Here is a 138,071-nt window from a genome sequence, read left to right as displayed (position 1 = left end):
CAGCGGGGCTTCCGCTCTAAATAGAAAGGCATGCGATAGATACGACCGATTACTACGAACGGAGTAGTTGAACTCTGATGGAGCGGAGCATGGAGTTCAACAATCAAAAAGCCCCCAATCGGTCAACAATTCCAAATCTGCTCGCTTTGCCCAACCTTGATCCAATCGACGCCGACGCTAATCATATAAATAATCGTTCAGATCTCTGTGGCTGAGCGGGGAGCAGTCCGCAGTCCACAGTCCGCAGTCCACACAGGCTGCCCATCCTATCACCATCCCCATCGTCGTCGATTCATCATCGATTTGGCTTGGGGAATACGCAGAGCAACGACCAACGAGGGAAAATCAGCCCAACCCTGGGGAAATCGCATACGCTGCCGGTACCGGTGGAAGGGGGAATTACGCACCTGGCTGGCCCGAGGCTTACCGTACATTACATTACATTACATCACCACCTGCGCCGGCCGATCCGCCTCAACCCCACAAGCAAAACTTGCGATTCCTCCTCCTCCTCTTTTCCCTTTTCTTTGTCCTCTTCTTCAATGCTCTATCTCGTCTTCTAGCTGGCCAGGCGATTGTGCTCTTGGCTTAGCCATGCCGCTCTGCCGGGCAGTTGACTGATCAGGCTGAGTGACGGCGAAGCTTCGACCTTCGGAGTCCACCCGTTAACTCTATTTACTGTCTCAGCAGAATATTTGGAATCGGTCTTTATCGTTGTTACTGTTGCAGCCGCCAACTGCTTTCGTTTTCTTCGCTTGATCAACTATGGGCTTGGGCGTCGTCGTACCTTTGATTTGTGCACCGGTTGGTCCATTCGATGTTATCCTCGTCATTCGCTTCCCTGTAACTTATAATATGTCACTAATCTGCCCACTATAGTATCTAGTTACAACGTATGCTCTGGTTCTCTCGATACCCAGATATCTAACCGGCCAGCCGGAGGCTAATTATACTACGTATCTGGATGTATAGAGAATATTTACTCTGGCAATGATATGTACAGTACTATACTCTTCTTGGGCAATGAATGCTTGAAAACGAGCAGGAAACAAAAAAGAGAGTAAGGGATAGACACAGCCACCATGCGTATCCTCTCGTCCTCCATCGCCGAGACGGTGATGCTTGCACTGCTGTCGATATGTGCATTCGCCCTCCTCTCTGCCCCGGTACAGGCGCAGACATCCCAACCGTCCAATGACTCTCAAGATCTCCAAAAGCTTGCACCTAACAGCAATTATCATCTACACACCGGGCTCACATCGCTCGACCCGATCCAGCTGGCGCCATTAACCAGACCTTTGATTGATTTGGTAGGACAAGTTGATCTATACGTCTCTTTTCAACACCCCCCCTCTAAACCCCCCCCACCAAACATGTCACTGCCAGGAAATAGAGTTATTGGCGTTTCTGCCCCGCCACCCGCCACCACCACTCTTCCGCACTGACTGAATTGGCATTGGGCCTTTGGATCACACTGGCTGACCATTGCAGGATTTCAACACCACGGGAACATTAGTGATCATAGATTCCAACAACGCCACCGTACTGAATGGGACCGACATAGCTTTAATTAGCTGTGATGCATCTTCCTATTCTGGCGGTGCCAAACCGGATAGCATCCTACAATCAGCTATCACCGGCGGCCCAAGGGCCATTGTCCTCTACACCACCGAGTTTTCTCACTGCAACTACTCTACAAAAGACGGGGAACTACCCCGGTACCATCCTGTTTTCACCACCACTAATCCCCTCGCTGTCCGCGAGTTAATAGCCAGCCTACGCTCGGGGCAACAGTCCCTAGAGGATGCCACCATAACCCTAGACATGGACGTACGCCAATTCACGTCTGCGGATGAAGGCAGCCAGCGAAATAATGGTGAGTTGTGGTCACAAGAAGAAGACTTGGTGTTACATCTGAATCTTAACCAAACTATTAGTAGCCATGATAATCCTGTACAGCATCACTGGTATCATCACTTCGCTTTTCCTCATCGTCATCGTCACCGGAGCCATCAGAGCCCATCTTAACCCTGATCGTTATGGACCTCGAAACACCGCTGGTCGACCCCGCCAGAGCCGCGCCAAAGGCATTGCACGTGCCATGCTCGAGACGCTACCCATTGTCAAGTTTGGTGACCCGGAGGACGAAAAATCTCCAGCAGCGAAGCAGGACCTTGAGCTCGCGTCCAACAATGCAGATGCTGACCATGATCGGAGAAGTCACGATGAGAGGGCTGATGGTGTCATAACCCCTGACACGCGGCAATTGGACCATCCCCAGCCACAGCAGAAGCCAGTAGAATCAGAGCAGCAGCGGCAGCAAACTGCTCAAATATCTGCGGCGGCTTCGGCATCCTATGTACATATAAATAAGGAACTGGAGCAAGAGGAAGCGGGTGTCATTGGCCCGGCGGCCCTTGAGCCGAACCCTGTCAACCCGGAGCATACGACAGATGGTGGTGCATTGGGCTGCCCCATCTGCACAGATGATTTTGTAAAGGGTCAAGACGTGAGGCTTCTCCCGTGCAAGCACAAATTTCACCCAGAATGCGTTGACCCTTGGTTAATAAATGTCTCCGGGACCTGTCCTCTTTGGTGAGCCTTGCCGCGTTCCAACCTCCCCCAACTCTACGTCCCGTCGCCAATCATATCCATATCATGTACCCCTTTGCTAACTCCTTAACCAACCTACAGCCGCGTAAACCTCAACACCGAAGAACCGGACGTCGACTCCGACGACACCGCAACACAAACCTCTACATCCAGAGCAAGCACTCCCACTTCCCAACCAGCAGCGCAACAACCCAACCACCCTCACCACCATCAATCACGCCGCCTCGATATGCTCCGGAGAATGCAACGGAGCAGCGAACCCCACCAGGCGAACAGCAGCAGCAGCGGTAGCAACATCCACACGATACCGGTATCTGAGCCGTCCTCGTCGTCTATGGTGCTGAGCCAGGGACAGCCGGATGAGGCATCGAGGAGGCATCGGCTATCATCGTGGTTGAGGGAGCGGTTCCGGGTGCGGACGAGGCGGCATGGGGATGATGAAGATGACGAAGATGATGGAGACGATGATGGTGATGGACATGGACATGGCAATGGCAGTGCGACACGGACGAATTTCGGCGCCGGTGCCAGTGCCAGTCCGAACTCCCCCGCCCATGCAGACGGCCATACAGAGACTGCTGCAGATACAACAATCCTTACCACTACTACGACGACGACGACGACGACGACAACGACTACCACCACCAGCACAACTCCTCAACAAACAACAACAAATCCAGCGCCTCCAGAGCTCTGCCACAAATCACCGAGATAGCGTCGGGCGATTGATGCCCTCACTATTTTTCCCGTCCCTCTCCTTCTCTTGCATGATATTAACGCCTCTCCTTCTTGCCGCTTTATTATATTCACCCCCTCCTTTTTGTTTATAGAGGATACCTTGCGAAGCATATGCGATGAACAGCTGAATGAATAAATGTGTTAAAAATTTGGAATCAAATGGGATATATGACTGGATGATTGGGATTTGCATATGCACGCACGTCATGGAATGGGGGCGGGCGTGCGGGTGAATTCTACTTCCATCATCAATGATGATATCAGATTTTGTCTTATGTGAGGTTAACTATTGTTCCGGGTATTAATAACCCCTTAGTTTGGTTTGGTGCGGGTGTTTTGTTTTATTTTGTGTTTATATATCCTTTCTTTCGTATTTCGGCGGGGGCGGGCATTTTATCTTCGTGCATTTCTTGCTATATTTTTTTTTCCTCTTCTCGCTAGACTGTCTAGTTCATGACGATTCACATATATAAATATAATGAAATATGTCCTTACGGGAGGGTTTTTTTATTTATTAAATTGCAGTTGAAGTGGATATAGAATATACTACGTACAGTACATTGGACGATGGAGTAATTCCTTTTGTCTTGCTCTCTCCCTTTCTCTCTATTCGTGTGTCTCCTTTTGCAATGCATACATACCCATCATAGATATTGGTGGGCATCGCTATGCTCCGGGCCAACACTCTCAGTGAAGTAGTCTCCTGTAGACAGATATAGAAAAGTAGATAGGTGTCTGTAGGCCAACTCCTCCATCGACTTCTGATATGTATGTATATATATATATAACACCCTCCAACTTCGTTGATTGACTTGTTATTGACAGTTGTGAAATGTGATAGAATGAATGCCTGAATCGATGCCTCGGTTGAATGCTCACTACGCCTGCTAATAAACAAGTAGTTATACGCCATACACTCGCTCGCGGACCCGGATGGGCTTTTTCTTTTATAAATAAACCTCGTCATCATTATCATCGTCTGCCTCCTCTGCTTTCTTCTTCCTCTCCCTCTCCTGCTTCTGTTCCCGTTCCCCCAGCTGCAAGTGGCTGCTCGCCGTCTCGCCGTCTCGCCGCATAAATCGGCCCAAGCAAATGTCTCCCCCACATGACTTCGCCGCCCGCTCTTCATCCTCCTCGTTCCACCCGCGACATCAACCTCCACGATCCCTCTCTGCCTCCTCTCCACCATCTCCCCCCGCCGCTCCAGCGTCCGTCCTGCATTCAGATCTCGCCGCCCGCTCTCGTCTGTCCAACGTCTCCCGCCACTTAGCCATGGCTGCCCCCGCCAACCCCTCAGTATTCACCGCTGCAGTGGTGCCCCAGGCCCCCGAGGACCCGCTCTTCGGCCTGATGCGCGCCTACAAGCAGGACACATCCGATAAGAAGGTCGAATTGGGCATTGGTGCGTACAGAGACAACAACGCAAAGCCGTGGGTCTTGCCTGTGGTGAAGAAGGTGCGTGGTTGATTGAAGGTCCCTTGCGTAGTAGACTCATCTACTAGCACATATACTACCTTTTTTGCTATCAAACTGCATGCGGGGTATCTGTGGATGGGCTTTGACGAAGTCGATGGATATATAAAATACTGACTGAGTGACTGACTGACTGCTACGTATAAAACAGGCCGATGAGATCCTGCGCAACGATCCGAATCTAAACCATGAATATCTCCCCATTGCTGGTCTGCCTGAGTTCACCAGCGCTGCTCAAAGGCTGATCATCGGCGCAGACTCACCCGCCATCAAGGAAAATCGAGTAAGTCCTGTACATGTTGCATCGATGCAGCACACGCATTGCGTCTGAAAGGAGGAGAGTGAAGCTTTGTTTTTTTTTTTTTTTTAAAAAAAAAAAAAGAAAATCTAACTGATCCCAGGTCATATCCCTTCAAACAATCTCCGGCACCGGTGCCGTCCATCTCGGCGGCCTCTTCCTGTCCAAATTCCACCCCTCCCAGCCGAAACCAACAATCTACCTCTCCTCCCCCACCTGGGCCAACCATACACAGATTTTCTCCAATGTCCACCTCCGCACTGCCACCTACCCCTACTTCTCTCCGGCCACCAGAGGCCTCGACATCACCGGCATGCTCGATGCCCTCCGCGCCGCACCTCGGGGCTCCATCATCCTTCTCCACGCCTGCGCCCACAACCCCACCGGTGTCGACCCAACCCAGGACCAATGGAAGCAGATCGCCGCCACCATGCGCGAGGCAGGGCACTTCCCCTTCTTCGACTGCGCGTACCAGGGCTTCGCCTCCGGCGACCTCGCCCGCGATGCCTGGGCGATTAGCTACTTCGTCTCGCAGGGCTTCGAGCTGTGCATCGCGCAGTCCTTCGCAAAGAACTTCGGCCTGTACGGCGAGCGCGCGGGCGCGTTCCACTTCGTCGCCGCGCCGGGCCCACAGGCGCCCGCGGCGGCCGCGCACGTGGCGTCGCAGCTGGCCATCCTGCAGCGGTCCGAGATCTCGAACCCGCCCGCGTACGGCGCGCGCATCGCGGCGCGGGTCCTCAACGACCCCGCGCTGTTTGCGGAGTGGGAGGCCGATCTGCGCGCGATGAGCGGCCGGATCGTGGAGATGCGGCGCGGCTTGCGCGAGCGGTTGGAGCGGCGCGGCACGCCGGGCAGCTGGGACCACATCACGAGCCAGATTGGCATGTTTAGTTTTACGGGCCTGAGTGAGGCGCAGGTGCAACGGCTCAGGGAGAAGTGGCATGTTTATATGGTGGGTCTTCCTCCTCCTCCTCTTCTTCTTCTTCTTCTTCTTCTTCTTCTTTTGCTCCTCCCCGCCTTCGTTTCCTCGTTCATTCCCCCCTTTTTCTTCCCTTGACTTTGCCTGGGTCCTTTTGGTATGCACGTCTCATACATACATACATACATACATACATACATACATACATACATACATACATACATACATACATACATATCCCTTCGCTAACGAGGAGAGAACTGGCGTTGCAGACGAAGAACGGCCGTATCTCCATGGCGGGGCTGAACAGCAACAATATCGATTACTTCGCAGAGGCGGTCGATAGCGTCGTGCGGGAGGTGTCGTAACTAGTTGATGGGTAGCTTAGTTAGTTAAGGAGTGAAGGGGTTGAAACGTTGGAAAGAAAAGCAAAATAAAAACTCAACGTAAACAAAAAAATCCGATATTAAAATATCAAAAAGCAAAACAAAAAAAATAAAAATAAAAAATAAGAATAAAAATAAGAACCGGAACGAATTTATTAGTAGCTATACTAACTATTTTAGTTGATCGGTTCCGGTTCTAATAACCTCTAAACAGAGGAGGTTGGAGGGAGAGGGAGGAATAGTAATTGAAGAATAAAAAGTGGACATGATATGGTTTTAAGGTTTTTTTTTTTTTTTTTTTTTTTTGATAAAGGAAAAAAAAAGGACGGTCTCTTAATTGATGTTGATGGTATTCAGTGCATATATTCTGACAAATGCACAGCTAAGACCTCTTCTAATTGATTGACAGTTGACTTGGCATTTGTGGATGTGCAGTTCTCTGATTGATCAGTGATTTACTCTATCAGTTTTTTCATTCATTTTTTAATTTGAGATAATCTGATTCATCTGCATGCATTCAGATGCATTCAACACATCAGATCAAGGTCTTTAATATATTGCTGTTGAATTGTTATATATTTTAATACAATATTCATCTTTTCTCTGTCATCTTATCTACAGCTTTACTAATACTCTTGATATATGGAAGAAATATATTTTCTGATCAATGATAAAAAAGACAATGATGAACTGTTCTAAGTGCTGATCATCAATCTTTAATATTGAGTTAATAAGAGATCAACTTTCTCAACTTTTTTTTTATTCTGCTTCAAAATTATCATTGTTTTTCTTCCTTTATTTTATACTGCTTAACTGCTTAAAATATCTTTTTTAAATTCATATTCACAATATATGAGACAATATGCCTTACATTGCAGTTATTCACTTTTATGAGATCTGTTTGATATAATTTTTATTCAAATTTGATATTAAATATTATGATTCTTACGAATCTGCTCTCTGTTCAATTATTATTATTATTATTATTCTTTCATTATAGATGTATGCAGTCAGTGACTATGACATTTATCTGAAATACTTCAGAATTTTTCAACTTAAGAATAAGATAATATACAAAGCCAATTTAATACATGCAATAGCAAAATTCCAGCCCAGAATTAAACAACTATTCAAACTATTCAATTTAAGAAAGAATATCAAAAGAATGACAACAGATCAATATATTCAAGTTTAAAATAAATGAAATAAAAAGTATAAAAAACAGCAGCTATTAAAAGAAAAGAAAGCATTCACAGATCAAACTTTTCAAAACAAGTCAAAATCAAATATAATCAAAATGAAATAAATTTCAAAGCTACAGAACAAACCTCTGCAGTTTACACTTTAAGTTATATACATATTTTAACACTTTATATAACCGGCTGCCGCCTCTGTCCTCTCAGGCCATCATTAGGGGTTATCATTCCTTCTAGAGCGCCGCCGCCCACCCTGGTTCTTTAACTAACCTATCTAAGTGGGATCCTCACTAAGAATAACGCCAGAGCTACCCAGTTCTAGTTAAATCCTCCGACCTTCCGGCTGACAATCTCGGCATTCCAGCCTATCAATTGGCCGTCACGGCCTTGCTTGCACTAACCACAATCATTGAATGATGTTGATGTTGATCCTTGATCACTGATTTTTACACATGAACAGTTTTATATGATGTTATCACAGATAATTGATGTTGTCTGAATGATAGTTATTTTGAAGCAGAAAACTGACAGAATCATATCAAATATCATTTACTCAGAAATGTTTAAATATATTATTTCTTCAATATCTGACTTTGAAAATTGCTTTTTCTAATCTTTTATATAATTTACAGTGTCACTTCTGATGAAGATACAACAATCTTTGTTCAATATTACAACTTTGAACATACAGTATTTTTTCAGAGTGACTTTGCAGATGAAAATGATCAATTGTATATTGATTATAATGATAATAACATGTGTATAATAATATTCATAACAGATTTTCTGCATGTTTAATTCAGTGATTCTTCAGCTGATAAGTATGAAGCAGTCTTTATCAGCATAATAAATCCTTACATCAATGTGATGAAAATAATAAAGAAAATTTCACTTGAAACAAATGATGTCTGTATCTTTACTCTCAGAATCAATGCTTGTCATGACAAAGATTTTTATAAATTTGATTTTCATTGTGTAATTCATTTTTGAGAGCCTTTTGAGCAGGAAACAGCTCTTTCTGATGCAGAAACCAGCTGTCCCTTTTGCATTTGCAGTCCACACTGCTGACCCCAGCTAAACTGCAACATTTATATAAACCCATACCTCTTGCTGTTCTAACGACCTCGCTTCTTTGTCATTTTACCCTCGCCCTTCCCTCGCCTTTATTCAACCACGCTCGCCAACGCTCGCCAACGCTCACCCACACTCGCCCGCGCTCGCCCGCGCTCCCACTCAAGCCCATCTAGGTCGTGCGTCCGGGCCCTGAAATCTTATCTTTGCTCTCCCCCTCACCTTGTGCTCTCTACACTACACTCATCTTCTGTAGAATTTCCCACCCTTCCTCTTCTGATCCCATGCTATGCTCTTTACATTCCTCTGCCTTTACTCCCTCTACAGTCTCTTGTCATCAGGCCATTTAATCAATCTCAATATCTGACTGTGTACTCTAAATAATGCAAAATGCATTTATCACTTTCATTGTGCAGATTCTATCAGACTCTCTCTCTGTTTTCTTGACATGCATTTTCTGATGACTAGGCCCGGCCTTGCATCTCTGTCTAGTGGGGTTTTCTCCATTTCTCCAGTGGCAGAGGCATGATGGTATGTCACAGTGAAGGGAAGAAATTTCTCTGCATATTCAATCCTCACAGCATGGCTGATGAGGTGATGTGGACATCATTTCAACATGAATGAACTTTTGATCACACTACGATTATCTTTTGATCAGTAGTATGATGCTGAATCAACAACAATGAAGGCCTTCACTGAAGATTGAAATTCAGCCCTGATATCCTGGCACTAAAATCAAGCAAGAGGAAGAGGATTGTCTGAAATTGCAATGTGATGTTGAAATCACTCACTTTTACACTGCATACACTGAATGTTTTAATTGAATGAATTGAGAAATTTATTCAAATACTAAAGATTTTTTCTTATATGACAGGGAAGTGCATTGAAGTGCTAGAGAACATATGATAATCAGATTAAGAATGCCATCAGTTGATGCTACAATCTGAGAAATAAAAAATAAAAGAGACTGCAATTCATCTGCACTCACTGCAGAATATAACAACTAATATCATAACATAATGAATGATGCACAATTTCTCTTTTATTTTATCAAAATTTGATCAGCTTTTGAAATGTGGGATATTGAGTTTGTTTAAGATGATGAAGCAGTTGAAAAACTGTGAGCAATAATCAGATTCTATATAAATTTTCATTCATTTCATAATGATATCTATACTGCTATGTAGCTGCTTTCTCAGTCAAAATTGCTATTCTTGATTTGTCTTCCATTCTCTGCGGATGTTAATACTACATCTGTTATTCAACTCATCATCAACTCAATCACTAATGTTGTAAGTTAAATATTTATATTATATCAATCAATGATTTCAGCTGAGCTGTGTTAGCTGAGAGTTAAAATAAAGTTATTAATTTTACTTCATTAATAATGCATCAGAATATTCTGAGTGTTACATTTGAATATAAAGTTTCAATAAATCAATAGTTGTTAATTTATTCATCTGTGTCAAAGTTTCTACATTGTCAGCATTCTTTATATAAAATAAGTCAGCTGTGAGATCTTGCTGAGACTTTAATTTTAAAAATTGAAAAGCTATTTCAATGTGCTTCTTTTCATTTTGAAAGTTTGAAAAACTGAATTTCTCTTCCCTCCTAAATGATTCAAGCCTTTTACAATCCTTTCAAAAGCATTGTCTATACCATTTCACTATTCCACATCACTGACTAAATGGCCGCCTCATGTCATTCCTTCATTTCAATTCAAACGCCACAGCACCAGGCACAAAATTTCAGCAGATGCTGATTTCTCATACTCAGCAATCTACAATCAAGAAATGAGTTGATAAAAATAAGAAGTCAGTCAATAAAAAGTTTTTTAAAATATTTAAAAATCAAATAATCAATTCAAATATGAAGGCAATAAACATTCAGAATCAGCATCTAAATTTGTATATCAATGTAAATGACAATGATTGAAATTCATTATATCATCTCTTTTATATTAATGATTTTAATCTATCAGATATATTGATGTTCATAATTATGAATAAACAATTCTCTAATTATGAAAATGATGAGAAAAGCAATATTAATTTAAACTCACAGCACAGTGGCTTCTGCAACAACAGTGACAGTGATGTAATCAATATCAATTCAAGTAAAGATATATCAGAGCAGAATTGCAGAAGAGATGATGTGAGATCTAAACTCTGAATTCTAAATACTAAAAACAGTAAAAATATGTTTTTTACTCCTTTAATTTCTTTAGTTTCTATCATTCACTTCATTCTCATTTGGGTTCTTATAAATGTGTCTAACATTCATCATCATTGATGATGATGTCCGGGATCTGAGTGATGATGATCAGATCCCAATTTCCAAAACCGCACCAAGTACATGCAGCTTGGCACCCAGTGTCAGAAGTGATGATGAGTCCGGCTCTGAGGGTCAGACCCCACCACCACCAATGTTGATTGAAGATGGCGGAGTGACAACAGAGGAGTGGTTGGTTGATGAGATCTTGGTGGGGGATGATGACTGAGGGATGCGGTGGTACTTGGTGAAATGGAGAGGCTACGACCCTTCTTGGCAGCCTGAACATGATCTGATCCCTGGATGTGAGGAGTTGGTCAATGAGTTCCACGCCAAATCGGGGAAGGTAGAGAGAGAGTCACGGATCCCTTAAGCGGCGTGGGAGACCACCTTTGAGGAACCGCTCCAAGAAGGTGTGGTTAACATTTTAGCAACAATTTGTTCTTGTATTGATTCAACTTGTTCTCATCTCATTTTTGCGTTGGATAAATGTCTAATGATTCTCCATTTCGCGGATGCCGGTCGCATAAATTCGAATATCTACGTAGGAAGACAGGGCTGAGGTCGGCGAGCTGAAGCATCAATGTCAATGTTCAATATGCTATACCATCCCTTCAGAATGGAAAGCCCTCCTGTGCGGACACCGGTTCTGCCCAATCCCCGAAAACATTCTCGGTAAGCAAGGATGAACTCCAGTGTCGGCGGATCTAACATAACTTTAGATGCAGTAAATTACGGGAGGGAGAATGCTATCCAAAAATTAATTCTCCTTCTTCATAAGGAACACCAGACCTTGCTATACAACGGAAATGGGTGCAGCTTTGAATGCAGGTCAATCATGTATGGTGCTCTCACACTGAAGATGCAATCAAATGAATTGTACTCACCAAAGCCCAAGGCTCCTTTCCCGGGGTTGAGTTACAACGGACTCGTGCAGAGGGTGCTTTCGTTTAAATCGCCGAAATACCGTTCGCGCTCAGGTTATTATGACTGCCACACTTGCCTCCATTCCTCCTTTAAATCCCTTTTTGGCCCGTTGGATGAAGGTATCGGAGGGCTTGATCTCTGCTTTTATATATCCTAAGAACTGGCAGATTCCTTGCTTTGATTATTTGGTCCCACAAAGAGCTGTTGTCTTCGTTGTATTTATCACCATCAATACTTAGTAGTTGGCGGATTGACGTACAACGAATGCTCCATGTTGTCGAGTACCTAAAACTCGTCCCATAGAAAAAGGACCATCTCATCAGAATATAAACAGGGCTTTTCAAGTAAATTATCGCAAAGAACTTGGATCACAAGGGGGCACCTTTATTTAGCAGGGCTGTCATGCTGCCAAAAATTCGAATATTAGAGCGATGCCTTTTAATAGATCGTTCGTTTATGACACGGTCTCAGCCATGTGAATTCATCACTCACTATCACTTGAGATATCAGCTGGTAGTGTACTGCAGCGCTTTCTGTTGTTGTTCCCCACTCAACATCTAGGTGTTTTTTATACTGAGGAGTAAAAGCACAGAAGTATTCTGAGTACATTTTGAGATGTCCCACATGCCCCGCCTTTTCTCTCTCTATTTTTTTGGTTTTTTTATTCCAGTTCTATCGCCACAAACTTATCTATCCCTTGTTACAGACGTGAGTTATAATTCTGCTTAGCATCTTCAGGCATATATTAATAAGTTGATTAGACAGTATTTGAGAAAGGGAACAGTTCTCCCCACCCATCTTGCATCATCATCAACATGGCCTCCGATAAAGATGACACGGAATCAAAAGATACAAGGGAATTCGAATTCCTTTCAACAATTGATAGCGATGCTAAAAGAGATTTGGATGAGTTAGCAGAGTGGTTTCGGGCGGCAGAAATGGTCACCCAGGGGAAATTTTACAAAATTAAACAGTAGACACATTATGCCCTCAAGATTGATCTCTCCAACAAGCTCTTGTGGGTTCCACTTGAGTTAAAGGTCAACAAGTTCATCAAAGGTTAGATGTTCGTCCAAGCGCTTTTCTACATATCAACCCTCCATAAACTGTTGTGCGGGGTCACGCTCGGAAGAAACTGGTGTTGGAATGTCAACGGAGCCTAGAAAACTGGGCTTTGTACAATAGAGATATATATGTATAATAAAAGGAGTTGCGGTTCTCACAAATCATGTCCATCCTCACTCTTACTCGAATGCATGCTATATCAAAACACAAACAAAAAGCAAGTCACGCTACAATACGCTATCAATATATACACCGAATCAGCATTAGTTTACAATGTCTGGGTTATTTTCCGCATCTTGAAGCGTTTCAACCATGTTCCGGGATAGATTGGAATTTTCTTTCTTCCACCGTCCGCCGTCTGGAAAGACAAGGCGCCGCAACCGGTTGACGCAAGGGATCAACGATTGATAGTAGGGCGTGAAATAGTCTTCAGCAAGTCTGAGAAAATCACCCTCATCACTTATCACTCCTTTTTTTGCGCGAGCCAGCTCTCCAGTATTCATATAATTCCATTTCTCAAACTCTTCAACACTGCTCCCCTTGCCACGGCCGTCATAGTGAATGCATATCCAGAACAGGACCCAGAAGAACGACTCTAGATCATGCATGAAACAATGCTTTTCACCGTACAAAACACCGATGGCCATGAACGCCCTGGTGCCAGTCTTGCCCCGTGCGCCGGAAGACCCATCCCGTTGTACCTTGATTGCCAGGTCAAGGTCGATCAGAAAGGCAGGCCATGAAGGATTGTCCTTGTCCTCATTCACCATCAGATTGCGGGGGGAAACATCACATTGGATGAGGCCAGCCTCATCATGGAGCGACATGTATCCTTCAATGCAGCCGGCTAGTCCAGTGAGAAGTGTGGCCTTCGAGCTACTCTCATAGATTGGTTTCCCATAATCCCGGATAACGACACGGCGGTGAACTCGATTGAATGGGGTAGAGCGGCCGGCAAATTTGGACGGAGAACTTGACTGGAAACGTTTACTGGGGGGAGGAGGAAATGCTGTATCCACGCAGTCAGAGGATCGCTTCTGGCCGGCGGTGCTGCTCTGGCTCTTTTGTCCCCTTTGAGACCTACTACGCTGCACTGTCGCCTTAAAGCCACCCCTCTCATCTTGCGAAATCGGAATACTGAGGCCCTTTCGGATAGCTAAGACATCATCATCCTTGTCGTCAATGCGAACGGTCTCGTGGTGATAATACCTCGCAACATTCTTGACCCCCTTCGCCATCGCCTCTCGCAGCAACTCTCCTTCCTCAGTGCGTTCCGGATACTGCCAGGAGTCCTTGACAACCAGCGGCGTCCGTGATTTGTCTGTCTCACAATATGCCTTCCAGCAGGTTGTGGCTCGCCCGGCAACACAGCATGCTCGTCCAACAATCCCATCGATAATCAGCCGTTCCTTCGTACCGTTCTTTTCAATCTCGATATAGCGTTCGGTCCCGGTCGCGATGATGGTGGGATCAAACCCAAGTTGCTTCCGGCTCATCAAGAGGAATCCAAGGATAACAGACACAAATTGAAGGCCGTCCTGGTTGATGTTGAATTCCTCCGACGCAATCCCGCCCAGGCGGTCAAAGTTCCATAGTCGCAGGAATGGCCCGCAGAGAGTGAACCCGAGCACGAAACAACGGGTGTCCTGCGCAGCAAGGACCTCTCGGGCGTACCTGCCAAGATCAAACCATGTTCCAGATTTCCTGTCGTATTTCGGGTCGTTCTTCAGCTCCCCTGGCACAAGAATCTGCGACCAGCGGCATCTGGAGTCCTCTGTGGCCGTCATATCATCGACAAAGCCGATATCGAGCTTTCTCTCCGCGACAGACCCTTGTAGTGGCTGGCTTGGCTGTGCGAGAGGTCTGCGGTCGATCTTCCATGACAGTTCTTGTGCTTCGGCGAATCGTACAAGCTCAGCAATGATGTTAGTCAGCCATGTCAGAACATCTCGTTCTGCCGCAAGTTCAGGCCAGCCTTTCCAGCCCTTCTCTTCACAGTAAAGTGGGCTGTCTCCCTTCTCACACTCTTTCAACACCGCTTGTGAAATTGCAGTGAGTTGTGGAATGTCTCCAAAGTACGCGTCAAAGAATTTAGGGATGTCAACATGTATCTCTCCAAGCTCCTCCTTCAGCACAATGTCAACGTGCTTTCGATATTCTGTAGAATTGACGAAACTGTTAGTGTTGCGCAGCCAGGGCGTCTGTTGGATCGATGATGTAGGATGAGAAGGAGGAGGGGGAGTGCCTCGCGAGACAGCGTCAATAAGAACAAAGACAGCGTTCCAGATGTTGAAGTTCCAGGTTTCGACGTTCTGGGATTCAGTGGGGGGAAACCTTTGGATGACCAGATGTACCAGCCGGCTGTAGTGGTTGTAGCCGAAGTTGGCCCGCTGAAGGCTCGTAAACAGATTTGCTATATCAGAAGCCACATTTCCATCGCTTGCTCGTGAGCGCATATTGAGCGCCGCTTCCTCTCCCTGTAAAGCAGAGAGGAGTTTTGAAATCGCATTTCGATAGAGCTGGTCCTGGCTCTCATCAGCGCCATCAGACTCATATTGTCTTTTGGCTTCCTGAAGCGCGTCTCGTAAAGGATCGACTAGGTTGGCTAGAGGATGGTTCTTGATAATGTTGCGATCTTCTTGTGAAAGTCCCGCCATTTAGACGGCATAAAAGACCGTTGGGTAGGTGTGAGGTTAATCAGGAGTTGTAAGGGAGTTAAATTGGTATGCTAATTTATGTCAGAATTGTTACGAAGTTATGATGTATCATACTTGCGAGAGAAGATAGCTCGCTAGGAACAGACGCTGATATATAGAATTGTGGTCAAAGGGTTGACCCGGCTTGGCTGTGATGCAGAACGCGAATGTAGGAACGGGTAAGATTAATCCTATTCGATCGCGACGGAATGGTAATACGCGCGAACAAAATAGGGGGATTGAAATCGTATTTTGAGGAAGGCGGGTTATTCCCATTTATTAGGATTAAAACCGGCCAACCCGTCGTGTTGCGGGATGTGGTCTGCCAGGGAAGAAGAATCAGGTATTAGTAATCAATGGACTTAAAGGTTTTAGGCACTGTTGTATCTATCAAGAGAGAAGGAATATATTGATTATCTCAAGCCTGGACTGAAAGGCTGAGCAGGGTCCACGCTTTACCCACTCAATCTTGAGGACGAGTTCGCGTCAGAAAATGCAACGCGAAGCCATAAATCTAAACCTCCATCTTCGTTCTCTCACAAATTGCCAGCAGCCGTAAAGTGGCATAGTTCAGAATCTTTTACATATTTAATTTCTTGCTAGACATGGTATCTGGCATTTCGTCCGGCTAATGGAGTTGGGACATGTGGATTGTTTTGCGATGGGTATGCAGAACTATTGTGATTTTTATGTTTACTTTATCACCAAGCACAGAGGGGTTAATTGAGCAAAGAAGGCAAATATATAGCTGCACCAAGATAACACAATAAATTGTCACTCTTTTTCAGGCTGCAAAGTCTGACTCTGCCATCTCCTCAAGTTGTCTATATAAAGGTACGTCTCTTCTTGGACATATTGAATGCTTCAGCAGAGCCCTTTTCACTCTGCTGAGTTACTGAAGCACCTGTGGCAACATTCTGCAAACCATCAGCCTCTTCCAATACAGATGTAAAATTAGAGCCTTGAATATCAACACCTCTGACACCTTGCAAAAGTTCAGTTGATTCTGAGAAACTCAGCTTTGATTGATGTAATACTTCAGATTGCTGTAATATCTGTGACGCCTGCGACACCTCAAAATTTACCTGGGGCAGTTCATCAATAGCGGAGCATATTTTTTTAAAATGAGAAGGTGCCCAGTCATTGTACACATTCATAGAGAATTTGTAGAATGTCCATTTCTCTTTGCCATCAAATGAGGTGAAGTTGAACTTGTGAATGGCATGTCAGTAGTATGTAGTCTTCCCTCCCTTGATCATAAACTAGTGGCCATAGATTCTCACGGAACAGTGATTATGTGAAATTGAAAAGATCAGAATTTGTTGATGTAACTTTTTTTCACACTTCACAGCTCTTGTGAGGGGTGATGACAGTGTGAAGAGTGAATAGTAGAAGATAGTATATAGTGTAGTGGAAGATAATAGTAATAATAATTATGGTAGTAGTATAATTGAAGTTGTAATTGTAGCTAATCGCTAAGGAGGAAAAGAAAGAGAAAGAAGATGTGCGAAATACATATCCATATATATATATATATAGAAATAGTGGTAGCGAGAGTATAATGGAAAGAGGTAAGAATAGACGAAGATATAAACAAAGATAATATAATAATAAGGAAATAATAAACGAGTGCATTACAGCTCTGAAGAGCTTGACAATTTCTTTTATTGAAAAAACTATACTGTGTATATTTTGTTGATCTGTTATATTGAATGCCATCTTTCTGCACTTCACTTTAACTGTCATAAATGGAAAGTACATGTATGCAGTACTCATAAAGAAAGACATATCATCAATTTCATTGACAAATAATGCAAGCTTTTTCAATCAAGCTTCAGAGAAACATTGTCAGAGAAATCTGACTGTATAATCAGATTATGACTGAGATAATTGAAATTGTTGAGATTGTGAAAGATGTGGAGTTTGTGCACGTGATTCAAAGGTTGCTTGAGCTGTTCAAAGCTTCTAAGCTTTGCAGCCCTTCTTATACGAATTAACTAGTGCGGTAGCGTACGCCATCCTTGATAATAGGGGGTGGCGTACGCCACGGAAGAATAATAAGCCGAATTTACTACATGCAGATGATGACAATCATTGATTCTCATCTAAAGAAATTAAGCTATCTCAGCCTTTATTCACACTAACAATCAAATGTGGAAATATGACATGACTGAGGTTGATTGCACTCTCTGCTGATGGAATGATTAATTCATTTATGATGTGAATAACCCCAGTTTCATTTTTCTTTTGTAGCCTTTGACATGTAAATTCAAAGACACATTGTTCAAACACAGTTTATTTGAAAATCTTGGAATTTGCATTCAGTATTTGACAACAGATAGACTTGCTGTTTCAATCAATATCATCATCATAATCATATATAAAATAGCTTTTAATCTTCAGATATGTATTATATAATTTTTGTTAGTATAAAATCTACTCTTCACTTTAATTTTTATTTTTGTTTTTATTTTTATTTTATTACTTTTACTTTAAAATTTATTTCATTTTGATTATTTTTGATTTTGACTTGTTTTAAAAAGTTTGATTAGTGAATGCTTTATTTTCTTTTAATAGCTGTTGTTTTTTTATAATCTTTATTTCATTTATTTTAAATTGAATGTATTGATCTGTTGTCATTCTTTTGACATTCTTTCGTAAATTGAATAATTTGAATAGTTATTTAATTCTGGGCTAGAATTCTGCTATTGCATGTATTAAATTGACTTTGTATATTAACTTATTTTTAAGTTGAAAAATTTTAGAATACTTCAGATAGATGTCATAGTCACTGACTGCATATATCTATAATGAAAGAATAATAATAATAATAATGCAAGCATCTTCACATCAACAGCATCTAGCTTTGTTGAATTAGACTTTGAAATTTTTAAATATATTCATTAAGATTTCATTAAGATGTTTGCTGAAGATTAATTGTGTCATTCTTTTTATAAAGAGATGAAACAATTTTGCTGAGTGAATGTTACAACAATCTCCGTAAAACACTTTCAAATTGATCAAGATTCATTAACACTAATCATCACTTTGTTGATCACTGAAGATGTTAATGAAATGAGTAAGCAATCATCTCAATTCTTGAAATTTACTATATTAAATGAGCTGCTGCATCTGTTGAAGATTTCATCATCACTTCACATCTCTGAATTAGCATCTTCTTCTGCAGAGAGTGAAACAGCAATGAAATCTGACACAGATAGCAGTAATTTTGACAATTTGAATGATTTCATTGATTTTTTTTCTGATTTTAATTCTGAATACTAACTTTTCTTCTGATGCAGAGGACCTTAAGAACAAGAAAAAGAATTGTATTAAAATCAAAATTAAATAGATAGTGAATAATTAACTCAGTATAGATTCTTTAGAAGTATCTATATAGCAGATCTTTTTCAATAAAAGAATTAAGAATTGAGATGATGTTTAATAAATCAACTGACTCAACAAATGAACTTCTTAGAAGAGACAGATGGAAGGATAGAACATTTCTGTATATAAAGCATCAAAAACAATTGTAATATGTCAAAAGACAAACTACTACTGTTTCATGCAGTAGAGGATGTTATCTATCATATCATGTATATATAGGGAAAGTCCAGTAGTTGACAATGTAGTACAATTTAACAAGAGAATGGCGCCGCGGCGACACCGCGGCGAAAGAGTTGCTTGTATCTATATATAAATATAATCTAATATCTTTGCTCTGCTCTGCTCCTCTGTTTTGCTGGGTGGCGAAGATAGCTTCCTTGCTGCCTTCTTTAAATGTTGATATGATAGTTATGATTAGGATTAGATTGGGGCGGAATACTAGCAAGCAAGAAGAGCTGGCAGATGGAAGTAAGTATACATACATATATCCCTGAATAGAAATAGAAGCCAGGTCAGATGAAGACAAGACAAGCGACGAGAAAATAAACAAGAAATAAGAAAAAGAAACACGAACCCGTCACAGGGAGTTAAAAAAAAAAAATGAAAAAAAAAAATAATAAAAAATAAACGTACGGCAATGCAACATAAAACGCCGGGGTATGTGCTGTCGTAGCTCTATATATATACTGGTACACACGCATATGGTTCTGTATCTTAGAAATTTCCCCCTTTTTTCACACTTACGAGGAAAGGCTCCCGCTCCCGCTCCCGCTCCCGCTCCCGCTCGGCCCAGCATTAGAAATCAAATCCATCCATAACTCCTTCTCCTTCTCCTTCTCTCTCGCCATGGTGCCATTGACACCGCCGCCTCCATTCCCATTCCCATTCCCATTCCCATTCCCATTCCCATTGCCGCCACTCGTACCCCCAACCCCTGTCGTCATCTCCCTCCCCAACTCCTCCTCCTCCGCAAACATCCGCTCCCTCATCCACCCCACAATCCGCGCACACAGCGGATCCACCCTCTCCATCCACGCCCACGCCACAGCATACAACACCGCATAGAACACCGGCACCGCAACCACAAACGTCGCCGTGCCCCCCCTCCGCAGCTGCGCGGGACTCCCATCCTGATTCTTCCGCCCCCACTCCTCCGCCGACGCCGCCGACGCCCCGTACACCATCCACACCAGCAGCGAGCGCAGCAGCGTGTTATGCAGCAGGTAGACGGGGAACGAGCAGCGGCCGAGGAAGTTGAAGAGCGGGTGCGTGAGCAGCCGCCGCGCGTTGCGCGAGAAGAAGACCCCCGTCATCAGCACCGTGCAGCCGACGTTGACCCAGTAGCGGCCGATGAAGCGCTCGGCGTGGACGGGCGTGATGCTGAGCATGAGCCGGCGCATCGCGAACGACCAGCCGGTCCACTGGTGGTTGTCCTGTGGGAAGGAGCAGATGAGCAGGCCGACGAGGATGAGGAGGGCCGGGAGCGGTTTGGGGAGGGTGGAGGTTGCGCGCGAGCCGTAGGTGGCTTGGAGGTGTGCGAGGAGGAGGCCGGAGTTGATGTTTATGCCGACGATGTCTTGGGGCGGGGTGGGTTAGCCCTTTTTTTATTTTTATTTTTATTTTTTTTTTGTGATATATACAGATATATATATAATATACCATATATTTGGCGCGCATATAGAGGCAATATAACTTACAGTCGCTTGTGCACCATGAGAAGATGTACAGGAACACGATGATGGTGATTCTCCACCGCGCCCTAACCAGCGCTGTCGCCAACAGCGTCAGATAGATCCTCATCGAACCGCTTAGGAAGAAAACAATAGTCCAATGGACGGGATCGTAGGTGCCGTCCCCATTGTTCCAAAAGAACGTCCAGTTCCTTAGCAGCGCCTTGACCGCCAGCCAAAACGTCGGCCCTGGGGTTTTGGCCACCATCCGGATCCACGGCGCATCAGCCCTGCGCGCAATATTGAAACCGCCCAACTGGCAAACGGTCCATGCCACGGTTGCTCCGATGTTTGTCGGGAAAAACAACCTGCCCGAGCGGGTGAAGGTCGACTTGGCCAGGTTCGTCAGGGCCAGCTCGGTGTTTCCGGCCTGCATATTCTTGATGGGGTTGATGGAGTTGACGAAGCCGGTGACGAGGAAGAAGATGCAGACCGCTGCCCGGCCGCCGACGCAGAGGCGGATGATGGGGAGTTGGAAGAGCAAGGGCCGGCCTTCCTGAGAGGTGGAGGGGGAGTGGAGATATGGGGCGAATGCGGTCAGGATGTGGCCGGTTACGACGATGAAGGAGGCGATTCCGCGCAGGCCCTGGGAAATGTTAATTTGGGGACGGGAGGGGTTTGGGGTGTATTGAGGTATAGATATATCTGTAGATATATATATTTCGCAGCTACAAGAAAAGATCTCGTAGGAAAACGTACATCGATCCAGTTATCATCGCGCCTTTTCGGAGGAACCATGACTGCCGCTGCCGGGGAACCGGTGGATACGGATGCCTCTGCCCTTTCTGATGTCGAGAGAAGTAAATTCGAAGCGATTTGACTTGCATGAGAAAAGGACGGAGATGAATATGGATACCAAGATATGGCCTCTTGGGGGAATTACACGCAGCAGCCAACCACTGCACGCCGTTTTGTCCCCTTTAGTACATGGAACGAATGGTATCAACTCGATATGTATATATATATATATATATATATATGTATATATATACTATTCGGGATACAGGGAGAAACGAAGAAAGGGCCAGAGGAGTTCAGAGTATCCCCTCGATGCTAAGGAGGGAGAAAACTGAGCCCGAAAAACTGGGCTTTTGTAAATACTAAAGGCCGGATTTCGAGAGGGAGAGCCGATGAGCGAACGACAAAAGCGAAGGTGGAGAGAAAGGAAAAAGCAACGAAGAGGCGTTACCCGCCGCTATGTCTTCTTAGAAAATTGTCGTTCTGAACAGGAAACTCCAGGGAACAACATTGCAGCGGACAGCGTTGTCTCAATCTCCATAACTAATAACAAGCCAGAGAAGACAAAATTGAAGGAGGGAGGCCAAGGAGGCCACTCCTGTAAGAAAAGTGGAGAGGACGGCATGGATGAAGCGAGAAGCATTTCGCCAGAACTGCTCCCACCAAGGCTGTTTCGTACCCAAACCAAACCAAGAATCAAGAAAGGGGGCAAGGAATTGACTTGACAAGGTTTTCCACCGCCAAGTCGTCCGGCCGCAAAGTGTTCTTTTTAACTGGGGCGGAGGCGGCACGGAGGCGTGCCAGAACATGTAGCGGACCAAGTGGATGATAGCTGGTTGGCTGCATTCAGGAACAGACCGGGTCATAAGGGCACCGGTCTGCTTGGCGGGCAGTTTGTGCGACGCCACGGTATTCTTCGTGATACTTATCTGGCATTGAGAGATGGCTGACGGTGGCGGAGGGAGGAGAGAGAGGCTCTCATGGGGGTTTTATACGGAGTAGGGTACTTCATCGTCTCAGCTGTGGGATAATTCTTCTGTTGAGGCGTTGGGTGGGGGATCGGGCGGAGGATCATACATCCCATGGGCGGATGGGGAAGATGCGGAAGAAAGAGGAAATGATATTCAGGAACAGAGTTGAGCAAGTTAAGAGGGCAGACAGAATGGAGACTTAAGAAGAAGCATGTTTGCTGGCCGTTGGTGAAGATTTCAAGTTATGGTGTGGTGTTGGATGGGCGGGTTAGGGTTAGGGTTAATACTTAGCTAGATACTACTAGGTACGGAGTACAAGTTCTGCATGTACTATGTGGTATTGTAGCTCGACGCCAGATTGTCAAAGAAGCAGGTCTCGGGTCTTTTATATGTCTATCCTATTATGTTAAATACGTTACTGAGGGAATATGGCTGAGGATTTTCTTGGAAGATCCTTAAAACAGGTCCATCTTTTTCCCTTTCAACTGCATTTCTTTGGAAAGGAAGGAAGAAATCGCCCAGAGAAGAGCTGCGATACGCAGTAATTCTACGAATATACCATATGTAGGGAGTAGCTATAATGAAGCTTCGCAAAAGAGCTACTGGACCGTATATCCGTTAGATATTTGACAGATATAATACCCAGCAAAAAGGCGGGCCATTATCAAACCGCTCCTATCAACCTGGCCGGCGAGGCGATTCCCAGGGAGAGGTATCAATCCCTCCACTCCGCCGTGGTACATGTACATCGTGCGCAATCCATGGATCCAAATCAAAATATCGCATCCCAAATAATCAACCACGTACACAGCCCAACGGTTCCCCAGAAAACTGCTTGGGCGGTACTCAGCCGCTCGGTAGCCCGCTTGAGATCTTTATTGGCTTGCCCTACATTGGTCTCCGTATTGGCTGCGTCCGAGACAAGCTGGTTGATGAAATCCTCCTGCGTGGACAAATGCATGACCAGCGTCTGCTGCAGGGAGGAAATCTCCAGAAGTGATTTCTCGGCAGTCCTATGATTGATTGCTTTTTGGTTAGAGTGGTCTGCCAACATAGGATTCTTCAGGGCTTGTTGAAGACAATCTCGAAGGGGCGGCACCAATGGGATGAAATAAATAAACCAGTGGAAACGAGTGGAAAGAAACGCATACTTTACTTTACCCAGCGTATCTTCATAATGCTTCAGCAGTCCGTCGTTCTCCTGCGCGAATAGCTGCAGCTGCTCCGGTGACAGCTTTGATTCAATCTCAGCCTTCTCTTTCTCGTCAATCACATCTGGCAGGATATCAGAAGCAGTCGGACGATCCCGCATCGACAACCCTCCTCCGTCACTGCCTGGCCCGAAACCACCTGCACCAACCCCGGGGACGCTACTCATCTTATGCAAGACGCTCTTCTCCTTCTCCTTAATCCGCTCAATCCTCTTTTCCACCATTCCCCTCTGCACCTCTGCGACGCCCTCCAACCGCCCTCGCAACCACCATAGCACATTCTCCCGTATCGTTTTCAACGTCCTCTCCGTCTCCTCCAGTCGTCTCTGCTCTGACGAGCCCGTGCCACTGGTTTCTACCTGACCACCACCGGCAGCCCACTTCCACAGGGCGCTGTTCTTAAAATCGAGCCCGAATTTCTTGCGCAGGAGTGTCGACTGCATTTCTTGGCGCAGGGTTTCGGCTGAGGCGAGGTTGGCGATTGAGCTGGAGAGGTCGCGGAGGACGAGGGCTGTGGAGGAGTCGATTGTGTCGCGGTCTGTGTCGGTTAGATGTTGTTTTTGGGCTGGTGGTTGTTTGGGGGCTGTGGATGCTGATGATGATGGGTGGTGATGCGAGCGGCCATTGTGGGGGAACGGGGCTCGCGGTGTGGTAGTGGAGAGATACGATTGTCGGATAGATTTTAGGTAGGTGAGGAGGGAGGTTATATGGGAGTTCTGTCCATCATATCTCTTATGTCAGTTTCAAGGAGCTCAGTTGGACATACAGATAGATAGATATGTATAGTATAGATATGGCGGAGACATGTAGCATTCCTCTCGCCCTTCCTCCCCATTCTCTTATCGTTCCATACTTATCTTCGTTATACATACTATTCTATACGCCTCCTTCAAAAACTCATCTACCGTCTCTGTTGAAGGCCGCTGTGCTTCCCCAGTCCCAGCTAGGGATCTGAATGGAATCGCCGTGGTGCCATGGGCCTTGAGGAGCTCGTTGACGAGGGGCGTGATGTCCGTCATCACGATCGTTGCTGTGGCATTGGTTATGTCCGGTATCTGGATATTTGAATAAGAAGCGGTATCTATACGTGGAAAGCTGCCTACAGCTACTTACCTACAATTTGTCCTTGTCCAGTCGATGATGTTTCTTGCGCTTGTGGCTACTGTGGCCTCGCGGAGAACAGGCTTAGTCATAGCCCTATCTCGTGGTTAGTTATACGTTTGGGCGAAGAAACTAACAGGAGTACTCCGTACTAACTAACTGCATAAACCACTGACTGTTGTGTAAAATCAAAATGATATGAATTTATGTCACAAGGCTCATTAACTATAAGAAAAGGACGGTGAGCACCAGATAGACGAGTATGAGGAAAACTTTGTCGCAATCCTGCTTACGTACTGGAGGTACTTCCTGGGGGAGCGGAGCCTCGGAGAGCAGGAGGGCCGAATATAAAGAGTCCATCAAAAGATAAAAAGAAAAAGAGAGAAGGGGAAAATTAAGAAAGAGATAGGCAATTGAACCGGGGAAACGATTCATGTTTATATTTCTGTTTAGTATATACCAAAATAAAAGGAAAAATTCTAGTTTGATAATCCCACTATTTCACACAACTTTGTCACAGGCCAAGTTCCCTCAATTAAGATATTCTTTTTTCCTCATAGGAAGTACTGCATGCTAGGGGCTAAGCCTAGAATTCACATATGGAACTAGAAGTCGGGAAGCAGATGAAGAAAAAAAAAAAAGAACGGCTAGCTATCCACAGTCAATGATGGCAAATAGCGAAAGGGAGAGATATACATGCAGTATGTAGCTCGTGGACTCGTGGTAAATTATAGGTTTGGCATATAAATCATTCTCATAAATATGTGTCGAGATGGACCGGGAGATAAGAGCCAGGAGGAAGAGCTGATCTGATATCTATATATAAACCGTTTCACTCTTGTTGTACCCAAATCTGCAGTAGTAACGGAAAAGAATCAGCATTGGACACGGATACGTAAATTTCCAATAAGAAGATAGATGTACACATAAGTAAATAGCACTAAAAAAAAAAAAAAAAAGTTAAAAAAAATTAAAAAAAAAAAAAAAAACATACCTCGATCTTTCCCATATCAAGCCCATCTTTCCTCGCCTCCTGTTTTGCCGCTGTAAGCAGCATATCGAGATCATCCTGGTCACCCATCGTAACCATATCCCCATCATCCTGCATCTGCATCCGCATCCGCTGTTTAAACCCAAACTTGTCCCGAATCTTAGCTTCAAATTCGTTATATCCAACCGACCCGCCAATCATGATAAATCGTACATCACTGCTGGCATGCACTTTGGCCCTGATCTTGCGCACATCTGCCCGCCGTGAGGGTTGCCGCCGGTGTGAACGTGGCGGAGGCGCAGCCATCATTTCGAATTCGCCTTCGTCTGCTGAATCGTCTTCGTACGTGTCACTAACGTAGTCGCCATCCTCCAAATATCGGGGTGGTTGCGCTTGTTGTCGTTGCCGCCTGACACTTGGCCCTCTGGTAGCTCCTGCCGATCGGCCGTTACGAGATTGAGAGTACATGTCGAAGACTTCATCAGCGTACCCATCTTCGTCCACAGGTGAAAAATTAGAGTCGTGCTGCATTCGTCTGGTTGTTTCTCGGTACAGCGGTCGGCCATTTTGGTCGCGGCTCCGTGCGTTGGAATATTGTCTGGTGGGAGGACCGCGCGGCTCTGACGCTGTGCGGACGGTTCCTATTCGCGGTTTATCTGCCTGTCTAGGAGCTCCCATCGCACTAGAGTCATTCGTCGGCACAGCTGTTCGACTTAAGTCGAGCATCGGTGGCCGAGGGCCGCGTCCTGACAGACCAGAAGAATTGCTAGGAGAGCCACTGCCAGCAACGGAGGGTGGTTTCTCTGACTCGGGAGGCGGTGTAGGTGGGAACAAATTTCGGCTGAGGGGTGGTTCTGATTGCTGTCTCCCTCCACGGCTGGTCAGGCCCTTCTGTACTAGATTGGAAGCAGCGAATGAAATTGATTCAAGAGGTCGGTCGTCCTTCGCTGTGTCGACCACAGTTCTTTTGATCTCAGACCCTTGGAAGCCGGTGAAGGCATTCGCACGGTCAGAAGCAGCCACTAGCCGTGCTTTCCCGAGGTATTCTTTAGTTTTTAAATTCTTGACCTTTGCTTCACTTGGTCGGTATACGACTCCAACTGGAATAGAGAATACGGTATAACCCTAAGCAAGTCATGTTAGTCAAGGCATCAAGGGTATGAATGCTCAAAGCTTGCGGGTCTGGGCGAGCTACCTCTGCGTTCTCCTTGATAGCTTCGTCAATAACTTCGTGGTCCGGTTTAACCTTTTCTTTTGAAGCATATTGAAGGTCCTGCATGCCAGCCTCTGTTTGTTGGAGATAGACGTAACATAGCCCCCGATTAAAGAGAACTTCACAGGAGTACAATTGAAATTTCAGTCCCAGCTGCTCATAATCAATTGACGTATTTCCTCTCAGGTAGAGTAGGGTATCGTTGAAATTTGCGAGGGCTTCTTCGAAATCGCCCACGAGGAAGTTGGAGACACCTTGTTGGAAATAAGCAACGGCAAAATACTGGTCGAGCGCAACAGCCCGTTGATAGCATTCCACCTAGAAGCGTCCAATTGATCAATACCTCTATTATTAGCCTTCCTCTAAAAAAAAAAAAAAAAAAAAAAAAAAAAAAAAAAAAAAAAAAAATTGGATTTAATGTTTTTCCATCTTTAACGTACAGCTCTAAAATGTTCTCCTAGAGTTGCGTAGATGACCCCACAGTTGAAGAGGATTTTGGATGTATCGGCGATATTATTGAACACTTTTAGCGCTTCTTCAAACTCATTATTGTCGTAGTTCGCAAGAGCTTGAACCCAGGTTTCTATCTCCTATATAACAAGATAGAGTAAGTCATCAGAAGGAAACCAAAAATATAAAATATACCGAAAAGCATAGGATGCGTCTTGTTTGCGATTTCCTTACCTGTTTTAACGACATTTGGGCAACTTGTGGTGTTCCCCGCAGCACGGATGCAAGGGCGGCTATCCAGTCCTGGGCCGCTGATGATCAAAGGGTTGAAACTCAATGCCAGTTCGGTGGAATAATATACAGCTTGTGAAAAGGTAACTTTTGCTAGATGACTGATATGGTTCGAGGTTATTTAGGAAGAGAAACGAAAGATGGAGCAGTTGAGCGTGTTATTTCTGTCGCGATGGCTAAACCGGCCACTTTCTTCTCAATCCGCGTAGGAGGCCTATCTGGGCGTGTGATGGTTGTGATTAGCGGAATGGCTTGCAGCTGATCCTCTATTTTTGGGGCCCCAGCCTGCCAGATTCACCACGTAGCCGCCGAGAAATACCTTGCGAGGTAAATATTCGGATGAGGTATGACAGGGACCTTTGGTTCGCTTGCTCAAGATCTGAAGGCTGGACGAGCTAAGTTCCCAGGCTTATACGGCCATTATTCTTCCTCCCGTCAGCCAGTTAGTATGTGTTGTTCCTTGAAGGTGGGGGACGAGTGACAAATCGAAAATTTATAATAAGATTCCTAGAAAAGGATCTCGATATTTGCGCTTTAGAAAATGATAATATAACTGTTCATCGGCACGCGAAGACTCAAAAATATGGGCAACGATTCAAAGAAAGATAAACTGCGAGGAGAATCAGTGGGAGGGCCAGCCTGCTGTCGATAGTCTCCTCGGTTCCAGTCTTCTTGCTGGGTAAAAATAAACCACCAGGATAAACGTCCACGAATGAATGGAATGGAAGGATTCGAATTGCCGCCGGTGAAGTAGTGTAGATGCATCCGAGTACAAGGTTCAAGACCAAAAGAGAAGAAAAAGTGCCGGACATTGCTATGTAATGTACTGTGCATAACCCTCCCATGGCTACTCCGTAGGATGACAGTGATGGTCTCCTTCCTCCTTCCAAGTGACTCCAAGTGACGGGGTCCGTGATACTGGTCTCGACCTGGACAGGGGAAAGCGGGGCGAGCCGCCTCAACCTGTCCATTGTCGCAGGTGGCTCGAAGGGACATGTGTCGCCCGAAGTTCAGGGTGGTGCATCAAGCCAGGATCCGCCATGGACACGAAACACGGGTTGTGAGATGTGACTTGTTGGAGGAATAAGGAATTGAGGGCAAATCGATCCTGGGCTCGTCAAAGCAAGCCTTGGCTGACGGCGACAGGGTGTGCATTGTTCTCCATAGGATCCCATTCTTGATACCGCCGGTTCTTCGACACCGCAGCCGAAGGACGAGATAGCATTGGCATCGCGCGAACGGGGTTGGCGGCGACGGGGAACATTTAGGGGCGCTTAACCAGCCAACCCTACAGGCTGCGGGGCCAACTGGAATGAAGGCTTCAATACGGAGTATGGGGGGATGGTCTTGAAATGCCGGGCGAAAAGTCGGTAAAAAAAATTGATTCCTTTCCTCCGACCTCCCAGATATCACAACCTTGATGAGAAATGTTTCTCTGCTGTTCGATCCCACTGACAACTGGCATCAAAACATCGACTCGCATGAAAACGCAGCCTCATGACGATGGATCGGTTTCCGGCAACTTAGGTTTGAAGCGCGTGTCAGGTTCAAACGCTAGCATATACAGACGCATGAAGGGCAAGTCCTGGCTAGAAGATACATAATGAGTCTACCAAGGGATGGCATGAAAGCCAATGTTTTTGCAAGTAACATGTCTGTTTCCTATTTAAATCTGGTATCACATCTGGGAAATGCATTCTCAGCCATTTCACGATCGTTAAGTTTAGCCTTATCTTGACCTTCCATGGCTGTCAGTAATTTCCCTCATCCCTATTCACAAAACCTTTCTGCCCGGAGACTCAAATGAGCTGTATGGGTTCGGGACAGGAAGCCAAGGCCGTTCTGAAACCTTACGGCCAACGTAAACACAGGAATATCCACAATTTTTCTTCACATCATCCCCTTCGAAATCTGTTCTCGTCGTTCTTCCCATACGTTCTTCCCGGAACAAGAGCAGACCATTTTATCGTTATCCCATATCCCAGCACTGCGAGCAATAACTCCAACCGGCGTGTTTGGATCTTCCTTTCGGAACGGTCCCTCTTTGGATTTGGACACCACCATGCTTCTCCCAATCAACTCCCAGACTGCAACAGGACGGCTAAGGAAAACGCTCCCCTTTCCATTACTGTCCACTTCTATCTCACCTAGTACTCCTCGTGGCTGCTCTGGCCCTGGAACTTTCTGTTTTACGGCTTCCCATATGCCACCAGTTGATGCTGGTCCTTGAGAAATATCTCCCATATCACGTACTGTAACCCAATACTTTCCCGGCGAAAGGCCGTTGATAGTAAGATCAACAAGCGTCAATGTTGGGGCCACCTGGACCATGCGCGCGAGACCACGGATTGGATTTTCTACCGCAGTGGAATGTGTCTCTAGGATACATACTGAGGCATCTTATGCCGCGAGAAGAATGTTTGTAAAAAAAACATAAGGTAAGAGTTGACATCGTAGACCACACTGAGGGGTATATGGGATACGGTAAAAATATAACAAGGTGTATCAGGGGGGGTGTGTGAGCGGGAAAACTAACTGTTTGAGGACCCGCTTCCTCTGAGAATAGCATCTCTTCCAGTACTCTGAATTGCAGCAACTATAGTAGAAGGCGCCGCAGTTCCTTCCACCAGGAGGATCTGGTCCTTCAAATTACCCTGCACGTTTTTGACCCCTAGATAATTCTCGCCGTCAGTTGCATTTCTCAGTGCCAAAAGCGGACAAAGGTTGACTGAATATCCCACCTACCATCCAGAGCGTAGAGGGACGTAGATACGTCCTTGATACAGTCTTCGCAAGTCAGAGGCACCGAAAATGTCGCCTATCCATTTTCAATTAGTACCAAACCCGCTGTCAACAGGAATAAAAGGGTTTAAAGTAGTACCTGAAATGACTGCATCATGGGTAATTGCGCAAATGAAAGGCTTGGTGACCAATCAACTGGTGAGAAATCGATATCCGTTCAATATATAGTAAGAAAGGGATATTCATAGAAATGACCTCGGTCTCCATGGCGTCAGACTCGTCCATTGTTGAAGAGATGGAACTAGTGGGGGTGCTCGCTGGGTGAGAAACCAGAGCAAACCATCGGAAAGTGTTTTTTTGCCCAGGAAAATCGTCTGTGTCGGACAAAAGCAGATCCGCTCCGGTGCTGAATCCTTTCCGACACAATGGAATGGAGTGGAGAGCTATCCCTCTATTACCACCTGGATGCGCAATGTCGACCGCACCAAGATCAAGGTGGGCAGAGGACGATGCCGAAACGGAAGCCCTTATTGAACAGAAAAGACGAGAAAAGGAGGAGCGGAAACGTATAAAGGCGGAGAAGCAGCGGCGCCAGCAACAGGAGGCACAGGAACTAGTTGCGCAAACACATGCGGACCAGGGGCCAAATAACTCTTTACAAGCTCAAGAGAAGGGTGCGAATGGCGATGCAGGGAGGCCATCCAAGAGGCGGAGGTTGTCGAATGAACCAGAATCACGGCCCGACCTTCCTGTTGATCAGAAGCCCATTCCCCTGCTCCGATTTCCGGCCCCGGAATGGGGACCGTGTAGACATGTGGACAATTTCGAACGGCTAAATCGCATCGAAGAAGGCTCTTATGGCCTGGTATCGAGAGCGAAAGAACTTGCAACTGGCGACATTGTTGCACTTAAGCGATTGAAGATGGAAAATTGCCACGACGGCTTTCCAATTACCGGGCTGCGAGAGATTCAAATCCTACTGGAATCCAGACATACAAACATTGTCCATCTACGGGAAGTCGTGATGGGCAATGGCATGGACGAGTAAGTTCTCGCGTTTATAATATATTTAAACCATCCTGAAAAGCCCGGATACCGGAAAGCATTAACCAGCTCGTCCCTTCATGTCTTTTCCTCCCACTTTGTAGCGTCTACCTTGTCATGGATTTCGTCGAACATGATCTCAAAACACTCCTCGACCATATGCACGAACCGTTTCTCCAATCAGAGACGAAAACGTTACTTCTACAGATCATCTCCGCGACGGAGTACTTACACTCGCATTGGATCATGCACCGCGATCTAAAGACGTCAAATTTACTGATGAACAACCGGGGAGAAATTAAAGTTGCGGACTTTGGAATGGCAAGATATTATGGCGATCCGCCACCGAAGTTGACCCAGCTTGTGACCACTTTATGGTATCGGTCTCCGGAACTTCTACTTGGAGCGGAAACATATGGGCCGGAGATTGACATGTGGAGTATCGGATGTATATTTGCTGAGCTCGTGACGAAGAAGCCGTTATTTCAAGGGGAGAATGAAGTCAGTCAATTAAGCGAGGTACGGCCGACCCCTTGGTGTGAAGCCTCCCCCTTACTCTTTTGTCCCAACCCAAAAGATTCAACTCGTCGATGACAAAACAATACCTCATGTTAACAATCAATATCCCACGTAGATCTTTGCCAGCACGGGACCCCCAACCACCCAAAGCTGGCCCTCCTTCCGCTCCCTCCCCAACGCCAAATTCGTTGGTTTTCCAGCCAACAGCGCGGCACAAAACTCAGACGGCGGTATCCCTCTCCTCTGGCGCAAGAAATTCCCCTACCTTACCACCGCCGGCCTCACCCTTCTCTCCCACCTTCTTGCGCTAAACCCAGCCTCCCGCCCGGACGCCGCAACGTGTCTCTCACACCCGTACTTCCGCGAAGATCCCAAGCCAAAGGCGAAAGAGATGTTCCCGACGTTCCCGTCGAAAGCGGGCATGGAACGCAGGCGGAGGCGGGAAACGCCGGAGGCGCCGAAAAGGGGAGATGTGGCGCCTCGGTTGGATTTTGCGAAGGTCTTTGGAGGTGTCGCTGGAGGTGTTGGCGATGGGGACGGGGTTGAGGCAGGGGCGGGTTTCACGTTGCGGTTGGGATGATCAGGGGTCACCTTTCCTTGCGCTGCTTGCATAGCTTTGCTCTTGAGCCTCGGTGGTTGGTCTAAAGGGGGTGGTCGTATATAGAACGGATGCTGGGGGTTGACTGCAAAGATATGGGGAGTTGGAAGATATTGTTTTGTGCTTTTCGGGTGGTCAGATTTGCGCATTGGTCTTTTTTGTGTAGACTGTACAACATAGCATACAAGTGAGCCACATGCAATCAGCAGTCCCTAAATTAAAGCCGCCTCAAAACTCGAATTCACATCCCTAAATTTACCTTACCTGACTGAGGGGGGAAACAAAAATAAAAAAAAAAAAAAAAAACCCAGACAAATTATGAGCCCACGGCGAGGGTCGAACTCGCAGCCTTGCGGTTAAAAGCCGCACGCTCTGACCATTGAGCTACGTGGGCTGATTGGATAACTCCCGCCAAGGTGACGTGGAAGTTATCCTCTTGCCCGAAGCCACCAAACCATTATCCATGAAATAATGTATTTAAAACCAGAGCACGACCATGAGTCCTTTCACATTGTACTCGCCAGGTCCTTCAGTCTTTAAACAGGGCAAGTGTCCAAGCTAACATGCATATATATACTGATGAATTATCGAGAAGTCGTCCCATGGTCGTCCGGCGGAGCGCTGAAACACTAGCATTGCGACTTCCCGGCGAGCGCCATGTGGCATTCATTGCTTGTATCAACCTGAAATTGAAGTCTTAAATTTCGACAGTGGGATTTGATAAAAGGAATCAATTTACAAGACCGGATAAGGTGCTTTATCGTCTCATCTGCTCTTAGGTGATGGATAGTTTGAAAATCAAGGACAAATACTATTGCATGGGATTGAAAATTGAAATACGGGCGAATGAAGAAGGGAATAAATAGGTTGCTACACCTGTCGCAGCAGCTAGCAAGGAAGAGAAGAATCGGAGACAGCATTTCTCCCTAGTATTTAAGATAGCCTCCGCTGGAAAAACTGGCAAATTCAACACTTCTCTATTGTAATGCGCGAAGGTGCCTTTGCAGTGAACGGTGGAATTCCGAAATTACTGTAGCTGAGCCGAGCTCACGGACTGAGAGAACTATCTCCCTCTCTAGTCCATGTAGTTAGTTGTTTTGTTATCCATTCCCGATCCTCATTTCATCTACAATAAAAAATAAGGAGGGAAATACGCCGCCGCGGAAGGGAATCATGATTCGCATTATTGATGATTGATCCAGTTCCCTACCCTAGAATGATCATAACGCTTAACAAGAAGAAACCCATGAATCAAGGAACGAAAATACTGCGTATGAATAAAACATCGCATTGTACTGTACGGCCTGCGTTCGGCTGTTATCATTATAATTGGGGGTTCTTTCTCTCATGGCTAGGACATGCAAAGCCTGAAAATGGAACGTAGATTTATCCTTCAATAGACCACACTCCTATTTCTTTGGCCGAAGAGGATATTACACCCATTCTTTGAGAACTTGAAGCGGACAGCCCCGTTGCTGAACCAGAGCGGTTCCACTCCTCGAAACGGATGTTGACTTTGACTCCAGATCTCCAATGATGTCAAAAACAACTCTCTTTAGAGCTGCATATTCCACAGGCCGTAACCAAGATGAACTGCACAAGCGTCCCACGCCAAAACAAAGGAATATCCCCCATAGCGCCTTTTCATTAGCTGTTGACATGACCTTCGTAACTGGAAAAAGAGGAAAAGTAAACACCAATCCCTTCCCTGATGATGTTATCACGATTGCGTTGTTTCCCAAGCCTCACCACCCACATACAACTCCCTCCGTCGCTGCCGGTGTCTCCTCCACCACTTGAATACCTCCCAAGGACCCCTACAATACGCAGTCGCTTGTCGCATGGTGTCCGGCTGTGATGAAGATGACGAGGGGGATGAGGGGGAAGAGGCAAACGACACATCGTTATGAGGGGGACTTGCAAGGGCAAAATCATCAGTGGTGCTTAATTCATGCAGCGATGGCGCTTTAAGACTCTGCGGCCGCCTTAGGTGGTAGAAGGTCTGACGGCAGAGGGGGCAGCTCGCGTCTCGTTTCGACAGCCAGTCGTCGATACACGGCTGGTGGAAGATGTGACGGCAGGGCAATTCTCGAAACTTCATGTCGCGGTGGAGGGTTTCGAAGCAGAGGATGCAGTCCGTTTCTTCTTGATTTTGGCCGTTGTCTTCGTCTGCAGAGCGGATGCTGGTTAGATGACTCTGGCTGGTGCTCGATTTTTACGCACGACTTCTCGACCTTGTCGCTGGCTGTACACCGAAAAAAAAAAAAAAAAAAAATGACACTATATGGGGAATACCTTTCGCAATGAAGGTGCCCGATAAACGCCTCATGTTCGCCTGGTCGAGCTCCTTGACGGAGAGCGTGCCCTGGCTTAATGGGATGCATATGTAATGTATAGTGGGCATTGCCATGGGCCTTTTCTCTTCCCCTTGCAACCGATGAACGAAATCGCAACAGCCTGCAAGTATTTCTCTGAGCGATGTCCACCAGATGTATGGCGCATGGCATAAAGAGTCTGGTTGTCGTATTGGACCATTAGTTAAAAGAAAGGATAAGTAGTACTATTCAGCCATATATCCCGTGTCAGCTTTACTGAAAGAGATGAGATTTTTTTTCTTTCACTTCTTTTTCTTCCCCCCTCTTCTACTTCTACTTTTCATTGTGGGCCAGGGGGGGGGTTCCTTTGATATGGCATGCTCCAACGAGTTTCATTGATTCCTGTTATGATTCCTGTTGGCCAGTGCCAATGACATCATTCCAACGCCTGCTTGCCGACTGAACCTTGGTAGCCGCATAACCGGGATAGCAACTGTTACTATATTTGCGCCACCGGATGTTGCCATGGTCAGTACGGTGCTGATTTTGATTGCCATTTGCCATCTCTACGTGGGTTCTAGGTGCCTAGTAACATGGGACAAAATGCAAAGAAAATAAAGAAGGAAGACCAAGGTTCAGGGGGGAAAAGGAGGACGGGGTTGGGGAGGAACCAAAATGGAATGGGAAAATAGGTTTATTAATATCCGTTTCACATGTTCATTTTGCAAAAGTAGTGGAGCCAAGTCAAGGATACTACTCGAAAAAAAAAAAAAAAAAAAAAAAAAAAAAAAAAAAAAAACTCCCAAATGTAAACTAGCCAATCAAACCAATGTCGCATAGCATCGGTTAAGTTAATCAAATAAGAAGTATGCAATTTAAAATGGGTTGATATATAGTTCTTTTCCTATTCACTGAAATCTTCAGAGCGTACATCATGCACTGTAGTCATAATGTCCCAGATATTGCTAAACGGCCCCCCCCCGAAAAAAAACAAAAAAAAAAAAAAAGAGCAGCCCATTAACTGTTGGGGGGGATTGGATTGGGTGATTCGTACCCTATACCACGGCGCTGGTGGTGATTGAGCTCTTTTGCCCTAGTGGCCTAATATTAACTACTCGACTAATTATCAAAAGCGCTTACATTCTCGATGAGCACAGGTCAAGTAAAGGTCTGAAAGGGTATGCCTTCAGAACACGAATGTGTTTTAGCTCGATCGTTTGATTCGTCGCCTAGCACCATAGTTGTTCGAAAGGGGTTTCTTCCTCATTGCTCGAGATTTTGTAATTACTTGGGGTTTAGCTTGGAGAGACTGTCTCCGACATTTTGATTTGTTATCTATATGCCCGTTTTTGGATACAAGTTTCGATATTCCTTGTGGCGGCATCTGCTGCATGGGCTCCGCTTGCTGGTTCTTTTTGGCTGTTAAGTCCATGATGCGCTGGCTCCTGTGCAAGGCTGCAACAGGTGAAATGGGCAGATTCGTTGGTGCAGTGGCCCCTTTGCCGCGTTGTTTTACCAAATGAATCATATCATAGTGGCTTGTTTGGTTGCGTATGGGTGCTCTTGAGAATTTTCTAGTTTTGGTAATTTTCGACAAGCGATCCACTTTGAGAACTGTGTTTGTAGCAGCCTTTCCATCCCTGTTAGTAGAGCTGCAATTGCTATTCAGCTTTTTGTCGATGTTAAGATTGGTAGACACAGTGGCTTCCTGCTCTGATTCTTCTTCAGGCATTCGAATTGGACTCAGATCATTATTGGACATAGCCATCTCCTGGGCAATTTTTTGGAAGTTCTTGTTCAATGCAGTTCAGTAAAATCATGAACTTGTCTAAATTCCTTTCACTGGCAGATCGAAGTAGCCAGGTGAGGGCTGGATTGAATGGTTCATGAGGATCCAAGGTTGCACCTTTTCCATGCTCAGCCTCCCACTCCAACCTCATATGCTCCCTCTTTTGTCGTCCTTCTTCTGCCACAATTCTCATTTTGGGCACATTCCGGTGCTGAAAGTAGTGGTATTCCTTCCATACATCCATCTTGCTTTGCTATTTCGCATCAAAGAGAAGTTGTATATCACCATCGATGCCTTCTTGTTGCCGGTGGCGATGAACCTCTTGTTGATACTGTTTGAAAATCTCAACACTCCTGCGTCTTCGCTGCTGGAATTTTAGGAATGAAATCTATTCAAGTCTATGCCCCCAATAACCTGCATTCCAGTAGTCCACAATGGGGGCCATACTTTCCATGGACATCTCTGGGGGTACGCCACATTTCCACTAGAAATGCTGGTCTTCCACCCAGTCGTATCAAATCATGGTAAATCTTCCTCGCTTTCCAGAGTATGTTTGAGCTGCAATGCTTCGCATTCTGGGTCGGGAAGACCCTGGGGAACTCCGCGTTCGAGTGGAGGTGTCGCTTGAACAAGAGCTCCGAGCGCGCTGATTATGGGGGTTCGTTTGGATATTTCTAACCTTTGTAATTGTATTAAATCTGAACGTTTAAAAGTAGGTGTTTTCTCTAGGCTTGTGGGGTTAGTCTCACTTAAGTTTGACATCCACGGCTGCGACATCCAAGGGATGCGATTTGCCTCTTAAGCTTAACCAACTCCCTACCAAGCTAATGTCAGTGTTTTGTGACTTCGTAGGAAATGTCTAGGGAAGGGATATTCTCTCACATCAACTTTTGTATATGTTCGTCAGTCCAGTTTTCTGGGTCTGCATTATCGATCCAGCTTGTTTAGGTCAGTATTTGATTCCTTGTCGCTGGGGGAAAGTTTATCCAGATCTCGGGTAGAGAGCTTCAGCACAGGCATGATGACGGTGAGAAGGGGAGTTGGGAGTTGTTCAACAGCAAAAGCAAGAGTTGGCAAGAGGATGAATAACGACAAGTTCAAGATTTCAAGTTTGAATCTTGCCATTCCGCGTTGTCATATCATTGCATGTTGGGGCTCATGGGCAGTCTAGGCGCCAGGGCATTTCCGATGGCTCAATGAATGCACGGGGATCAACTCCTGTCGACTTGCGCAGGTTTTGGTCGTTTTGGTTCGCATCGCCGGCGGGTGAACGCTGCCTTATTGGCTAACTAACTAACATGGCAAGACTGTGTTTGCCCGTAAGTTGCTGTTTGCGCTGGCATCTACGTCGGCCAGCATAACATAGCATGCCCACGATGCCCCTCCTCAGCGCTCCTGGGATATTTACCTACATGCGAAAGAGGCACTTCATCCTCACCGAGTCACCGGCAATGGCATCAACAATAGAGTCTCCAGCACTCTTAACGGCGCCAAACATAGACCAGGATCCAAACATCATCTTGATAATTGAGGCAGAACCCCGAACCCATGGAGCTGAGGCCTTGGTATTGACACACAACAGGGCCCGCTACTTTCCTCCTGACGAATTCTCTCAACCTGGGAGTCGAGAACACACTCCATCTCCAGAGCCGGAAGGGTCTAAGACATCCTGGACAAAGAAATACCATCACCTTTGTCTGACAGTTGACAAACCGCCGAAAAATGCCGGGCGAGGATTCTCGTTCGGCAGTGATAAGACAGTGTGCGATGTTTTACTTGCGCCGAATAACTAACTAGAACCTGTCATTATATAATCAGAGTTCAATTTTACATTACATTTGATGAACAGGGGCGCCTTATATTGAAAGATGAGTCAACTCATGGGACGGCTCTCAGCTACGATGGCTGGGGCGGAGCTCTCAGGCGACGTCGATTTCAGTGGATTCTATTCCCAGAATTTACGATCCAAATCCACCTCCCTAACTTCACACTCGACATTGTGCAATTAAAAATCCGTTCTTGCTACCTAGGATATCAGAGAAATCTTACAAAATTCTTGGACAACAGTCGCGATGCCGTCCTCGCCCTTGCGGGATTAGATGTGCAAAGCCATAGATCTGGATCAAACCGATCACTTAACAGACCCATATTCTCCGGGACAACAAGCTATCTATTTTCCCCAAGCAGTTCTTGGTCAAGGTGGCTTTGGGAAAGTTTTCTTGGTTTCTCACCTGAGCAATGGAATGGTATACGCTGCGAAAGAACTCCTCAAAGGCTTCAGCCTGAGAAATGAAGCAGCAATCCTGAGGAATATATCACATGTAAGACTGTTCCATGCCTGTTCAAGATTCAATAGCTTACTCCTTCACAGAAGCATGTTGTTCAATATGTGGACTCTCCATTCTCGGAGAAATCCAATTCGGGATATAAAACCAGAAAATATTCCTGTACTGGGCCGGGGGTGCTAACTTCCATATCAAACTAAGTGATTTTGGACTATCCAAGGACATCCCTTTGCTGAAGACAAATCGTGGGACCCGAAGTTACAAACCTCCAGAGTTTTTTAGAGTTTACCAGCAGCGTAAGTTAGAGAAGGATCCACAGAAGCGTGCAAGCTTACTCTATGACAACAAAGTTGATGTATGGGCTCTGGGGGTGGTTGTTTTACACCATATTGTTGATCTGACCGACGAGGAATTACCCTGGTACGAACAAATTACTCATATTGTCAAGGATATGCTCCAGCACCGACCTGATGACCCGTTTATTGCTCTCTTGAGCAAAATGTTACGGATGAACCCATCGACCAGGCCTTCATCGGAAGATTGCTTCCAAGAAGCAATCAGGACCGGCATGGCCAGCCTAGGGGACCTGAAAGAGGACAAAAACTCCAATGATGACAATACATCAGGCCCAATAACAGCTGAAGTTTTGAAGCCAGAATTAGTGTCCCCCAACGCACCAACTCCCATAGTATCATGCACTAATCGCGTCCCAGGAGCTCAGCGAGATCCGTCACCGACGAGGCCGAGTGGACATCGGACCAAACACCCGCGGATAAACCAAATAAGTCTAACAAACCGACCGTACTACTCCATGGCTATGGAAATTCTGAACGAACTACACCTTCGTGGAGCTCTCATCGAGATTGAAAGGAACAATCAAGAAATTCAATAGTCGAGGAATTTTCTCGGCAAAAGATCACCAATATCGATATGATTATTCTGTGGAGCCCCAAGGGGCAACTATCAAGGCCTGCCGTGCGGATAGGAGTGGCGAATTTGTGCTAGGTCATTTTACTTCTATGGCTCCATTTACTTCCCCATGGAGGGAGAAGGAAGAAATCACGAGTCCTGTTGATATGAAAAAGCGATCGAAATGGCCAGCAAGCCGCAAGTCTTCGACCCGAAGCATGCGATAAAAGGACATGTAATGATATCCTTGGACTGGCGTTGGCTAGTAGGATTAGGGGCTCTCCAAGGAGTTGGCCGCTGCTCGCGTTGGCCAGCAAAGCTCTCTTCCATGAGCCAGTTTACTCTATGAATGAGATTTCGGTTTTGCAACATATTTAGCACGCAAACAGCTATTTAGCAAGCTCTGACCTATCTACGTGAGCTGCCTTAAGAGATATGAGCAACATTTGGGGATCCTCTATGACCTTGCTCAATGGACTTAGTTCTCTCTCTTCCTTTTTTTTTTTTTTTTTTTTTTTTTTTTTTTCGTTTCATGGGTTATTCTACAGCGCGTCTCTACCTCTGTGGCCCGCAGCGACCCAACTCCTGAGCTCCGGTGGCCGCACTTTGTCAGATAAACAACCCTTCCGGTATTTCATGCTACGAAGGGCCAAAAGGACGTTCTGCAACTATTCCTCACCATGCAAAGTCCCATTGTTTTGATTTTTGAGCTAATCGCGGATCATTAGGACTGCTCGCGACTACTTAATGGGAAAGGTTATTGAGCACCATAGGTGAATGGACATTCCAAAGGAAGAAGTGAGGGGATATATCGATAGTGCCTCTTACAGCTCCAGGGAGCCTTCCTCTCTATTCCTAGGGTTTAGGTATGATTCGATTGGTTGATTCATCTAAGAGTAGTATTGTTCGGAATCTGGACAACTGTTCGTTGGAAGAACATCTTTTTTCTGGCAGGATCAGCTAACAACGACGCTTCATTGTGTTGGAAAAAGGCAGCTGAGTAAGTCAAGTATCGGAGCTGGTCTCTTGGTACAGGTACATGCACAGATGTCTATATATTATTACCTTTCCTCTACACATGCGCAGACGTCATCTCCCGGTTCACATTGTATATGCTTGCCAGTAAATAAATTCAAAGAATTCATTGACGGATAGACGGTTGCGTGCTCGTATCCTATTCGACTGTCAAATCTCGAACACGAAGTCCTACAACTCATTGTCAAAACAATCAAAGAGAGAAATCTAATTTTCGTGACTAGTGCCTGAAATTTATCTTTAACAATTTATGAATTTCGGATTTGCTACATCTAAAATAACCAGTTGGAGAAAAAGTAATTTTAAAGTATGTTATCCTCCCCCCTTGCGCATTCATTGAAGCTAGTTAGTTGCTATTTTTTTCAACTATGAAAACTATCTTCTTCCGCCATATTCCGCTATAATTTTCCCTGCAGCTGTCTGTGCCACTAGATAGGCTGTGGGTTGACTATGGTTGCTGTTTATTAAGGTTATTGTTAGGAGTTGCGTTTTATCAGGAATAGGAATGAGGAATGGGAAACAATGGCATATATGTCTATCGCCCTACTCACTTCGGTGTGATGGGACAAACACTCAGATCCACGACTCGCAACTTCTCAACGCCATAGATGCGGAAACTCGGATCCGTACACGCCATTGGGTCGTCTGCTTTGCCCATTTTTAGGGTTCCGTTGGCATGGAAGACCGGAAGTAGGTTCTCGTCGATGAATTCCTATGCACCCAAAATGAAGTTCTACATTAGATGGGGACAGCCACTCGTATAGAAAGATTATTAGAGACGTCAGAGAACGGGCGGGGTGATCCCCGGAGTGGCCGTACATGGATATCTTCGTCCGACTGGCTTTTCGGGGCCAGGACGTATCCCTTAAATTCCTTCTCAATTGCGCCGGACTGATAAAACTTCATAGCTTCCCTTATTGCCAAGGTCAACATCTTTCGATCAAACGGGTGTGACATGTAGTTGGAGTCAATCGCTGGCGGATCATTCACGTTTGCCGATTTCAGTGTGATTTCGCCCCTAGATTGCATATTCATAAGGCAGACGACGGTAGAAAGGTATGATGTTCCCTCAGGAACAACGTATGTCGGGGGGAAATGGGGCCCTGCGAGAAAGAGCTCATAATGAGGAACGGAATCCTTGGTTAGATATTGCTTTGAGAGAGTGTCTAGGTTTTGATATTCGCTTGTTGTAAGGATGGAATTTTCCTTGAGCCATCCGGTTATGACGCAAGACCGGTGCAGGTTTATCTCCCCGGTTCCGTCCCGTTTCCACTGTTCTCGTGCAGCTTCGAGGGCGGCAGGATTTGAATCAAATTGAGTCCGATCACTGAGACCCACACCTGGCGCGAATGATGCTCCTATAACAACTAAGGGGTGATCGGATAGTCCCTTGCCTACCCCAGGAAGATCATGGATAGTTTGAATATTATGCTGGGAGAGCTCCTGAGTGGGTCCAATACCAGATAGTAGCAAAATCTTCGCGGAATCGAATACACCGGCAGACAGTATTACTTCTTTATTCGCCGTGACTATTGTCGCATATGAGTTATGGCTCGAAAAAAAAAAAAAAAATAGCAGGGGCGGAACGGTGGGGTTTGACACACAATTCCTCCCATCCACTGCTTGGATGCCAACTGCTACTTTGTTTTCAAAGACAACCTTGGCAACTTTTATGTCAGTTAGCATCTTCAAATTCGCAGGGCGATAGTTCGTGTATATAGCCTCGCTGGTCCAGCGATAGCCTTTAAATGTTGTAGTAGGTGGTATGGACAACCCAATAGGATTTCCAGAGTTAGTATCCATATTTAACGGCAGCTAGAGTGAGGGCAATTAGAAATACATCATCCCTGAGTTGTAAGACATTAAGACCTCACCCCGTATCTTGTCCCTGCATCCAAAAGCTCCGTTATACCATTTTCCCATTGAGCAGGTAAGCTCACATGCACCGGTCTGAAGCTATTAGATTCGCATCCAAGACAGAGAGACTGGTAATAATATTCCATACGCACCCATTATATCCATGGTTCTCCGGTAAGGGATTGGAGTATTTCTTCATGTCCTCGGACAGCTCTGCGTGAAAAGTCTCTATCTATTTCCGAAAAAAAAAAAAAAAAAAAAAAAAAAAAAAAAAAAAAAAAAAAAAGACATGAAGTTAGCATTGGCATTGATATCGTACAGTAACAACTGCCTACCTCCTTGAACCTCCTGAGAGTATGTTCCCATTTCCACGAGTCATCACCAACAAGCTCAGCCCAGTAATTATAATCCTCCGCAGAGCCCCGAGTGTACGTCAAGAAGTTGACGTTGGTGCAGCCTCCTGGACCCTTGCCCCGGAGATAAGGGAGTACCCGGCCCTTGAGGGAAGTTTGGGGCGTTGTAATATACCCGAGATCTAAGTCGGGCCGTTGCCAGGCATGGTATCTATCATACTGGCAAAGATGCGAGTTGTCAGGAAACGCACTGCCAGATTCCAGAACCACCACCGAGCTTTCTGGCAACGCCGTTGCCAGTCGCGTCGCAAAGAGCAGGCCAGAGTTGCCCCCTACTAAATATTAGAGCCACGATCTGTAAACCACACTGATGACGATGGGAGGAAGCATACCCCCAACGATGATAAAATCGTAGGTGTCAGTCATGATGTCACTATTTTCCTCTCTCTAAGGTCTATATAGAATCTTCACCAAAGGAAAAAAGCGTCAGCTAGACATGGAGGGGTAACCGTCTTTTTATAGTTAGAGGAAAGGATAATTACCTCATTCATAGCTTGAATAACTAACTATTAGAAAGGATAAAATAATCAAGGCCCATTAGTTTTGATTAATACGGCCGTAATCCGTACCGTACCCGTGGAAATCTTTTGAAACATATGAGAGAGATTTCGCCCATTTTGATCCAAAGCTCATCGAGAGTCTGGGGCAAGGAAATGTGCATAGCCTTGGTGGATACTGTTTGTAATCATATTAGTTCATCGTCATGCAGTTCATCCCCGCAGCGCTTGAGACCGAGCTTCAACGTTTTGCTCCCCAATTGCTGTTGTTTGCTTTGGCTAATATAGTCGTGGGGGAATGTCATTCATTAGTTGGATAAACACGGAGATAGGTCGCGGGGGAAGGTCTGACTAGAAAAGAGAGGGTCTGCATGAAGTTGTCATTCACAATGCTGTTTGACAGAGAGGATCACTGCGTAGGCGGTAAAGTGTCAAGATCAACCCTTATAATTTCCACAGATCGCCATTAGCTTGAAGGTAAAATTAACCTGGTTCAGAGCATCTATCATGGGTCTGTAAGCAGTAAGTAGAGGGTCCCAGGATGTTCAGAGAACTAGTTGAGAGGGGGTTTGGGATGCCCGAACATATTCGGTTTTGGATAATGGCTCTCCAGGGTTCAAAATCAGAGCAGGCTGCGGGTAACCGACTCCATAGGCAAGCTACCTCCTACTGCGTCGAAGTGTAACCCGAGCTACTGAGTACTAGTAGATATACAACAAAAAGCAGATCGGAATCCTTGCTCATAGTGATAATCGCGGTTTCAGCTGAGGTGGGCTAAATCTGATAAACTGGGACCCCGTTTCAGGCTGACATCAACTGCTGCCCGGAACTAGTGAGAGATAGAGTTCTCGATTTCTCGATTAGAATGCCAAGTTTTATCCTAGCATTGCTTCAGAATGGTATTCTCCTAAAACTCGTTGAACCAGCTGTCTGCTTAGCTTTGTGACCCTTCACTTTTCCGGTTTTGTTGATATATATGCAACAATCCCCAGGCCCTGTCAAATGCCTTGGGAATGTTCAACTTTTTTTAAAACCACGCGAAGTGTACGCCCGTAGCCCTAAACGACAGTCCATGGATCATCATAGAGCAGTCCGCTGTGCTGCTGTTGTGTTTACGCTGTAGGCCAAGAATGAAAATTCATCGCTTTTAGCATAAACCTCGAAATGACTCTCACATATAGTACTCTGTAATAGAAATCTTATAGTGGATCTGAGAAAAAACAGTTTTCCAGGAGATTAATATCATTTCATACAAAGTATGAATCTATTTTAATTTACAATGAAATGGAACTTTCAGCATTCAAGATGGTGATTTCAACAATCTGAAATCATGTGATTGAATGCTTAAGAGAGCTAGATTCTTTTCTTTTTTTTGAACACTTAGAAGTTAGGATGGATCAATCAACCAAGGAATCAACTTAATATAACTAGTTCTTCAATTCTTGCTTCTAATTCTTGTTTCTAATCCTTGAGAAAAACACATCTCCAGGGCTTGTGAAGTTGTAGGCTTACATAAGAACCCTTTCGCTGATTCCAACCACCCAGAAGCCAGATTCGCCTAAACTATACAGCGTACGACCTTCGACAAGACTCTACATGATGAGCCAACATGGTCGTCACAAACTTTATCTAGCGGGATTTATCTTCCCTCTACATAGTAATGCCCGCGCCGGTACTCCGTAGCGCCAGAGGAGAGCAGGGAGGCGCGAACCCTGTTCAGCACCATGATCAACTACATGCCTGACCGAACAGTTAAAAATCGCTACAAACCAGCGGTTCTCATAAATGCAACATTTGAACATGTTAAATCCGCTGATGAGTTCCTTGATTATTTCTTTACCTACGTTTATGGTAGTATCACTGCGGAAGAAGAACATGGAACTGGTTCTGTTCATCAAGCATTCACCTACTTCCGCGATTTCTCGCTGTGGAATTCAAAGCGAAAAGGAGAAGCTGTGGTTACCATGGATAAATTTGCTGAATACATGATTGACAAATTTTTCATGCCACGTCAGTTAGCTTTTGTTTCCGTTCTCCTTTCTATTCTCCTGTCTTCTTGGAAGTTGTGGCGTGTAGTACCCTATGAACTCTTAACATTAACTTCTGCCATGTTGTTCGAGCCTCCTCCGTCAAAACGCCGCAGCCCACACCTACATCATTGTCTTCAAAACAATCTACTCCCATTGGTACGAGAAACCGTGTATCGAAGTTACGACAAGAATGCTTTTTCCGCGACCATCATCGCTGTGTAGTTTCGCGAAAGTTTGATAGAGCAGAAGTCAAGAAACGGCTTGACACAAATGAGGATAGCACAGATGATGATGGAAAAACCTTTGAAGGATCTAAATAACGATGAATTTGAATACCTAGAAGTGGCTCACATAACCCCTCATTCTCTCACATCCATCTCTCCAGAAAACTCACAATTAGTACGTCCATCCCCTGGCAACAGAAAACTGTTACTCTTCTCTAATATTGTTCATTAGAGTGAGTCGAAGCAGGCAGCACATCACATTCTAAAAATATTTGATCCGGATGTGATCTATCTTATCGAAGGACAAAATATTGATAGCCCAAAAAATGCGTTGACACTAACGCAAAAGTACCATCGACTTTTCGGAGAATTTGAGATATATTTCGAGCCCACTGAGAATAAACATGAATACAAACTTAATACAACGGAAGAGAGGTCCTTCTTGCGCGACCCCTTATTCCCAGTCGTTCGCCAGCTTTATCTCAGTCCTGAACATACTATTGATCCACCCTCACCTCATCTCCTTGCAGTCCATAGTGCTGTTGCACGCATTCTGAAACTAAGCGGTGCTGCGGGTGAATACATAGAAAACATACTTCGAGAAATGGAGGATCCTTGCGTGGAGGCAGATGAATCAACAAATTTAGAACGCCTCCTAAACTGGGGTGTACAGGGTTGGCTAAGCCTCATCCGTTCGGGGATAGTTGCACATTGATATTTTGTCCCGATCTTTCTTCCTGCTTGCCAGAGTTGAACGTGCCATGCAGTCTCTTTCAATTGTTTCGACCCTCGCGGATATTCCCTTAAATATTACTTTGAATATGTTTTAAAGGACTTCGTTATCCTCGCTCTTGACTTTCTGTGGCCATTTGCGATGGCGAGGTCTTGAGTTGCCACCCCAATACTCATCTTTCTCTTCATGTGTTTCTCTACATACGACCTTCGCCGCTCTTTTAACTTGACATGTGCAACATTCTCACTCTTTTAAAAGACTTCTTCAATAATGAGGTCATCTTATTTGCTGAGAATTTGCTGCATTTGAGTGCAAACCAAATTTTCTCTATAGATATCTCATCAATATGGCAGAAGAAGCAACATATCATGAAACGCAACCTGTCACTCATGGCATCCCAATGCAATGAAACCGCTGCTTACAGAATCCAAATAGTATGTCAGCCAACTTAATAGTAAGTATGTTCCTTCATACACAGCCTGCGTGAGCAAAATTCCTCCTCATATGCAAAGCAAGCAATATATGCATCCAAGCCAATATGGACGACCAGCTCGAATTCAACAGGCAACGAGCGAGCGGTGAAGCATCTCTTATAGCTGACAGTGGGATGCAGAGTTTCATCTTAAGAGCTTTTAGGCCGCCCACCGGGCCGGCCTTGTGATTGTGGTTGCATAATGATGGCAAGAGCTCAAGCTAGGCTTCAACATCATACCCATCTCTGGGGATGGTGGCATCCCTTCCTGAGTGGAAATGGAATGTCAGATGTCAGTTCAATTATTAGAACCATTACGTGCTGAGTGAGGGAATCTATTCCATTGACAAAAAAAAAACAATCCATGCGAGCACATGCTAGAATAACTATTGCCTCAATCAACGGTCTGCTATTGGTGCACTAGGGGAAACGCTTGTGGCAAGTCTACCTTTGGAGAGCGACAAACGCTGATCCGAATGCCTTTGAGAATCTACCTTTCCTACTGCGAGGGATTGAAAGATGAGGTAAGGCAGGAGAATATCTTTGAAGCTTATATCAATTCCCCAGAACAAGGGCCGTCTTCCATTGAAATAGTATGGGCTAGCCGCCAGTCATTTCGGCGAAGGAGATGTGAAGAGCGATGTGAGAGAGTGCGATCACTTTGATCAAGAAACCGGAGTTGGATTATATACAATAGTTGAACGATTAGCACAATGACCAGGAAGCAATTCAGAAAATACAGAGCAGTGACCCGTATATCGGTCACTAACTAAATTGCCAAATTAATCTAAGACTGCTTCGCGCCAAATCGAGGTCTTCTCGACAACCTCACCATCAAATTTATTTATCTTCTCATTCATCACTTCGCAATGATAGAGCTTTCATTTTCACACGTAATTCGGCCAAGCTACATCAGAGAGATATCAAGGATATTGATTTTCCCAAAGCGGTGAGTTGCACTCTCCATATTCTGGGAGTTATCAGACGGCTTATGCTATTAGGTCATTGAACTGCTCGTAGCGAATCAAAAGGAACCGCCTTTGAAGCTATTGTTCCATTAAAGAAGGCCTTTGGGAAATCGAGTAAGGGAAATTGGGGCTCTGGTACCGGGGAACATTCAAAAAGATGCATTGAAATCCAACAAAAAGGAGTAAAAACTGAGGACCTGAGGACATTGAACCCCCTGAGTGGATCTCATTGGCAGTTTCTGTCCGAAATAAATGGATATAGAATCACACTCTTGACTCGCTTGTGATGTCAAATTCGAGCTGAGGGCTTCATTAGTCTCGGAAACAAAAAGAAAACCTTTTTGAAGGTGCGTTGCCAACGGTTGGCAATTTTCTCCGCCACTGCTCTCTGCTTCCGGCTATCACGTTCCGCTCTCTCCCACCTCCGTCTTTTTCAAAAAGCATGAATGGGGATATACTTCATGCTCCCATCCTTGCCGATGTATCACCTTGCCGTTGAGTTCTGGCCCCGCTAATTGCTGGAAAGACTTATTATTTGAAGATTATTTATATTTATGATAACAGCTGTTAGAACAAGTGTTCGGCATCTTATCCTTAATGCAACACGCGGTTCTGAGTGCCATTTGTCTCCGACAACAAAATACCGGGCAACCAGTGTCTGCTTCCCTCTGGGATCAAGCGGAAGCGGCTAATGAGTGTCTGAGAGAGTAATAGTGCTTTTTGTGGCATGGACGAGTCGTACTGTGAGATGGACAAAAACATGCAAACTGCTTTATAAGTGTTGGCCACAATGTTAAACATCACTGGCTTGAATCACCTGAGTGTGGGAATAACCTACAATTGTGCCTCGGATTTCCCTATTCTTGGCATGCAGTTGTAGTTAGATGTTGGAATCTGGCGCAAACAAGTCAATAATCAAAAATTATACGTTCATCTTCGATACTATTGGTCAGAGCTGTCTTGCGGAATGAGCCGGTCGGATCTGGAAGGACCCCATCCTGAGGATTGATCCTTTTGGCGCAGTGGGAAAACGCCATTTTACATCCTTTGGCCCATCAATTTTTAGCAAGAAGCCGTTCAGACACATAGTTACCTGCAACGAGGCAACTCCAACACACCGCAGGGTATATATAATGTCCGCCGCGCTCCCACGTTATGCTCATTACTCCATTTCTATTTACAAGCAAATGCGACTTTGAGCAGCTTCGTTTTGCACATCCCCCACTCCCAGTCCCCATTCATAGATTAGATGTGATTTTACACAGGATTTATTCACAATGAGCCTCATCTCCAAACTGCCGACGGAACTGGTGGAAGAAATTACTCGGCATATGGACAAATGTGTTCTGAAAAATTTCGGGAGTGTTTGCTGGAGATTCCGCTCCATTGTCGAACCGAGATTATACGAAACGATCGGCTTGAACAACCCGGAAACATCTTACCGTGAGGTATTGAAATTGCTGATAGCCATCGATAAACGGCCCCGGATGGTTTCTCGCACGGAAGCAGTAACCATATTCGAGTCAAACCAAGCCACAGGTGAGAGTGAGCTTGTTCAAGCTGCTAAATTGGATCCGACCGTCACCGTGAATGAAATCATCTCACACCTGTTGTCCAAATTACCCATTCTCCACTCCTTTCATATCCGCTTTCCCCCATGTTTACCTCATCTTAGATGTGGCTTAGGCATACCTTTCGACTTCTCTAACCTAAGGAAGATTGTAAACATTCGTTTGCCATGGTATTCCCTATCTTCAACAGCAGGATTACCTCCGACACTAGCACGCCTCGATTTGGAGAGAGTTGGCCACTGGTCGACGGGGATTATGTGGAAAATTTGCTGGTCAATTGTGCCAAACAGAAGCATGTTGCGGGCCCAGACGCAGGTGGACTAAAAATCATCACCATCAACTTTTTGTTGCGGCATCTAAAGAAGTTGGAAACTATCTGCGAAAATAAAGGGATACGACTAATACTGTGTTCGGGTCCTTACCAAGGCTCTTTCCGGGCAATGTACTGTACGGAGTAGAGGTCGTTGAACCTTGGGACAGCAATGTAGGTAACTTCTAAGTTATTATAATATTAGTTTACTTTGGCAAGCCAACACCCTTGCCAGCTTCAATCTATTCGTCAAATCTATGAACTCGCCAACCCCATCCGGGGATGGAATTTTGGCGTCCAAAGGAGCTTTAGGGAAAATTATAAAATAGCCAAAAAAAAAAAAAAAAAAATAAAAAAAAAAAAAAAAAAAAAAAAAAAGGGGAATCTGTCACAACAGGAAATCTGGGGAAATAGCGGACCCTTCCTCGAAATAGGTGAGCCTGGGGAACAGTCATGATCAAATTTGTCATGCAAATGTATATACATGTATGTACTGTAAAGCATCCATAACCCTTTGGATGGGATGAGTCTTCAGCCAGTTCCATCTTTGGCGGTTCTCCCCGATCTCTTGTTCACATACTGCACCAAAACCAACCTGGAACAACCCTTGACATGAAAATACCAAAAAAAAGGGCATCACGAAGAAGGAGGAAGCCCAATGAATGCAATTGGCATAAAATATGACCTTCAATCGTAGCTTGAAACCCCCTTGCTCGTCAGCAAGAATAGTAGTGGTATCTGCCGCTCGATGTCATTCGTGCGTTGTTGCGACATGTACCCAAGGCCAAGCTGATAACAGTCGGTTTTCCAAGCATTAGTTAGCTACTTCGAACTGAGTTGTATTAACTTAGCACATGTTCATTATTGTCTCGGCTATGGTCGACAAAGGAAGTATAAAACTAAAAACTTTTTACCACTAGTTAAAAGGAGAATTCCCCCAATTACCAACGTCTTAAGTTCACAATTTTATGCCTTGAAGTTTCACAGAAAGCCTCTAGAAGACAATAAGAGCTGTGCATGGAAATACTAGCACCTCACACTAATGCGGATATAATCTGGGCGTTGTGTATAAATAGATCAGGATGCACCCGCATACTGCGAACGTTGAATTCAGAACAGCCTCAAGGTGACCAGGACCTATTCCACATTAGGGATACTCGTAGTTTCAATTTTGGAAATCACCTGGGAGGTTCCGAATGAGCTATATTCAGACAGAAGTGTGCTGTTTTGCCCTGTGTCATTTTGGTTGTCGTGTGTGCCCATGAACAGGAAATGTTTTTAGGGGCCATTCGGCATTGAGTTTAAATAAGTCAGGCTGCGGGCTTGGCCTGACCGGTCCCCACCGTTCCCCGTTGCCAAACCTTCAGCGCACGGATGATGATACTAATTAAATGGGCGTGGTCCCGCCGCAGCATCAAGTAGATTGTTTGAAGGAAATCTCGGTTTGTTCCCGGCTGTAAGACGGGCGCATTGCGCCAGCTCCTTGGTCAAAGGAGGTACTCCGTATATACGAGGTTCTTGGCGAGGGCACGCAACAGGCATAAATACATGGGGAGTGTGGAGCTTGCTCAAGCGAAGTTTGTGCACCACCTCGCGTACTTCGAAAAGAAGAAAAATACTTGTCCCTGGACTGGCACCGTCATGAGGTAAAACTTTCCAGGAGGATCAGCAATCCACAATTAACATCAAGCTGAGACTGATTGATAAAAATTGGGCCTCCGCAGGCCTTACCAGGGGTGCTTCCGAGTCGTATGAAGCAAGCAAGTCTCCAGGACTCCAGCATCACACCGGACCACTGCCCGAGAAGTGCAATCTGTCCAGTGGAACAGGCTATCTGAGTCCCTGGACTGTAGCCGCCGGGCTCGTCCACGGATGTTCCCGGTAACGTGACTTACCGTCCCCCTCTCAGCCTCATCCCGATCTCACCCAAACGTTGAAACGCCAAAACCTTCGATCAACTTCACCTCCAGCTCCAACTTCGCCTCTCCCTTGATCGAGATCTTCGGCGTGTCTCTCCTTTGCCCACGGCTGGGGGGTGCTTGGTTCGTCTTTCTCCTGTTTTGTCTTGTTCCTTCTTGTTGTGTTTCCCCTCCCCGCCACTGTCATGCCCTAACGATCCGCACATCCTGAAGTCAACCATCTTATTATTACTCGGCCCTTTTTATCCTTGTGCATACCGCTGTCAGCAACCTCTCTCCGAGTTATATTTAGATCTACTGCTTTGATCGCTGCCACCGCGTCAAACATTTCAAGTTTTTTTCTTTGCAACCCTCCGCCCCACTAATCATCAAGCAACACTGCGACTCAACCAACAACCAGGCCCTAGTTCTTTAGACTACTCGGCGGCCTTTACGGTGAAACAAACTTCCGCCAAAGAAGTCCTTCCCCGAGGGTGTGCGGAAACACAACTTTCCCCTTTCTCAGTGACGTCCATGTCCTCCCGGACTCATGCAATTCTTTCATAAAAATAAATCTCAGGCGTCACTAGTTGGTACTGTCGACAACCGGGCTAATCACCCGCCACCGCCGCATCAGCAGCAGCAGCAGCAGCAGCAGCAGCAGCAGCAGCAACAAGATCGCCATCTTCAAAACCAACATCATCTCCGCCACCAACCCGTGGGCGAATCGCTCGACTATAACAGTGAACCCCAATCCCAGCGGTATTCTTATGTTGATAACGAGGCATACGACCAAGGCTACGCTCACTCTCACGCTGCCCACACAGTTCAGCATACTTCCAATTATCAGAATCTGCAACCGAATGACCCAAATTTCATCCCTGGACTAGCTATCACCTCCTATTCACCAACTGTTTCCCAGCCTTCTCCAAATTACTCTCGACGACCGACGCTGAACCTGATTCCATCCGCTGCAAGTGGATTTTATTCTCCCGATACCTCCACAAACCCCGAAGTCAGCTCGTCCGATTTGTCGTGGACCCCTCATAGCCCTGAGACATATCCTCCCCTAGAATCCCTTCCGAAGAAGTCGAGAAGAAGCATTTTCGGCTTTTCATCTTCCAAGGACTCTACGACACCTGCGCCCAAAGTGGTGGGTCGAAACCTCTCTGTGCGAAAGAAGGATAAAGCACAGACAAGTGGGCCGCAAAACACTCCAGACAGGCAATCTGCTGAGCCCACTCCGGAGTTGTTTGAAGAGCCGGCAGCTGGAACCCGTATGCCACTCTCGAAAAAGCCCCCACAACCATATATCCAGCAGCAACATTTCTCTTACCCTTCTACAACCGCCAATCCATCATCTTCTCACGTTGAAACTCCGTCATTCGACCAGCGTCCAGAAAATCGTTCTGTTCAACGCGTGAATACTGATACACTGTCCAGCCAAGAATCCATCTACACGCAACGAGAATCTAGTGACTCGTTCCAAGCGAATCCATTCTCAGAAGTCCAGCAGTCTGCACCTCGCAACCCTCAGTTCCATATTAGCTACCCAACACGACGTGACTCGATTGCTGACTTTACGGAGCCAACTCTTGAACCACCCCATTATTCTTCTCAGTCAGAATCCCTCCTTACCGCTCGACCATCCTCACAGCAGTCTGGAGGCCCGCCTCCCTCCCCGCTCCACCAATATCAAACTACTGAACCAAGCCAACAGAAACCGTCTTTCCGCCAGAACGCCCAGCCATCCGCCGGGCTTGCTCAAACTCAGGGCAGCATGCCGCCGGACAGACAAACGGGATTGCGGCAGCAGGTTGACTCTACTCCTCAGCATGGAGGGCAAGGTCGAGAGGGCATAGGCAGTGGCCAATCCCAATATCCACCAAATCTAGCCCAGGGCGGCAGCTTCAAAGGGAACCATTCTCAGCAAAGCCTGGGAGACCAAGATCGGCAAACGCCACCGCCAGCTAATAATGGTAATAATAGTAATAAAGGCCGCGAAGACCATTCAGAAGCAGAAGTCCGTGCGTTGGTGCAAAAACACGAGGAACTCCGTACGTGGCCTTTGTGGGGGGTTATAATTTTAAATATTATTCAAAAACCCCCTTTTCCTTACTTATTAGCTCTGCTGACCATTCCTTCATAGAAGCCAAATATCTGAAAGTTAAAAAGTATTATTTTGAGAAGGATGCTCAGGTTCAACTACTCCAGAATACAGTTGCTCATCAGCGGATGGCTACATCTCGCACGGTCCTTGATGACAGCGAATATATGACTCGATTCTCCCGGCTGGATGGCGCAATCAACAATCTTTCTTTCAACATTCGCAAGGAGTGGAGGAACATTCCGATTTGGCTCCAAGGCTTCGTTAACGAAGATGCTGTTGCTGTCGGCACCAAAGAAATGACGGCAGCTGGACGTGCATATGTTAGTCGATGGCTGGTCGATGAAATATTTGACCGGCTTTTCCATCCGGGCCTGGAGCTGAATCTTTCCCGCACGTTAAAAATGATTGAGCACAATGTACGGCGCGGGGCTAAAATAGCCTCCGATGAGGATAGAGAGAACCATCTTTCCAAGTTGTCAGCCTGGCGCAGGACCACGTTGGATGGATTGGGCGAGATATTTCAGAGCCGGGCCGCGGAGGAGAATAGATCGCAGTTAATCAAAAACCTCGTCGAGAAGCTCACGGCGTCCTTGGAAATGCATTTAAAAACCCCACCGCCACCGGGCCTCGAGAACGGTGTCTCCATGATCGTTGAGCTTGCCGTTGGCATCTCTGCAAATATCCCCTTTGAATCGAGAGAGATCGCGATAGAGTACTTCCTCCCCGGCTCTCCGATATCAGATACCTACATGAAATTAGAGGTATCACTTCCTCCACTAGTCGGGCTACCCGAGCCTCAAGCTGCTGTCGATCGAATAGAGCAAGGTTCCCCGACGAAAGGCATGAAAGCCAGTGTTGCAGCGGAGAGTTCTTCCCTGCTGGAGGTGGACAGGGACAACGGGAAGGACTCCTCGTCCTCCTCCACCGCCCAATCTGGCCAATCACCCGTGCCGCCTGCACAGCCCAAGGAGCCAAGGAAGAAATCGATATTTGAGTCGCTGATGAGCAAAAAGCCGCATTCCAGCAGTTCCGGAGGTGCGGCCCAGGGACAATCTGAGCAACAAACTCGACCTGCCTCTGCTCTCACGCGTGAAAAGGAGCGGGAGGAGGCGGAGTTTAGAGAAGGTGACAATGGCACCAATGCGAACGCCGGAACTAATCAACACAGCCGTATTAGATTTGCGGCGTTTGTTGCTGTGGAGGTGAGGAGCAAGGGAGTAGGCAATGTTATTGTCCAGGCACCCGTCTATGGAGTAATGTGATCCGCTGCCTTGTCATCCTTTTTTTTTTTTTTTTTTTTTTTTTTTTTTCCTTGATGGATCCGGTTTAACTCCCCCTTCTGTTTTGCCTTTGGGCTATTTTTGTTTGAATTTTGGTTTGGCTTTGATTTTTTTTTTTTTTTTTTTCTGGTGCGTAGATGTTGGAAAGAGTCGACGATTAGTCGTAGTCCAATATGCCCAACAGTTCTTCTATATTTTTCCATTTGGAACCGGTCAATAAATACTCTTTTGGTTTTCATTTTTCGGTTGTGAAAAAGTACTAGAAAACATATGAATGAACGAATCCACCTAACCCAGCGTGCGCTGCCCCCTTGATTTCCGTGTATCCGCATTCCCGTTTCCCCGCCTTTATTCTCCTCCAAACGGTATTTTTATCATGCTGACCGAGACTTGTTGAATCTTTGAAACTCAATATCTTGGATGGGCCCCTTTACTCTGTCATATTTCTTCAAGTTCTCTTCTCTTTGCCATATTTTTCCCGCTTGAAGAGAGAGCGGAAACTCCAGCACGAGATGGGACGGTACGGGATAACTTCGTTGGCCCTGTACTTTTCTCTATATACATCGCTTCTTCTGTGTGATTTCTTTCTTTCTTTTTTTGTTCAACAGCACACATCGTGAGGCCATATAGATTTTGACGGAAAATCCGCCTCTTGAGAATCTCGTTATCATTCTTTGCTACTTATTGTTATGGCGATAACCCCCTTCGGCCTCAACGATGATGATTTCTTTTTCGTTTCTTCAACCTTTATTTCTCTTTCCTACTAGATTGGTGTAGCAGATGCTTTCCCCAAGATGCACTCGCCCATGTTGGCTTTTGCAGTTTTGCTAGAATTACGTTATAACCCCGAGTGAGGAGGGACGCACTTTTAAAAGAAGAGAAGAGTACAGAGCAATACAAGTCCTCCTATCTTCTACCTACTATGGTTGCTAGGCCGGAACTAAGTTAGTTAACTAACTAAGTTAGTCAAACTTATGTAATCCGCAAGCGAACCCGCGCCAAGTCTCGGCCCGCACTAGTCTGTTTACGGCTAGATGAGGATTTTCGATCCCACAACAGCAGACATTCAACGCAGAACAACCTCCTCGTCCTGTCTCGAAACCACCTCGCCAACTCTCTCTTCCCGACAACCCCCTCTCCCTTCTAGCCAAGCGACGATATACCCGCCTCGCGCGCTTCATATATCGCCCATCATGTGTACGTATTGGCCCCGTTTCACCTGCCTGCACGACGAGGTTTACTGAATTCCGGGTTTTTTTTTTTTTTTCAAACAGCGCTCGTGACCGGCGAGAAGACGAACTTCCAGTTCATCCTTCGTCTTCTTAACACCAACGTCGATGGCAAGCAGAAGATCATGTACGCCTTGACGAAGATCAAGGGTGTTGGTCGCCGCTATTCCAATCTGGTTTGCAAGAAGGCGGATGTTGATTTGAACAAGCGGTGGGTTTTCTTCTTTCTTCTTTTCTTTTATCTTGCCCCTTTCTCTTTCTCTGCTATTGCTGTGCGATTGGGATTGAGATTGAGATTGGGCTGGTCTGTTTCCATGGGGATTTTTTTTCTTCGCATCGTCCATGGACGATGCGAATTAGGATGTCGGTTTGGAATATGGAAATTTGATGCTGGATTAGAATTGGGTGGGAACTACAAAGATGCAGGAGGAAGAGAAGACCAGAATGTCGATACACCATGACCATCCGAAGACGCACCACAGTTGGAAAGACATACCTCCTTTTCAAACCCCATCTCTCCACCCAGTCCGCCTAACTCCACCAAAAAACCCCCTCCGAAATCCCCATACCCATAATTTATTTCCCTTCACCCCCTGCTTGATTTTTACTTAAGTAACCATAAACTAACATGGAAAACCCAAATCCCACAACAGCGCCGGAGAAATCACCTCCGAAGAACTCGAGCGCATCGTCACCATCATCCAGAACCCCACCCAATACAAAATCCCCACTTGGTTCCTCAACAGACAGCGCGACATCACCGATGGCAAGGACTCGCAGGTCCTCGCTAACCAGATGGAGTCCAAGCTGCGCGAGGATCTCGAGCGCCTGAAGAAGATCCGCGCCCATCGTGGTCTGCGTCACTACTGGGGTCTCAGAGTCCGTGGCCAGCATACCAAGACCACCGGCCGGAGAGGGCGGACTGTTGGTGTCAGCAAGAAGAAGGGTTAAACGGGGTGTACTTTTGTTTCTGTGTTTTCTTTTTCTTTTTTTTTTTTTTTTCCCTTTTTTTTTTATACACTTTTATTTGGTGTCCGCTTTGTATTTCGCTTGTTTCTTTTCTTTTTCGTGGTTGGTTTGGTTTTGCCGGGTTGTGGAGGAGAGCGTCTGTGGGAATGGGAATGTTTTATGAAAGGGGTAGTAGGGGGGGGACATTTAAGAAAACCTGTTACGGCAACGTCATGGACTCTCTTGTCTGCGTTCCCTGTTGATGCGGCCCATCTTGCTTGCTAGGCTCTCCTGCGATTGAAACCCCGGATTCCCTAGAGTAATGAATGGAAAGAAAGAAACCAATGAAAAATTATACAACAATGCCATCAGGGAAAAAAAAAAAAAAAAAAAAATCGCTTGTATGACTCCGATTTTTTCATCCATCCATCCATCCATCGACTTTTGCTTTTATCCTCTGTGTCCCTTCCTTCTTCATCTTTCGATGCTACAATATCGTCTGTTCTTATCGTATGAACAGGCCCGGGGATACCGCAGGTGATTGATAGATATTTATCTCAGAAGAAACCCATTTTTTGTAAAGTCAACACACAAAGTCTACAGGGAACTTTGACTGGCCCCTCCCCTCCCTTCCGGTTAGTCTTTGTATCCCTGTTTTATCTTATATTCGTTCCCAGCCTCCCTCTACTTCCGCTCAAGCGACGTGGGATGGGCACGCGTCCTAATATTAATATATTAATATATATATATATATATATATACATACATAAATGAACGAAATAGCATGGAACCAAAAACGGAGTAAATACATGCATTACGATGGAGGATGGATATGTTTAACTTTATACACCCAAAGGCAGAGAGGAATGAAAGTTCGTAATTGCCAGTTTCCACCAAACACACGGGCGAAATTCAGGAATTTCTTTTGCCTGGCTCAGCAGCGTTTACTGTGCTAAACAACTTGACATGTCTACCATAGATGTTTTATGCCTGTTGCTATTTCCTCTAGTTATAGTGTACATGAGTAGTCACGCGAATGCATTGCGTCTTTCTTCTCTTGTGTGAGTGACTAGAACTGAAGGAAATTGTAATCATGAAACCGAGAGAGAGAGAGAGAGAGAGCTGTGTGGTTGTGAATAAAGAAAAGAAAACCCCAGAAAATCAGTTTGCAAGTCGAACACAAATAATCAATAACTGCAAAGTAAACAAACCCCTTTCAAAAGAAAAAGTCAAGATCAACACCCCATGAGATGTTTCCCGGAAGTATCGTCGTGGATACTATCAAATATAATAATATGCCTCGTAAAATAAAAGCTCACATATATGACAGGAGCTTCGGGTGCCCACTTCGACTGCCCACTCCTAAAGACTCTAGATGTAGCTAACGTGATGAAATGAATAGAATGGGATTTTCTAGGGCGATTTATCCGACCATTCGCCGCCCAGCCAGCGGTTGAAAAATTCCAAACTCGCTTCAGGTTGATCCATCGGGACCATATGTCCGCCACCGAAAAGACGCATGAAGGTGAAGTTGCCCGCGGACTTCACTTGGCCGATAACCCTCACATCTTCATGATTCTGGCTGGTCAAGTTCTTCATTTCAGCCGCCGCAAATTCATTATGGCCGGGGTACTCGAGTGCCTCCGTCCAGGCTTTATTGCCCAGCCAATTACATATGAAATCAGCATCACCAGCATAAATAAGAACGGGCATTTGAGCGAGAAGCGTTGGCACGACACGCATGTACGGTTGCATCCAGTCGCCTTGGAAGAGGAAGTTGCGGTTAATATCCATATTGCAGGATTCGTAGCTACTGACTTCGGCGCCCAGTGACTCCATCACGGCGTTCCGGTTCAAGTATTTGCTGATGTCATCTAGTTGGGTGTAGCAGAGGCTGCCGCCCTCGCACTTGGATCGTACATCGTAGGGGTTCATACCGCTGCGTTGGTAAGGGCCGATCAACGCGTTGTTGCAGTAGATAGAAGCGGGAACGCAGGACCATCGGCTCTCAGTGTTGTAGCACGCTTGGATCATGGCAAGGCAACGGGGAAGTGCATTATCCATAGCTTGACAGCTGGACGAACTCAAGACCGCAGGGTACCCACCTTCACCGCATGCCATGGGTCTGTAGTGTGGGTATTGAGAGAGAGGATCGGTCAATCCGTTCCCAACCAGAATGGACTTGAGGTTGATGTTGCGGTGTGAATGCGACATGATTTCGGAAGCAAAGACTGGGATGTAATGTCCCGCGTAAGATTCGCCAGCAATATGGAAGTCCTGCCGGGAATACTCCGGGAATTGCTCAAAGAATAGCGTGAGAAGAGCATAGACATCTTTAGCGGCAGCTTGTGTGTTGCTCACTGAGCTGCTACTGTAGGAGTACCCCACATTGACTGGTTGGTCGAGGAAAATTACCGACGCATTCGAATTCCATGAGAACTCGTTGTATTCCACCTTTAGTTGTTTTGTTATCGATGATGGACCCAATTCAAGAAAGAGACCCGTAAGTGAACTGCAACCAGGACCTGTCCAGTAGTGTGACATCGGTTAGTTTGTTTATTTAGTCGTATTTTCGTAGGAGGACTCACCGCCGTTAAGCCAGAGAACGACAGGATCATTCTTCGGGTCGTTGCGAGACTCGAAGAACCCTAGTAGTTGGTTAGCAAGCAATTTTCGCTTTTTTTCGTCTCTTTTGGTTTTTGAAAAAGTTGTTGTTTGGGGGCCGAGTCAGGGAGGAGATGGTTTGAGTGCCATACAGTAGAAGAGATGTTTATCGTTCTCGTTATCATCGAGATAACCGCTATACTGCTTGACAGTATCAACACCAAGATTGGACGGGTCAACAGCCTTGACCCTCAAGTCATAAGTATCAAGTCTTCCGCCGACTTTGCGATGCTTCTCTCCAGCGTCTCCCTCCACCCAGACAGCCTGGACGTCGGAACCGCGGACGATGTGGTCCCACTCGGAATCCGGGCGACGGTTATGTTTCTTGGGTGGGGGAGTCTGAGTAATGGCATCCATGAGGGTGTCTGGGAATTTGTCCATCACGTCTTCCCAGACATTGCCGGCTTGTTCGCTCAGGTGGCCAAAAATATCGCTGATCTTTTGAAGGGGTGTTTCAGCAGCTTGGGGGTGGTCTACAGGTTCCCGAAGGACCTGCTGCTGCGGCCCAGAGGCGATTGCACCTCCAACGAGGAGGGCAAGAGCGAGAGACGACTTCATTGTCGCCGGACCTAGGCAGTCTTTCAGGAAATAGAGGTTGTTCCAACCTGTGAGATGTCTGGTGTTAAATGCTGAGCTAGACAAGGAAAAGTAAGTAACGACCTGGCTTGAATGGCATACATACCTGGAAGAAGGTTGCCAAGAGAATGGAGCTGCTTCAGGCGTGAGGTATAGATGAAATAACAGGATGAAGCTCAAGTCTGAGCGGGATGAGCGGGATGAGGTTGATGTTGGAGATGGGAGGAGGGTTGGGGACTGGGGACTGGGGATTGTCGATGTAACGAGAGGCAACCAGCTAGGGGAAGGCCCGGATTGCGTCACCTGACTGGAAGCTGCCGACCTGTCACCGGCTCCGATTGGGCAATCCACAAAGTCTGCGACAGCGACAACCTTTTCCCCACGCACTATTTATAGCTTCAGGCGGATGAAGCGGCTTGTGTGGCTTCTGGCAGGTCAAGCGGCAACAAGTTCCGGGACCATTTTCTCATGGACCTTCACAGGGACCAGTAACTTATAGCAGAGCAGAGCACAGCAGAGAGCGCTATGGAATCGACACCCATACATGTCGGGCATAGCCCAGAATCTGCAGCACCCATTTTTTTCTCAGTCCAATCGGAGAGGCATAGCGGAGATGGTACGGAGTACTATATCCCAAGTTGGCAGGATTTTGATGTTTTATTTACCTTCATCCCTGAGTGGTAGCGTTATACGTCACCTAGTTTCAATGACAAATGATGATACAACTCTAAGAACACCTGCCAAATTGCCTCGCTGGAGAGAAGAATCCTTGCGTGTTTCAATCACGAAATAAATGTTGGGCAGGGCTGTTTTGAAAGAAAGCCATTGGAATAAACACCACCCTACAGTAATGCTTGACAATATTGACTTGACAGGTTCCAACATGGAGATCCATAGCACCCATCTGCATAGGATGTAGAAACCTCTGTCCTATGTAGTTACACATTGCGACCATCACCCATAACTCGTAACCTTCCACACGGCCCATTCAACCCCGTGCTGTGTCCCGCCAATGGCTCAGTGCTCATGAAAAGGATGCCGAATGGTTTGTCGATTTATCCGTGCTGTGGAGGTGAACTGAGGCAATTCTCACAGGAATGACTTTCAAAAGATTCACAGAATGGAATGAAATGAACATCCCGAGTAGATGAAGGTATTACCGTTATGGGTGGTAGTTCTTTTTTCACTCATTGAGAGACACCCTGTTCTGGGCGATGTCCAAGTCCAATAACGTTCATTCGACGTAAAATCTATTCGAATCCTGTTACTGAGCATCTGATAAAATCTGCCGCTGAATCCTTCAAATCTAAACAGGGTCACCGAGATCTGATATTTTGAACACTGGCTATTATAATGTTCTCTGCATTGGCGATAGATTGAGCGCGAGCAAGTTCGTGTTTGTTCTGTTTGCATTACGTTCCCCCCCTCAATTCAATAATATGTTGGATATTGAAGCCAGTATTCGATTTCATGTGAACTATTTTCTTTTATCGACTCGATAGATACCACTCCAGTCATTATACTCGTTGCCGCCGCCCTGTATAGAATCCCCTACATCAATACTTCAGCGTTCAAACAGGGCCCGCCCTCTCGAAACAACGTACGACTCGTGAACTACCCCTCCCCGCGTTCAAAATGCCTGTAGGCATAAACCAGCCCTCAAACCAGATTAAATTTACGAATGTCTCTATCGTCCGGTTGAAGAAAGGTTTCCCCTAATCATTTTCTTCTTCTTCTTCTTCTTCTTCTTCTTCTTCTTCTTTCCTTTAAATCTAACCACAAACTGTCCCCAGGCAAGAAACGCTTCGAGCTAGCTTGCTACAAGAACAAGCTCCTCGAATACCGCTCGGGCTCTGAAACAGACCTGGACAACGTCCTTCAGATCCCCACAATCTTCCTCTCCGTCTCCAAGGCCCAGACAGCCCCCGCTGCAGAGCTAGCCAAGGCGTTCGGCCCCAAGGTGTCCAGCGATGAAATAATCCAGGAAATTCTGCGCAAGGGCGAGGTACAGGTTGGCGAGCGTGAGCGGAGAGATATCCTTGAGCGGATTGAAAAGGAGGTCATCGAGATCGTCAGTGCGAGGCTGGTCGACCCTGTGTCGAAGCGGGTTTACACCACCGGCATGATTTCGAAGGCGCTCGATCAGTTAAGTGCCGCGAGCGGGCAGCAAGGCGCTGCCGCCACTGCAGCAGCAAAGGGCAAAGCTGCCGAGACCGTTGATACACCTGATGCTGCGGTGCCTGCCGCCGAGGAGTCCGCTGCGGCTGCTGCTGCTGCTGCGCAGGAAGACGATACGGCATCCAAAAAGCCGATGTGGACGGGCGTTGTAACGAAAAAATCCGCCAAGACGCAGGCTCTGGATGCTATGAGGGCGCTGATCGCCTGGCAACCGATCCCCGTCATGCGTGCCCGGATGCGTCTGCGGATCACATGCCCCACGTCGATTCTTAAACAGGCGGTGAAATCTTCGCCTGGCTCTGGTGGCGGTGGTGGGAACCACAGTTCGTCCCCGACGAAAGGTGGACATAAGAAGGGCAAAAAGTCTCGTTCCCGTTCCAATTCTCATGCTCAAGGCGACGACGACGACGACGACGACGACGACGGGATGCATGAGACTGTGGCGCCAAAGGCATCTGGAACTGTCAAAGATCGCATCCTAAGCTACTTCGAGCAGGTCGAGGTGCAAGATGTGCTGAATGTGGAGGAATGGGAAGTTATTGGATTTGCAGAGCCCGGCGCGTTTAAGGGGCTGAGTGAGTTCGTGGGAGGCGAGACGAAGGGCAAGGGCAGGGTGGAGGTTTTGGATATGGCGGTTACGCACGAGGAGTGAAAGGGGAGCGCGGGATCTCTCTATGCAATTCTCTCCGTGCAATTTGTTTTTGCATTCCTTTGCTATCCTATTTGTGTTTTGGCCGATATTTGATATCCTGATGGAACACCATGGACGACCGTAACGTTTTTTATATATGTCATTGTTCATGAGATGGCATGCTAGTTGAGAATCATGAACCTTTCTCGACGATTCTATGGTTTTTTTTTTTTTTTTTTTTTTTTTTTTTTTCTTTGTAAAGCATCGGCGCATGCATCACCTTCGTAGTATTGCCAAATTGGCTAAACCGCATGAAATCTTTCGCGAATGGCTTGAAACGGCTGTGAGTAAAAAGCTTTCATCCAGAGGTCGTGTTAGAACCAACTCCATGTTGTTCGTGATTTACCATACTACGCAATCATTCGGCGTCCATCCCAACGCAGTTACGGATCTCACTAACCTTCAAGTGCATGTATCGCTTGACCGAGGGAGGGGCGGTTTAGAACTAGTAACCAGTGAAAATGACTACATAATTCAAAGGACGGGACTGAAGTATATATATATTCCGCCGACCATAAAATGGAAGTCTAGCCGACGTATGTTGCCATGAATGCAATTGTCTATACGTTTATCTATCCATCTATTTGTTACATAAAATTGTAGTGCCCTTGTATATGTAGTTAAACTACCATAGCATATTTGTTTTTTAAAAGTTTCGAAAAGCCAAATTTGCCGGCTCTATTCGTGCGAAACATTTCAGACCTATGAGCAAAGCATTTATTGGAAATTTTCAGTCGGTGTGTTGGTATAGGTGCCCGCAGAGAAAAGGATAACAGGGAGAACAAAGGCAATGGGGAAGGGGAAAAGAAGAAAAGTGAGAGGGAGAAAACAAAAAAAAAAAAAAAAAAAAAAAAAAAAACAAAACAAAACAAAAAAAAAAAGCAACGAGCCGCCACATATGCTGCGGATAAATGGTAACTCGCTGTCGAGCAGTTTGCGCCACCGCACATTGCCAATATATATGATCAGATCCGGCCGAAAACCCAAGCGCCCGGTAACCCGTCATCCCAACCAGCAGACAATGACAAAGAACAAACTCATTACATCGCAGTAGTCTGCGTAGTAAAATAATCCAATCAAAACATCATAATTCATTATCTTAGCTCTATCGCCTTCAACGCACTCGAGAGTCCCGCCGGTGAGACGGGCTGCGACATGGAGGATGGTGACACAGTTTCCTTTTCTGCCTCCGAAACCTGATTGGGTTTGATGGTGGGGATTGTTAGGACTGTCTCCGCCTGTGTCGGGAGCGTGTCTTGAGTTTGCAGGGTGAGAAGAGTGGAGGAACTCATGTTTACGTCCACTGGGTGTGGTGTTCGCAGGCCGGTGCTGTGACTACTATTTGGACCACCACCGAGATCGCCCTGTTGTTCCGAAATGGCAGTCGTAGTTGGCGGTGAAGCAAACAGGGAGGATGAAACCATTCTTGCATCTGATGCACCGTCCGATGGCATTAGATGATACGACTGATTCGTTGCACCGACTCCGCCATCGATGTACTGCACAATTCCGCCTTCACTCGTCACACTCCCTCTCCGTGATGGTGGTGCCCTCGTGCCCAACGGCGAGAGCTCTGAAAGCATCGACCGCGGCCGATCCGCGCTCAACATTGCTCCTGATATCGAATATGCGGCCAGCCGCTTGATATGTGCTTCATCGAATGGGCCCCGGTATTTCGACCGTGGTATCTCGTGTGCCTTGTATAGCTCGATTTTCGGCTTGCTTGGTTTGATTCCACCCTTTTTGTGATGACCGTGGGCCTGCCTGGACCAGTAGCCGCTCTTGGGATGGCTAGATTTCTGGTTCTTTGAGTTTTTGGATGTTTGGGGCGGAGAGGAGGTGGGGAGGGAACCGGAGCGGGAGAAAACTCGCTTGATCTTCTCGCGGAGGGGCTTTATGGACATGTTGGCGAATGTCCGAATGTTCGACCCCGGGGAATTGTTCCTTGATTGAGGTTTGAGGTCACAGAAGGAGGCACAACAGAACGGTTTGGTATTTGGGAGGTGAGAGGAGCGTCAAAGATAGAAGCTATCTGTCGAGAAGCACTGATCATGGCTTCAAGACGGAAAGCGTACCTTTTGGCCTGCTGGAGAAGAAGGAGAAGGTTTTTATGACCAAAATACGGAGTATGGGGACGTTAATGATAGAAATGGTAGAGTCGAGTTCAGATTTGTTCGGTTCCTTGGATCCGCCAACTCTGACCCGCGGCCGAGACGCAACGGAGAAAGAAGCTTGAAGCTTTGGTTCGGAAGCTGGGCAACGGGCGATGGGAAGCGAACGGTTCATATATTGATCTCGGCAATGTTGAAATTTTCGGTTTCCATTTCCAAAAATTTCAACGGGGAATGAATGGAAAATCATAATAGATACCAGATCACCACGATGGCGAGAAGGAGGTCTTAATACCATTAATATTATTTATTCATTATTCTTATTGGTTCAAGCAATATTTAGGAGGCTGCCATTCAGACGTGAGACGGACAGAGACGGAAATAAACAGGCCCCCATGGTTATTTATGCGCTTGTGCATTTGCTGCGATTCTCGACGGTCGGAAGACCCACATAATGTAACTAGTGGACATCAACTGCCTCCAACCGTGGACACCATGGCGTAGATCGGTTGGTTTGGCTTGCGCAAATGATTCAAGGTTTTAACCGACATTCGACCAGGGCAGAGGAATTCGCTGGCGACGGCTGAACATTTGGCTGTGAAAAATGATACTGAATGGAACCATCCATTTAAAGCACACCCACACTATTCAAACAGGAGGTATTCGACTGGGGTTAGGGCTTGGGAAAGAGGAACAGAGAGATAACTAAAGCCTTGCAGTCTAATACGATGTTTGAAAACCACGGGAATGATTTTCAGCTGACAATCTGCTGTGCAACTTTTCCCAGTACGGAGTAGGTATTCCCGCCTTTTATAAGGAAGGGTTGTTTTTTTCCTTTTTCTTTTTCTCCTTTTGCTTTTTTTCTATTCTTTTTTCCAAATGGATCTCAGGCTCTTTTACCCTCCTCCTCGTCACGCGAGCCAAACCTTTGGCCGCAGGAATGATGCGGCCAGTGTCTGGTGCTTATGAGCTAGGTCTACTCAGTAAACCTTTTTTCAAAACCTTGTCCAACTCTCACCCCTTGATTTGAACCATATCCAACCGCGGCTTGTGAACCGAGGTAGGCCCAGGCAATGGACGATTGAAAACAGAGCCAATCGTTTATTTTGTGCTAGCGGGAGAATATTCCAAGCTCATTCGGTTGCGTTTTCTTTTCTTTTTCTTGGAGTTATTCCGTGCTTCGTAACATGCAGCTCCCCTCCGCGTGGCGGCCAACATCGCTCGTCTGACACTGGTGCATCCGGCATAACCGTGAACCTTGCCAGCTTTCGCCGCAGAACAATGTGGAGAATTTTGCGAATTTCCGGGGCATCGACAGATCATCTTGAGAACAAATTTTTTGTCAATCGGATGATAGAGAGCTATATATACCAGGAACGTATTCGACTGGAGTTCAGGTTTTTGTTTTCTCTGTCCGTCTTTTCTTTGCTTTCCTTTTCTTTTTTTCGACGCGGGATTCCCAGCTTGGAGAGTTGGATACTGCCAGCATCTAGCTCCTCATTGGCTCAACTAGCCCGCCACTAGCAAACTATTCCTCTTCGGGAAATCTCCAGATTCCCGCGCGTCTATATCGGCTATTTTGTCTTGGCATGGATCTCTTGTCTTTGGCGTGTTTCAAATCGTCCGACGTGAGCGTCTCAAGGTTTATTTTGTACTCTGATATGATATGTTTGGGGTTTGTGTGATATCTCGGACTATCCAGGCGGTAAAAGATGGACCACCTATGCTAGCAGCTATGATTCTAAAAGAAGCTGCCCTTTGAACACGGGTGGCGAGGAAACGAGCAGTAGGCGGATTCCCGCCTGCTACATTCGATTGCCATATGAACTACGCAGTAATGTTGAACAGGACTCAGATATACTGCTTAATGCTTTTAGGTTTCCTAAAAGTATCGGAGGGAGGCCAGAACCATGGAAACCCTATCGCATAGGCTTCTGGCTTCACAACAAAGGCGTCAACGTAAATATGACGTGGATGACCTCATTCTGTTCACTGCACCTTATGCCCATGCCATCTCCCCCCTCCCTTCTCTTGACCTGTCCGGTCATAAACCAATTGGATATCCCTCTTGCAACAGATTTTGTTTCTCATTGACCGTATCCGAATCAATCATACCAGTGGGGAATTTTTTGATGTCCTCTCTTATCAGGTACCGTACTTGTATCTGTTACTGTTAAAATCCTCAATTCATCTGTTTCCCGCCCTTTCTGCTGCACTGCCGCTACTTGCTTCAGCGGAGGTAGTCACTTATTGGGATGCTTGAGCATGGTTTCATGCATTCGATTTAAACTCCATAAATCCCGATCCTTTATTTGCACAACATGCACCGGATGAAGTCACTTGTGTGAGCTCTTCGGATTTTCCATCTTTGGATGCCACCTGCTGATGATCAGAAAGTCATCGTGAGCCGAGGGAGCCCAAGAAATCTGAATCTTCCATCGAGCGAGAGCGATCGACAAGGAAATCGAATGCAGTCCTAGCCGGACAAGGATCTCACTTGGCTGATCTGCGATCAGATTGGGAATCAGAAAAAGTTCAACCTCGCTATCCCGATGAAGAGGCGGCTTTCTCAAGCCGTTCATCATCTCCTGAACTGCGCCACCGTCGCATTGATTCTGGTGTTGCGGGACTGGAATTGTCACAACAAAAGAACAAAGAGTCCGCCAATGGACGACCAACTGGTTCGACTGCGACAGCAAGCACTAGAGAACAAAATGTTCCAATGCGCGATGACAACCAAAGAAACCAGGGCAGATTCCCAGTGTCGATGCGCTCTGGTGATGTCTCCTCTGGGCAAAAGCAGCAATCAGCGCAACGTAAAGTCGGAGAAGCAGCAGCTTTTGCGGCAGCAACTGCCTACTTTCACCGCAGACCAAATGAGCCTGTAGAAGTCATGAGATGTAAGCATTATTGCATCCTTCGATACTTATCACTACCGTGCAAATACCCTCTGATTTCCATCCAATTCACGCGTCGCTAACGTCCAAACTATATCAAAGCTGGCGAAGCTATACATCGTTTGCATAAATCTAAAGAGCCTCCGCCCATGTCTGCTTGGGGAAAAGCCAGAGAGTGCCGCCCTCTTGCGCACGACCCGCTGGCTGGAGTACCACGGAGGGATTCCAGCACGCTGGGTAGTTTTGAAAGCCCTGACCCCACACCTTCCACAGAACAAAAAAGCGCACCACAGCGTGCTGCTCAAACTGAGCCTGCCGCTGCAGACACTGCACTAATTGAGGAATCTGGATTTAGGCCCGAAGGCTATTCTGGAACGATGCAAGAACCAGATAGGCGCGAATATGAGGGAGAGTATGAAAACCCTTCTGGCCCCGACGCTCCCATGGATGAGAAGGGATATGACAAACCCGTTAGTGGCGGCCCAGGGAAGGCCCTAGAAACTCCCATGCAAGAGAAGCAAAATGAGGGACTCAGCAACGATGGCCAATGGCTGCGCCAAGAGGACCCTACTGTTCAATCTCCCCGACTTACCCATGTGACTACTTCCGAACATGAACCTGAGGAAATTGCAGCCCGCGAAGAAGCAACACGCCGCGCAGTTGTGGAAGAGGCAGCGGCTAGAAGAAAGGCAGCCGAGGAAGTTGCTGCGAGGGAAGCAGTTAGTAGAGAAGCTGCTACTAAAGAAAACATTGCCAGAGAGACTGCCCAGGGAGAGGTCTCAGCCATGGAAGATGCGATACGGGAGGCATATGCTAATGAAAACGTGGCGAGGGAATCAGCATCTGCGGAAATATCTATGCTGGAGGAGGAAACCTGGCAAGCAATGGCAAGAGAAACTGCTGCTCGTGAAGCTGCAATCGCGTCGATACAGTCCGCAGAAATTGACACCAGAGAAGCAATTGAAAGAGAAGCACTCATGAAACAAAAAGCGGCAGAAGAAATAGCAACTAGGGAGGCAGTCACCAGTGAAGCCGTTGCCAGTGAAGTCGCCGCACGTGAGGCTGCTAATAGGGAGACCGCTATCAAGCAAGCCAACACACGAGAGGTAGCAGCTGAAGAAGTAGCCGCTAGAGAAGCGCTGCGGGCGGGTGGCTTCGATGAAGCCGTCGCTAGAGATGCTGCACTCAGAGAAGTCGCGGCAGAGGAAACCACCGCGATGCAGGCTGAAGGTAGAGCCTCCATGCCGCAAGAGCCTGGCTCCCGAGGCATACACGTTTATGAAACTGGTCCTGGACCCGTCACTACAGGCGGAGCATTTGCTGAAGAACCTCGCAAAGAACAAATTATGACTTGTGGTGCAGCGCCATGTGCTCAGCCTGCTGATATAGGTGTCTCTTCAGCTCCCACAGCTCAACCAGTTACTCAAACCTCTCATGCGGAACAAGACCCAGGAGCGCACGCTCAGGAGCAGCGACAGGATGGAGTGGAGCCTGAGGGAAGGGGGTCTTTCAAAGAGGAGAAGGAGCTTAGGAAACAGATAAGCAAGGAAGAAAAGGCAATACTCAAAGAGAGGAACAAGATGGAAAAGAAACTCGACAGGGAAAGAGCTAAAGAAAAAAAGACCCACCAGGCGCAACTGAAGAAGGAAGAAAGGGCCAACAGGCAGCGACAGAAGTTAGAGAAGAAGCAGGAAAAAGAAGCTAAGAGGCAGGAGGAGATGAGGAACAGATCTGCGACCGCGGATGGGAGCCAGAGAGAGGATAGACTTCTGGCCAAGATACGTCGCTTATGGAGGAGCGAAAAGCAATGAACATGGCTTACGTCCGTGGCGATGCGCCAGCGATTCTCTCTCGATATCCTTCGGTTGTGCTGCTGCAGGACCAGCTGTATGCTTTTCTCCATTCTCGATTTTCCTTCCCGTTCTCCCTTTTCCCATGGTTTTGGTTTTCCTTATGTCTACAGCCGACTCTTTCGAAATCGAAACCACGAATTAATTTATTGGAACCAGCATGAGTTCGTTCGGCCAGCGAGCGATGTAATGTGGAGAAGGCAACATTTTGAACATGTGGTAGTGAATTTTCATCTGCTAATAACGTGCAAAAACCATCGAAGTTAAAAGTATGCTACCTATATTTCGGCTAATTGCAACGAAGGCAACGAACAGTTTGTGGAGGGGTTGAGTCGCGTTAATTCGTAATGGCCCCTCTTTTCCCCGCAATACCCCCCCTTGTGCATACACATCAATATTGACCCTGTTGAGTTATGGGGTTTTATTTTCCTCATTCATTCTCAGAATTCCCCTTCCTTGCGACTTCTGCCTTAATTGTTTATCCGATGGAAACATAATCTTGCTCCCTTGATGGAATATTTAGGTGTCTCTTTGTTTATCTTTAATTTGCCCTTTTTATTTCATTTTAAATTCCTCCTTCCCCTAGGCTAGCTTGCCTCAGGAAGCCAGAAAAAGTGAGTCCGTCGCAGCTAAAAAAATTGAGAGACATGTGGGATTGGAAAGCGGAGTCGTCGAGGTATACCTAGATAGAGGTAATATCCCAGAGACTCATGCGCGTCATCTTACCGTAGTTGAATACACAACATAATCAAGTAATGCTATTATGTGTCAGATTGCCTGTCATGTTTTAAGTAAAATAAGTAAATATTAACCGAATAACTTAAAGGGTATGTTGAGCTTCTTTTGCCATTCAAGCGCAAAGTTGTCAGGTTAACTAGTTAGGGCACATCGAAGCACGTGATTGGATTGTCTATACAAGTTTTCTAGCCAGATCAGCCGTATGAGAGCTGATGCAGCTTCCTGGATCTTTAGTGCTGAACACAGATAACTACGCGGGCGTACTCCTACGCTCCACATCCCCCATTCGTGTTTTCAGCGTCCAACCCGGCAGCTGGCTGGGCCGTGCAAGGTTGGAAGCAAAGCATGCTGCGAGGACTTCCTATCCCGCCCTGCCAAACTGCTGCTTATTGAAGTAAAATGCCGCACGTGCATAAATGGGCCGTTCTGCGGGTTCAATCCATGGCCGATTAGGTTCTCGTCTCCATGTTCACCCTTCATCCCTCCTCGGAAATCCATGCCATATTCGTTGTTGTGGTTGGGCATGCTGATTGCGGTTTAGTTATTTAAAATAATATGCCCCTCCAACCCCTCCAATCCCTCCAATGCACATGTCATTATGCAGGTTTTCAGCCGACAGGGAGGGGAGGGGAGGGGAGGGGAGGGGAGAGGAGGGGTTCGCCATTGAGTATTTTTCCTTTCCAGCAATGTGGGTGATAAGGTGGGATTTCGATGATTGTTATGGGAAGATGAAACCCCTCCCCCGATCTCTTTCTTTTTCTTTTTTTTAAAAAAAGTCCTTCGTTGCGGGTTTGCCTGATTTTCACCAGAAGAGAAAACAAGCAATGTCTAAGCATTTAAGAGACCCACTGATGATAGCCTGTGCATCCATCATTCACCTTCTTTGTGGGGGGATTGGCTGCTGATGGCTGGTGGTTGTTTCAGTTACTGTAACGAGGCTGAAGTGATAGACTCGTTAGGTGCAGAACCTTCGGTTTAAGGAACCAATTCTTTGTCACCGGAGTTAAATTGTCTTTGGGCGTATCTAGTCAAAGTTTGGCTCTCCCACTCGGCCTTGCTAGCACTGGTTTGGAAGTTAATAAGCTGAGGACTCAGTGAACCACGGGGAGACTTAAAGCATAGCGGTTTCATATCAATGCGGTAGTCTGAGAACATCATTGCAGGGCTTCGTCCAAGCGTTTTATATTACTTGGCCCGCCTCGCCCACTTCTAAAGTTGCTTCTCTCGGCTTAACACTGATACTATTTTGGTACCTGATTTCCAGAGGAATAGCTTCCTATTTTCCCGCCAAGATCGCACCTTTACCGCCAAAGTAGTAACTACTTACCGCCATCAAAACCTCTACTATCGGCCACTATGGTCCATCTCGCAGCAATTCGAAAGGAATCGGCGGTCCTGCCGATTCGACAAATCCAGCGTATCGAAACTATCCCGCTCGAGGAGCCTCAGGAACATGATTTTTATTCCAGCGTCTATGGCTCTCGGTTCGCGGCAGAGGACTTGCCTACGTTGGAGATGCCAGAGAAAGAGATGCCCAAGGAGGTGGCGTATAGAATGATCAGGGACGAATTGAGTTTGGATGGGAATCCGATGTTGAAGTGCGTTATAATTTTTTCTGATTTGCCGGTGCAGTGCGCAGCGGCTTGGCTACGTCACAGTGGAGAGGCCTGATCGCGGGGTTTCATCCTTAATGATCGGTGGGGCTATATGCTAATTACGGAGGTTTATAGCTTGGCAAGCTTCGTTACCACCTACATGGTAAGCAATCCGGATAGATCCACTAGTTATACGAGAGAGCTGAGATGGGCTCCGCCGTGATCACTATTCGCTTGCCCAGGATACTAATGTTTTATCTCGAAAATACAGGAGGAAGAGGCGGAGAAGCTCATGACCGAATCGTTCAGCAAAAACTTCATCGATTATGAGGAATATCCGCAGTCTGCAGAGATCCAGAACCGCTGTGTGAATATGATCGCCCGCATGTTCAATGCTCCTGGCGAGGATTCTCCAGAACATGCGATGGGAACATCATGTATCGGTTCTTCGGAGGCTATAATGCTGGGCACACTTGCCATGAAAAAGCGCTGGCAAAACAAGCGAAAAGCAGAGGGAAAGGATTACTCACGCCCCAATATCGTCATGAGCAGCGCCGTTCAGGTCTGCTGGGAAAAGGCAGCTAGATATTTCGAAGTTGAGGAGAAATTTGTCTATTGCACGACCGAAAGATACGTCATCGACCCGGAGGAAGCTGTAAACCTCGTGGATGAGAATACCATTGGCATTTGTGCAATTTTAGGTACTACTTACACCGGCCAGTATGAGGATGTACAAGCAATCAACGATCTTCTTGTCGAACGTGGCATCGATTGCCCCATTCACGTTGATGCTGCCAGCGGTGGATTTGTTGCTCCCTTTGTAAACCCGAACTTGGAATGGGATTTCAGACTTGAGAAAGTTGTCTCTATTAATGTCTCCGGACACAAGTACGGCCTTGTATGTGCATTCATTAGGCAATAAAATGCGCGTAGGCCAAATACTGACAAGTCACCAGGTTTACCCCGGTGTTGGATGGGTGGTCTGGCGTTCTCCGGAATATCTCCCTAAGGAGCTCGTTTTCAACATCAACTACCTCGGCGCCGATCAAGCTAGCTTCACCCTTAATTTCTCCAAAGGTGCTTCGCAAGTCATTGGTCAATATTATCAAATGATCCGCTTGGGAAAACGAGGCTACCGCTCCATAATGATCAACCTTACACGCACCGCTGATTATCTTGGAGCTGCCCTGAAGGAACTGGGGTTCATTCTCATGAGCGATGGTCGCGGGCATGGCTTGCCCCTTGTTGCCTTCCGCCTTTCATCCAAGCAGGGCTTTGAGTTCGATGAGTTTGCGCTTGCACATCAGCTTCGGGAACGTGGCTGGGTGGTACCTGCGTACACTATGGCGCCACATAGCGAGCAGTTGAAACTCATGCGTGTTGTTGTTCGAGAGGATTTCAGTAGAAGCCGCTGCGACCTGTTAGTCGCGGATATTAAGCTTGCGTTGACACACCTGAGCGAGATGGATCGGAAGGCCATGGACAAATATAAGCTGTATGTTAAACCCCCCGATCCAATCTCCCATCAGTGTGTCGAGGGTAAGTAGTAGCTTGTTAACGTCTGTGAATATACAGCCATGTACGCCAACACGTTTCCAATGTCGGCAAAGCCACCCATAACCCCCCGATTTACAAGGATGATGATCACTCGCTGCAAGGAAAGACCGGGAAAACTCACGCCATCTGTTAAATCAAGAATTTGACGATGGCTTCGCGATACCCAGCAGCATGGGCTTTTGCATGCTTGAAACACCGCACACGTCGTTCGTTCTTTTTCCACTTAGGAGTTAATTGCCCCTAGTTATCCCCAGGGTCCGAATAACTCCATGAGTAGATAAGTATCGTACCTTGGATACAAGGACTGGTTAGAGTGTAGGGCTGCTCTTTATTTCGCTAAAACAAGGATATGAGAGAGAGAGGTTGAATCTGGCGGGGAAGATGGGATGCAAGGATATCTCCCTGGCCATATATGCAGACGTGTATTCCACACCTGGCGGAAACCAATCTTTCTTCTTTGCGGCTGGGATGGGTTGCAGTCAGCATTCTAGTTTCTCAAACCTGCGTCCCTAGCTCCATAGATTTGACAACCACACTTGATCCGGATGTTCACTTTGAACCATATTCTGTCCATCTCTTCGCCTTGTTTCGTCCTCTTGTTATCCACTTCACAATGCACAGGGTGACACTGTAGACGGCGCCGTTTCATTAACGATAACCGACACTGCCCTTAATCGTTTCACACCCGATCTGCTTTAAATTTAGTACTGGACAATAGAAATGTAAGCGATTGGAAAAACGATAGGATCGAGAGTATCGCTGGTGGGGCATCATCAAACTGGTTCGCTTTTGACACTCCCGGTGAAGTGCATTATCTCTGGTTAAATAACGTAGGAACAGAGCATACCTTGACTGTTCAGTTATCAATATCAGCAATCAGTAACCGCCACCAGCAGCTAACAAACTGCCCCGCTGTCAGCGTCGTCTGCTAGACCTAATCAAGTTCGTCAGCCGGGTTTGTCTCCGGAAACAAAGACTCTTGGGTGACATGACCATGAACATGAACAAGATCTTTGGCGTTGTTTTGATATTTAGTAAGTCTGCTAGGTGAAGTCATGTCCAGTTAGTTTTTCTTCGGTGATCAGCTTGTTGATCTACAGTGCTAAATGACATAGTTACCTGGGGATCATGCAAGTAACTATTCAGTAGTCTCGACTTTCGGTCCCCAGGAAAGTAGTCCGGTTACCCGCTATTCTGATATATCTCAAAGAAGCTCTCATTACCCGCAAAACGAGCAATTCCAGGAGATAACGGAATATCATAACAGAACCAACGGATGACACAGGCGAGGTCTTGAGGGCCAAGAATAAACCACCACTTTACCACAGCTGTTGTAGCCAGGAATGGACCTCGTTTTTCACCATTGCATGCCTGCAATTTCTTCCTGGGGCATTTCTACAAGGTTTGGGCGCCACCTGTTCAGTGGCTTGTTTTGGCTATAAACAACGGCCCGATGGACACTTTCTCCCCGGGGGTTCACCTGAGTTGTAACACTTCGTAGCAAGTTGTAGACTATTCGCTAGAAATGCAGAGTACGATAATACGACCAGACTTTTGTTCAGCCTACAACAGCGGCGAGCTTGGCGCTTATATCAAGTTCGTTTGAAACGGGTTTCTATTAACTAACTAACGGGAACCCACTAGAGACGACGAATCAATTGTTCGCCAGATGTATCTCAGTTGCAGTCGAGACTTCCTGTATAGATGATATGAAATTTGAATCATTGTTCCCCTATGCCCGCAGGTCTTTAAATATGTCATGGAACCCCCCCCCCCCGTCCCCCTGGATATATTCTGCTATATTCTGCCTTCCACAGCACCCTCAAAATCATTTTCCTGAGTAGTCCGGATTATATTGTCTTATCTCTCTGTTCATAGTTAACTATAAACCTCAAAATCCGACAATTACCAAATATACCATACCCCTTGCGCAACAGTTCCTATATTTCACATCTCCCGTCCTTCACCCGCAGTTCAACATGAAGTGCTTGTCCGTCCTCCCTCTGTTTTCTCTCGCATGTGCTGCTGTGCTTCCAAATCCGTTTCCGCGGGCAGAGGATATCAGCCCAGCAGACGTGAAGCTTAGGGGGGTAGCTTATGGCGGCAGCGGCTGTAACCAAGGAACATTATCAATAGAACTCGACGACAATGGCACCAAGTGTCCTATCCGGACAAGAGATTTGTACGCCAGTAGCGGGCCAGGTTCTTCCCCAAGGGACCAACGCAGGTTTTGCCAGCTAAACTTTGACCTCGTTTACCCTCGCGGCTGGTCATTTTCGGTCTTTGGAGCCGACTACAAGGGCTCTGTTTCCCTGGCCGGAGAGTCGACTGCCAGCTTCAAGACAACTTATTATTTCTCTGGAGAGACGAACCAGGTATGATTTGGGTGTTTCTTTCTTTCTTTCTTTCTTTCTTTCTTTCTTTTCCCCCCCTTTTTTTTTTTTTTTTGGGGGGGGGGGGGGGGGGGGGCCTTCGCGTCCCATGCGAAAGCCCCATGATTCAACCACCACTAATGCGCCTCATAACCACAACCACAGGCGACCAGCTCGGTCGGCTTCAAGGGGCCTACGTCTGAGAAATTCGAAAAGCATGATGTGGTGGTTTGGGATACCTGGTCGCCCTGTGGCTCCACCCAGGCAATGCTCAATGTGAAGCAGGAGGTGATTGTGCACGGCGCCGGTAAACTCGCAAGCACGTCGATGGATGGAGAGTTTGGCCATACTGTTTTCTTCAAGTGGAGAAGGTGCTAGGATACTCCACTCCCTTTTGGTTCTGGTGTAGCAGCCATTTGTTTGTCTTTATTCTTCGTATTCTTCATTTCCTTTCCGTTTTCTATTATGGTGGAAGTGTGGATATTGGTCCATCCTGAAATCTGTGGTTTCTGCAGGGTATTATTCATGTTATTGAATACCGTTTACACAACGGAGGAAAGACAAATTGCTGGCATTTTCCCTCTTACTATATGCCCTGTATTTTATTCATAGTATTGGTGCCTTTAAGAGAACGGTTCACTGGCTTTTTTGAGGTTGAAACGCGGCCACTGGTGTGCAAAATACCAGCCTCGAGCTGTATTCATATTTAATACGCTTGTCCAAAGTCTAAGGGGGCAAAATAAATAAAACAGAACAACTGAAACATGGGAACAATGAATGATTGCCAATGAAGCTGATGAAATAAAATTTTCGAGTTTCTGTGTTGACTTTGTCCCACCCGCCGGTCTCGAACCCGGGCAACAAAAAAAAAAAAAAAAAAAGCAAAAGCGAAGATGGGAAGCCTACAGAGTAGATTCCCATAATAACCAGCGTTAAGTATGTTGTAGCTTACTTCGCTGGGATTCTGCGCGGAATTGTCGTATTTAAGAGAGGAATAGCTGACTCAGCCTTTACCTCAAGAACACGAAAAGTGTCGACTACTACAAGGAACGACTGGCCAAATCCGCAAAACGATGAAATACCCTCGATTGGGATCTACCACAGCCTTCGAATTACGAGTCAATACTATTGCTCTTTTGACAACTGCAATTTCTATTTCCAGTCCATTGCCTCATCTATTCTTTGATTAGGGCGAGAAAGATGCGATATTGGCGTCTGGTGGCGGAGTCAAATAGGTCTCTCACACTGGACTGGTGGGCATCGACGATAGCATGCATTCCCTTCATAACGGCATATTCCTGCTGGAAAATAAAAATGCTCATGATTTATTGCGACTCAGCTGGTTGCTGGCAGATTTGCTCTCAAGCCCAGCTACCATGAATGACACTTTCAACTTACCTGACCGTGTTTGAAGCGGACAAGAACAGGAGATCTCTCCACTTCTGCCTTTCGTTTGATTGTGTGAGGTGTCGAGCCTGCGCCTCGCACATGTACACCTCGCTCGCATGTCCGCCTGTCCCAAGGTGTTAGCATACCTATGAATCTGACCACTACTTGATCGAGGCTGCGGATTGGCTGCCTCACGACAACGTGATCTCGCTGCGGAAATACCCTTCTCCTTGATAAGTAGTTCTGCACATCAAAGCTACATATGGGGAAATCCGGATTGGAAATAGCAGCCTGGTTCGTTGCATTGAACAGTGGTTGAGTGAAGAATATCGCCGCCTCGACAAACAACCTAGAGCTGTTATTTCATTCCGGGTACTGCCTTTGCGACCATCGACGCATTTATTTGAAAATTGTGGCTGGGTTCCTTATTCCCTGAGCTGTTGTTTGAAGTCAGAATGGGTTGAATGTTTATTGAGTGATAACATAAAGTTTTCTAATGTTATTGCAATAGTTATTAAAACTTCATGCTGCGGAGCTTCCTACTGGTTACTCACTATTCTATTGACGATCTCCATCTCAAGATTTTCACCCAACATTTACCTGAGCAGCTCCATCTTCTTGCAGGATATAGTATGTTAATTCAACCGTGCTTTCTTTTCGAGTTTGACTGAAAAACGATTTTGCGCGGCGACGTGACTGACACGAAACATTCGGTTCCTTGAATGAATGCCATTGTTTATATAACCCCTTCCTCGAGCATTTATTGTCAATGCTGTTTCAACTTCAAATGTTTTGTTTGGCATTCCTCGTTCGGCCTTGTCATTAACTGACTATTCAATTTTATTATACTATACCTAACGCTCTGTTTTTTATATTTATACTCTTGCTAAAACAAAGATAACTTAGTTTTCTGTCACAATATCTCTTTATTTTTTTTTTTTTTTTTCTTGTATCAAATTCGAAATAATCAACCCCTTTCACCAGTGATACATATTTGGCTACATCCTACGCTACTTAAATCCCCCAAGCTCGCAAACCCAGAACGCACACGGCTGGCTATTTTTATTCCTAGCTCACCTCCCTATTTTTCTTGTTTCTCTTCTCTTCTCTTCCTTGTTAATGTGCCTTTTTATCTTGGTGGACAAATGGTCAGAAATGTACCAAAGTGGGACCCATTATATCCCCAATTTAACATCGATGCCTGTAAAGGCCCAGAAGACCTAACGAAGCTCTATGGCAAGACATCAGCGGACTTTAGCCACGCGGAGCTTAACAAGTTGTTTAAGCACTATGGATGGGGTTTTAAGTATTCGCTCCCGGATTTCGAGAAGGAAGCAGTATTCCGCCATCTCGTTAAGATCGTCCATTATATGCGACCCGATTTGAAGCCCAGCAAGGAGGATTTTGAAAAATGCAACTCAGATGCTGGTCCAGGGCTTTTATTACAAAAATGCTCCGCGCTACCATTTTCCCTTGACCATCCCCCTCCTCCTCGAGATCAACCGATAAATCATTATCTCGAACAGGCCATATACCAGTTTCCTTATCGGAACCTTGAGCGATGCCCATCCGCCTTTCCAATCTTGCGAAATGTGACCGAGAATCGCCACGTTCAGTTTACTAGACCAGGGGTCGCAACAGACAATCGCGATTGCGGCCAAGGACCAACTGAAGATGGAAGTCTTGGCAATGCTCTTGACTGCGCGATTGTGGCAGCATACCTGCTTGATGCTGGTTGCACAAAAGCTGACCGGGACAGTGTGAACTGGCATTCGATACTTGAAGACGAGGAGAAACAGTTCTTGGAGTTGGTTTGGATGGATTGGGGATGTGACCAGGATGACCTCATTTTTAAGCGACCCTCAACGCTGTCATCAGAAGCTCGGTCCAAACAAGCAGCAATACTCAGGCGCAATCTTATTGAGGGGCTTAAAAAGCGGAAGCCGGAATCGAATTACAGTCCTATTAGGCAGGTGTGGGAGTGCTGTACCGAATCTTTTCACCAATTTCTTGTTCGATACAGCCACCACCCTCTCCACAACGCTGGATATTCCGTTTTGAACGATGATAAACCATCCTCCAGCGGGTGTATACCTCTTAGCGGCATCGAGAGCGGTGATACGTCAAAGAATACCATCCAGGAACAAATGGCCTTGTTCTTTACGCATCCTTATCCAAGCCCACTCAAGTGTGAATGCGCGTTTGGCGGGGACCTTGTCTATCATCAAGTTGAACGGAGATTTCATGAACTGCCGCTCAGGTTGGCTTTTGTGACAGATCCGGAGAGACCGCCTACTTCTCAAAGCACCAGTAATATCACCATAAAATATTGCAACTGGGAGTGCAAATGGAAACAAGCAACCTACCAATGGTTAGGTGGAATATACCCAATTAAAAGGGGCGATTCTTACCGATATGTTCTCTTCTGGAATCACCGCGAGCGACATGGACCCAACATGGGAGTCTTGCAGTACGATCCGCAGGAGCGCTACGGGAAAATCAGAAAGGGATTTGAATTTACGTCGACGGACCATCCAAAGTGGCAAGACATGCAATCTGCACTCCTTTTTTATGAAAAGGTCCTCAGACCCGAATCAAAATCTCTGCAAAAAGTCATGCGTGCTGGGAAGAGTATGGGACCCTTTCATAGAGATGCCAACATCAGCAAACCAGATACAACTGCTAGTGTTAGCGTTCCCGCCCAAGGGCGGAAGCAAGGAATTAGGTATTTCGACGGTTATCCTGAAGATACAATATCTCCCCAACCGACAATCCCAATTACCATGACCACTCCTCAACCGCCATATCAACCCCAGAGAGGCCGTCCACAGGGCTCAATATCGATACCCGCTAAAACGACAGAGGTCCCTCACCATGGAAGCATAAACCTACAATATGTCGAGGATGCTGGGCATTCCTATCGGCCCTTCCAGACAGAACGGCAACCCCATCCGCATATGAGCGCTCACTACCCTCGTCGACATCAACAGCAACCAACACCGCCTCAACGAATGCAGACAGGCCGGGGCCTCACGCCTGCGTTTCAGCCATCACACCAGGACGCTATTTCCCAGGTTTTGGATGAACGCGGAAACACTTCGCAAAATGAGCACGATACACTGACGAACCATTTGGAGTATGGCCTTCTGGACAGTATGCAGAGCACACCCCAAATTTCCATGAGCCACACCCGCAGCCAGGCGCTTGCTCCTGGCCCCCTATTTCCTGAAGCATCCTCCGTCGCTGAAACCAACTATGGGTTTATGGTTAGCATGGGTGACCCCCTAGAGTAAGTAGCGCTACCCTTCGGCCAAATTTAGCAAACCCAGCTAGCTAACCAATCCTCTCAAAGATTCACGGGAGCAATAGATCAGCTGAGCCACAGTTCACCGGCGTTGCCAAATGTGACAAGCTCTCTGACCAGTGCTTCGTTTGCCTCGATACTTGAAAATTATTACATAAATGAAGACTCACAACCGCCTCCCCAGCAAAGCCACCCGTACGAGCCTGGGCTAGGAGGTCTCAGCTCAATCCTGTCACCGCAAATCCCTCCCATTTGGGATCATCAATTAATTCCTACTCAGGAACTACGACCACAAGGCGAACCATTGAAACGAAAGCAGCCACCGGAGGATGGATCTGAAGCATCTGCGCCGCCTGCGAAACGATACAAATGGTGAAAAGGAAAGAAAGAAAAACCCACCTACTTATTATTGATCCGCCCCTCGATGCTCTTTTATTTTTGTTTATTATTTCTGACATCCTCCATATATAAAAATTCAGTTCATGTTCATGCTAGATGATTCTGTCAAGCGGTGCGGATTTCTCACTTGCCTGCAAGCTCGCTTGTCTATTATCTTTTTCTTTTATTTTACTGTACATTGTGGTATATCTCTTTGTTTCTTCTTTTGGCGTTCTGTCTTGCTCTCTATACCTTCTTGGTTAAATTGCTATTCTTCTACCCTGTCCTGTTTCTGTTTCTTGAGCGTTCGCGTTTCATTTCCCCCATAGGTCTCATCATTTATACACATATAGCTCCCATCTCCCGGTAGCTCTACAGATTGCGCGTCTCTGTTGTCTAGGATAATATTGCAAAGGCAATGCAATGCAGGCTTCATTATAGTATAATCGGTTGTTTTCAATAAAATAATGAAGATACGGAAAATGAAATAAAAAATAAAGGATAACGTAAACGTATCAAAAATTTTACGATAACTATAGCGGCGATTGGCGCATAGGATTAAGGTTCGGCACCTAATTATATTCCTCTTACTTTTATTTTACAGTCTTTACTTTGTCACAATGAATGAATCCCTTTCCCATGACTAGGTGGCTTTAACCGAACTTCATCAATGTTTGAGAATAATTTTGAGTTATGGCAGGCTGGCGGCAATCCTGCCTCGCTAGCTCAACCGGTTTGTTTGTTTGGTTGTAGTTAGCGGCATCAAGCACCTTCGTTCCCGCGGCTAAGACACAGGGAATCGATCATAAATAACTAGCGAATGGATTCTCCCTGTTCTGGTTGATTATCTTTTTCTTTAGCTCCGGCTTCCTTGGTGGTTTTGTTTATGTGTATCTTGCTTCACACCCACGCTTATTTCCTTTGTTAGGCAAACAGCGATTTGACACAAAGGGTTATGCATTCCAAACTGGGATTTAACAAATGGTGTGTGGCGGATATATTTTTACCATGCAAAATATCTATATACAGCGTAACGCTTCATTATGCTGTTTTTGGTTTGCTTGGCGGAAGGGCAAACAAAAGAAATCACAGAAACAGCAAAAGAGGATGGCCAAAGAATGATAACAACTTGACAAAGGGGGCAAGGGGAGTGGGATTTGGAGAAATACGAAGAAAGGAGAGCGCAGATGTCAAAGCCTCGCGCGTGGTGTATCACTCTTCTTCGGCGCAGAAATATATCCACCAAGCTTATTATCCGTATTGATAATCCTCCCTTGAGCATCCCGCTTAATCCCCAGCTCCAGCAACTTCGCAAACACCTTGGCAAAGTGGTCAAAGAACAGTTCTTTATCCGCCGCGTATGCCATCACCCATTTCGAAAACTCCGGATCTGACAACAGCGCCATGTCCGTCGGCAACATCATCAGCGGCTCCTCCTTCTCATCCCCCTGCACGTCGGGATCCACGAAGTTAAATTGCTTGAATCCATTCGACAGCGTTGTCGGCTTCCAGTCCAGCGTCGTCAGTAGTTTGAAGTACTGATTCGAGAAGCGCGTGGGGTTATTCACCCACGGCCCCTCGAAGCCGCTGCGGTCCATATGTGTGCGTCCCAGTGTGTGGGCTCCCGACAGCGCGACGATTTCCTGGTCGTTGAAGCCCATGCGGTAGAAGATGTGACGTAGGTGATCGGTGCCCTGTGTGGCATCCGGCAGCCGGCCGCGGGGCGGAAGTTTCGAATCGTCGACGAAATCAGTCCGGCCAGGCCTCCAGGGGACATCGGGCCCACCCATGGCTTTTATGGCAACTACGCCTGCTAGCGTCCAGAGGTCTGAATATGTGATCCAGGGATGGCGTTTCTTGACTGGTTCGAGAAATGAACGAGCGTGTTCGAGGCCTGCGTTGGCAGGATCGCCAGCTTCGCCTTCATATCGCATGCCGGCGCCGTTGGAGCCGCCTGTGTCTGTTTCCTTGTCGTAGGTGCCGGATGAGTGCCTTGATGAGGATCGAAATCAGTTAGATATTGTGATGAAACGGGATGTGATGCGACAGAAGCGTGAACGGCAGAAGGGTGGTAATCTTACCAGGCCAGACGCACGAAGACAGGACCGGCGCTGCCGTCGTCGTATCCCGGCTTCTTCATCTCTGCGATGATGTCCTTGCGGACTGCGTCGAAATCTCCCGGCTTACTCATTGTTATACTCATGAGTAATCCTGACAAGTACAGGATTTGGCTTTTGGAAATATCTTCCAGGCAAGATAAAAGCGACTGTTGCTATTTGGTCGTGTATGTATTTGAAGGGAAGAAGAAGCATGAGATGAGCTTCTGGGTTAGGATGGCAAAACATCACATGGCAAAACACCAGCCTAGTAAAAAGTATGGTACGCACGCCTTTTTTAAATTCTGGCAACCCGATATAAAACCCCATCACTTCATCCTTTGCGTGAGGTGGCTGATTCTTTGATTGTTGCGAATGCCGCATGTGTTCTAATAGCTAGCTTCAATCTTCCCTATGCATTAATCCGACGCTGTCTGCTTGTATGCTCTACATTCCCCGATATCGTTTCCTAGCGATATCCAAACTTCCGGGGAATAGTTATCTTTAAGCTTCGCCTCTTGCGGATTTTCTCGCGCTGGACAACCTCCGAGCCAATCAGAATACAGGATTTGCGGAGTGGAATGCCTCGGCATCGACCTGCCAAATCATGTGAGGGCCCCAAATGGATGGATAAAAACATCTACTCTGGACACCGATGAAGAATCGCCGAAACGGATACAGATACATGGCCGACGCCCGTCTGGAGAATTGCGCTGACTATGTCATTAGGCCGGGGAGAGGGAAAAGCTACCCTGATTGCTAACTGCTACAACATCCCCAGCCCATCACCCTCCAACTCCCTGAGCTTGCTCTCAAGTCTCTCCACACTCGCCCTCAGCTCTCTGACCACCGAGTCCGCACCCTCCGTCACCCTGCGCATCTCCTCTAGATGCCTCCCCTCAATCTCCTCAATCTGCTTAACAACCCGTTCGCCCAACATACCCCTCATCTCCTCAATTTGCTGATCCTGTTCCTCCAGCTCCCTCTCCAGCCGCTTTATATGCCGCCTCCCGACCATATTCACCTTGTCTATTAGATTGTAGATGGGCGTGATCTGTTCTGTGCTGACGTTTCCCACCGCTGCTTGCTTGGCGATGTAGATGATGGAGGCGGCGATGTCGTTGGCTACTGCTGCTATGCGGCGTGATTTTTCTTCTGGGGAGAGCATTTCGAGGCCTGTTAGGCTGAGCGCGTTGGACATGGGGGAGATAGATAGGTAAAGTAGGCTTTGGTGGTGGTGGTGGAGGCGTGGTATTTAAAACAAAAATCCGTTTTTAATTGAATTTAATTTTGGTGCTGATGCTTTGAATCTTGCCTGAATGTGCGCTCCTCATGGTAATTTTATGAGCTGCCCGGTAGGTGATGACCCATCAATGTGACTTCTTCTTCAATTGCCTTATATATTCCTTGATAAACCCCCAAAAAATTGCGACATCCTGAGTATGTACAGTACAAAGGAGGAGGAACAAGAGCTGTGCGTCTTCCAGTGTGCGGGTGGGAATTGCGGGAACCCGGACATCTAAAAGGAAACAATCACCACAGTCTTTGGATACCACGGGGATAGGGGCATGGATGAACTCACTGGATAGCCAATGCAAAACATAAAGAGATTGACGTACTTCTCCCTTCTGTAACACTACTTCCATGTCATTTGAACGCATCGCATATGATGCATTTCATAATCCACCTCCCGCAAAAGGAGAGACAATGCAACCCACTAGACCAGTATGTAAATTGACCCTCTTGTTTAATCTGACTGGGGCTGAGGATATAGATCAAGATACATATTATTTAGGTTGGAATAAAGCGCTTGAGACGACTTGAGTATTTTCGGACCGGTTCCGGAAGATATCAACCCATAGTATATCGAAATCTGTTAGGCCACTGGGGCAAAAGAGCTCGATCACCAGCAGCGCCATGCTGTTATTGAGTAGAGGGGGACGAACCAATCCAGGCCCTCGTGCCGGCATAAATATCTTTGGCGCGGTGCTGCACAAGGAGCAGGATCCATCCTTCACAGCCTTCATAGATATACCTAGTACCACATATATATATGCGTATGACGAAAAACTGTGTAATGGAGAGATGGATTTCGACAGGGGATTGAATGTCAGACCTTGGCACCTTCATTGCTGCCATCGCCACTACCTCATCGGAAAAAAATTGACAAGACCGCAAACCGTACTCCAGATGAAGCATCGTATCAGTTTAATCATAGGGAAATGAATGCTTTTAGCTGTTCTTTGTCCTTATCATGGAGGCGTGTGGTGCATGGCCTGAATGCATTCGTCTTCAGATCCCGCGATAAACGCCCAGGCATATTTAGTTAGTTAACTATCATAGAGAGCATGAATTATTTATCCTCGCCCTGGAACAAATATCTACTCAGGATGATTTTCTCGACTCCATCCAGAGCAGACTGTAATCAGTTAGATCGGAGCATCCAGATACCAATAGGAGTCATCTGCTATGCCCTTGCTAGGTCGGAATTATTCTACTGGTATCAATCTCAGCTGAAGATGGCTGGAGACGGGTGAGTCAGGTAAAATCTCACGGAGCGATAGCGGGTAACGAAGACTATGCCCGCTCTTCTAAGTAGTAATTTCTACCAAGAACTCACTGAAGGAGTGATGTATAAATAGAAAATGAACAATCGAAAATATGCAGTGCATAGACAATTTTATTTCGTTTTTGGAGACAATTATCTTCTCAGAATTTGATGCCGTCATTCAATTGAGCATTTGGAAATACGAGGCATTTAGGTAAACGATATACAGCATGTCGGATTTCGTCCCGTTGCACATGACGGGCTTTTCTGCCTGTTCTTCAAATATTCTCGAGGGTAGGATGCTCCGGGGAGGATATGATTTGAACACATGCTGTCCGAGTAATACTGGGAAGCAGCGACAAGTTGAAATAGCGCGCAATCCATCATTATCTCATCTGGGAGTGATATTGTAGATTTTACGTGCCAATGACACTGCTTCATTGTTTCACAGAACTGGAGCAATTTCTCTTAACCCTAGGGCCAACATCTTTAGCTTATTGAGTAGTTAACCCCGCCGCCATATGCTCAAGTTGCCATGGCAACGTTTGACTTGGTATCGCCCTCAGTACTATATTACTTCATAGGATTCAGGACACCACAAGTCACTATAGCAACTAACTAGGGGATAAACAGGTTCTTTAATTACCCCTTAGATCTGAGTGTCGCAGTCACGAGGCCTATAGGGATATTCCGATAACTCGTCTGGACCATATTATTGCTAGCCAAAGGTGGCAGAACCTTCAGCACCGAGAGCCTTCCGGGAGAGATGAACCACTCCAAGGCTGTCTCTTCGCAGGAGCCTCTTTTACCTCGTCATCAGGCTTGGCAAATGTAGCAGCGACGATCATGGGGAAACAAGCAGTCGCTTCGACGAAGACCTAGGACAGAAAGTCAGTACATTGTCTAGGAGAGTCCGAATTTCAAGGATCGACGGTGACATGCCTTCACACTGCTTGCCCCAGCCTTAATCTTGCCCCAGCTCACAGCTTCATCCGTGCTTGCGCCTGCATCACTACCATCGAACTCCTGATTGGTATTGATGTACACTGCGCTCTCGGCTCCATTCCTCATCAAGCAAGCGTTCGCGATGTGATGCTTGACGACACCTCCTCCTAGAATAATCATTCCAGCTCGCTTCGCAAAGACACCTAAAGTGTTGATACGTCGAATGTCTTCGACAATGTCAATTTTCAGCTGTAGAGGCGATGACTTGAAAGTGTGGAAGTATGCCATGTCACCGAGACTGCCGTCCATCAATGCCGGACAGAATATTGGGATATTGTTCTTATATGCCCAATAGCAGACTGAGCGCTCGTCATTGATCTCTTTTCCGAGTCGATGGATAACCTTGGAGGGAGTCCAGTTGATTTCCTCTTCAGTGCCTTTGCTCGCCTCCTGCTCTTCCAACATTTTGTCGAGAATCGGCACAACCCATTCTTCGAACGCGCAATAGTTCTTGTTTGGGACTAACAGATTACCTATTCGATTTAGCCCCTGTTCCCGGAGTAATGCGCCTGATGTGTTAAATGCGCCCATATATGTATCTCCTATGCACTTGATCAAGTCTTCTTCTATACCACCAGCGGTCGTCACCACGGCCGACACGTGCTTATGTTCGACTAGGTACCGTAACACGCCACGCAGACCAGAAGATATGAGATTTGAGGTGTAGCCGAGGAATATGGTCGTTTTTTCGCGGGTTTCAGGACATCGCCAGGTTCTCTGCAGTAGTGTTAGTTTCCTCGACGAAGTGAAGCATACTGGGAAATGTAGCAACGTTGCGGGAGATTCCATACCATCTCGTTTATGATTCGCACAGCTTCACCGATTGAGCTTGCTTGAAATCCCATATTGCTCGTTTCGTTGATGAGATCTTCCACGGTGATAGCCCTTCCAGCATAATCATTGAAATCCAGCTCCTTGACTTTCTGTGCACCTATTGGCATGTCAACCGATTGCTTGAGGACCGCTGCTGTGGACACCGATGGTACGGCACTCGTGCCATCAACTCCGTTCCCCGCCATACTTGCATCCCTGGTCCTACAGATTCGATGAGTTTGAGTGTTCGAGGGACGGGTAGACTCTCTTTGCAGGCTGCCTTGATTCAGCAATCTAGTGTTTGAGGAAAGACAGTATGCCTTTCTTTGATTGTGCTGGATTATATTTATTTGTGCTGCGGAAAAAGAGGTTGCGTCATTAAGATTTTGACAGTACTTTAGTTGGAGGGGGGATCATGTGGATGTGGGTTAGTTAAACCCTAAGCGACCCTGGAACACCAAAAAGTTTGAAAAATTTTTAAAAGTCCTCTGAAAACTCCAAAACTCGAGTATATAATGTGGGGAATACTCCTCACAAATTGCCAGATCGATGTATGGACATCATGCCTTCAGAAAGTAAAAGCAACAACGCCTGCGAAGTCCCACTCGCAGAAGCCGAGAATGCTGCTTCCTTTGCAGAGTGCTTTACGGATGACCTCGTAGCGCGCTACAAGTAACCTCCAGATATCTGATGCAGTCGCCCAATTAAATCAAGAGAGGAAAAATTGAATCTTAGAATATACGATTGTCTCACCGCTGCCCCCCTGCTGCAACAGCCTTGTCATTCTGCCCCGCCCGGGTCATGACTCTCTTGGTGTTTGGCTGCCTCCTGGTTCCGACTGGAACTGGAAAACATGCTGGGGGAGTAGCCTATGGTTGCTCTGGCTATGACTTGGAAGGGAAGGCAGAACGCACTTCTTCGGCTCATGCGGTACATTGGAGGAGAGTATGATCGGTATCATGGGAACGAGAGCTTCCATCACTTGGATATTGACCGATTTGGGCACAAAGAAAGTCCTCTCGGAGCCAAGGGTATGCGACAAAAGCAATGGTGTACATGCTTGCATTGGCGCGTATATGTTCTCCTATCCGTGGTATCCCAGTGGCTTTCCTTGTACTGCGCTGGGCCAGATCCGGTCACCTTCAAAAAGCATGTGCTTTTCATTATATACATATCTAACGTCTGGGTATGCCGATGCTCAATGTCAACCCACACACGTGGAATGCTTCGACTACGTACTATTCGGAAATTTCGTGCCTGGTACCGTGGCATCTGGATTGAAGTGAAGGAACGTCATGAGGCGGCGATTGAGTCAGTAAAAAGATACGGCAAAATCGTGGAAGGTAGTTCTTTCGGGATGGAAGAGCAATCCAACCTTTCATACGTTCAGGGTGGGAGGACACAAGATGAAATGCCTTGGGGAACTGAAGTCTGGCCTTCACAAGCTTCACGATCGATTTATGCTTAACGGAAAATGCCAGCGGCACGGAAATGTCGGCATCACGCAGTGTCAAGTTAAGCACCATACGTTAGGGTTGGACTCCGTTTCCAAATGTAACATCACGAAAACCTAGAAAAGTTTGGCTTCCGAAAGATGAGTACGCTATCATTTGGTCGTGCTCAGGATCTAATTTCTTACAGACAATGATCAGAGAGCCAGGGTGTATTTTGATTGTTTTCATAGTATCTAAAATCCCTTATTGATCCCAAACAACATTGGAGAATCAGGACGACAGACGATAAAGATTATGCTCACATCTTGCTCCAGAAATGCACCTTTGACCCCTGACTCATGAAGCATCCTGTCCTCATGAGGCAGCTTGAGGCCGGGAGACCCAGACTATAACTTCTCTCAGCGCCTGAACATAGTCTTGTTTCCACGCAGCTATTTCTCCGAGCCAGCGAAGTAACATGCCATAGTGCTCGATCACATTTTCAGTGCGAGATATATGCTCGAATGGAGCTTGATTCCGACAGTGGAGGCGGATCTCTTCGAGTTATACTTATAGTATTTCCAATTTTAGGGGAAGCATCTCGACAATTTTTGCCGAGTACGAAGCGCCGGTGACCTGCCTTTCTCGGTGCTTAGAGCTGGGGCGGACCATCCACCATGCAGGAAGTCCCAGTCGTTTGAGGGCGGCGAAGCCTCGCATTGTTTTCATGACATCCCCAGTAGGGTGTTGCAGGGAGATGTGCTGATGTGGTTGAGCATAGACAACAAGCTCTTCCAAAGATGACTGATGGGGTAGCAGAGGGGCGGGGAAATTTGACGGCATGATAGCATTGCAATTTGGGAACCACTTTCCACTGTAGCGATAGTGTAGAGAAGTAAGGGCTTGGAGGGGCTCGCAGTATCGTGTCCATCTTGGTCGCAGAGCAGATGATGCTTCAGATGGCTAGGTGTGAGATAAAGGATTTCAAGGCGACATCTTGTGAATTGGCCGTTGCTTCGGAAATTTCCGTATCCCATGTCCAGCTTTGAACGGTGGACATGCTTAGATGGCGGAGAAATGTGTTGCTCACAGTGGATCAAGCAGCTGCATGCTCACTGTTTCGCTCTGTCGCATGCAGATATGAAGAGAGGTGATCTGCACTGATCCCGCGTGAGTGAAGTAAATATGCCCTGGCAGGAGTTGCAGCGTTTGCAGATTGGGTAAGAGACTCAGAAGACGTGTGGTTGCCTTTTGGTTTGCGTCCATCACACCTAGAAGCTGGTCCTCATTTCAGCTTCGCCTCCACCGCGAGACTGCGTAAATGCTTGTTCTCTTCCAATGAAACCACAAGAGCGTCTAAGCTGCATATTCTTGTGCTCACGTGTGGAATTTCTTCTTTGCTCCGATGTTTTGCATCTAGGCCTGTGTTAGTCAAAATTGCACCAAGCTTTTTACTTGTTATGCTTGCAAAATCAAAGTAGCCTCAAGGCAACGATAAGCAGAACTACAGTGAAGCAAGAAAGTATTCTCCCGCGATAAGAACTCAAATTCAATGAACACAGACTGACATACTGTAGAAGATAGATTTGTAGAGCCTTGGCAAAATGAGGCTGTTGAAATGTTGAGACAAGAGCTAACCTTGAGAGTGAGCTCATTGATTCTCCCTCGATGCCTTCGTGGGGAAGCCCTCGAATGGCTTATAGATTTAGAATCAGATACAGTTCAGGAAATGAATGACAGCATGTACATTTGAGAAACTGAACTGCTCAAGCAATTCGGAAAATCACAACAGCAAGCAATGCAAGAAGCACTGCATCTACACTATTGTTTTGCCACCAGGCACACACTGTCAATTTCATTCTATTTAACCCGCAAAATCGCTCTTCTGCGCGAGGCTGGAATTAATGACCAAATCCAGCTAAATACTTCAGCATCTTTACAATGGCCTTGAAGCACAACTGCAAGTGACCTGTCCCATAGATGAATTTGCTGATGATTTTCCCTTGCTCAATGAATTTCATTGAAAAGTTAAAAACCAAGAAACTGCCAGTTTCAAATTGTGGTCCCTGCAACAACAGGCTTCCCGGTCGTCTTCCAGGTTCTATGAAAACAGAGAAGCCAGCCTCAAATATGATACCAAGTTCAAAGCATCTAATGCTCCGGATTCTCCCCAGACCTCTGATAAGGCCAGGCTGACTAGTTAAATCTTATGATCAGCCATGGCAGCCAGCATTTAGATTCAACAATCAGAACAGTCACTGTTGAGACCTCAATTATAAAAATCAACAGTTCAGCGCCTGGTCTAAACCCTGCAATGAGCAAGTCTACCATGCCACTTCAGAAAATAATGAATCCATGCAGGAAGATGAGACTTCCATATTGAACTCTGATATCTCTGATGAAAGCCTGTTCACTGATGAAGTGACATCAGCATCAAAAAATGATTAATTGATCTTGGACACTGTTTTTCCTTCATTAATACTTCCAATATCCTTCCCACTTCAGATATTAATTCATTCAATGTGTATTGCATGCCTGAGTTTTCTCATCCTTCCACTCACCCTCTTGCTGCTATTATGTTAGATGAACAGGAGTTATGTTTTTCATCAATTCAAGATACAGGCTCCAGCTTATCCTTGATTAATGAACAGCTGATGATTACGCGATTCCTGGCTTCGCCGCTTAATCCTAATTCTATTTAATGACATCAAAATTTTCATTCATGGAGTATCAAACAAATCAGTCTTGTCAATCAAATATGCTGTTATTTCTATTCAATACAATCAATCACATCAAAATCCTTCTGCAACCGTGCACCCGCCAGTTTATGCCATTTTTCATGTGGTTGACGCTCTTCCATCTCAAATGATAATCAGTATCGATATCATGAGGGAAATGGACATGAAAATCCAGCTCGGCTACCCAGATTCTATTCAATTTAACATAGGCGGTAACGTAATCAACCACTCAACGCCCGTCTACACTCAACGCCCACCCAATCCTCATTTTTTCATCCATCTTCAAACACCCACAAGATGCACCACGAGGCAGTTCTATTGTCCGCGATTGATGATTTGAATGCCCAATTGGTTCCTAATTACACTGTGACCGCTGAGAAATATGGAATCAGTCGTTATACACTCTCACGGCGCTATAGAGGTGTTCAAACGTCAAGAAAGGAAGCAACCTCTATCCACCGCAAAATCCTCACAGATTCGCAAGAAAATCGACTCCTTTTTCATATCAATCGATTGGCAGATCGCGGTTTCCCTTGTACGCCCCAAATCCTTCATAATCTTGTTGTTGAGATATTAAAAGAACCTATTGGAGCCAACTGGGTGGCAAGGTTCTGTCAACGCCACAAGGATGTAATCAAGTCAGTTTACCTGCGAAATATCGACCAAAAACGCAAGATTGCGGACAATTCTACATACTTTAAGCATTATTTTGATCTTGTATATATTGCTTTTCTCTACTGCTTTTCTTACTTTTATCTTGCTAATTTATTGTTGATTTGCAGCTACAGGAAAAGATCACTAAATACAATATTGAACCTGGGAATATCTACAACTTCGATGAAAAAGGATTCCTATTGGGCTTCATCCACACCCTCAAGCGTATTGTATCAATTAATGCGCTCAAATCCGGCCGTACAATAGGTGCCAGCCAGGATGGCAGCCGCGAATTCATTACACTACTTGCCTCAATTTGCGCCGATGGAACCTCACTCCCACCTGCTCTCATATATCAAGGGGAATCAAGGGATATACAAGATACTTGGCTGGAAGATTTTGATAGCAAAAAGGATCAGGTCTACTTTGCTGCTTCAGAGAATGGATGGAGCAATGATGAATATGGGTTAATGTGGTTAAAGAAGATCTTTGAACCTCATACAAAAAAGAAAGCAGGGCGTGGATACAGGCTTCTTATATTAGATGGCCACTCATCCCATGTTAATATGGCATTCATCAATTACGCGGCTCAGCATAAGATTTTACTTGCTGTCTTTCCTCCCCACTCTACACACCGATTACAACCGCTAGATGTTGGGATATTTGGACCATTGAGCAAATCATATTCTAAGCATTTGAATGAGCGAATGAGAACCGGTATGGGATTTGTACGCACTACAAAGAGGTCTTTTTGGCAGCTATTTGATGCTGCTTGGAAGGAATCAGTTACATCCTCAAATATTATATCCGCGTTCGCTGCGGTTGGCCTACATCCATTTGATCCAGAACAGGTTCTTAAAAAGCTTGCAATACGCCCTTGCACCCCCCCAGACGCGCAATATCGACCCAGAAATCAGGAAAGAAGACGTCGCAAGCGTGGCAGGGCAATGGGGTTACTAGATTCTTCAAATCCGTCATTGGCACAGTTCTTTTCACCGGCAAAGGTGCAGAGCATCCGCGAGCAGATGACTGCCGCAGAGGCCGCCAAAAAGGATGAACAGGCTCGTAAGGAGGATGCCAAGTTGCAACACGCTATTCTTAAGGAGCAGAAGGAGACAGATATCATGTTACAGCGAATGGAGCGGGAGGCAGCTCGCCAGGCAGCTAAGGAGCAAAAGGAGATGGATAAGGCCGCAAGAGCCGCTCAACGGCAGATTGACAGGGAGCTTAGGGATGCAAAGAAGGCCCAAGAGCAAAAGGAAAAGGAAGAACGAGCTGCTGCGCGGCAGCAATCGCGGTTGGGGGGGGGCCAGGTTCGGGGGTCCAAAAATCACCTTCCTAATCGGGAAATCAGACCCTCGATTTCGCAAAGAGTGGCTAAATCGCGTTTTCAGAGCTCTGCCAGGTTGCCCGCGGGTCCGCCGCCGGGGGGTCCGGATGATATTGCAACCCCTACGGATTTGACCGCTGCCTGCTCATTGAATCTGCCTCCACCCAAGATTTCGCGTTCCGGGCGAGTTATTAAGCCCAACAAACATCTTTTGAATTAGCTATATATTTTTATATGTAATTTTCTATATATATTTTCATCATATAATATATCATATTAAAATCTAATTGCGTTGTTGAGATATTAATGAAAAGATTTCATTGTAGTGGTGGCAAAATAGCGGGCGTTGAGTGTAGACGGGCGTTGAGTGGTTGATTACGTTACACTCACCACCATACCTCGCTCAAGAAAAATACCAGTACGAGCCGCTCATACCGTTGTAATACCACCAGGTCATGAAGTTCTACTTACAGTCTGCCACTCTTGTATCTTCTGGATCACTTCTTGAGCTGATGAACAGAGCAGGAAGACAGAACCATTTTTATGGTCTTGTTTGAGCACCAGAGGAAATCCCATTGTCATCAAACAAGACATAACACAAAGAAAGCCTCACCTCAGTAAACAATAGTGGATGACGGGTGTATAGAAGATTATAGAAGTCCATGTAAGTTCAGATTATGCTAAGATATAGCCTCTGTCTAGAGAATTTGCCCCTATCAGCCATTTCATCATTATATCAATATACAAGACCCATAATATCCGCCTGATTGCTTGGCAATTGTGATTATTGATGATGGGACTTGCTGGGAAAGCCAACGTCTCTATTTCTCGCGTATTCAGAATGCTTCTCTCGTCAATTCTGCGGCCCCAACTTGGTTTGTGTCTTGGATCAGTTTCTTTCCAGCACTCTTTCTTTCCTCTCAAAACTGCCATCAACTCTTACAGCATGACTGATCATGAACTGGGACAATCTGACTGAGGAGTCATCTCAGTTGTTTGCAAGTTGGCTCTAACTTCTGTCATCTACCATATCACTGACAATTGTAGATCAACACCACCTGGCCATCAAGGCATCAAAGCTTCAAGTTTCACCACTGGTGCTTTTAACATATGCTGTACCGTCACATTTGAAGATGAGTTCCGCGTGGTTGTTCGATTTCCTATTCTAGGTTGAAGCTGGTTTCGCACAGAAAAGACTCAGGACAAGGTTTCAGTGATGAATTTTCTCTCAAGATGAACACAGGTTCCTGTTTCTATCATTCTTGGTGCAGGTTGCTGAGGATGCAGCTCTTATGTGGTCACAACATTTGTTGAGGGCACTTCACTGTCCAAACAGTTTAAGGACCCTTCTGTGGGCTTAAGTGACCTGGAAAAAACCTATCAGAGAATGGCTGAAGTCATGCTAGAGGTCTTGAAATCCACCTTCTCAAGCATTGAGGCTCTGGAATTCGAATTGGGGAAATGGCAAGTGATCAAGAGGCCAATGACTCTCAGCATGAATGAACTTGTGTATGTTGGAAACCTCCCCCCAGCTATATTTACAAGAAAGATTTTTCCAATAGCTGCTGAATACTTTGAGGAACTTGCTATCCAGCAGCTCCTCCATGTACAATATCAGTGCAATGATGCTGTGGAAAAAAAACATGATTCTCAGAAAAAGTATATAGCACGTTGTCTTTTCTGAAAAATGGTATGAGATATTCAATGAGAACCGGGTCCCTTCCATCTATGGTGTGATGACTTTTGTCCATCAAATGTACTCATCTCTGAATCTGATCTTACCATTACTGGTGTTATTGGCTGGGAATTTACTTATGTTGCACCCACTGAATTTACCTGCACTGCACTGTGGTGGCTTCTGTTTGAAAGGCCAGAAGCCTGAGAGTCCGATCTGAAAGACTTTTAGCCAGGTACACACCAAGGCTCCAATTTTTTCTCAAGATTCTTCAGGCTTGTGAGGACAGGCAGATGCAGAATGGGACCTTGACAGATTCACAGCACCTATCAGATTGGATGGCATGCTGTGAGAAGTGATATATCATATCAAGCATTCTGATGATATGTGAGAAGTGATATATCATATCAAGCATTCTGATGATATGTGAGAAGTGATAGTTATATCATATCTAGTATTCTGATGATTACATTAGCAAGGATCTTCTATTATCTCAATTCCGGAAACCGGATCACTGGTCCGATATATACCAGCACTGCCTCCCATCATATATCCAAGCATTCTCTTTCTTATAAATACTGCCTGGTTATCATGTAATTACCGGAGTTAATATAAGCAATTCAATAATTTATTTTCATTGATATTCAGTATTTGGGTCAATATTCGGACTTTATCCAGTTCCGACACATGCTCTCTGGACTGTGGGCTCTTTTGGTTTTGGCTTGCTACATAAAGGAGTTTCATGTTTGATGATATTTTGGACATTCCTTGATGAGAAGCACTTTGGTCATCTGAATTCTCTAGATGACAGACTCTCTCTTCTCTCTCAGGATGAGCTGGATGAGCTGGATGGGTTTGTTCAGATGAAGATGCAGCAAGTTGTAGAAAAGTGCTTGGATGAACGTCTGACCTTTGATGAACTTGTTGACCTTTAACTCAGGTTGAGCCCACAAGAATTTGTCAGAGAGATCTACCTTGAGGGCATAATGAATCTACTGTTTAATTTCGTAAAATTTGTAGATAGATAATTACCATATCAGAGCCTTAGAAATCATACCCTGACCAATACTCACCATCACAGCATAGATTAGGCAGAATCTTTTAATCCAGTTTTCAATAATAAGATAATTTGTACCATTCTCATGAATGTAACTAACAACAGGTAGCTTCAGATTGCAGGATTAGACATGTTGGAGATGGTCATCTCACTCTACAAGGGCGGTTTTTTCAAGGATGGATTGGCACCAAATTCTGCTTGATTGATAGCTTTTATTATCAGGAACAGATAGTGAGTGGTCGGTATAACATTTCACCATTGCATACGCGCAACCCGAACCACCTATAACTACTGTGGATGTAATACATCGATCCTTCATTGCAGCCAAGTTCCACTCTCGTTAATACCCGGGGGAAGCAGTAAATAGCAGCAGCACTACAGGACCCCCCACTCCTCAAATGACCACTGATCCCCTCCCAAGCATCCTCTGCCTCCACGGCTCCGGCACATCCGCCGCCATCTTCAAAATCCAAACCATCCGTCTCCGCCGCGAGCTGCAACACCGCTTCTCCTTCGTATTCATCGATGCGCCCTTCCAAAGCGACCCTGGGCCGGGCGTGCTGCCCGTCTTCGCTGATGCAGGGCCCTACTTCACCTGGGTGGATCTCTCTACACTGCCTGTATCGTGTCGCTCGCTAGCTACAAACAACGAAGAAACTAAGGAAATGTCGGCGCTGCAGAGGAGTATCCTCCGCGGCCGCACGCAGCTGATGCCCGCGCGCACGGTGGAGTTGTTGGAGAAGACAGCTCGCGAGCAGATCGAGAGGGATGGGAGGGGCTTTGTGGGCGTTATTGGCTTCTCGATGGGGGGCCGGTTGGCTGCCGGGTTATTGCTGGAGCAACAGGAACGGCTCTTGGCACAGCAGCGGGGGAATGGCGGGAATGCGAGCGGGAACGGGTTCGCGGACTGTCACCTTGCTCCGGCTCCCACTGGGGGGCAATCGTTCAAATTCGGAGTCTTCATATGTGCGACGTCGCCGCCCATAACAAAATTGCACGACCCCCTCGATTATGATAGTACGGATGGAAGAGGTGATATAATCACACTGCCTCAGGTTGATATTCCCACTCTACATATCCTGGGCCTCAATGATCCTTGGATAGCCCCGGGAGAGTTGTTGGCGACAACTCATTTCAACCAGGTGAAGACGACGGTGCGGAAGTTGGATATGGGCCATCATCTCCCTACCCAGCAGAAGGACAATATGCTGCTGGTCGAAGGGATATTGGATATGGCAAAGGAAATTGGCATATGAAATACGAGGCGGGCTCATGATGTTTCTATTCATTTTCAGATATATTTTATTATAGGGCCTGGAAGCCCATATTGCGTGCTTGAAATGGTATCACCGTGCCAATGTTCAGGTTTTGCCATCATCAACAAAAGATTCCAATGTCCATTCAAATTCCAAAGATTTTCTCTTCTCGCGCGTGTCCGAGCAGTATTCATGGCTTCAGAATGCTGGCGGGGAATCAAAGGTAGTTCCCACCTCCCTTGCCGCCGGTTCCCTGAAATAGATCTGTTCTTGCGGTCCTTTTTGCACACGGTTGCATTATTTTGCTTCGATGAAAAGCAAGCAAAAGTTGAGAATTTCATCTATTTATATTTGGCCATTCTAATACGCGCCGCACCGTATCGATCAATGAAGCCCCCATCATCAACTCATTTTATTTCACAAAATACTAATACTATTAATCTCGCAGCGATCTATCATGTCTTGAAACTGGGCATCTTGTAGTTCTTGAATGATGAGCGGTTGCTGTTGTAGTTAGATGAAAGTTAATCAGCCCAGTTGGAGACATGCTTAAATATCCCCAAAATGATCCTGCACTCATCAAAACAAACATCACTTTCTCAATTTTCGCTTCTGTTGACCCAGATTTCCTCCTCCTCAGACAACATTTCAATCATTGATCTGAGGGATATTTTCCTGTTCAACATTTACTACTGTTTACTTCTGTTTATGTATTTATTTATTTATGTTTTGTTTTGGGCATGTTAAATGTTGAATTGTGAATCTACTTTCTTTTGTCATGCAGCTGCTGATGCAACTATCATCACGGCATAAATATCTCAGCTAAATGGGGCCGACCTTTTGATTCCCCGCAGAGTCCATTGCCCAGGTTAACTGACGGCGCAGCCCTAGCATGAGAAAAAGGAGACTTACGATTACATGACTACCAACCAAATACTACAGTCCATACATGAAGTTGCGGCTATGTTGTTTCAAGCGATTTTTCGTGGTGTCCAGGTTCTGGGACACACACAGTGAACTTGATTCTGTTGTGACTCTGTTATGGACATAAGCAGGCATGATTATTCTTACTTGGCTTTTGCCAACAAGAGACTTCCACACGTGGGAAATGTCTAATGGACATCGATTGGACTAGAAGACATGCTGCAACGCTAGTCAATGGAATTTATCGGAAATTTTGTTCCATCACTGTCTGCGGCACTCTGCGCTCCATGTTGATGGTGTGTAGTTTCCATTGATATATTTTTCAGCCCGCGGATTCTTGACAGATCTGGGCGCCGCACTGTCCTTGTCAGTCTGTCTGCTGCACTATCCGGATAGATTCCGGAGAACGACTCATTTGTTCGTGTAATTTCCGAAGCTGCATGCAAAGTGGTTTTATATCTGGATGAGAATGCCCCCGAATACCGTCTGTCGTTGACATCACATAAAACATTCTACATTTGGATTTTGAGATCCATTGAGGGCCTTTACTTGGACTATCCTTTTCTACCAACAGCACGCGGGACATCATAAGGTCGACAGGGTCGAGATGGGCGTCCTTCCTTCACTGTGTCAATTGACACTGCTTTTGGGATGGTAAGCGCTTAGATCGCCAAACCCCCCCTTATGAGAAACTAATGATTTGGATCCAGCATTTGAAGCTGCGTTACCAGCTCCGCAGAATTACACGTACACAACATGGAGCGAAGCCGAAAATAAATACTTCATCCCGCCCTCCATTCATTTGCCTTTTGAATTGATCCATAGCCCAGGGATGCTTTGGTGGGTGCAAAACAACAAATTGATGAACTTCATGCTAACGCCCTTTCTGTTTTTGTCAATATAGTTAAAACAAGTGGAATCCCGTCAGTCCAGGCATGGACTGAAACTCTTTACGAGGAAGGACATGTACACTATTGCAAAAATGAGCTCTCTGTTTACAATGTTACTTTAACTGATGTGAGAAACCAATCATACCTATCCCCTAGCTCCCTCTGGATTTTCATTGTTGGCATTCTTGATTTTCATATATTAAGTTCGCGCTGAGTACAATAGTGACATTACCTAAGGTGTGTTTACAGTGTCCTGAACCCTGGCTAGTAGGCCACTGCGCCCTGGCAGAAAAGAGTAGAGAAGAGACATTTAACCTGCTTGCCCACCTTCCATTAAGTGCACATGATGGAATCTCTGACCTTCTCCATGTGCGGTTTTATCCAAGTATGAGCACTCATATACACCAGGGCAATTCTGCAGTCTTCGCAGGATCCTTTCCACCAGCTGATGGACCAAAAATGGTACTGAGAGCACTACACCGTGGTGTGCCTGGTATACCCATTGATGAGTTTGAGAAGGCTGTTGAGGCTGACAGCTGTGTTGCTGAAGAGGTCACTTCAGAAGGGCTTGGACACACTATTGAACGTGGCTTTGCAATTGCAGCTTATCTGAAACTTGTCAAAACTCCACCAATCAATGCAAGCTGCATGAGCAATCAGCTTAAGATTCTTGGAGCTATTCTGAACAGGCAATGGGATGCACCAGGTCAATGCCCAAATAAAGTAGCACCCGAACTTGTGCCATATAAGAAGTAAGTACTCAGCATATAGACCACTATTTTGTTACCTTTCTTATCTCTACGTATTTGTGGCTCTTCCATCTCATGACAAACTATGTCATCTTGCTCTTGCTCTTTCATTTCTTCTGCTTTCCACTTCTTTTCAATGATCTTTTGATTCATGATCCCTTACTTTTGAAATTTCTTTGATCATTTTGCAAGAATACCTTCTCCGTCAACTTGTGTCGGTGAATATGGACTATGATGGCTAATAATTGCATTAGAAGTGTTCTTTTCCCGAATGGGTTGGGAGTGCTTAACAAGGATCCTTTCCCAGGTGCTGGAGATGCAACCATTGTTCAATGGGATAGATCTGATGGCTTCCCTGGATATATTTGGTACGCAGCTCGATTGAGAAGGGATGATGATCCAACCAGGCCCAAGTGCAGGCCTGAAGAGATTCAAGTTTTCAATGTCTCCTATCCAGATTGTTTAGATCAAGATCCCTGAACACTTGCCCGCTGCCCTGATGCACAGGAGTCAGTGGATGACATTGTGAGGAGATTTGACCGCCTTCCTGCAGGGTTGTGGAGATTTGTTATTCATCTGATTGCCTTTGAAGATTCCTTTCCTCGTGCTTCTGCTATAACTAATTGGTGTGAATTACGTCATCATCTATAGTGCTGTTAGTGATAGCGTGTACATACATGAGGCAACTCATCATCTTGACTGTGCATTCAGTGGGAGTGCACGCTTTCAGGAAGATAAAGCAGTTGATACATGCTGACTGACAGACTACTCCATAAACGGGGACAACGAGCTAGTTGCTGAGCTTGGTGTGGCATATCTTTATGACAAGAGTGGTAAAACACTTCTGGAACGAGGATGTGATGCATCATGTCTCTCCCATCAGCTTAATGCTTTGGGCAATTATGCTGGTGGCGAATTCCAGCGAACAAGCAAATGTTTCAAGAGAGGAGAAAACTCTCCAGTCATCCACCCAACTGAGGCTGAGTTCTTGAGCCCAGGGCTTTACGACAGTCCGGTTGTGATGGAGACTTTTCCCCGATATACCATTTGCATCCAAGGACGAGACACAAGAAACCAACTTGCAGCGGGCATAATATTTAAGTTACTGTCTGAGGTTAATCGCTGTTTTCCCCCTTTCAAATTTGCAGGAGAAAAGCTTGGTCCACAGTTATTGACATGTGGTGCTGGTATCAATGAAAGCAGCACCTGGTGGACTGGACTCCCTGTTAACTGGCACAAAATATACTGAAAGTATTTTTCTCATAGAAAGGCGAAAAATACAGCTAGGAATTCAAGTACATCTCATATAAATTAATATGAAGAAATATTTAGAACTTTTACATATGTCATATACAATGATTAATGTACTTTTTTATATTCTCGATTTTTTATAATAGTTAAATTTGGTAGCAGATTATAAATTACCAATAAAAGATTAAATATAATTAAAAATGATTGATATATGGGGTTGATAGTTTTGACAATTTGTATGGGAAATGATGATGGGCGTTAGGAGTGGTCGTTAGGTGGGTGATCACGTTAAGGTTACTCCGTAGTTAACCGTGCCCAGCGCACTCACTCCCTCCCATTAGTGAGTGCGCCAACACTGTAAAGGAATTCACACCGTAACGGAATTGGTATCTTTTGTATGGATTCATCATATAAACAGTACTTATAGAAAAACATGAATATCTTCAACATCATAATAGATATGAGTTCTATATTATAATAGAAGTATATATATCATATTTCAAGTATATTAAAATATATCTGAAATGAAATTTGCTAAATTTATTCAAATTCATCATAGCAGATTTCAAGTACAAGAGAATGAAAAAATTTTTATTAAAAAAAAAAAAAAACTGTAATATACATAGAATATGATGTATATACTTCTATTATTTTTCTATAAGTACTGTTTATATGATGAATCCATACAAAAGATTCCAATTCCGTTACGGTGTGAATTCCTTTACAGTGTTGGCGCACTCACTAATGGGAGTGAGTGCGCTGGGCACGGTTAACTTAAAACTTCTGATCGATAAAATTACATCATCATCAGAAGCTAGTTAAAAAAAAAAAAAAAAATCCCCACCACACCGAGGCGGGGCGCAAGAACACAATCTCCTCGCCCATTGCCAACAGGCTGGCCGCCATGGTCCGCATAGAAGAACTCCCTGATGATTTCGAAGAATCCCTCGATCTTAATAAACCCCACGCTCCGGGACCTACACTGGGCGCGCAGGCTATCCTCAACGAAACACCCTTCGGCATCAAGGAAAATGCCTCCGTACAGGACCCAACCGCCCCTCCCATGCCGCCTGGCATGGCCTCGGTCAAGTCGCATACAGCAGAAGAAATATTTGACATGATGAATAAGACCCCGCTGTTCATGACTGATCTTTCGAAAGCAACGGATGGAGGTATGTGGTGCGGATTCGACCAGAGAGCTGCCTTCCTTTTCGCGATGTGACTGATTTCACAAAATATTAACCTACTCCCTTCTTCGTAGATGAGGAAAATATTGGTCTTGAAGCCATGCGGGCTTTGCAATATGAAGGGACACGAGCGGAAGTGGCTCAGGGATTTCGGGAATCGGGAAACCAGGTCACGAGGCAGAAGAAATGGGCGGATGGGAAAGAATTCTACACCAAGGCTATTGCGGTGCTTACAGACGATAATAAATGGGAGAAGGGCGAGGACCCTGAAGGGGATCGTATAAAGGAACGCGAAATCGCGGAAGCTTGCTATACGAATCGCGCATTGTGTAATCTGGAATTGAGTAAGAAGCGTCCGCCTCATTTGCCTGCGCCAAAAAAAAAAAAAAAAAAAAAAAAAAAAACGTAGTGTTGTGTAGTCTGCTGGCTGATTTACAAACTAGAAAACTACAGGTCAACCACTCTCGACTGCGCTTCGGCGCTGAAACTCAACCCGAAAAATGTCAAGGCTTACTACAGATCCACCTGTGCCCTCTTCGCACTCGACAAAATCCCCCAAGCAGAAGATACATGCGCAAGGGGGCTAGCCTTAGACCCGCCCAACAAACCATTGCAAACCATGTCTGCCAAAATATCCGCGCGCAAATCCGCCCTCGAGGAAATCGCCGCCAAGCGACGTGCCGAAGAGGAGCGCGCCCGCAAGGAGAAACTGCTCCTTAACTCCGCGCTGCGGGCCCGTGAAATCAGAGTCCGGAACTCCGACCAGCCACCCGAACTTGAAGATGCCGTTATACACCTGTCCCCTGACCCGCTCTCACCCAAAAGCACCCTCGTCTTCCCCACCGTCTTCCTATACCCCTTGGAAGCGCAGTCGGATTTCGTCAAAGCTTTTGCTGAAACAGAGACGATTGGCGACCAGCTAAGTTATATATTCCCCTTGCCGTGGGATTCACGGCAGGAGTACAAGCTTGAGTCTGTGGAATGCTTTATGGAGACAGCGGCTGGGGGACTTATCAAAGTTGGGAAGAAAATGCCGTTGTTGAAGATATTGGAGGGCGGAAAGGTGGAGGTTGTGGACGGGCTGGTTAAGATCAATATTGTGCCGACGGGCAAGTCAAAGCAGTGGATTGAGGAGATGAAGGCGAGGAAGGTGGTTTGATTTTGGTATATTTGGAGATACCATGCGGCCCTCGTCTTTGTTTACTCCACTTGGAGACGGAATCAGACTAAATAATACCGGGTCATGTGTTTCCCTACATTTGGTTGTGGCCTCCTTTGGTTATTTGCTTCTCAACTCCATCTTCTTGACTCCGGTACCTCCGGAGAATCGATGCACAATAAAGATATGTATGAAATGAAGTGGAAAATTCCCTCGCTGGCCCCGACAACGAAATGGAAGAGAGAACTGGCATCTCTCAGGAAATCTGGCGACAAGGATGAATGATTTAAGATGCAGGAACGTACGGATGTACTGTGATCCTTGAGATGAGTGTCTGATTCCTAATTACTTGGCAACTGATGGTTGCGGGAGCAGATCCATTTCAAGATATGTGGTTCTTCAAAAATACCCCATATTTGGCAATAGTTAGGCTACAGTGGTGGACTTCTTATATTAGACTGACGAAGGGGAGTAAGTATAATAAAGCTTACCATGGGTCAGGAAGATAAGGAGCTAATGATTGGCTCTGCTCGCTTCTATGGGCAAAATGGTAGGCCCATATGCCACCACTTTGGATGTCCTATCCGAAGCAAACGGACAGATTGTAGCCATTTTAGACCGACCACAGTGTATGTATTGTATAAAATACAGTACATAGATGCATAATAATGTGGTATAACAGGAAAAGCTTTATCCATGTCGACCCTCACCAATTGGTTTATGAGCCTTGAGCTGTGATGCATTCATTGTTAGGCTTTGCAATCCTAGCGGGAGAACCAGGGGAAGGCTGGATTTGTTCACAAAATATGAAGTGTTCGTGCTGGTCACTTGAAATGGTGATATTCCTTAGATGTCCTGGTATATTAGCTGCATGAGCAGCAGCAGCCGAGGGTGTAAAGGGATAAAAGCTTACAGGCAATAGGGATTTCATAAAGCCGTTTTGTTTTCATAGGATTGATGATGAGGGATCCATCATTCAGTTGCCTCTGCGAGACCTTGGGGAGATACAATCCGAAGAGCCCAGGATCGACCTCCAAGGCCAGAAGCCTGGTGTACCAGAAGGATTCTGTACTTGGGCACATCAAATTTCCGCCACAAGCTGGTATAGTTATTGCAAAGTACAGTTCAAGGACGGGCTGCTTTCCAGTTCTTATTCTTATTTTTCGGCTCGAATGATGAAACAAATAGCTGAGCAGACGCAAGATTTCTTCTCTATCTGTCCCCCTGTTCTGAAGCCAGCCAGGGCCAGGATCAAGGGATCTCCTCAATTCACAAGTTCATAATATCCACACTTGGGTCGTAGTAGTGTAACGGCGGCGTTAGCGGGAAAGGATATTCTAGTGCCACCCACAGGGAACAGCGCCATAATAACTATCCGAGCGGACAAATGAGGGCGCCAGACCATTCAAGTCATGCATTGTAATTTGACAAACCGACGATGTGCTGCTGGGGAATATTTGATGTTTAAGCTGATGCTCGAGGTTGGGTACAGATACATCGAAAGTTGAGTATTGTAAGCGCGTGACAGCCACGCAATACGACCAGTCCCAGAATAGCCATCTGTAGCACGATGAATAAGCCGTTTCAGCCAATGGGACCTCGGCAGCCACGAAATTGGTCACGGGACGGTAATATGACGCAGGGGGAAATCCCAGCAGAGATTTCCTCACCGCATCGCTTCGGAGAGCCGCAACACAACGCAATTACAACGCAACCTCAGACTTGTCGCCCTCAACGCCCGAGCAGCATCTCAACCCGCCCACAAACGCGCTCTCGACATTGCACCTGGTTCCCCACCGTCAGCGTCATCGTTGGATCTGCGGCCGGCGCTATCTCTCCGCCGCGCACGTAATACCCCGTTTCCGTCGCCTAAGTTAAACTGGCGCTGAAAGGCCAAAAACGCGAGTCACCAGAACAGCACGCAAATACTCAGCGTAGGCCAACCGGGTCTTTCGATGAGTCAATTTGCCAGATAGTGGCCAGATAAACAGACGCCTTGCACGGCCACCCTTACGCTTCTCATTTGCTCGGTGGCTCCGTTATCCAGCAAGTTCCCTCTGCTTATCATTCTTTGGCCACTCCTTTTGGAAGCGGTTAATTGATCCGTGGCTGGCATTTTTACCACCGTGAATATTTCGATTATTATTATTGCGCATGATTATTCCCGCTATAATATTTTCCCACCCGAAAAGATAGATATATGTACAGCTAAGAATGAATAATCAACCTCATTCCTCCTACCCGACCCTCCAACAGCATCCGATGGCTGTGATCTCTCCCGCAGGCTATCCGATGCAGCATCCCTCCCCGGCTCATATTCAAGCTCAAGCGCAAGCGCAAGCTCATGTCCACGCTCAGGCGCAGGCTCATACTCAAGCACAGGCTCAAGCGCGTACTCAGGGTCTACCCTACTATGCAAGTCCGAATCAGTATCCTCCCCAATCAAGAGCGCCACAGATCCACCATCAGCCTATACAGCATGGTGGTGGCTACGGCCCCGTTCCACTGCATGCTGGTGCATCAAGCATGATGATGTCTCCTGGCATTCCCCATCATTCGTCTGGTCTTAGTCCCAGTAGGTCGTCCGTCTTTCCGCTCTTGTCGTCAGTTTTTTACTTGATCTTATTTCTTTAGCGCCTTAAATTATGTGCCCTAAATTTCCTCCATCCCTGTTTTCTCTTACTGTTCTTATCCCATTGGCCGATCAGTCGCTCCATTGTCATGCTCAATGTCCCACCCCCGTTTCCCCCCTTGCTACTTTTGCATTCCGACTCTGCTTCGGCAAAACGCTCTTCTCGACGCGCACAAAACCTTGCGCTCTATGAATGTTTGTTATGTTGTTGTCACCTCGCTGACACATTGGCGTCTTCTCTGCGACGGTTTACAGTGCCTCACCCATCAAATTTCTCGAATCCTCAATATATGCAATCAATCCCAGCCACCGTGGCGCAATCCCCCATTCCTCAATCGCCGTCCCCCCAGAGTATAGTTTCTCTGTCGCAAAGCCAACCACAAGCAATGGCTACTGTTACCTCATCAAACCCTGTGTTTTCCACTCCTCCCCGTCCGTCTCAGACCTCAAACCACCAGGCGCAGGCGCAGCAGCAGCACCAGCACCAGCACCAGCACCAACAACTACAACAACAAACACACTCCCCAGTTTCCGCGCTCTCTCCGCAGCAGGCTGCTCGTGAAAAGGCCCGTGTGGCCGTTCTTCTCGATATCAATTCAGCGCTGCTACAGGAAGTGGTGAACCTTCAAGCCTCAGGCAAGGCGGGCGTAACTCCCGCCCAGCCCGCTGCACAACAATCGTCATCCGTTAAAGAGAGCAGTACAATCTCACCAACGTCTCCTACCGACATTTCGGGTTCACAATCGCAGAACCCTGGCAGCAGCGCAGACGGACCTAAACCTCCCTCTGGTCCCACCAACAAACCCAGCATTGAATATATCGACTGCATGCGACGCCTCCAAGCGAACTTGGCGTACCTTGCTACTGTTGCGGATCGCGCGAAGAAATCAGGAGCCGCCGCTCCACAGGCTCCCGCAATTATGACTCCACCGCCAAGTCTCCCCGGTGTTACGGATTTATATACCAAACTGAGTGAACTATTTCCCGGGGCGTCAAAATCAGGTGGCGTGCCGCCGTCTACGCCTCAGCAACAGCAACATCACCAGCAACGAAACCTTACAGGAAGTTATATGTCGCCACAAGGGAATGGCACTCCAGTTCGTAACTCACCGGCGGAAACGATGGTTTGAGCAGACACTCAAAGAATGTAAGGATATGATTTACCTACTTTTCTCATCCACTTTCCCTCGGGATTAATCTGAAAACTGTTCGAGGCCCTCGAAGAACCAATGCCCATCCATTGCTACTTGATTACATTTCAGGAAGCATGGGAAACTGTCGTCCGCACCACGGACGACGCCCGTACTAGGTCCCCAAATGTTTGGGCCTAAGAGGAATAATTCATGCGCGTGGGCAATAAAAAACTTCTTGATTTGTCCCAAGCCCTTGATTATCTCAGCCCCGAGCAGGGAGAAGTAAAGGAGGAGTGTGTCAAGGGAAATATGTATATTTATATGCGAAGAACGCGCGCCTCACTTAAACGACCTAAAATACGGATATATGCAAATCCAACGAGGAGGGTGGGGTGTTATGTGCTTGAAGGCTATTGCTGGAGGCATAGAGCCGAACACGCACGCGGTTAATGGGTTCTAAAGTGCGGTTTTGATTATCTATGGACCCTTTGTTGTTGCCAATTGTTTTTATTGCTTGTGACAGTGGGAAATGGGAGCTTCCGGAAAGTATATATCTCTACATATGGCTGACCATATCAAAGACTATTTATGCTATTCTTATGGACCCATGGCGAGCTGTTCAGTGTATCCGGTATCTACCTCTCATTTCTCGTCTGTTTCCTGAATGGGATGCTGGTTGGGAATAATTTGGTGGCAAGGAGGAACCGTCCTCCCTCCCGGGCAGTGTGTAATTAATATCGATTAACTAGAATACTACCTTTCTCCGCTATCCGTTCCCTCAAATATTCTTGATGGTGCAATATTTTGCGCTTTTGTTGAGACCAGAGAGACTTTGAACTGTAATATATTTCGATACAGCCACATTTCAACGCTTCAAGCAGCTTACCACCAGTTAAAAGCTACAGATTACAACATAACATAGTTACACGTACCGTCAGAACAAGGCCAAAACATCTCGTTAACTTTTAACGAAAATGAGAGTAAGGAGACGAGGAGCGAACAATGCAACGGCAGCAACCTGCAGTCGTCTCTATCTTTCATAGATACCGTACGCCTGGCCCCAGCACAGCTCGTCCGATATCCTGCATCCCTCCATTGACTTGGATTTGTGGTGAATCGTTCGCGTGGTTATTCCCGCTAGTCACTCTTGCTAAAGACGCCCACTTCCTCGATCTTGAGCCGCAGCCTCAACCTCCTCCTCGTGTTGTTGTTGTATGTAGCATACAGCTACTCTGTAGACGATCTCTTCTCAGCATCATTCTCTCTCGTTTTATCCTTTCTCTTTATAATTCGCCCCCATTCATCATTCCCTCTTCTCCGTTTCTTGCTGTGCATTATATCTAATCTCCTCGGCGGAAACTTTCTCCCGTTCTCCACCACGTTAACCTAGGCACAATAAAGCACCAGGAACCAACCGCCGAATTCAACACTGGAAAACTAGCACCGCGATCCCGACCTCCCTTTCTCTTCCTTCTTCAATCTCCCTCCTCCCTCCTCATCCCGCCATGGAAATGAGTTCCAAGCGCAAACACAGCAGCGGGCCTATCTCCCTCCGCTCCACCAAACACCTCCGCTCGGACACCGCCGCCTCCCCGCAACCATTAACCCCAGATGACCAAACGTTGGGCGAAGAGGCAGTTTATGTCCTCGATAACGAAGACGAGGATCTCTCCCATGTGCTTCCCCTTGCCCCTGCCGCTGCTGCGCAGACAGACTCGCCAGAATGGCAGGCTACCATCGAGACGGTAGTGAAGAGCGTTGTCTCTATCCATTTCTGCCAGACTGCATCGTTTGATACGGATTTGTCCATGTCGAGTCAGGCTACGGGGTTTGTGGTAGATGCGGAGAAAGGGTATATTTTGACAAATCGACATGTAGTTTGCGCAGGGCCGTTTTGGGGTTATTGTATTTTTGATAATCATGAGGAGGTTTGTTTTTGGCCCTTTTTTTTTTTTTTTTTTTTTTTTTTTTTTAATATTTTCATAATCTCTGGTGGGAAGATTGTTACTGATATGGTTACTTTCGATTGTAGTGTGATGTCCGACCTGTTTATCGAGATCCTGTTCACGATTTTGGCATTTTGAAATTCGACCCTGCCGCTATTAAATACATGCCTGTCACAGAATTGAAATTGTCACCAGACGCGGCAAAAGTTGGTGTCGAAATAAGAGTCGTAGGGAATGACGCCGGGGAGAAATTGAGCATTCTCTCTGGCGTTATCAGTCGTCTGGACCGCAATGCTCCCGAATACGGAGAAGGCTACAGCGATTTCAACACAAATTACATCCAGGCCGCTGCTGCAGCCAGTGGTGGGAGTTCCGGCAGTCCTGTCGTGAACATAGATGGTCATGCGATTGCGCTACAGGCCGGTGGCCGGGCAGATGGCGCAGCTACAGATTACTTCTTACCTCTCGATCGCCCACTGAGAGCTCTGGAGTGCATACGAAAAGGAGTGCCGGTCACGCGTGGCACAATTCAGACTCAGTGGATCATCAAACCCTTTGATGAGTGTCGTCGTCTTGGACTATCTCCGGAATGGGAGGCTGCAGTCCGCAAAGGCTCTCCCAAAGAAACCGGGATGTTGGTCGCGGAAATAGTTCTCCCTGAAGGTCCTGGCGACGGCAAGCTGCAGGAAGGGGACGTGTTGATCAAAGTCAACGGTGAGCTTCTTACGCAATTTGTAAAGTTGGATGCGATTTTGGATTCGAGTGTGGGTAAGGATGTTCATCTTCTTGTGCAACGTGGGGGGGAGGATCTAGAAGTTTCATGTACTGTTGGAGACCTTCATGCAATCACTCCCGCTCGCTATGTTACCGTTGCCGGTGCCACGTTCCACGACCTCTCCTATCAACAGGCCAGGCTTTATGCGATCGCCTGCAAGGGGGTGTATGTCTGTGAAGCTGCTGGTTCGTTTAAACTAGAGAATACCTTTTCTGGTTGGATAGTAGATACGGTGGACAAACGACCCACAAAAAATCTGGATGAGTTTATTGAGGTTATGAAAACTATTCCAGGTAAGTTTTTTTTAACTCGTCCACTGGTGATATTTAATTCTATTTGCTGATTAGGATATAGATCGCGCGCGGGTTGCTCTGTCATATAGACATATTCGAGATTTGCATACCAGAGGGACAAGCATAGTGCACATAGACCGCCATTGGCATCCACATATTAGGGAAGCAATCCGCAATGATGAGACTGGATTATGGGATTTCACAAACATTGCGGACCCACTTCCCGCGGAGCCTCCAGTTCCTCGGAAAGCTGATTTCATTCAACTTGACGGTGCCAACCATCCAGCAGCTGCCGATATCGTCCGCAGCTTCGTTCGCGTCTCTTGCACAATGCCGGTGAAACTCGACGGATATCCACAAGCCCGAAAAGCCGGATTCGGTCTCGTCGTCGATGCTGAGGCAGGGCTTGTGCTTGTTTCCAGAGCTATTGTGCCCTTTGATCTCTGTGATATCAATGTCACCGTAGCGGACTCCATTATCGTCATGGCAAAAGTGATTTTCCTCCATCCACTACAGAATTACACGATTATCCAATATGACCCTAGTCTTGTACAGGCGCCTGTCAAGACGGCGCGACTTAGTACCAACTACATCAAGCAAGGTGCCGACACCATTTTTGTCGGTTTCAATCAGAATTTCCGCATCGTCGTGGCCAAAACGGCGGTTACAGATATCACTACCGTTGCCATACCCCCCAACGCAGCCGCCCCGCGCTACCGTGCCCTCAACCTTGACGCCATCACTGTAGATACCGGCTTAAGCAGCCAGTGCTCCAACGGTGTCCTGATCGGGGAGGACGGCATCGTCCAAGCACTCTGGTTAAACTACCTAGGCGAGCGGACTGCTAGCTCTCACAAAGACGTAGAATACCACCTGGGTCTCGCTACCCCTTCCCTCCTCCCCATCATCAACCAGATCGAAAGCGGTTCTTTACCAAAGCTTCGAATCATGGATATGGAGTCTTACGTGATCCAAATGAGCCAGGCGCGCATTATGGGAGTGTCAGAAGAATGGATCGAGAAGGTTGCCATCGCTAATCCCGCTCGCCATGAGTTATTCATGGTGCGGAAAGTCGACTGCGCATCCCCACTCACGGAGGACACCCACCAACTCGAGGAGGGCGATATCATCCTCACGCTGAACGACAAGCTCATTACTCGCGTCTCGGAGTTTGATATCATGTACCACCACGAAACCCTCGACGCGCTTATTGTGCGCAACGGCCAAGAAATGCGCGTCAATATCAAGACTGTTCCAACAGAGGACCTGGAAACTGATCGTGCGTTGATATTCTGCGGTGCTGTGCTGCAGAAGCCGCATCATGCAGTTCGGCAACAGATTTCAAAGTTGCATAGTGAGGTGTATGTTAGTGCGAGGGTACGTAACATTAAAAACGCAATTAAATTAAAGAAGGTATAAGCTAAATAATTGGTACGTTATAAACAGAGTCGGGGCTCTCCCGCCTACCAATACGGCCTCTCACCGACAAACTTCATCACGGCGGTCAACGGCGTCAAAACGCCAGACCTTGACTCGTTCATCAAGCAGGTCAACGTCATCCCCAATAACACCTATTTCCGCCTCCGCGCTGTCACGTTCGATAATGTTCCGTGGGTCGTAACAATGAAGAAAAACGACCATTATGTATGTTTTTCTGGCGAATTCCCTTCTACATGATATGATGACTTTTATTAACCGCAGCCGCATGCAGTTCCCCATGTCTGAGTACATTAAGGACCCGTCCGCTCCTGAAGGCTGGCGGAGTATCTCACACGATAAAGAACTACTTCGCTTAGACTCGGATAACCTCAACGCAGACGCGATGGATGAAGGGCGCGATGACGGGATAAGTGATATGGAGCCTGATGGGGAGAAATAGGGAAGGACTGTTCAGTAACAGGGGAGTGTAACATTTTCCTTACATCTGGTTTTTCCCGTTTGCGAACATGGATGCGGTTCTGCGATGTTTTCCGTTTCTTGGAAATTGTTGCGGGTTTTATGGGCAATAATAGAGTGTATCACTGCGCATGAGCATGGCTCTTCTTATTTTGTGCTACTTGATTTTCATTCATTTTCATTTTACTTTTCTCTCCTGGGTTTAAGTGAGAGATTGTTTTCGTTTTCCAGGTGCATGTGGTATATTCTCTTGCTCTTAACGGTGCCACTCTTATGAGTTAGACTGGGGAAATCTACATTCTCATATGGTTTGTTCGAGATTATGTCGACTTTCTTGCATATTCCTTCCTCTCTCTGGGTTTTGTCCTGTGATTGTGGTATGCTATGGGCTCTTGTTCCAAAGGTCAGTTTTTCTACATTGATTTGAAGATGTGGCCTTTTGGGGAGAAAAGTATAGCTTTCCTTTGGATTCGTCACAAGTACACTTATCCGGAACATTTCCTGCATTTTATCACTGTCGAATGGCAGACCATGTTGGATCTAGGTTTCACATATTCCTCATCTTCCCAACAGCGCGCCTAAGCGTCAACAACGAAATACCAAGTGATATTCATTGGGAGAACTCTTCCTCTTTGGGTAAGTTTCACAGAATCCCTCCTCGTTGTTAACCAAACACCTTGAAAGGCAGACATAAGCCCATTGCTCTTTAACCTCTCATGAGGCTGAGATTGTTAATTGTGCCATCGGATCTTCAACCCATCCACCCTCAATCCCTTAGCTGCTAGATCTAAGATCCTAAGGCCGCCGCTAAATGACTGATATTTTCAGGGGAACCAATCAATTTACCGACAGCGCAACGTTCCATACCAACTTCCAAGTGCAATCTATTTGAAGGGCTTTGCCGCCGGTTACAAGCGTTTCGGTCCTGCATACTAGTATACGACATGGACAGCGTGCGGAATCCTTGTTCTTTTGAAATTTGTGAAACTTGAAATTTGTGAAACCAACGGAGATGGTCTTCCTGTTGATTATTGGTTGAAAAGAGCTACTCTCCCGCTTTGTTCACTTTGCCCATGACTGCCGCCAGTTAGTGAACAATTCATCCGACATGGCTTCTCTACGTATGAAGATACGTACAATTACAGTTAGAGTTCTCGAGGAATTTCTCGCTGAATGATATAAGGGCTCCATGAGTTTCTCCGACCCAGACTGTCCCTCCAGTGGTTATCAACACAGGACTGTATCCCGATTACGGAAACCTATCACTAGCAATTTGGCTACCCCCGATGAGGCAGATGGACGTGTGGATTTCTTTTCGTATTTGAATGCGCTATTGTTTCCTCAATATTCAACAGAGAAAGTGAAAACTATCCACTATTGCTAATAATAGCAGTCAGGACTCGAAAAATCCCACTGCGTTCTTGATTGTGGGAACATCAGTCGCTCCTTGACCTCCCTTTTGGTATTTGCTATTTACACATCGTACCTAGAGGCACACAAACACGGTCACCAATGAGGAAGGCATCAGCAATGACACTTATGCCGGTGGAGCCCTTACATTCCATGCAGAAACAAGTGGCGATACGAAGATAACGGCAGGTTTGAATGATTGTGCCCCTTGTTAGCTTTTAAAGGGGAATAAATATAGATGAGTTCCAAGCACGAAGGTCCCACATCCACCAGCGGTTAAACAAAAGATGAAGAGGCTGGATTTGGCTGATGGATATTCTCTGGATCCTTGGGTAGAGAGAGCCAAAAGCACGGATGACGGAATATCGCCCAAAAAAAAAAAAAAAAAAAAAAAAAAAAAAAAAAGTCCAACAGGCTGTCGGAATGAGAATCCAGCTTGTTATCTATGCAAGTCTCCAACAACATGTCCAGTTGTCCGCTTACAATACATTATGTTTTATTCTTAACGAGACTTCTCCCCGCAGGCGCCCAAGGGCTGGCATATATTCGGAACGTGGCTGAGCGCCAAATATAAATCGAAACCAAACCGAAGCTGAAACCAAAGACAAGAAAATGCAAGGTGACCGCGGACGGCGGCGTCAGATATAGAGCCTGTCCCAACGCTACCAAAAAGTGCGTGGCATACGACCAATACCTATGGGAACCAAAGTATACCTAAAGTGCAAGGGAAAGGGGGAAAGAATCCATGAAAATAAAGTATCTAACCCTTTGCTCTTAGCTTTCTCCATACCCAAGTATATATCTATGATCTCGAAGGACACAAAGCTAACACGGCCATCGTCTTCAGGTCGTGGGGCAAAACAAACGAGAAAAACTGGATGTCGCCGTATTACGTGGAGGAATCTTGCAGAGGTATTAAAAAACTCCTTGTTTTTTCTTATCTTGTTGTCTCAGCCAACGAGGGAAACTCTAGATAAAACTCCCTAAGAGTTGGATGGGTTTATTTCTTCTACAATTTTTGGAGCAATCTATAAACAAATAGTTAAATTGGATTCGACATATATTTGAGGTTGTCATTTCTACATATGTCAAACTAGATCCCCTACGCTGGTCATTTTTCTTTTCTTTCTTTTCCTGTATAATATATATCGTACGCGCTTTCCCATTTTTCTCCCCTAATTGCTTTAGTGCACTCCACCAGAGGAGCGAAAATAAGTCATCTTTATTGAACTTCTCTGGTTATTTGGATGGGCAGAATCAAATAACAATGCGGATTCGCTAGATCCAGACATAGAAGGTTAAACAGCCCCGCGGATTACAGACCAATATGCTCAGAGATAACTTCTTGCGAGAGCTGACAAGAAAGAAAGAGAACCTTACTCCAAGGGTATATAGATATCGAACTCAACGTAGGGGAAAAAAAAAAGGGGGTGGGGAAGGGGACGCGCGTTGGGAATCATAAAATGCACCTTCGACTGTTTTTATGCATACAAAAGAAAACCAAAAAACCAGCCCTCAAATATATTTTCTCCCCTTCTTCAACCTCCCAATCGGCGCATCCCCCTGCGCCACAAAGGAAATATGCCCCACATGTTCAGCAGACCGCACATCACCCAGCATGACCCGTAAATCCTTCAGCATGCGCGTCCGCACCAGCCCATCATGGGACGAGCCCGCAGACACCGGCGCATGCGGATTATCCCGCGTGTACGACGAAACAAAGCCCAGGATGTCCGGCGCGAGGGTCATTCGTTTCAGAACCACGCTGGCCAGCGCCAGAACCTGCAGCACGAGACAGATTATAAGAAACACGGTGAACCATGCGCGGTCGCACTTGTACACCTCGCCAATGTGCCTGACGCCACTGGCTGGAACGGGTACAAAGCAGTACAATGGAGACACCTCGGAGGAACAGTTTCCCATTGCTTCGTACGCGGCTGGGTCCTTTGGCAGGGATGTTCCGCGGTATTTGGTAGCGAAACCGGCTTCCCAGAAGGTGTTCAACGCTGTTTCCAGGCGGGCAGAGAGAACTTTGGGATCCAGCTTCCACAGGTCCATGTCGATTCGGCCGCCGCGGAAGAGGAGGGCGGTGTCGTTCATCCAGCGCTCGGTGAGTGTGGCAGAATAGAGGTAGTTTGTCGATTTATCGCGGTCGGTTGCCGTGGGGAGGAAATTTAGGGTGAAGTTTACGAAGTTGGTGAGGCTTATGAGATTCTCGACTCGCTGCGACGGCCGCATGGCCACCACGCGGCACGACTCGGATTTACATTCGACACGGGAGTCGACGGCCAGGTTGCCGAGCGTGCAGTTCGCCAGTCCCCATGTCGTACTATCGCGTAGTGTGGTTCTGGATCCGAACATGAATTTGGCGCGCAAGGATATGTCACCGCCAACTTCGTCGGTCATTGCTGGAAGTTCATCGGCCAGATGAACGAGCATTGAGTGTCCAGGCCCGCTGCTCTCGTTGACCATATTATATGACAGGGCGGAAAGATCTTTCTTTTCTGCGAGGATGTTGTTGAGGCACTGGACGTCGAAGTGATGTGATGTTACGGTGAAGGTCATGTTACCCTCCGACATGGGCCTGCCGACGGGCAGGCCTAGGAGGGATGTGAATTCTACAGTAGAATTCCAGTCTACCGTGCGCCAATCGCTATTGTTCGCGCCTGGCTTTAGCGAATTTATATTTGGGATTTTGACACTGCCCCAAAGGTCCATGCCTGTTCCAGAAGTGGTTTCAGAGCCCATCAGCGACGATACGTAGACGGAAGTAATTAGATCTCCGGAAGTTTGCATAGCACTAGTGCCCTGCAACGAGGTATCGCGAAACGAGAGAGGAGAGAGATACCAGTTAGTGGCATTATAGGGAGCGTCCTGTAATGAAGTGCTCAGGAGGCGCAATCCGGCCTGGCCCCCAATGGGGGAGAGCGCCCAGACAGCCATAATCACCAACCCAACAAAACCAAAATCCCTCAGTAACATCTGCCTCTCAAAGGCAGAAAAGAAGGAGTAGCTTCCAACGAGTTGTTCCAGCGTCTATTGGGGAAAGGACGTAAGAATATGTTAAATCGAAGGAACAAATGTAGACATGTCATACCCCTAGCCTGATTCCTCTCTCGGCCCTAAAAGTGCCATATATTCGAAAGAAATAGCCGACCAGGGCTGCGAAAGTAATTGGGAAAATTGTGGGAATCAATGTCGTGACCTCCTGGATTTGATCGCCACGTTTGCTCCTCAGGTCCCCTTCCAGCGAAGCCGCTAAGATGGCAATGACTATTTCTCACTGTCAGAAGAAGAAAGAAGAAAGAAGAAAGACGAGAAGAAAAGAAGCACAAAACAAAAGCTTTTTTTTATATATAGCATTTCCAAAATCAAACCACTAGACAGCACGAACCGATGAAAGTTACAGGAAGAATGGCCAAACAACAGTCCCATATCGAGCTTAAAACCAAATAGCCTGGTGCTTTGCTGAGTGTCACCGCATTCTGTCTCGATACTGGATTTGTTCCTTCAAGTGAGCGAGGAAAAAACGCTCGCGAGCCATGCTCTGGGCTTAGGTGTGTGTTGATGGCAGACAGCTCGAGGCTGCTGTCCCCGGGCGTTGGAGGCGAACTGGAGTCGATAAGGTGTTTGTACGATGTCATAGCTGATGGATGATCTTGCGGCGGTGGCAGTTATCCAGCTTCCTTTTATCAGCCCCCGCACAGAATCCACGAATGGAGGCGCACCTCCGAATGTGAAGGACAAACAAGCGTCTGAAATAACTGTGCCGGGAAACAGTTCGTCCAGGTGGGCAAGGTAGTTTAATATTTATTATATACTGGAGGGAGGGGCCGAAGCAGGGTCTGGTTCATTGCATCGTTGGCATTCATAGTCGGTACCGGCATATACGCGGCGTAGACATATTGCGGACCAAATTGCCCTTGGTAAGAGGGGCATCGGGCTCCTGGAGACTTGAGATTGACCAGCCTCCCCTGCCTGCAGGGATCATGAAGCTTCTTTGAATGTTCGCTCAACGTTTCCAGTTCCACACCCATCAAAGCGAGTAGGGTTGTGACAAAAGCGTGGAAGCACATTATCGTCTGTGGGAGAAACACGACACCGGAGCATGATTAACTGTATGGTCATGATTCTGCCGTCAGGTACTAATGACCACAATGAGATGCTCCGTTCTGGCCTCTGGCCTGTGTTTGAGAAATCCCAGCGTCTACGCGCCATGGTTAGTACGCTGTCGGTGTGGTGGGAGAAGTCAGCCTCATTTACCGATGGGTTTTATACTTGGCCCAGAACCCAAGACACCAGTATTTTTGAACGACACCAAGGAAAATACTGCAGCGTTTATCTTATCTACGTTCTACATATCTGGTTCTGCTATTTAGCATTGGTACTCGTATCCAGAATACAGACTTCCAGAATACAGACTTCTAATCAGAATAGCATTCTCTCCAAGTTGAGCTGAGTTACAGATTGCCCCATGCCCCGGGTAGTGGAATAGTGTGTTTTAACTATAAATAATTTAATGTAAGATCAAGGATTTGGATTCTATTACAACTTGGAACCTAGAATGTCTCATTATATGAAACTAAGCAATGCCCCACTGATTTTCAGCTCTATCTCACCCGTATAATCAAGCATGATCTTTCTTGTAAATACTACCTGTTCATCATGTAATTATGGGAGTTAGAATAAGCAATTCAATTTTTACTTTTGATATTCAGTATCTAGGGCAATAGTTACAGGCTTCGTGCTATGGCGTTTGGTTGACGCAGGGTCAAGCCCATCCAGGCCCTAACACTATGGAGTAGCCACCCACACATTCAAAAGGCAGCTGAAGGCATCATGCCCTCTGTGACATGGCATCTCTATCTGGTATATCTATAGAACTGCCAGCTATTATGGTGTATGGTTAAGGGAGTGTCTGTGTCTAGCACCTACGACAAAAGTCCAGGGCGCGGACGCATGTGCTGTACAAAGGGCTCTAGGGTAGTGCTTGACATGAGCAGATTTTTAATCCCTTGATTGAAAAAGGACAGTTACCGGAAGTTTAGGCTGAGATTTACTGAAACTTGTCAGGATGCCAGTCGCCAGGGATGACCCCTATGTTACTTGCTCGACGCCAGGCCCTGGAAGGGTTTTTGTTGACAGGATGGGTTCGTCCGTGATGCCGCAATACTATACCTACTAATTTAAAAGTATTCATTACTATGAATTTATTTAAATAGATATAGAAATTTTCGGAATTATTAAATTTATAGTTCCACATATATTTATATATTTATATATATATGGCTGATACCCATGCCAAACGATATCTGTGACACAATACCTTTCCTGACTGTATTTTTTTTTTTTTTTTTTTTTTTTTTTGGGGGGGGGGGGGGGGGGGGGGGGGGCAAATCTACATAATTCACAGGAATTCCCGTCATTAGTTAAGATCCAGGAGGTATTGATAGCCAGAACTCGTACAAGGAAAAGTCGAAACAGCAAACTGAGGACGAGAGTGAGTAAATGGATATCTAACTGGAGAGGCAGCAGTCACTGTAATAATCTAACCTCCCAGATGAACAAAATTCACCCCGTAATATACTACACTCAGCCTTCCTTCTTACATTCATATATATGAAATCGACAGTCAACAGATTTACCGCGATATCAGCATCCAATTCTTCAAGAAATTGGTCATCTCCCATCCACATACAAACTTGATACCACCAAGTGTAACCGTCCAAATCTCATTGCTGTTGTAAACTCCCAATACTCAGGGCACCAACCCACCGACTCCCCAGTCAAGGAAACCTGACAAATGCCCATCATCATCAACTAGGATATTGTGTGCTCTAAAATCTCCTTGAATGAAGGTAACTCGATGCGGCCGTTGATCGATTCGCTCTGCACGAACCCATACTTCATCATACTCAACTCTTGACTGAAAACCGTGATCGGAAGCTATTGAGAGAAGATATTGTGTGAACTCCTTTTCGCTAGGGAATGGGCCCATGGTGTGGTTTGGAACTCGAGTGCTCCTCCGAATGGCAGTTCCAAACACAGAACAGATACAGTTTTGGTCATAAGGGGGTGATATGCGCCATTGACGCATCGAATCCAGGCACAGTTTCAGCTCATGAATCCACGGGCCCTCAATGTCTGGATCAAATGGATCCCCTGAGTTGATAAGACTTATGCCCGGCAGCCTTGTCATCAGAATTGAGAAAACAACGATTCGATGGATCCCCGCCCGATATGCTTTCCACAGTTCAGGAACTTGGGAACAGGCATTCCGGCAGCACGAGCCATTTGCATTGCTGCTACTTCCTCCAGAGATGTTCAATCTGTCCACTTCATGAGGAGCCCAAAGGGCAATTCGGCAATATTGCTGAATGGTATACCAAACCAGGAGCAATAATATTTGGAGAAAGCAAATACAGCTTTGTGAACAATGGCCCAGAATCGTAATGAAATTCTGCTTGGCACAGCGGGCGCAGGAGGAGTTATTGTAGAAATCGGTGACCTTATCGGGTGTGGCCAGCAATAGTTGCGCTTCAGAATGCGCGGTATCCACGCCGACTCCATTTCCGAAGCGATATTCTATGAGGGTATGTTTTTGGAAAAGTAAAAAAATTTGGTGCTTCGAGGAAAGAGAGTGCCACCAGCGGACCCCATTTTGAACAGGCACAATTTATATACAAATCTGATGATATCTAGTTAGAATATACCGTCTATCTTCTTATTCTACATACTAGTTTTCTAATCTAACTAGTAATATATTTTACATTATTGATAACTGCTTTATCGGTATTTTATAAAACTTGAATGTAATTCATAAGGCAGTGAGCCATTCCCCACATCATCATAGAAGTAAATATAATCACAATTAGATTTAAAAATCATTTAATTATATCAAAAATCATATCTAAATTAACTTTCATGTTGTTGGAACAGGATAATGTCCGAATATTGACCCACATTCTGAATATCGATAGATAATTGAATTGACTATGATTACTCTGATAATTACATGATAGCTAGGCAGTATTTATAAGGAAGAGAATGCTTGATCAAATGAGAGGCAGTGCTGAGATTCAGCAGGGCAGTGCTCAGATTTCAAATAGCAAGACATTACAAGATTCTTGATATGAGATAATATCTCTAACACATAGTTATATATAAGCAGTATATTTTAATAATATCATATACACTATATATTGATACTTAAATCTGATTGCTATTGTTATTGTTTCTCTAGCTACTTTGAGCATTCTGTAAATAAAAGAAGTGAATGTGAATCATATAACCACTGCAGTTATACGACTAGCAGAATGTCTAAGAGATCTAAGTTGAAGCAATTAAGATGTCAGTAGAAACTCATCATCAAAAGCATCACTCTTTTTCAAGAGTTGAAATGTATGATATAAAATGATACTAAGTTTTATCACTGAGTTAAGTCAAGTACTAAATCTTATTGATGAGGAAAGTTTCAATGAAATGAGTGAAATATCTGAATCTATTTCTTCTAAAGTTCTCTACTGAGTAACTTATATCATTCTTACAACTACTTATGAATCTAGAGATATGTTTGAATTTTTCCAGTTTTCATTTGATTTTTGCATCGCTGCCCGTTGCTAAGGGCCAAACGTCCATCCGCCATTCCTCTTCAACCGTTCCCTCTCCGCTAAATCCCACTTGATCTCATCCTGCGTCAATCCGTCCGGCCCAGCCCAATTGGCACTACTAGTCCGATCCCGGAAACGCTTAAATCGATCCTTGTTATCCTTAAATATCTCCTCCATGTGCAACGGAGCGGAGGGGCCGAATACTTGCTCCCCATCCTTGCCTTCCTGGTTAATGAGGATGTTATTGAGGTTTTCAGGCTTGGCCCAATCGGGAACGTTATAGGGTTCAGTATCCGAGTCCTCATCCTCGCTGTCTGTGAGGATTTCGGGGAGCTTTATGCTATCACCGTTCGGGTAGGCAGGGGAGGATTTGAGGACTTTCTGCGAGCCTTGCGCAGGGGTTTTATGAGTGGAGGGATGGGGCGGGTTGGCGTTGTCGGCGAAGGGAATTTTACCGTTGGCAAATTTTGACATCTCCAACGGGTGGCCGTTCCGATGCTGCTGCGATTGCATGGGAGGTGCAGGCTGGAAATGGCGTGGGGCTGGAGGGTTCTTGAAAATCGATGGGCCAGCTTGGTGGGGGACTGGCGGGGGCTGCATTGTCGAATAGCCGTGGTTGTAAGTTTGCTGTTTAGGAGGCTCCTGTCTGAAGTTAGAGCATTTCAACATTTGGGGATACATACGACATACCTTGCGAACGTTGGACTGGCGGATTGGAGGTGCCATCGTTGATCGAACGGGCGGCTCAGCGGAAGCAATTTCATCCTCCGTCTTCCGACGTTTGCCATCCACCTGGTGAATAGCTGCTCCTACTTTCCCAGTAACCGGACGTCCTGAACTTTCATCCTCGAGAGCCCTCTTTGGGGGTTTGGCGGGGTTTGGCGGTGGATAATTGATAGTACGAGCTTGTTCTTGTGTACTATTCAGCCTCGAAGGTCTGGTGGATGGTAGGTCATTGCGCTGAGATCCTTGCAAAGCAATCTTCTCTTGGTGAAGAATTGAACCCTGGAACTCCCTACAGGTTAGGAATTAAGTAATTTAGGAAAAGAACAGGGATTATCAAGCTCACTAGGTCATTAACAGGCGTTGGCTGTTGGCTGCGCTGTTGTTCTAATTTCCGTGCATTCTCCAACCGTCTCTTTTCTATCGCTTGCTTATGGGCAAGTTTCTTGGGGTCGTCCGTTACCGATCGCTCCCGTTCTCGTCGTTCAGCCTCAGCACGACTGGCCTGCTCTTGTCGGCGCGCTTCTTCCTGATGAGCTACGCGCTTCCGTTCTGCTTCTCGACGCTGTTCCAGCTTCCGTTGGGCCTCACGTTGCTCCTGAAAATTTCAGTTAGCATTGGCCGTTAATAAAAAATGTACAAGTTATTTACCTCTTTCTTTTTCTCCGCCGCCTGTGCGGCCTTCGATCTCAAACTCGTGGTAGAGGTGGCGCTCTTGAAACTACTAGTAGATGTATTCGTCTGTATTGACAACTTGCTTCCCTTTTTATTCACGGCTGGTGCGGGAGCTTTAGCTGCTGGAGTCGGGTTCGGCGCCGGTTCTTGGACACTGGACGAAAGTGAGGAACTGGACAACGGGATGCGTTGTGAAAGAGTTCCAACGCGGATAGACACCGGCTGAGGCTTTGGCTTCTGGATTTCCCTCGTAGGTCTTACAGGACGACGGTTCTCATTTTGCTTGGGTTGAGGATGTTGCTTCGCAGGAACAGTAAATTTGTTCCCCGCTTCCCGGCTTTGTTCCGGTTCACGTACAGATTGTTGCGTTGGTGGTCTTCTGGGACTAGACCTCGTTGCAAGTGATTCTGGGGCAGCCGGTATTCCAATTGATTTGGGTGGTGGACGGCGCTCTTGTGCGGAATTTATCATGGCCGGCCCTTGCGTTTCTTGTTCTCGAGTTTTCCGCAATTGTTCCTCCATTCGTTGTGCCTCCTGGCGCTCTTTCTCTTTTCGTTTTTCCTCCCTCTCTGTCGAACTCCTAGTTCGTCGTCCTTCCTGTAACGAAGGGCTCTGAGTTGCAGGAGGTTGAGGTTCTTGGGAGAACATTTCTTGAAGATTCGGGTAGAGGCCCGTATGGGAACGTGTAGGTGATGAAGTCAAAGCTTCCATTTTTGCCGCTGTAGATACACTGCCCGTACTGGTAAATAACCCTTTGGCAGTTTTCATGATCGACTGTAGTCTAGATTTGGAGGCACTCAGAGGGCCATCATCCCTTCTTGGGGAGGAAACTGGCGTAACAGTTTCACGATTAGATGTGGTTCTCTGATGACCTACAGTGTTCACCCTAGGGCTTGTAATTATCGAGGTTGACGCCGACTTCGAATGAAAAGCACCAGTGGCACCAAACGGCTTGGCCGCAGGGGAACGCTTCTCTGGCGATCGGCTGTGCATAATCCTAGACATACTAACTTCTTGAGCTGCAGCTCGGCGAAGGTGTGGGGGCCTCTCAGGGGTCGCGTCTCTCATAAAGTGGGAAGGCTGGAACTGTTGCGGCGACCGAGTTGGCGCTGTTCGGCTATCGTAAGTTTGTGTCGTAACCAGGGATGGCCTCCTTGGTTTATCGACAACAGGCTCGACTTGCGACAACAACTCGGGATATTGAATGTGGGAAGCAGTATTGGGTGCTGGCGCTGGGATTGACTTGGTACTCCTCGATGGCTGAGATTTACCAAGCATATTGATTTTCTCGTGGAGCAGCTGCGTAGATGATTTATTGTAAATATTTGCACCCTTCGTTGTAAGCTCTGAGTCCTCATGTAGAGGAGCAGGAGCGCGATCTTCAGCAGACTTCGTATTTTCCTCAACATTTTCTTGTTCGGCGTGTCCTTCCGGTAAAATTTGGGTTATTCTTGCGCCTCCAGTTTGTCGTCCATAATAACCACCCTGGATTGATTTGGAAGGGTCAATATGACTGGTTCTCGACATCCTATGGCCCCCCATGCTTCGTTTTGTTGTTATTGGCTCCCGAGCTGGTAGAGAGGCAAAGCTCAAGCTACTTTTACGGATGGGAGGGCGGTCAGGAGTTGAGCCATCCGAAGGCGATCCAATGTCGTCAAAATGATGATCGAAAGTGGTATCATGTTCATGAGTTTCTACTTCAGCCGTACTAACTTTTTCAAACGATGTGGTGTCAAAACTTCCAGGGAGATGAACCGGTTCTTGAGGTGACTCATTATGCAAACTGGAGGCCTGTTTAGGGGCAGCAGTGGGGGTGGATTTGTAATCGTCAATATCCATGGGTTCCACCGTGCTCTCCTTACTTGGGGCGACTTCTCTTGCGGAGTGGAACGAAGCATCGGTTGTGCGTCGATCAACAGACGGGCTGAGGTCATTCCGATCGCGAGGAATAACAATGGTTGAGTCTTCAAGTGGTTGGGTATCTGTTTCAACAGGTTCGGGCCCACGCTGATGGTGTGATTCGGGCTCTGATTCCGGCTCGAGTACCTGATGCGCTTCAAGGTTCGGATTTGACTGTGGATGTTGTTCCGGCTCTTCTTCTGACTCCTGCTCCGATCCTGCTTGTCGTTCTGGTTCTGGGACCGATTTTGATCCCGGCTCCGGGTCCTTGTGCGGTTCCGAGTATACAAGATCCATTTCATCATCCTCATCGGGCATGCCATGGTATCCAGAGTCAGTATTATAAATTGGTTGTTTCGTTTGGTGGTATTGAACTGGGGACGAGTATTTTGGTTGCTCTTTTGGGGACGACTTCGGAGCCAATTTGGCGATATCCTGGTGGAATCGATTAGGCGGCGCAGGGCTGTTTCGCACATTCTGTTGTGCCGAGAATATGTCGCCCAAGGGCTAGAAAGTGTCAACAGTCGCGCATTACTATGAAGCAATCAACCACTCATGACGAAGAAAACCAGGCCACAGAATAATATTGCAATGCACTTACAACCCGAGCCTCTTGTGGGGTCTTATGTTTCCTGGCAGTTCTTGGAGTCTTCCCTCTTAACTTTCCCGGCGTCTTGAAGATCTCAGTTACATTACTATCGTATGCATTAGTACCACGCTACCCCATTCCCTTGTGTGTCCGCAATAAATCAAGACAGATGAAAGGGGGATTAGGTGGTTGGTCGTACAATTGGTTCCTACTAAAGATTTCAGCCATATGCTGATTCAGCCAATCCATCTCATTCTGCACAGGATAGTCGATTTCTTCCATCTCCTGGTTTATCAGTAACTGGATATTCTCTCTCTCAGCCGCGATCCAGGCGGTCGAGCCCACGGCCCTCTGCGCCTTCGTTGTGCTTGCAGAGGCCATGGTTGTGAAGTAAACACAACGCGAGGCGACGCGTCGACGTAACAAATAAGGAGATGGAAATAGGCCTCAGTTAGGTGAGTGGACCTCTTGCCAATATCTCGCAGTCTAGCACTAACTGCAGTGACATTGAGGACACATTGGGGTCGTGGTGTGTGGTATTGTTGTGTGTTGATGGTTGGAGATGAATCGCTCAAATCGCTCACCGTCGAACTTGTCGCCAAACAGGGAAAGCCGCCCAAACAAGCCATGGATGACTAAGTAGCCAGCTTGCCTTGGCAGCCGCGACATCACATGACCAAGTGCGACGGGGGGTTAAATCTGACCAGACCTTGGGTATTCTATCAATCTATGGATGTCGAGATATTCAAGATGACCCCTCGAGGTGCGGCCTCCAGGTGCTGTTGCCACCTCAGAAAGTGGCTTGAAATTGGCAGACTTGGGGCCAGCAACTCTTCCACCAGCTGCTCGGCCTCACTGGAGCAACCACCGCCGCCAAAGCTGGTAACCGGAAGGGATCTCGGAACCTTGCCGAACTCAATGTTTTGAGTTTCAAAGTGTGAACTGAATCACGACGTTTCTGGATATTAAATTTTATTTCATGTTATCTACATTCACATTCCGTTGAAGGATTATGTACTGAACATACTCAACGTCAGGAATAGAGGTGAACAACAAACCCCTGCAGACACCAATTGTCCGACCCACTGGATATCCACATCTCTATCTTCTGATAAACGAGAATCGATCTTGAGCTCGTCAATCACGATGATCCCGCGCCTCCTCCGCCGCTCCCTCCTGAGCTCCGCCAGTCGCCAAGCCCGCGTGCCAAGAATCGCCGCGGCCCAACAATGGCTACAGTCGCGATCTTTCTCCGCCTCCCCATCCAGTAAACTAATGGATCTTAGCTGCTTTTCGCAAAACCAGCTGATGGTCCGAGATGCCATAGAGAAGATTTGTTCGAACTTTCCTGACGTGTGTAGTTTTCTCTTTCTTGCGTGTCATGGATTACCGGACATTTAGATTTCGAACACATGGACGGGGCGGAATTGGATTATTGACCAAATATTTCATAGGAATACTGGGCGGAGCACGATGAATCGGGCCAATACCCCCATGAGCTGCACGCGGCATTGGCTAAAGATGGCTGGATAGGAATCGCTCTTCCCGAGGAGCTGGGAGGAGCTGGCCTGGGCATCTCAGAAGCGACGATGATGTTACAGACGATTGCGCAGTGCGTTCTCCTGCGATTCATTTTGACCTGTTTCGAAATAGGAATGCTAACCCGGTACAAATAGGAGCGGTGCCGGTCTTGCTGGTGCGCAGTCGATTCACGCCAATGTTTACGCTACTCAGGTATTCATGCCATATGCCGATATGTGACCCAGCTGGTAATGCTAAGCAATATTCGCACATAATCTAGCCCGTTGCCAAGTTCGCGACGGAAGAGCAAAGGCAGCAGATGTTGCCTAGGTTAATCGCTGGGGATTACAGAGTTTGTTTTGGAGTGTAAGTCGGACAAGTCCGAGCCTGATAATGTGGCATCTCGGATTGTGGTCTGACCAAAAAAAAAAAAAAAAAAAAAAATATTACAAAACCAGCACGGAACCAAACACGGGGCTCGAGACGTTGAAACTCCGCACAGAGGCGATTAGGGACGGCGATTCGTATAGGGTATCTGGACAAAAAATGTAAATCACTAACCCGTTGTTCCAGTTACAAAAATATCTCCCCCCAAACACAGTCGGCAGAAAAGGAAACTAACTGTGTCTCTCAAGTTGGATATCCTCTGCCCAAGTCGCCAGGCGAATGGTCCTGCTCGCTCGCACCACCCCACTCGAGGAAGTGAAGAAACCATCAGAGGGCTTGTCGCTCTTCTTCATCGACTTCGACAAGGATGCGCCGGGCTTGGAGCTGCGCAAGATTAAGAAGATGGGCGGCCGAGCCGTTGACGCGAACGAGGTCTTCTTCGACAATTACCGTATCCCTGCGGATTCCCTCATTGGTCGCGAGGGCGACGGTTTTAAAATCGTAAGCTTCTTCCCCCGCATATTCAATAGGGAATAACGAGCAAAAGTTAAGTCAGTGTCGTCCGTCATTATATTAGCTAACCAACCCCCTAGGTCCTCCACGGCATGAACGCCGAACGCTGCCTCCTTGCCGGCGAAGCACTGGGATTAGGCTACGTCGCCCTCGAAAAGGCGGCCAAGTACGCCAAGGAGCGCATCGTCTTCGGCCGGCCCATCGGCCAGAACCAGGCCATCGCCCACCCGCTCGCAGACGCCTACATGAATCTTGAAGCAGCAAAGCTAGCCACATACCATGCCACGAATCTATATGATGCCGCCAAGACTGATAAGTCTATTACGCAGAAGGCAGTTGGGGTTGCGTGTAACTCGGCCAAGTATCTGGCGGCGGAGGCCGCGTTTACGGCGTGTGAGAGAGCGGTAAGTTGGGTCAATTTTTTTTTTTTCCCCCCTTTTCTTCTATGGTTGCTAATGAATTCCTTTTCAGGTGCTTGCGCATGGTGGGATGGGATATGCGCAGGAGTATAACGTAGAGCGGTATCTGAGGGAATGCTTTGTGCCGCGGATTGCGCCTGTTAGTCGGGTGAGTATCTTTCCCTCCTTTCCTGACAATCATCATGGTAACTCTGCTTTGGATGTGGGGACCGAAGAACTGATGATTTGATCAGGAGATGATTATGAACTATGTCAGTGAGAATGTGCTGGATCTGCCTCGTAGCTACTAGTTAATTTGAGCTTTTTCATTTTATTTTTCTTCCGTTGATATTTGAGGGTGATGATAAGAGGCGCAACTCGGTTTTTGGATTTTGTGTAAGCTGATGTCCCCGTTTTTCTCCGTCTCGGTTTTCGCCCTTACATGCATATATATATATATATATATATATTGAAGGTTGGTCGGGTAAACTGGAGTTTGAGTAACAGCTATACAGATTCCTGATTGAAGAGAGGTTAATGATAAAATAGTGAATAGTGTTTGTTAAATTCTATTTTCATTTTTCATTTTATTTATTTTATTTTATTTATTTTATTTATATATTTATTTTCTGGTATATCATGACGAGTTCAATGTCAACTCTCACATGCCAGAGTGTCGTCTGCTGCCAACCCCTGATACAAAAACACCGCGTGATAGTCGGGCGGCACGAGGAAAGGGGCGGAAGGGATAGGGAATGGGTGTAGAGGTGGTTTGTCTGGCTGATTTCCACTTATAATAATTGCTACTACATGTCAGTTTGTCTCTGGAAGCACCCGGTTTTATTTATTTATTGTGCTGTCGCGAGGTCCAAGCGAAGCTCAAGGCTCCCAACTTTTTTTCTCCGAAAAACCTGAAACTGACATCTGACATCGGGCATCTATTTCTTCCTCCTTCCACCACACCAAAGCACACACCCAACTCCATACAACTCCATACACACTCCATACGTCTATCTCCAGTTGTTGTCTCTACGTCTTCTTCTTCTTCTTCTTCTTCTTCTTCTTCTTCTTCTTCTTCTTCTTCTTCTTCTTCTTCTTCTTCTTCTTCTTCTTCCTCTTCCCCATAGCCTCTAGTGTCCGTCTGCTGTTTCATCCACACACTTCAGCTGCTTGTTGCTCATCCTCCATCTACATCGAACACATTTCCGGTTCGTCCCCATGGCGAAGGAATCTACACAGTCGGGCAGAGGCCCTCATCCAGGTAAATCCCTGCGCCCTACGTACCCTACATCTGATTCCCCAGCCAGCAGAACCGCTTCATGGACAGTATAGTAAGGTATGTCTATTTTGCTTATTCCCCCCCATGGTGTGCTCTGCCCCCAAGCAACAAGACATGAATATTGACATTGTGGTGTTTTGCATTTCCCAGTCAATCCCCTCTCGCTCCAGTTCACCCTTACCGGGATACCAGAACAAGCCGTCCTCACAAACTCTGCGTAGGGACCGAGATCGATGCTCTGCAATACGGAAAAAATGTATTCTGACAAAGGTGCGGACAATAGGAGCCTCTGGACAGATTGGGAGGAAGATAGAAAGAGTCATACTAATCTATCTATGATTATATATAGATTTATTCCACCACATAGGAAGCACGAAGGGTAAAACCAATGGGACCACTGCTACCGCTGCTACCGGGCAACCTTTGACTCGTATGTGCCAAGTGCATGCTGTTTTACAAGTTTTGTATTATTAGTCCACCGCCCATGGCCGTGCTAATTCCGAGCTTCCCGCAGACTATCATTCCCACATCTACAGCTTGTTAAGCGTTAGTTTCCCCAATCCTCATTACGTTCGCATTTGAAACATAAAGAATCAAGTCTAGCCGTTTCAAAACAGCTGATATCATATCCCAGTGGGAGCGCCCTCGAACTACCGCCCTCTCGTTCGTCTCGATTGTCAGTCTTATTGTTGCAGCCCGATACCTCCCCTTGTTACGATGGCTCTTCAAGTTTTCGTATCTGGCTCTTGGATGTGAGATAACCACCCGAGTTTTCAATCCCGTTACTTCACAGATTGTCGTCTGACCTATACTTTTTTGATATCCAGTCACCATTGCCCTCGAAATCGCCGGAAAAGTCCTCTTGTCTCGCGGCCTAGCCAGCTCCTCCCGCCCTCGCAAATACTACACAATTCCTAAAGACACAGTAGAGAGCATCCTAGAGGATCTAGAACAATTGATGGACTTCTTTCTCATTGAGATCCAGCGCATCCTCTTTGCGGAGAATCTCACCTATACTCTTGCCGTAAGCTCCTTCTACCCCAACTACTAATACATACCAATCGATCTAACCCGTATATTCCTTCGCAATCAGGCATTCTCTGCTGCGTTGACCTCGTACTGGCTTGTCCGCTTCCTCCCTACCTGGGGGCTGTCCCTCATCCTCGTTTCTGTCGCATACCTGGGACCCCTAATCTACGTCAACAACAAAGAACTCATTGATTCCCAGATCGACCAGATCCAACAAATCGTCAACTCCCAAGCCACCCAAGTGAAGGAGATGGCGGGCCAGCAAACAGCCCATGCCACCCATATCGTCAAGCAGTACGTGGGCGACTACCGTGCAAAGGCTAACGAATATATGGGCTCCGCCCGCTCTCTCCCTCCCGTCGAACAAGTTACCCCAGCAAGCTCACAGGCCCAGTCCGGGCTTAAATCTGCCAAAGAGCCCGCCGTTGACCCCATAGCTAAACCTGTTGCGAAAGCCACCAGTGCTGAGCATGACGCTACTGAGCCCGCCATCACACAGACAGACTTTCCCACAGCACCGAAAGATGATATCCTGCTTGGCGAGGAAACGACACCGGAAGCCGGGGCGGAGCCGAAATTAGACGAGCCGCTTCTGGCATAAATTTCACAATACATACCAGAGAATCGAGCCTTTTTCGTCCTTGCTGATTGCCATATCATGGCACAGCCTGCGAATTAGGCATTAAATAATAACAACAACAATAATAATAATAATACTAAAGCGTCAGACCGGAAAGGAGATCAAATGAGAAATTGACTGGTTGCTGTTCTCTCTCGAAAATTTTTCTTTTTTCTTTTTTAATTTTCACTGTCGCGAGTGAGTTGTTACGTTCATGATACTAAAAAGAAGCTGCTTTTTCATACAAATTTTTTTTTTTTTTTTTTTTTTTTTTCTTTTTCAAAAATTATTTCTATTGTTGTTTCCCATCAACCTCTTTTTCTTCTGTTTTTTCTTCTTTTCTTCTTCTTTTGTGTCCATAGCAAACGAACTATTTCCCTGAGTTTGGGATAATTTGTGAATGACCACTACTTGTTTCACAACCCCTCTCTTCTCTTTCCACCCTATTCTTCCTTGATGATCTGGTAGGTTCACCAATTGTGAACAACTTCATTCTTCTATTTCTGCTCCCTGTTTCCCGCCTGCAGCCAACCAGTCAGCAACAAATCTCCGAGGATTTTATTATTATTATTACTTTAATACACTCCTTTCAGGATGATGTGGAGGAGAATCTGCTCATTTCTCTGCTTCATTTTGTTTCCTTTCATTTCCTTTTGCCCTGAAAGTAAGTGATCTTGTTTGATTGGGCATGGTCAAAATGTGAGTTGAAAGCAAATCCGGGCAGGGCAGGGGCATGAGGGAACTACTTGTATGGTTTTTTTATCCCCTGTTTATCATATCTTCTTTTGCACTTCCACTGATATATCTTTGTTTCAACGCAATTATTTCCCCACTTGTTTTTTCTTTTCGTTTTTTTTTTACCTGTATCCATTCCCTTTATTTCCCTACAAAAGTCACTGTATCTCGCCTTATCATCCCAGCTCCTTCATGGCTAGTTTTTGCTCGCACTGGATTCCTTACCCGTGATTCTATTCTCTTTATCTTTCCCTTTTTCTATATAATTTCTTTGATCTGTACCATTGTCAAGCTGCTAGAACACCATTTAATTCTTCTAGGCAAACTAGTTTTTCTAACTATACGGGCAGCTGACATGTTTGTTGCCACCTATCTTACTTGTTTGTTTGCTCCCGCCTGCTTGTGAGTGTGTGTTTTTTTGTTCTGGGTTACCTGACAGAATTGCTGCGCCTCCCCTGCGCGCCCGGTCTGTCTTTTCTTCTCTCCATCGATTCAAGGGTGTATAAACTGCTGTTTCGATGTCACACCCGTGTACACCCAAACCGGTGGAAGAAGAAGAATTCAGTGTCTCGAAAGCGTGGTTGAATGGTTGTTTTTCTTTATTTCTTTCTTTTCATTCCGATTTAGCAAGCCCTTGAATGCCTATGGTTTCTATCCGCGCCGGTTTGTGACAATGGAGATATATGGTGTGGATTTTCTGGACGACAGAATTTAACAGTGGGGAGAAACTCTTTCAGAATAAGGAAAGGAGGTAAAAGATTGCCAACTTGGCGGTATGGGTTTGCGTGACGGATTTCTTGTCTCTATTTCATATCAAGAGAGGTCGTCGTGTGTTATGCATGTGCTCGAGATTGCGATATCTGATTTTGACGGAGTGAATTGATGAGTATGGCTAACAGCTTGCTCTGCTATTCTTGGCCTGGGAGACTTTTTAAGGCTTCAAATTCGAAATCGGCCTCTCTCTCTCTCTCTCTCTCTCTCTCTCTCTAGTATATTCCGGTTTACTACTTTTTGATTGCTATCGATGTTGTGATGCTTGAGCAAACTGAATTGTTGATTGTATACTATGAGCTTGAGAATGCTTATGATGAGTCTAAAGTACCGTATCAGAATGAGAATGTAAATGTATCACCGATAAAAAAAATTAAGTTCCTTGTTGTATTTTCATTGTTTCATGGCCATAACTATCGATATCTTCTCTCCTTGATTCCCACATCTGCTCCCCCTCTCCGTTCTCTGTTCTCTGCCTCTCTGCTATGCTGCCAGAGACTAAACACTCTCGCTGCATTGGAATGACGTATGGTTCACTAAATTATCTAGCATGCATATAAAGCCATCAGCGGCAGATGCATATTTACTTGCATTGCATGTTCGACACACTCCCCCGTTCTCCACATCATACCGGATTTCACGGCTCCGCAGGTACGGATCCATAGATGTCTCAACTGCATGTTCCCACCTCCCTGCGAATCCACATCCCAATATGCACTTGACAAGACAATATTATGCCCGTGTGGTCAGTTGTATGTAATTATTGTACCGTACTTCACGGCCTCCAACACGGCGATTGAGACAAGTTGTGGAGTATATTTTGTTCTTTACTTAAGAGAATGTTGTGTGAGAGTGGGTGTAATTGATTCCGTTTTCTGATAGGGGCCGCCATCCCCTCCATATGATGGTCTAAATACTGGGAAATAAATCGAGTATCAAGTAAGAAATAAACGAGTGGATGCACATCGCGAGGTATCACGTCATAGCACAATTGGATATAGGAAATAGAAAACGAGAGTAAGGTGGTGAAAGGGAAAGGGAAAATAGCAATGAGAAAGAAAAATGACAACGAAAAACGAGAAACTAATTGGCTCAATCAACACCCCCACAATCGAATACACATAATGCCCCCCCGGTAACTTGACCAATACCTCTGCGGAAGCAGTGAAAAGAGACAGTTTTCCAAGATGCTGGCGGGAAAGGAGATCAAAAAACAAACCAACCACCGCCTGCTACTGCGCACACGTATGTCGCAGTCGATATAGCCAACTCCCCTGTCCGATCACCTGCTCTAAACGCCAGAATGGATCAATAAGACAATCGACAGTCGGCCAAAGTTTTCGAAGGAGAACACATCACCCCCTACAAACAAACACACCAGCAAGCCACATTAGAATGCCGTCGTTCCATTTCCTTTCTACGCTGAAGCCCGTCTCCTCTTCTTCTCATCCACACCCACCACATCCTGCATATGCAGTCGCATAAGCATATACGCAGCTCTTGCGTCGTTTGTAAGGGGTAAAGGCGAGCTACGCCGTTTAGCGCGGTCAACTTCGTGCCTCTTATTGTAGGTGGTCTTAGGCAGTGAAGCTTCGCGTTCACCCCCACGCCCACGATCAGGGGTGACTTCGGCCTCAACGTCATCGTTGGCATCGTTATCACAATTGATCTCGTTATCCGTATCCCGATACGAGCCTCCTTGAAATCCCTGCTCCGTGGGCGTGCTTTCTGCCGAATCACCCAATTCCGACTCCGTCTCCATGTCAACGTCCGTATCCAGGATGTCTTCTGGCGTTGTAGCCTTGTTCCGCCGGTTATTCAGGGAAGAGAGTATTTCCCGAGGAGAAGGTATCCGGCACTGATCCGTTCCCGTAGTACGTGGTGTACTTGCCGGAGCGCAGAAGCTCTCCCGTGTTTTGGACGGTGAGAGGCAGTATGCACCACCAGCGCCAGTGCCAGCGGTATATTCCCTATCCCCATTTTCCCCAAAACTTACTCCCACTAAGGGAGAAGGTTTAGGCCGTAGTTCCTTCCTACTCCATCCAGCTGCGTTAGAATTCAAGCGTGGATAAGGTTTATCAGGACTCCGCCGCTGGTTCGTACTTTTGCCTGAAAGTCCTTCAAGGAGCCGGTAATGCCTAGCTGAATTTGTAGCGTCGCACACGATGGACTGGTCGATCACCCACCTGCCAAACCGCGGGTCGTCCGGAGGTATGCAGATAGATAGAAAGTCGACGCCGAAAAGAGGTGTCAACGCGTAGCGAATCTTCCAACAGAAAGTAGCTGCAACTGCCTTGGCGGCCTCGAATGGCATCCAATACCCTGGTAATCATCAGAATTGGGGAGTTCTAATAGTATTAAATGGAGCCTAACCTTGAGCCGCTAGCGCACCCCCTGTAATGCTGTGACAGATTTCGCGGAGACCAGGATTTGCATTTAGCATTTTCGCCGGGGCTGTCTGAGAAATGGGTCAATAGTCATGTAGGGGCAAAAATCTCCTTCAAGAAGAAGGAACATACTTTGGAATAGTTGTTACATCGGAATAAAGAGGTAGTTCGAACGAGGCCGATATTGTAGTCCCACATAACGGTGTACGTCTTCTCGTCTCCAGGAACCTTGAACGTATACTGAAACACTATAAATATACCTCCAGAGTTAAAACGAAAACAGTTTAGGCGTAAAATTCACGGGACAGCATTTGTACCTTCGAAACTCTCCCGCCCTGTCTTCTCTAAAAACGACTTCTTCTCGCTATTGTATGGAATATGCCTTGGATACTCCGTGATATGGCCCATAGGATGGATCTGAAATTCTCTATGCGCTTCAGCAAGTTCTTGATTCTGATACTCGCAAGGAGGATACCTCAACTCTCCTCGCGTTCTACCCCGAGTGAAGACGGCGGCATCTTTGGATATCTTCTGTTTTTTCTGCCTTGGAGGGGGGGACTGGCGGTACTCTCTTGCAAAGCGGCTGGGGGACGGCGTGGGGAGCTGTTGGGGATATCTCTCTCTCGATTCAGGCTCCGGGTTGAGGAGAGAAGCGATAGACGTCATGTTTATATCAAGGAAAGGGAAAGGGAGAGCTCGCCGCCTGGAATGAAACGGCGTCTCTCTGCTTGATTCCAACGGGTGTGTAGAATGCTGCCCGGACTGAAGGCGCAAAATGGGTAATGGAAAAGGAGCTTGGGCCAGTAACGGGAGAACTGTGTAATTTAGAAGAGAAAGGAGAAAACCATTGACAAACAGCCAAACCAAGCGAGGACGAGGGAGAAATTTAAAGCTGGGTGGGGATATGGATAAAATTGAGCAAATGGACCTCTCATGGGCAGAAAAATATAGAAGGACAAGGTAAACAGATCTACTTCAGAAAGCCAAGGTAGAACGCAGATCAATGCATACAAGACTAAGAAGGTTTATCGGCTTTTGGCATTATGACATATGGGCGAAGGAGCAAGGAGAGAAATAAGGACCCTCCTAGTCTACATCAAGCAGATTCCGGTCCGATATCTTTGTCAGGAACCTTCCGATAGCTCCGGGGGGCAAGGCTATGATGGTCGGCTGGCTCCCTTTTGGGCTCTGAACTGGCGGGCAGGGTATTCTGCGCCATTCCTAGGTCTACTTTGTATGTTTGTTTGTAGGTTGTTAGTAGCCACTTAGCTTCCTACCTATATATCGAGGTAGGTTAGGCAAGCGGTGAACAAGAAACAAATGACTGACAGTCAGGAGACACAGGGCGGATGTCTCAGAGGTATCCCCCGGAAAAAGAGTTCAACATCTTGTCTTTCTGCAAAGGGATATCCTGATATAGAAAATGTAGAGCTTTAGCATTGGAAACTGCTGCATTTCTGTAATTGTGTCCTTCAAACCAAAATAAATTCTAGTATGATCAACCAAAGCTGCGTCTGGGAGGCAGTGACAGTCCTGCAACACCGTTTCGGTACTCCATAACAGCTGAGAGATGGCAAAAAAGGAGAAGGACTGATACACAGAGTCCCAACCCTAATCAAAGAGTTAAGCCCTCTGTGCCTAGTATGTTTCGTCAGGAAAATTGCATCCGATCTAACCAGGAATGGAGTGCACCCCATCGAGGCAAATGTGTTTCACTGACATGATGCAAACACCCGCTCCGCGGGTGAGGAAACGCCACATATGTATGTATTTCGCACCCAAGTGCAATTTGGGCGGTGTTCGGGCAGCTGTTCCTATGGGGCATCGTACCCTGAGGCATTCCTCAAGCATGCCAGTTGGGTGCCCTACTTGGCGAGCCAGCGTTCACCAGAAATTCACAAAGGACAGTATTGATTGCCAATAGTGATATGGGATAAAGAAGTAAAACATAAAAAGCAGGTAGGATGATAGCATAGCAGGACATGAAAATTAGGACTGAGATTCCCGCTTCTCTTTATTCGTTACCTATCAAGCATTCCTCTCGCTCACAGTGTCTTCTTTTCATTTTTTTTTCTCATTTCACTTTTATTCGTCCTTTTATTGCCACAGGAAATAGAACCCTGGCTTTGCCCTCTTTCTCGATTCACGGCTCCCACCGCTAGAAGAAAGGCTGAAGGAGCTTAATCAGTATCATAGCAAGCCCCAAAGTTAATTTAAAGCCTGATGATAGACGCAAAGAAGAATGTCTAGGTAAATGGTTGAGAAGTTAATCGG

General features: G+C 46.3%; 36 protein-coding genes and 1 non-coding gene across 37 annotated transcripts in view; 20 read left to right on the top strand and 17 right to left on the bottom strand.

The window, feature by feature from the left end:
- Positions 1–592, top strand: part of HCAG_08680 (predicted protein) — a gene marked incomplete at both ends in the record, with an annotated part of 3,287 nt that extends 2,695 nt beyond the window's left edge. Inside the window, one exon of the mRNA XM_001536309.1 lies at positions 202–592. Within this exon, the coding sequence (XP_001536359.1) occupies positions 202–592 (391 nt within the window). The remainder of the gene's footprint in view (positions 1–201) is intronic.
- A 490-nt stretch (positions 593–1,082) lies between these two features.
- On the top strand, positions 1,083–3,328 carry HCAG_08679 (predicted protein; the record flags this gene model as incomplete). Its single annotated transcript, XM_001536308.1, has 4 exons — positions 1,083–1,140; positions 1,517–1,876; positions 1,938–2,595; positions 2,695–3,328. 4 exons carry the CDS (start codon positions 1,083–1,085, stop codon positions 3,326–3,328), a joined length of 1,710 nt encoding a protein of 569 aa, XP_001536358.1.
- A 1,295-nt stretch (positions 3,329–4,623) lies between these two features.
- HCAG_08678 (aspartate aminotransferase) lies at positions 4,624–6,409 on the top strand (the record flags this gene model as incomplete). Its single annotated transcript, XM_001536307.1, has 4 exons — positions 4,624–4,806; positions 4,976–5,107; positions 5,226–6,074; positions 6,314–6,409. 4 exons carry the CDS (start codon positions 4,624–4,626, stop codon positions 6,407–6,409), a joined length of 1,260 nt encoding a protein of 419 aa, XP_001536357.1.
- Positions 6,410–12,983: 6,574 nt separating this feature from the next.
- Positions 12,984–15,614, bottom strand: HCAG_08677 (predicted protein; the record flags this gene model as incomplete). The annotated part of the gene is made up of 3 exons (XM_001536306.1): positions 12,984–13,059; positions 13,116–13,151; positions 13,306–15,614. 3 exons carry the CDS (start codon positions 15,612–15,614, stop codon positions 12,984–12,986), a joined length of 2,421 nt encoding a protein of 806 aa, XP_001536356.1.
- A 3,746-nt stretch (positions 15,615–19,360) lies between these two features.
- On the bottom strand, positions 19,361–21,508 carry HCAG_08676 (predicted protein; the record flags this gene model as incomplete). The annotated part of the gene is made up of 5 exons (XM_001536305.1): positions 19,361–19,427; positions 19,674–19,715; positions 19,785–20,616; positions 20,738–21,356; positions 21,470–21,508. The coding sequence occupies 5 exons, from the start codon at positions 21,506–21,508 to the stop codon at positions 19,361–19,363; spliced, it is 1,599 nt and encodes a 532-aa protein (XP_001536355.1).
- A 1,743-nt stretch (positions 21,509–23,251) lies between these two features.
- HCAG_08675 (predicted protein) lies at positions 23,252–24,883 on the bottom strand (the record flags this gene model as incomplete). The annotated part of the gene is made up of 4 exons (XM_001536304.1): positions 23,252–23,492; positions 23,631–24,406; positions 24,563–24,720; positions 24,808–24,883. The coding sequence occupies 4 exons, from the start codon at positions 24,881–24,883 to the stop codon at positions 23,252–23,254; spliced, it is 1,251 nt and encodes a 416-aa protein (XP_001536354.1).
- Positions 24,884–25,623: 740 nt separating this feature from the next.
- HCAG_08674 (conserved hypothetical protein) lies at positions 25,624–27,694 on the bottom strand (the record flags this gene model as incomplete). The annotated part of the gene is made up of 5 exons (XM_001536303.1): positions 25,624–25,644; positions 25,786–26,907; positions 26,978–27,313; positions 27,436–27,585; positions 27,680–27,694. The coding sequence occupies 5 exons, from the start codon at positions 27,692–27,694 to the stop codon at positions 25,624–25,626; spliced, it is 1,644 nt and encodes a 547-aa protein (XP_001536353.1).
- A 1,932-nt stretch (positions 27,695–29,626) lies between these two features.
- On the bottom strand, positions 29,627–30,635 carry HCAG_08673 (homocitrate dehydratase; the record flags this gene model as incomplete). Its single annotated transcript, XM_001536302.1, has 4 exons — positions 29,627–30,135; positions 30,273–30,407; positions 30,482–30,554; positions 30,618–30,635. 4 exons carry the CDS (start codon positions 30,633–30,635, stop codon positions 29,627–29,629), a joined length of 735 nt encoding a protein of 244 aa, XP_001536352.1.
- A 315-nt stretch (positions 30,636–30,950) lies between these two features.
- HCAG_08672 (hypothetical protein) lies at positions 30,951–32,621 on the top strand (the record flags this gene model as incomplete). Its single annotated transcript, XM_001536301.1, has 3 exons — positions 30,951–31,522; positions 31,627–32,041; positions 32,157–32,621. The coding sequence occupies 3 exons, from the start codon at positions 30,951–30,953 to the stop codon at positions 32,619–32,621; spliced, it is 1,452 nt and encodes a 483-aa protein (XP_001536351.1).
- Positions 32,622–32,960: 339 nt separating this feature from the next.
- HCAG_09420 lies at positions 32,961–33,033 on the bottom strand. The gene has a single exon. It is a non-coding gene; the product is annotated as a tRNA-Lys (tRNA).
- A 5,086-nt stretch (positions 33,034–38,119) lies between these two features.
- HCAG_08671 (predicted protein) lies at positions 38,120–39,920 on the top strand (the record flags this gene model as incomplete). Its single annotated transcript, XM_001536300.1, has 3 exons — positions 38,120–38,505; positions 38,562–38,936; positions 39,230–39,920. The coding sequence occupies 3 exons, from the start codon at positions 38,120–38,122 to the stop codon at positions 39,918–39,920; spliced, it is 1,452 nt and encodes a 483-aa protein (XP_001536350.1).
- Positions 39,921–41,347: 1,427 nt separating this feature from the next.
- HCAG_08670 (predicted protein) lies at positions 41,348–43,608 on the bottom strand (the record flags this gene model as incomplete). Its single annotated transcript, XM_001536299.1, has 6 exons — positions 41,348–41,420; positions 41,524–41,684; positions 41,792–42,501; positions 42,577–42,787; positions 43,165–43,514; positions 43,575–43,608. 6 exons carry the CDS (start codon positions 43,606–43,608, stop codon positions 41,348–41,350), a joined length of 1,539 nt encoding a protein of 512 aa, XP_001536349.1.
- Positions 43,609–45,463: 1,855 nt separating this feature from the next.
- On the top strand, positions 45,464–47,401 carry HCAG_08669 (predicted protein; the record flags this gene model as incomplete). The annotated part of the gene is made up of 5 exons (XM_001536298.1): positions 45,464–45,749; positions 46,110–46,168; positions 46,226–46,667; positions 47,060–47,160; positions 47,363–47,401. 5 exons carry the CDS (start codon positions 45,464–45,466, stop codon positions 47,399–47,401), a joined length of 927 nt encoding a protein of 308 aa, XP_001536348.1.
- Positions 47,402–51,129: 3,728 nt separating this feature from the next.
- HCAG_08668 (predicted protein) lies at positions 51,130–55,317 on the top strand (the record flags this gene model as incomplete). The annotated part of the gene is made up of 6 exons (XM_001536297.1): positions 51,130–51,173; positions 51,470–51,489; positions 51,772–51,928; positions 52,382–52,439; positions 52,583–54,002; positions 54,095–55,317. The coding sequence occupies 6 exons, from the start codon at positions 51,130–51,132 to the stop codon at positions 55,315–55,317; spliced, it is 2,922 nt and encodes a 973-aa protein (XP_001536347.1).
- A 1,211-nt stretch (positions 55,318–56,528) lies between these two features.
- On the top strand, positions 56,529–57,515 carry HCAG_08667 (40S ribosomal protein S18; the record flags this gene model as incomplete). Its single annotated transcript, XM_001536296.1, has 3 exons — positions 56,529–56,532; positions 56,610–56,775; positions 57,218–57,515. The coding sequence occupies 3 exons, from the start codon at positions 56,529–56,531 to the stop codon at positions 57,513–57,515; spliced, it is 468 nt and encodes a 155-aa protein (XP_001536346.1).
- Positions 57,516–58,925: 1,410 nt separating this feature from the next.
- On the bottom strand, positions 58,926–60,734 carry HCAG_08666 (carboxypeptidase Y precursor; the record flags this gene model as incomplete). Its single annotated transcript, XM_001536295.1, has 3 exons — positions 58,926–60,037; positions 60,101–60,160; positions 60,269–60,734. 3 exons carry the CDS (start codon positions 60,732–60,734, stop codon positions 58,926–58,928), a joined length of 1,638 nt encoding a protein of 545 aa, XP_001536345.1.
- Positions 60,735–62,387: 1,653 nt separating this feature from the next.
- Positions 62,388–63,582, top strand: HCAG_08665 (conserved hypothetical protein; the record flags this gene model as incomplete). Its single annotated transcript, XM_001536294.1, has 2 exons — positions 62,388–62,460; positions 62,546–63,582. 2 exons carry the CDS (start codon positions 62,388–62,390, stop codon positions 63,580–63,582), a joined length of 1,110 nt encoding a protein of 369 aa, XP_001536344.1.
- A 1,004-nt stretch (positions 63,583–64,586) lies between these two features.
- HCAG_08664 (predicted protein) lies at positions 64,587–65,525 on the bottom strand (the record flags this gene model as incomplete). The annotated part of the gene is made up of 2 exons (XM_001536293.1): positions 64,587–64,657; positions 64,745–65,525. 2 exons carry the CDS (start codon positions 65,523–65,525, stop codon positions 64,587–64,589), a joined length of 852 nt encoding a protein of 283 aa, XP_001536343.1.
- Positions 65,526–68,053: 2,528 nt separating this feature from the next.
- Positions 68,054–70,440, top strand: HCAG_08663 (predicted protein; the record flags this gene model as incomplete). Its single annotated transcript, XM_001536292.1, has 3 exons — positions 68,054–68,076; positions 68,130–68,632; positions 68,732–70,440. The coding sequence occupies 3 exons, from the start codon at positions 68,054–68,056 to the stop codon at positions 70,438–70,440; spliced, it is 2,235 nt and encodes a 744-aa protein (XP_001536342.1).
- Positions 70,441–72,573: 2,133 nt separating this feature from the next.
- HCAG_08662 (glutamate decarboxylase) lies at positions 72,574–74,502 on the top strand (the record flags this gene model as incomplete). The annotated part of the gene is made up of 5 exons (XM_001536291.1): positions 72,574–72,815; positions 72,948–72,975; positions 73,084–73,710; positions 73,769–74,307; positions 74,388–74,502. The coding sequence occupies 5 exons, from the start codon at positions 72,574–72,576 to the stop codon at positions 74,500–74,502; spliced, it is 1,551 nt and encodes a 516-aa protein (XP_001536341.1).
- A 1,846-nt stretch (positions 74,503–76,348) lies between these two features.
- On the top strand, positions 76,349–77,119 carry HCAG_08661 (predicted protein; the record flags this gene model as incomplete). The annotated part of the gene is made up of 2 exons (XM_001536290.1): positions 76,349–76,744; positions 76,907–77,119. The coding sequence occupies 2 exons, from the start codon at positions 76,349–76,351 to the stop codon at positions 77,117–77,119; spliced, it is 609 nt and encodes a 202-aa protein (XP_001536340.1).
- A 258-nt stretch (positions 77,120–77,377) lies between these two features.
- HCAG_08660 (predicted protein) lies at positions 77,378–78,744 on the bottom strand (the record flags this gene model as incomplete). Its single annotated transcript, XM_001536289.1, has 4 exons — positions 77,378–77,435; positions 77,694–77,836; positions 78,140–78,254; positions 78,731–78,744. The coding sequence occupies 4 exons, from the start codon at positions 78,742–78,744 to the stop codon at positions 77,378–77,380; spliced, it is 330 nt and encodes a 109-aa protein (XP_001536339.1).
- Positions 78,745–79,275: 531 nt separating this feature from the next.
- HCAG_08659 (predicted protein) lies at positions 79,276–81,810 on the top strand (the record flags this gene model as incomplete). Its single annotated transcript, XM_001536288.1, has 2 exons — positions 79,276–81,419; positions 81,483–81,810. 2 exons carry the CDS (start codon positions 79,276–79,278, stop codon positions 81,808–81,810), a joined length of 2,472 nt encoding a protein of 823 aa, XP_001536338.1.
- Positions 81,811–83,002: 1,192 nt separating this feature from the next.
- Positions 83,003–84,003, bottom strand: HCAG_08658 (cytochrome c peroxidase, mitochondrial precursor; the record flags this gene model as incomplete). Its single annotated transcript, XM_001536287.1, has 2 exons — positions 83,003–83,804; positions 83,894–84,003. 2 exons carry the CDS (start codon positions 84,001–84,003, stop codon positions 83,003–83,005), a joined length of 912 nt encoding a protein of 303 aa, XP_001536337.1.
- A 671-nt stretch (positions 84,004–84,674) lies between these two features.
- HCAG_08657 (predicted protein) lies at positions 84,675–85,109 on the bottom strand (the record flags this gene model as incomplete). The annotated part of the gene is made up of 1 exon (XM_001536286.1): positions 84,675–85,109. The coding sequence occupies one exon, from the start codon at positions 85,107–85,109 to the stop codon at positions 84,675–84,677; it is 435 nt and encodes a 144-aa protein (XP_001536336.1).
- A 2,087-nt stretch (positions 85,110–87,196) lies between these two features.
- Positions 87,197–88,480, bottom strand: HCAG_08656 (deoxyhypusine synthase; the record flags this gene model as incomplete). The annotated part of the gene is made up of 3 exons (XM_001536285.1): positions 87,197–87,334; positions 87,399–88,178; positions 88,253–88,480. The coding sequence occupies 3 exons, from the start codon at positions 88,478–88,480 to the stop codon at positions 87,197–87,199; spliced, it is 1,146 nt and encodes a 381-aa protein (XP_001536335.1).
- Positions 88,481–92,742: 4,262 nt separating this feature from the next.
- Positions 92,743–94,804, top strand: HCAG_08655 (predicted protein; the record flags this gene model as incomplete). The annotated part of the gene is made up of 4 exons (XM_001536284.1): positions 92,743–93,162; positions 93,228–94,412; positions 94,505–94,530; positions 94,756–94,804. The coding sequence occupies 4 exons, from the start codon at positions 92,743–92,745 to the stop codon at positions 94,802–94,804; spliced, it is 1,680 nt and encodes a 559-aa protein (XP_001536334.1).
- A 1,012-nt stretch (positions 94,805–95,816) lies between these two features.
- HCAG_08654 (predicted protein) lies at positions 95,817–98,417 on the top strand (the record flags this gene model as incomplete). Its single annotated transcript, XM_001536283.1, has 5 exons — positions 95,817–95,938; positions 96,428–96,452; positions 96,935–96,957; positions 97,284–97,399; positions 97,543–98,417. The coding sequence occupies 5 exons, from the start codon at positions 95,817–95,819 to the stop codon at positions 98,415–98,417; spliced, it is 1,161 nt and encodes a 386-aa protein (XP_001536333.1).
- A 4,718-nt stretch (positions 98,418–103,135) lies between these two features.
- On the top strand, positions 103,136–104,577 carry HCAG_08653 (hypothetical protein; the record flags this gene model as incomplete). Its single annotated transcript, XM_001536282.1, has 3 exons — positions 103,136–103,403; positions 103,493–103,762; positions 103,838–104,577. The coding sequence occupies 3 exons, from the start codon at positions 103,136–103,138 to the stop codon at positions 104,575–104,577; spliced, it is 1,278 nt and encodes a 425-aa protein (XP_001536332.1).
- A 3,018-nt stretch (positions 104,578–107,595) lies between these two features.
- HCAG_08652 (conserved hypothetical protein) lies at positions 107,596–108,540 on the top strand (the record flags this gene model as incomplete). The annotated part of the gene is made up of 2 exons (XM_001536281.1): positions 107,596–108,333; positions 108,472–108,540. 2 exons carry the CDS (start codon positions 107,596–107,598, stop codon positions 108,538–108,540), a joined length of 807 nt encoding a protein of 268 aa, XP_001536331.1.
- Positions 108,541–109,344: 804 nt separating this feature from the next.
- Positions 109,345–113,235, top strand: HCAG_08651 (predicted protein; the record flags this gene model as incomplete). The annotated part of the gene is made up of 6 exons (XM_001536280.1): positions 109,345–109,390; positions 109,744–110,270; positions 110,375–111,356; positions 111,418–112,733; positions 112,803–113,000; positions 113,068–113,235. The coding sequence occupies 6 exons, from the start codon at positions 109,345–109,347 to the stop codon at positions 113,233–113,235; spliced, it is 3,237 nt and encodes a 1,078-aa protein (XP_001536330.1).
- A 2,942-nt stretch (positions 113,236–116,177) lies between these two features.
- Positions 116,178–118,306, bottom strand: HCAG_08650 (predicted protein; the record flags this gene model as incomplete). The annotated part of the gene is made up of 3 exons (XM_001536279.1): positions 116,178–117,698; positions 117,760–117,935; positions 118,057–118,306. 3 exons carry the CDS (start codon positions 118,304–118,306, stop codon positions 116,178–116,180), a joined length of 1,947 nt encoding a protein of 648 aa, XP_001536329.1.
- Positions 118,307–119,759: 1,453 nt separating this feature from the next.
- HCAG_08649 (predicted protein) lies at positions 119,760–121,627 on the bottom strand (the record flags this gene model as incomplete). The annotated part of the gene is made up of 6 exons (XM_001536278.1): positions 119,760–119,834; positions 119,989–119,997; positions 120,272–120,363; positions 120,438–121,247; positions 121,376–121,391; positions 121,583–121,627. 6 exons carry the CDS (start codon positions 121,625–121,627, stop codon positions 119,760–119,762), a joined length of 1,047 nt encoding a protein of 348 aa, XP_001536328.1.
- Positions 121,628–122,281: 654 nt separating this feature from the next.
- HCAG_08648 (predicted protein) lies at positions 122,282–126,539 on the bottom strand (the record flags this gene model as incomplete). The annotated part of the gene is made up of 6 exons (XM_001536277.1): positions 122,282–122,899; positions 122,963–123,277; positions 123,342–123,593; positions 123,647–126,076; positions 126,171–126,264; positions 126,358–126,539. The coding sequence occupies 6 exons, from the start codon at positions 126,537–126,539 to the stop codon at positions 122,282–122,284; spliced, it is 3,891 nt and encodes a 1,296-aa protein (XP_001536327.1).
- Positions 126,540–127,304: 765 nt separating this feature from the next.
- On the top strand, positions 127,305–129,288 carry HCAG_08647 (hypothetical protein; the record flags this gene model as incomplete). Its single annotated transcript, XM_001536276.1, has 9 exons — positions 127,305–127,511; positions 127,613–127,770; positions 127,835–127,892; positions 127,960–128,045; positions 128,138–128,203; positions 128,315–128,567; positions 128,660–128,983; positions 129,051–129,146; positions 129,232–129,288. The coding sequence occupies 9 exons, from the start codon at positions 127,305–127,307 to the stop codon at positions 129,286–129,288; spliced, it is 1,305 nt and encodes a 434-aa protein (XP_001536326.1).
- Positions 129,289–130,510: 1,222 nt separating this feature from the next.
- Positions 130,511–131,886, top strand: HCAG_08646 (conserved hypothetical protein; the record flags this gene model as incomplete). Its single annotated transcript, XM_001536275.1, has 5 exons — positions 130,511–130,526; positions 130,606–130,686; positions 130,874–131,008; positions 131,084–131,280; positions 131,350–131,886. 5 exons carry the CDS (start codon positions 130,511–130,513, stop codon positions 131,884–131,886), a joined length of 966 nt encoding a protein of 321 aa, XP_001536325.1.
- Positions 131,887–134,827: 2,941 nt separating this feature from the next.
- Positions 134,828–136,463, bottom strand: HCAG_08645 (predicted protein; the record flags this gene model as incomplete). Its single annotated transcript, XM_001536274.1, has 4 exons — positions 134,828–135,732; positions 135,784–135,868; positions 135,930–136,045; positions 136,115–136,463. 4 exons carry the CDS (start codon positions 136,461–136,463, stop codon positions 134,828–134,830), a joined length of 1,455 nt encoding a protein of 484 aa, XP_001536324.1.
- Between the last annotated feature and the right edge of the window lie 1,608 nt (positions 136,464–138,071).

Source organism: Histoplasma capsulatum, genomic scaffold (genome assembly GCF_000149585.1).
Source record: "Histoplasma capsulatum NAm1 scaffold_12 genomic scaffold, whole genome shotgun sequence".
NCBI lineage: Eukaryota > Fungi > Ascomycota > Eurotiomycetes > Onygenales > Ajellomycetaceae > Histoplasma > Histoplasma mississippiense.
The sequence above is the reverse complement of the archived record's forward strand: the minus strand, read 5'-3'. Positions and strand labels throughout refer to the sequence as shown.